The 133,182-nt window shown below is 46.3% G+C and overlaps 2 protein-coding genes across 4 annotated transcripts; one reads left to right on the forward strand and one right to left on the reverse strand.

Annotated features, from left to right (window-relative positions):
* Positions 1-10,278: 10,278 nt before the first annotated feature.
* SFRP5 (secreted frizzled related protein 5) lies at positions 10,279-49,391 on the forward strand. Its single transcript, XM_078593184.1, has 3 exons — positions 10,279-11,429; positions 16,451-16,528; positions 48,358-49,391. The coding sequence occupies exons 1-3, from the start codon at positions 10,793-10,795 to the stop codon at positions 48,681-48,683; spliced, it is 1,041 nt and encodes a 346-aa protein (XP_078449310.1). The 5' UTR covers positions 10,279-10,792; the 3' UTR covers positions 48,684-49,391.
* A 28,440-nt stretch (positions 49,392-77,831) lies between these two features.
* On the reverse strand, positions 77,832-132,911 carry ZFYVE27 (zinc finger FYVE-type containing 27). Of its 3 annotated transcripts, XM_078593172.1 has the most exons (11): positions 132,446-132,901; positions 118,372-118,442; positions 116,823-117,009; positions 115,066-115,161; positions 114,582-114,694; positions 111,806-111,981; positions 107,722-107,829; positions 96,281-96,434; positions 86,785-86,831; positions 86,010-86,091; positions 77,832-82,134 (listed from the first exon to the last, which is right to left on the reverse strand). In XM_078593172.1, the coding sequence occupies exons 1-11, from the start codon at positions 132,682-132,684 to the stop codon at positions 82,067-82,069; spliced, it is 1,341 nt and encodes a 446-aa protein (XP_078449298.1). In that variant the 5' UTR covers positions 132,685-132,901; the 3' UTR covers positions 77,832-82,066. The 3 variants fall into 3 exon arrangements, with proteins under 3 accessions (XP_078449298.1, XP_078449299.1, XP_078449300.1); XM_078593173.1 differs by lacking the exons at positions 77,832-82,134; positions 86,010-86,091; positions 86,785-86,831 and adding an exon at positions 86,842-91,972 and having other exon boundaries at positions 132,446-132,911; XM_078593174.1 differs by lacking the exons at positions 77,832-82,134; positions 86,010-86,091; positions 86,785-86,831 and adding an exon at positions 92,455-95,967 and having other exon boundaries at positions 132,446-132,907.
* Between the last annotated feature and the right edge of the window lie 271 nt (positions 132,912-133,182).

A 133,182-nucleotide genomic window follows, 5' to 3' on the forward strand; every position in this document is an offset into this window, starting at 1 on the left:
CTTAATCGCTTACGAAAAAATGTATAACGTTAACAAATACATAAGGGAATTTAACATGTAGGCTTTCGCGACCAATATTATTAATAATAAAGGTTTTTGGGTCAGATCGCGTTATTTATAAATGTGTCATAACCCTCCACCACCCGACACGGCCAAACAGTAAAAACGAAAATGTGTCACGTTTTCAAAGGACAAATTAATTGACATCTTTAGCTCACCGGTGTGCTGAAGAGAGAATCAACAGCATTTAAACAATTTGAGTACGACGTTTCGCTGATAATTACAATCAGCTTCATCGGGCAAGAATGGTGAAGCTCTCCTGTTGCTTCCGGTCTTAAATAGAGCAGCATCAGGGTGACGTCATCATTTAATTCAATTCAAATACATAGGGGGTTTGATGAGACAAAGTAAGTTGTAACTTGCGTGTCCGTGCTTAATTTGTGTGCTTTCGATTATTTACCTTCTCAAACAGATCTGGCCACGTCTCGCGCCGCCAGAAAGGGCATCTCGCACCCCCAGGGAGTGCGTGCACCCCGGGTGAAGAAGAACCACTGGTCAAGCCGCTTCTGAACGAGGCCTGCGGGTCACGATGGCTGTTCCACCACAGACGCTGTCGCCTCGACAGACCTGGTCTTCACCTGAGGACGGCTGCTTGCGTTGTGGCCGAAACGTCGTGAGAATTATTTGATTATGTTTTATTTTTTATTATTGTATTACTTCCCTTCTAACGTGACTTTACCGAAAGAACCAAGAAGATGTTCCACCATACTTCACCACGCTGGCCGACACACGTCGGCGAAGGCGTGGAGCGTAGATATTCGCGCGTAGTACAGTACAACTGTGGGTTTTCTCCTGCGGTGCCTTCTGCTGACAACCATAGCCCCGCAGCAGCCCGACAGCACCTGCCTTTTTATTTTAAATGCATGGTGGTCACCCGTGGCACAAATCCTGCTTGGCTTCTGAGATATGCCAAGATCCGGGGGTGCATTCCGGGTGATTTGTTCACAAAGCGAAACTTTGTTCATGTAACGAGATTTCCTCCCACACCCCTTTTGTGATTTCTTAGACGATTGCATCCTAGGCGAGCCTGTGGGAACGTGGGTGTGAAGGAGGAATGCAAAATCTTGATGGTACGCACCGATGCTAAAGTACTGTGAGGTGTAGTTTTTTTAAAGTTGGGATAACAACTTGTTCCGTAGCCATGGATACGACGTTTTCACTCTGCGAAGGTGCACGTTCAATTTGTGTGTACGGTGCAGCAATCGATCGCACTGTGCTGGCCCCTCAGCTATTCCGCACCTCCGATCGGCACGGTTGGCTACGTACGGCGCGAAAGAAGTTCAACATACACATTGATCTTATTTACAGCATAGGAAGATACAAGGAGGAAGTTAAAAGAACATTCCCTGTAAATTGTGGGAAGTGCACAACCTTTATAAGAAACTTAATTGAGCAGTCAGTCGCAGCGCTCGACTTATTTCATCCGTACAAAGATGATGAAGTTCTGACACTGATCAGAAGGAACCATTTTGAGCTATAATAGTCAGATCTACTTTCATCTTTGTCATCGTCAGCCATGATCTGTCCACTTCTGGATGAGATAATCCCCCGATGGGTTCAAAATCATTCGTGGACATGCAATGCGACAGTCCACCCAGTTCCTCCAGATGGAAGCTGCCCCGAGTATGATCCCTCCTTTGCCTGCCACTCCGTAATTAATCTCGACCACCGGCCATCATCCTGTTTAATCTTCTTCTTCTTTCTGTCTCTCGTCACGCCCATGTCTCCGATGCATACGCAATAGCAAAGGCCCATCCTACTACTAGTCAGGGGCATACTCTTTGGTTCATTCGGTAAAGTCACGTGACTTTACCGAAAGAACCAAAGAGTATGGATCCTTGCAGTCACGAAAACTTCAAATCTAGAATTAGTCAGGGGCAATTTGAACGCTGCTTCTGTAAACACATCTCAATGAACCTGTCAAAAATATGACGCAAGACAGAACCATATTATAAAAAGCCAACTATGTGCAGCATCGCGGACTCTATATTGATTTTAAAGCTGGCATCCAATGCACATGCCTACAAGCGAACCACCTTGCAGGGGAGGTTGACAGGGGGGTTTGCGATCAACTCGTGGCGTTCACCAACCAGGACAGAACGAAAGGGCAGGGAATTAAAACTGGAAGTAACGTTACGAGCGTTTCAGTTTAAGCTGACCGGAGCGACACCCAACCGGTGCTATTGGAATCATTACACTGTCACCTTCCACTCGAGACTTTTTGAGTTCACGTTTTCCGAAGGCGCTTGAATGCAGGCTGAAATGGAGGAGAGCGTTGACCACGTCTCTTAACCTCTGTCTGAGGGTCTAAGTCGATACCTCAAGGCTGAGCCCTCGTGTGTCGTAATCTCATGGGTCACATGGACCGAGCTCTTATCGTCGTATTGACTTTTCCCGTCGAGTGGTCGGCCCAGGAATTTTTGGGGCAGCTTTGTGCCAGCTGATAAAGGGCGTGAGCCACAATATGGGGTGACAAATTGTTAAATATCCGTGACTAAGTGGAGGCAATGCAGACAACGTTTTGGGGAGTGTGTGTGGTGGGTTCGGGCGGGGCGAAGAGCAGATGGGGCATGGAGAAGCCAAAGGTCAGAGGTGAAAGAGCATGACTTGGCATGTACCGCTTTGACTTGTGGCTCCAGTGGTCTGTCTGCTGCCTGTCTCACGCTCATTCCTGTACCAGAGATAAACAAACACGGCAGTTTACGGTGAGTGTTCGTGATAAAAAAAATTGCATTTTATTGGGGTTCCTTATTAGAACTTTGGTAGCAATCGCATTCTGTCGTGCCGTCGTCCGTGACCTTTGAATCTGCGTGAGCAGTGAAGGCTCCTTCTCAGCAAATCTTCAGACTAGCACACGCAAACTTTTATTACGATTCTTTTATCTACAAAATAAACGGGATCTCATCTGATCATTAAAAACATTTGAAGTGAACATCACAGTTAGATCCGCGCGCGCGCTCGCACGCACGCACACGCACACACACGTATTGCTCATGCATTCAAATCACGAGATAATAATCGACGGCCATGCCGCAATCATTCATGCAGTCTCCTGGTTTAAGATATAAACATCCACCCGGTGGGTTTTGTCTTTTTGTCTCTCTTCCATCTTTAGGGTTGCCCTTTGACCCCCGACAAAGTGCCACACAATCGCTTTCTTTAAGGGCCTCCTAACCTAACCCTCTGAAACGTGAGACCCCCCCCCCCCCCCGGCTAAGGACTTGGGCAAACGTTATTTTGTTGTGTTCGTGCCCCAGCGCAACCATAAGTATCAGTGAAAGAAAAATAACGGCCCCCTTCCAGCCGATCTATAAAACAGTCCTGCCCTGTCTGCGGAAATCTGGTGAAACCGACTCTGCGGATCACTATTTAGCGCACGCAAAGCGACCGGCCGCCTTCCCCGTCGTGAAATATCGCTCGGCCGAGCAAAGGGCGTCTGGCACAACACGTGATCCAACCGAACGAGCGATTTATGAACGAGCAATATATCAATCTGAATGAGCGATTTATCAATTTGAATGAGCTATTTATCAATCACTCCTTCAGAATGTGTTAAAGGTTAAGGATAATAACTGACGGTCACACGTTTCGAGAATGCGCAATCGTGGTCAAAAACACCTCTTGCGCCTCTGCGTGGCCACGAGGTAACAGGTGAGTTTTAAGGTCCCGTTTCAATTTTAAAGGGAAAGACAGAGAGAGACGTCGTTTGTCTTGCAGTTGATTGGGCACGCGGGTCCTTGTGATGAGTCCAGCGACGGAGGAAGCACATGCCCAGGGGCCGGATTGTTTGTATGTTAAACTTATTTTGCACCGTACATAACCCACCGCGCTAATCGGAAGGCCAACAAACTAAACACAAAAAGCTATTTTAAAGAAATTCGTTTTCAATCGAGATTTAAAAGTGCATAGCTCCAGTGGCTTCCTAATGTCGAAAGGAAGAGCGTTCCAGACGGCCGCAGAAGCACACCTAAAAGCGCGCGATGCAGTGGCCGTCTTTGTTTGATGGCTAACCAAAAGTCGCGTGATGTAATAAGTGCGACCTTAAAATGATGATTGTGACATTGCTGGGGCCCAAAGCTACGTCAAGATTCGGGTTCGTAAATATCGGAATGAAAATAACCGCTTTAGAGAGTAGTTTTTCCCCATCTCCTTTATTTTTCAACCGATTATGTAAAACTTGAAGCTTTCTATTATGAATTTTTCGTGTTTAGAGGCCCCTTGTAATATGAGGCCCGAAGCTGTAGCTTACTTAGGCGATGCCTAAATCCGGCACTGCATGTGGTGACACGACTACACCTCGTGCTAAAGTTACACGACACAGGCAAGATGAAACGAGAGAGTTTCTAAGTTAATAAACAAATGAGGACAAAAAAATATGATTTCAGTCAATGTTCCAGTCTGGGTGTATGGTTTGTGAGAGCAAGGCGTCCATCAACAATGACAAAAGTAATTGCCCGTTGCCAATTATTCCAAAAACCTTTGACGTCTTTCCACTGCTTATCCTCAGCTGTCCGCGTGCTCATTTTGCAGACATCGTAACTTAAAGAAAAATGTCTACGTGGCAGAATTTACAACTATTCTTCCAACGCTTTCCAGAAACCGATGTAAATACGTCTTCCAACGGCGGGGTTAGTGTTCTCATATTCTCTCCCCGCTCTCTCTCTGTCTCTCTAACGCTCGTTTTTTTTTCTTTCAACATTTTGCTTCTACAATTACTAAAGAAATAATGACCAAACAGTGCTTTTCTGATCCACAGAAGCCGCTCACTCTCCCACCCCCTGACAACCGAGTCCCATTGTTTTTTTTGTGAATACAGCGCGCGTAGGTTCTTTTCTTTCTTCGTTCTCAAGTCTATCACGGGGCCTCTCGGAGTAGACTGACATTTCTCTGAGCTCCTGCCAGTCTCCCTTTTGTTTCCCTTCAATCTCCGCTGACAGCTTGTGTTAAGGTATGGTGGTGGTGGCGGTGGTGGTGGGGGGGGGGGGGAGCCACTGGGAAGGAGAGAGTAGGGGGAGCATTCAGAACCGAAGCACAGCTTTCAGCGGAAGACGACGCAGCCTTTTCCCGTCTCGAGACAGCGAGGCGAGCCTCCAAGCGTGAAAAAAAGCTGTACAAAGTGTAACGTGTGTATGGTGGTGGGTGTGTGTGTTGTGGTGGTGGGGGGGGGTGTCTTTAACAAAGAGAGAGAGAAATCTCTCAAGGCTTGTCTCTTGCCGTGTGCACTCCGAGAGAGGCACCGATGTTCGGCGGAAGGGGCTCGGCGTGCGTGGTCACACGCCGTGCCGCGCGTCCCCGAGGTTTGAAGTTGAATAAAGTGTCAAAGCTGCGATGTCAATCAGCCTCGCCGACAGACGCGTATTATTCATTCCCAAACCGCCCCTCTTTTAACGATCGATAATAAAACGACAAACGTCTCTCGCGAGATGCGTTCGCATTTAGACGTCATGTAAATCACAGGTTGTTTTTTTTTTAATGAGGCATGCAAATGGTATAACTGCACGAGTAAATCTTTAGAATCAGGATTTTCTGTTAATTTCCTGTGGAAAAACCTTACAAAACAAACTTCCATCGGACACCCGATTCAAAACGTATGCTGCCCTATCAGATACGAGGACTTAATGCTCGGGGCAATTTCAAACGGCATTCGCTGGAATTTCAAATTCCTGAATCATCCTCAGAGGACGTTTCCTCTTAATTTTTGCAGGGATTTTTTTTTCTCTCTTTCTCTCCGTCTCTCTCTGCCTCTCTTTAAAGAAAAAACATCTCCTCATGAGCGCAGAGAATAAGACAAGTCAATCACGGAGTGAATAATCGAGTCAATCGTTTCGTGGGTTTGGTCGTGCCTGAAATTGTATTGACAGCGAGGATTATCTGGAGTCGCAAACACCCCGTGATATCCTATTGCTTACCTAACACCAACCTCAAATAACCAGCCAATTTAAATTGCAGATTAAGCTCAGAGCAATGTTTACCGACAGCCACTCGTCTTTGCACATCATTACAGCAATTGGGATTGCACACAGATAAATAAATGGTTTCTGTAGTAGTAAGCTGGGCAGCGTGTGTGTGTGTAAGCTGCGCTACGCCGCGAATATCGTCAACCCGAGTTCAACTCTCGCTCACGACCAAGAATAGTGAAGAATATCTAAAGCGGTCATGGGCCTCCTCCTCCTCCTCCTCAAATGAGTATATACCTGGTGCGGTGTATAAACATCGCCGCCACTAGGGAGACAAAGGCGGCCGGCCGTGGTGCTGTCTGCAGTCTACACCCCTCGTGCGTCGTACGGCCGTCATAGGTGCTACTCGCTAACAGCACTTGCCCCAACAGTCTGTTAAGCCTACACGGGTGATGGGGGCAGGCGGATCTTTGTATGTTTTGACGTTCGCGGGTAACGCAGTGGGAAGGGATCACGCATGGGCGGGAATCTCGTTTCATTGTGTACGTTTATTATTAAGTGAAAACAGCTGCGCGTCGAGTCATCAAAGTTACCTGATACGGGACCCCCCCCCCCGCCCCCCTCGCGGCTTTAAGAGAGCACAGATTAATCGGGAGAGACACGAAAATTGCGTGATTACTGTTCTACGCATGGCTGCTTTTATGTGCTTTGGACCAAGAGGTATTCATATTTTCTACTGTTAACTCCATGGCATGCCGTTGCTACCGCCATCTATAGAGTGGACGTACATTGCAGCAAAGCGCGTGTATTAAGTTGTATATGTAGGGTGAACTTCTTTCGCACCGTACGTAGCGAACCGTGCTCATCGGAGGTGCGGGATGGAGGCCTCTTCCTCGCGAAGTTCCATCACCATATGTCAAGATCCCGTGCTGCGATAATCCACCCGGCACTTGCCACGCGCTCACGTTGAAAGACGTTTTTAAAATAACAATGAATGCAAAAAAGCACGCGGCATCTAAGAGACAACAGACTGACAAGTTCGTGTTTTGTTTTGGTTGTGACACAGTGGGGACGATTTGACAACTACCATGTAGACTGCTGCCTGTCTGTGTGGGGTAGAGATTTCCTCGTTGACGCTAATGTCGATGCCATCAGGCCGCTATCAAAATCACGCCTCTCATTCGGAAATGACGAATCGGAAATGTCGCCCTAATCTGTCGGCGTTGTCTAAACATTACAACCTTCCTAAGCATCCACACCCCAGGTTGTTCTATCGCGATGTTTGGAAACATCGCGGATTGTATTTACGTTACAGGATTCTTCATTTACAATCGGACATAGGCGTTCGGATCTCATACTCATCGCTCATTTTTTCCGTTCAACGAAGCGTCCATTACCGTATTGTCCCGCATATAAACCGCGGGGTATTCCATTTTTTACAAATAAAACAAGACCCTGCGGGGTATATGGAGGTGCGGGCTATCTGAGATTTATTTTACACAAAACGCTATTTTTAGATCCTTTATATTAAGTTCGCTTGCTTGCTTAGGACCGTGCAAATCTTTCGGTCGTTTTTTAACCCACTTCCCGTGATCCAATCGAGCTGATATTTTGCACACAGACTCATTGTGCGTGACAATGCATTTTCGTGAAAAAACTTTTTTCCAAAATCTTACACTGTTTAGGGAAAATAATTTAAATATTTAATTACCAATTGTTTAATGCTGCCAGACAATCATCTGACCCATAGGTGGCAGCCATCTCAAGCCAGAGGACGAGAGGACTCTAGCCGCCCCGATGCCACGCATATTAAGGATTTATAGTGAAAAACTTTGTTTTTACGGGTTTACTTGTTGCGGGGTATATGCGTCTGCAGGTTTTATGTGTACGCGGGCTATATGCGGGGAAATACGGTATCTTGTACAGCCCACTTTGCCAATCCAGAATCAGCATTTGTATTTATCCTTGAGGAATCCGATGAGCCATGAAGCTCTTTATTCACACATGTCCAATCGTGGCGGGTAAGCGAGTTACATCAACAAACAAACATTACAAAACACGATATGAATGGAAGACAGAGATAAGGTAAGAAAGTCACACGCAAAAATAAATAAAGTATAGAAGTACTGTACACATTGCGCTCGTGGATAAATCCACTGCTGGATGAATGCCTCCAAATGCACGACCTGTCCAGTTACCCAGTAGCAGTGGTGAGCGTGAATGTATAAAGAGAAAATAATAAATTAAATACTAGCATACGACGTTTCGATTGCAACACAAGCAATCGTCATCAGGTATAAATGAAATAGAAACACAAATCTAGTATGCTTATTTCATGTGTTTCTATACTTATTTCTATTTCATTTATACCTGATGATGATTGCTTGTGTTGCAATCGAAACGTCGTATGCTCGTATTTAATTTATTATTTTCTCTTTATACGTGACTTTACCGAAAGAACCAAAGAGTAATTCCTGCAGTCACGAAAGCTCCAAATTAAGTATGAGCGTGAATGTGTTAATGCTTTAAAGGCAATTGGGCCTCGTGACGGTGGTGGTGATGGTGGTGGAGTGGTTTTTCGAGGGGTGGTGGCGGCGGTGGTGGTGGTGGAACCCGGGAGTGGGCAACAGTAAACGTGACGGTGGTGATGGTGGTGGAGTGGTTTTTCGAGGGGGGGTGGTGGTGGAACCCGGGAGTGGGCAACAGTAAACGCTCCAAACTGGCTCATAATTGAGAAGCGCGCTCGGCCCATCTGGGAGCTGGAGCTCATTTCCGAGTTCAAGGATCCCCCCCCCGTCACTCACTCGCCACCCCCACTGGCAGCTTTCGCGACCAACATTATTCATGATAAAGGTGTTTGGGTTAGATCGCGTTAAGTGTAAATGTGTCGCGAAACCCTCCACCACCCGACACATCCAATTAGCGAGGGATTTGTCACGTACACAAAACGCCAATTAGCTACCGCTTCAGCCCACCGGTGTGCTGGAGAGTAAATCCACAACATTTACAATCTGAGTAGTACGACGTTTCGCTGGTAATTACATCCAGAGTCGTCGGGCGTTCCCCCATCTCCCCCATCCCTTTGGCGTGGATGTGGGAACGCGATTCTCACCAGACATGGGGAGAGGAGGGAGCCGTCAAACCTTGCTGCTGCTGCTTGCTGCTGCTGGGTGATAGGTTGCTGGTGGTCATCGGTCCGATAAACGTGGCCGGCCAAGTTAGCAAGGTGCATGTCACGCGCAATCGGAGGAGGAAGAAGAAGGGAGGCGGACGGAGAGAGAGGGTGGAATGAATGGACACGCTGTCGTCACTGCCACCAAATTAAGCCATCTGCAATGGGCCACATGTCCGAGTCCAAACACGCGGGGTGTGCGCTGTTTTGCTCGATAGCGTCTGCCCTGTGTAAACATCTTCGAGGTGGGAGGTGGGGGGCGGGTTAAAACCCGCTGGGCATTTTGTTTTTGTAACGCACGAAAGGGAATGAGTGGCGAGGGATTGTGGATGGACGCTCGCCTGTCCGTTATGCGTACGTGCGTTACACGTGTGTGCGTTACACGTGTGTGCGTAGTGTGCGTAGTGCGTGCGGTGCGTGCAGGCGCTACGAACCTGGCGAACCAGAGTTCGATTCCCGCTCATGGCCAACAGCAGTCACAATTATCTGAACCGGTCCTGAGCCTCCCCTAGGTCGACTCAGCCTCAAGTCAGTACCGGGCGCGGTGTGTAGTAAACATCGCCACTGGAGAGACAAAGGCGGCCGGGCGTGGTGCTGGCCACCCACCCACTTCGTGTGCCGCGCCGGCTAGCATGCGTGCTCGCTAACAGCACTTTCCCCAACATTCTGTCAAGGCTATACGGGGGGTCTTTGTCTTTGGTCTTCGGTGGGACCAGGCGCACGCACCAATCGACCACCATAAGACATGAGGAGGAAGCAGAATGCGTCCCCGTCAGAGAGGCACAGCAACATCAGCGCTTGGCTCCACGACCGTGGCCCAATAAGGGTTTATGACTGTGGATGGGCCAAAGATGCACTGCAGAGGGAGAGGTGAAGAGAGAGAGAGAGGTGGGTGAGAGAGTACGGATGATGGGTGAGGGTGGATGCGTGGTTTGGGGAGTAGGAGGAGGGGGAGTCATTAGGAGTGGGTGGTTGGGTGATGCAGCGGTGGGAGTTGGGTGGGAGTTGGGTGGGGGTGGGAGGACGGCGCAGAGATGGGAGGAGGCAGGAGAGCTCATGTGAGACGATTGGTGAAGGGATTAAAAGAGCGGCCAATCGGGGCGTACCGCCGGAGGTAGTAACAAGGCGTGCAGGCGCCGTCGTCTCCCTGCAGACTGCTGCTGCATTCAACCGCAACACGCGCGAACTGCTTTGCTTGCTTGCTGCCGGAGGGGCTTCTGAACAGAGCAGCAGGTTCGCTGCCGTCTTGGCCATGTAAAAACCTGCACAGCCAAAGAGCAGCAGCAGCATCGGCAAGCCCAAGGCCAGACACGGTCACTGCCAAGACGGGACAAAGAGAGCAGAGAGGGCTAAAACGAAACGAGCAAAACAGCGACAAATTCACAATCAATATCTTGCAGCTGACAACACTAAAATAGAGCAAAAACTCGAGGGGGTTTCTTTTCTTCGTATTCAAACAACGGACTATCTTTCTTTTTTTGGGGGCGGCGGCGGCGGGGGGGTGGGAGGCCGGGGGAGGCTGTATATTATTCCAGCGGACTCATTGTCGCGACAGCCGCTCTCGTCCGAGAGTAGTTCAGCGGCGCGCTTCCAAGACTCGCAAGCAAGCCGGTCAAGCCCCACCCCGCACCGCACCGACGCGACCGACCGCTCGCTCCACGCGATGGAGCCACCGCGCCCCACGCTCTCGGCCACCCTCCTCCCGCTAGTCCTCACGCCGCCGCCACGGCTCCTGCTCCTCCTCCTGCTCGCGCTCTCCGCCTCGCCGGCTCAAGCCCACTACTACGACGACTACGGCTGGCAGTCGGACGCCTACCAGGGCAGCCAGCGCTTCTACGCCAAGCCGGCCGTGTGCGTCTCCATCCCCAACAACCTGCGGCTCTGCCAGAACATCGGCTACGCGCAAATGCGCTTGCCCAACCTGCTCGAGCACGAGTCTTTGCCCGAGGTGCAGCAGCAGGCGGGCAGCTGGGTTCCTCTGCTGGCCAAGCGCTGTCACCCGGACACGCAGCTTTTCCTGTGCTCGCTCTTCGCTCCCGTGTGCCTCGACCGCCCCATCTACCCGTGCCGCTCGCTGTGCCAGGCGGTGCGCGACTCGTGCGCGCCCGTCATGGAGTCGTTCGGCTTCCCGTGGCCCGACATGCTGCGCTGTGACAAGTTCCCCATCGACAACGACCTGTGCATCGCGGCGCAGTCGGCGAGGGGGGGAGGAGGAGGAGGTGGAGGAGGAGGCGGCGGTGTCGGCGGAGGTGCCGGGGTCGACGGAGAGGACGAAGGTGAAGGCGTCACTGCGCAGACAGGTGAGGAGGTGGGGGGTGGGGGGATTGATTGCGCCGAGGGGATATCGTGGCGATATGTTCGTGGACGATGAGAGTGTACGGTGGTGGTGGTGGTATTGAGGTGGTGGTGTTGTTTTCTGAGTCGAGCGTCAAGACGAAAGTCAAAAGTTGCGTCGGGTGGGAATTGTTCCCAAGTGTCGCGACGGTGACTCGTGTTGTCATTGCAACGACGACGACAAAAAAAAAACAACAACAACAACAAACTCCCCCAACGCGTGACTTCGTTGACGAGATGGCGTTGTTCAGGAGTGTTACGAATGCAGACGACGCAGGCGCGCGCGTGGTTGTTATCGGAGTTTGTAGGCAGCTGACAAGGCCCAGCAAATGGCCCCGTTTGACTGTGTAATGAATATGAACAACAGATGTACTGCTGAGTTCACCCGTTTTACTGACCTAATATTACTGCGGGGAGGAGGGGAGGTGGTGGGGGGGACGGAAATTGTGCGCCCATCACCCCGATGTTTAACGACTAAAAGGTGGACTTCGCGTTGGACAGCTTGAATCACCCTAGAGAATGGCCCAACGGAATCCACGCAAGAGTGAGTAAGACTCGACTCAGAAACTCCACTGGTTGCGGCCCAAGAAAGCCTTCACAGCCAAAATAATAAAATCGCTGGTGACTAAATTAACACTGGCAGAACGCAAACCCAGGATGCCTTCACAATCCCCCCCCCCACCTCCTCCTCACTTCCTTTTTCACCTTTCCCCCTCACTGATCCCTATCTCAGCCATAGGGGGAAGGAGGGAACTGGAGGAATGGGGGGGGGGCTCCATCCAACAGGAGCAGGTAGATTGTTGTGAGAGAGCGAGTCTGGTGTTATCATCATAGCGACGCGGTTGAGATGGCTTTTTTTTGCGGCGCTAAAAGAAACGAGAGAGTGTGTGTGGGGTGGTTTTTTTTGAGAGAGAGAGAGGATTCCTTTTTTGCGGGTCGTTATGCAGGCCTCCCTTACCGAGTGGTGAGTGAAAGTTGTTTTAAATTGCCTCTCGTGCCTTCCGCGCGCGCGTGTGTGTGTTTTATGGGGGAGCTCTTTTGTGTTGCTGCCTTAAGCGAAATGGATTTAACACCGCCCCGTTTATCCACGCCGCGCGCGCGCCTATTTACGCCAAATCGGCGTTTTTTGTCCCGTGTTTTTGAGTCAATTTGGCCGAGGTTGCAGTGTCATTTGCAGTGCATTTATTTATTGATGTCATCCGTTTGTCACCATTCTCTCAACTCGTACGAAAAGAGAGCATTTGGCGATGCTGCTACTGCCATTGGTAGTGGTGCACACAAAACGAGAAGACTCAGGTTAGTCTTTGACACCGTGGCCTTCAAAGGAAACGTTTCAAGAGTAATAGGCGACCTTTCAGGCAATGAGCCATGTGTTATTAAGAAGTGCCATTGCCCGAAACGTCACCTAATATATATTTCTTACTTTTTAAGGCATCGACGAATGTGAGTACACACAAAAAAAACATGGCATGTTGTGTTATAGAAAAGTAAAATCTCACTAGGAACGTGAAATATAGGTCCATCAAGAGACATTGCTTGTGTAGATGCCCTGCCTTGTGTGTGATCAAGGCCCTACCTTTAGTTCCGCCTCATTACCCACAGTTATACCATTGTTTTAGAATGAAGCAACGCCCTTTGCATAACGTTGGAAATATTCCAATGTCTTGTTACCATTTCTCTGCGATTCCTATTGAGCTTAAATGCTCTGTAAGGAAATACACTGCCGGTCTGTGTGCAACGGTCCTCCATATAATGGACCCGCTCGCTATATGTGTACACAAAAGGTTGTTTTATGTCCCCATAAAATGATGTTTGGGAAAAATGTAAATAGCAGGACATTTGAGTTCCACTTTATTTAATGTGTTCAATTGAGAGCGAATATTAAATGTGACACAGCTAAAAGTCAATCTTTAGTATAGAGCACGGGTTTAATAACGTTTATAAAGCTTCAATGTACAAACAGTGGTCATGGAATTTAATTGGTTGCCCCACACATCTAATCACCCCTTGGCCGTCCAGTGTTATCAACATAAGCCCAACCTGTAGCTTGCTGCCCTGAATTTAGACGGACAGATATTCTCAAAATTCGTCACTGCCCCCTTGTATTTTGCATGCAGAAGATATCAATGGGTTTTCGTGGTGAATTCTGATACGGCTCAGACACTGCGAGTGCTTTAATAATGATGAGTGACGGGACGGCGCAAGAGCGTGGTGAAGACGCTTGTGTGGTGGTGTGCTCATGGGTAAAGAAAAAAACGCACGCGCCTCACCATTAAATGGAACGCAGACAAAGCGCCGGGGTTTCCAACGACGATCGACGGAAGAGAAACGGGGAGGCAAAGTGAGGAGGAGGAGGAGGAGAGGCAAGTGTGTGCGTCTGTGACGGACGGGTTTGAGACAGTAGTCCTGTTATTTCTCCATAAATGGGCAGCGCTGTTAGCAGTGGAAACAAGGAGAGAGAAAAAGAGCGAGCGAGCGAGAGAGACAAAAAAAAAATCCGCAGGAGACCCAAAAGTGAAAAGGCCAGTCTGAAATCAGGCTGTGGTCGTACAGGAGAGAGAAAGAGACGCAATAGAGCGAGGGGCCGGCGAGGGAGGAAGCAAGACAGGAGGGGGGGGGAGCATGAGGGTGGCATTGGGCAGAAGGCGGGGGTCGAGGTTGGACCCGTGAGTGTAATAATAAGAACGTCCTCTTAAAGTGCCCAACTCTTCGTCCCCCTCTCTGCCCGGCAGCTTCACGGTATGGCTGCCCCCCCACCACCTCACCTCCCTACTCCCCACCCACCACCCTGCCCCCAGCTCCCCCCCCAACATCCTACTTACCCCTCTAAGACCCAAAGTGGAATCTAATTAAACACGCAGACTGACAACCCTAATGAGCTGCAGACGAAGCGCAAATAGCTGAGAAAAACGCCGCGGCACAAATCGCCGGTTTTTTGTTTTGTTTTTCTCCCCGTGGCTTTTGTCTCCCTGCCCGCCTGCAGCACACAATGCAACGCGCAGGCCACGCTTTCTGAAGACTCTTCGGGAATTAGTAGGCGAAGTTCAGTTAAATTGGTTCGTAAAATCGCCGCTATTGTGCATTGTTAAGACAAATGCAGGATTGTGTTGTTCCCGGTCTATGGTAGCATTTGTAGTAAGAAGAATAATAATAAATCCATATTCTTAGGTTTTTTCGGTAAAGTCACGTAGGTAAAACAATTTAAATTAATAAAAGTAAAATAAAAAATAAAATAAAAATCACGACGTTTCGGAGGCAACACAAGCTTCCGTCTTCAGGTGGAACCGTCACAGCACGATAGCTGTAATTTTAATTTTTTACCTACGTGACTTTACCTAAAAAACCTAAAAATATGAATCATTGCAGTCACGAAAGCTTCAAATCTAGAAATAATAAATCCATTTGCCTTGGGGGGGGGGGGGGAACGTATATAAATATATGTTGAACCTAAAAAGCAAACAATTGAAATGCGTACAGGAGAAATGTATACCTCCGTGTAAATAGTTTGTACTTTTTTGTTGAAATGCATGACAATGATTTCAATTTCGCGCGTGCGCCCGTTTTGAGCGTCGAGTTGGCGCTCGCAGAAATTGGTTACCGCTGGTCGGATCGTGAGCTTCCCTGGGGGGGAACTGGTGGGGAGGGGGGTATCGGGGGGGGGCGCATCAGGGGGGGGCATCGGGGGGGGGGGGACTGGTGGGGGGGCATTGGGAGGGGGTGCCAGGGTACCGATGAGGGGAATCTTTTGCCTCCAATTTTTTAAAACATTGACTCTAATTAGGAAACAGAATTTGCCTTAACCATCTGGAAACCCCAAAAATCTTGGCCTATTTTGTTTGTACAGTATGTGGGATTTTTTTTACGTTGAGCAGGCAATTCTTTACAATCACTGGCTCCTCACTGGCATCGCAGATGGACATTTAAAAAGCAGCGGTAATTTTTCTCACTGCGCGATGAGCCAACGACACGAGTTTGATTCCTTGCCGTGGCTGACATCAGTGGCAAGTGATATCCAATCCTGGGAGTGCACTCCTCCTCCTTCACCAATGCGCACCGATTAACGTGGTGGTGAGGTATGGTCAAACAATTATCACGCGCCAGATGGAGGCGGTCATCCAGCAGTGAATTTCTTAAAGGCTGTCATTTACTATCACTATTTACACACAGCGCATGCGACATCCTAACTTTTACTATCGGACTCGTTTGCCCCGTAACGCTTGTCCCTAATAAAGAATGTCACTCGTTGCTATTTTCTTCTATATATATTTGACGCTTGAAATAACGTTTGGGTAAGCAACAAAAAAAACACGCCAAACCTCAAAAAGCTAGAGCACACGAAACGCACGTGTGCGATTGTCTTGTTATGGCACGTAACAGCAGGTTGCAGTGATCGCAATCAGTGGTGTGACCATCGAGGGTGCGCCGGGGCCCATGGGTCAAAAGGATAAAAGCGCCAGGCCACAAACAGAGGGAAAATTCGACAGGAGACCTCCCCCCATTTCATTCCTTACACCAGGACTCGTGCCACCCCCGCCCCCCCACGCTCCACCACCGAACGAAATGTATGTTTTGTGTCAATGTGTCATGTATGTATGTATGTTGAACTTTTTTCGCACCGTATGTAGCCAACCTCGCTCATCGGAGGTGCGGGGAGAAGGACATCAAACCAAACACAAAAAGCAGTTCTAAAGAAATACGTTTTCAATCGAGATGATTTAAAAGTGCATATAGCTCCAGCGGCTTCCTAATATCGTAAGGAAGAGCGTTCCAGACGGCCGCAGAGGCGCATCTGAAAATGCGCGATGCGTTCGATGGGCCGCCAAAATAGCAAGCACTCAAGTGTGAGCACATATCAGAGTGGGACCATCAACGAATGCAGTCTTTACATGCTCTACGTTGAAACAAACCCATTCGCTGGCACCTGTTGCGCTAATGTGCTCCGAGCATCCGGCATAACCATCCCCAATGTGTTTGTTGTTGCCCACAGAGATGAAAGTGTGCCCTCCGTGCGACAACGAGATGAAGATCGAGTCTGTTCTGGAGCACTACTGTGCCAGCGAGTTTGGTGAGTTCAGCCCCCCATGAGTGGCGGTGCACCGGCCAGAGAAAAAGCCACGAAAAATGCCGTTTCATGGGAGTGTAAAAAAAAAAGTGAATTAATTGTAAAATGTGTGTGTTTGTGTGTCAATTCATGCTTCAAGGAGGACTTTTGAGGTAAGTGGCTAACACAAAACAGTGTTGCATTAGAGGCAGGTATGGTAACAAAGGGATTCATTCCAACAGTCTGTCTGGGTTGACGACCCAGAAAATATTTCCTCTCGCTACGGCTTTGGCTACTAAAAAGTCACGAGCCTACAGCAGTCTACCAGCGACAAAGAGAAAATGAAATTTTTCAACACGTAACAAACCTCGTTCAGAATGCTTCTCATCGCTACGGCTGTGGATACTAGACGCGTATCTGCCGCAGTCTATACCGGCGACCCGGAAAATATAAAAATGAGAACTTAAGCTCGGTGCGGCACGCGGAGAGGCCGTAATTAATAGGGCACGTCAACGATACACAACTCTCTTGCTCCCTCCTCCCCCTCGTGAAGCCGGGATGTTTTAGGGGAACCTTTTGACCCCGGCGGTTGTGGGTCGAGAAGCTGCCTGTCTGCCGCTGGCAGCGCTCACAAACCGGAGAGCCCAGAGTGGGCGGCTGTCCTCGTTTTACTTGCTACGAGACGCGAAAGAAATTCGTGGGTTTTTTTTGGTGAAAATTTAAACTAAACTTCGTGCACGCTCTTTCGCAACTTTGCTCCGAACGTGGAAGTCTTCTTTGGCGGAATCGGTGCACGATTGCACACGTCGGTTAACACATGGTCGCCACCGTTTAAATGGGTCAAGGTCTATAATTAGGTCTAATCAATTCGAAACATGATCCAATCCACACATTCTGTGTTACACACAGCGTATGTTTATGAGATGTGCGTTAAACATGGGCGTGGACTGGCGGTGCAGTGGTTAGCACACCGCGCTATGTTCCTGATGAACCAGGTTGGTAAGTATGTGTGTATGTTGAACTTTCGCACCGTACGTAGCCAACCATGATAATCGGAGGTGCGGGGGAAGAACAACAAACTGAACAGAAAAATCGGTTCTAAAGAAACGAGTTTTCAATCTAGATTTTAAAGTGCTACAGTGGCTTCCGAATATCGGAAGGAAGAACGTTCCAGACAGCCGCAGAGGCGCATCTGAAAGCGTGCCATGCAGTGACCGTCTTTGTTCGATGGCGAGCCAAAAGCCGCTGCGAGGATGACCGGAGTTTGCGTGGGCGTGGAGTGGGCATGGAGTGGCAGTGCAGTGGTTAGCGCACGGCGCTATGTACCCGATGACCCGGGTTTGGTTCCCAGCCGTGGCCAACGTCGGTGGTGAGTGATTTTTGAACCGATCCTGGGGACTCCACCTTTGACCAGCATGGTGAAACATGGTCAAACAAAGTGTGATGGCGGGCCTTTATCCAGCAGTGGATTGCCAGAGGGTTCTATTTATCTAATGTATGGAAAAAAATCTCACTCAATGTCAGGATAACAAAAACCTGACCTCCTTGAAACTCAGTTTCTCAAATTAAAAACATCTGATTTATCTGATAAATCAACGTTATCATGTAAAAAAATACATTGATCTCAGCACTAAAGTAACAACATATTAGCCTATAGTCTACAATGTAATTAATATCACGCTTTTGGTGTGAATATGCACTTAAAGGTATATACAAACTATAATATCACTTATCTTATTAACACAACACAAGTTTTAAGCTTGGTGAAAGAGAGAAATATAAAGCATTTAAAGTTATGAACAGGACCTGTCTAAATTTCGATTTAAAGCTTTCGTGACTGCAGGGATTCATCTTCTTGGTTCTTTCGGTAAAGTCACGTAGAAGGGAAATAATCAAATAATAACATTTTAACATAATAAAATAATTCTCACGACGTTTCGGCCCCAACAGCGTCTGAATTCAGACGCTGTCTTTTTCCGACAGCCCTGTTCTTCACCTGAGGACGGCTGCTTGCGTTGTGGCCAAAACGTCGTGAGAATTGTATTTTATTATGTTTTCTTTTTATTATTTTATTATTTCCCTTCTACGTGACTTTACCGAAAGAACCAAGAAGAGGAGCTGTCTAGTGACTTGCCTTCAGCGTCTCTCCCGTACCAGCAACACAACTGAACTTCAGTGACATCACTCGACAGCTCCTTATCGTTACTTGAAATGTTTCTTTTATACGATTCTCATTATTTGGAGTTTTTTTAGGCTCACGTCTTCCTTGGCCTCAATATGTGCCCCATACTGTAATTGAAACTCTCCGACAAAAACAACATTGTCGACTTATTATGCAGCGTACTGCACAAGCAATTGGAAAACCAATACAGAATGTATATTCATAGCAGACACAGTGCATTCATTCTGAAGTCGCTGTGTTCAATGTAACCCGCTGGATATAGACCACTCCTCACAAAATAGCGCTGCCTGAAGATCTGCATAGCCGCGTAACAGTTGACTCCCTCCTTCTGCATCACTCCATCTCCTCTTCAATCGCATACCGTGGCAACCCATACGGTTTACCCCGTATTTTTGTACAGGAAAATTGAGTTTTCAGGTCCATACGGCATACAGCCGTTTCAATACGGGCAAAAAACATGTTTTTTGTCTATTTCTTTGTGTTTTTCCTTGTGATGGGACTTTGTAGGATGAACGTTGAGATTTATAAGGGCACGGGGTGACCAATAAGGTCTGAATTTATAAATAATAAAATAAGTACTGATAAGGGGTTGACAGGTATGCCATCACGTGTGAAGTCAAGCACAGATTTTATTTGTCATCATCTCTCCTTGAGACTAGATGCCTCCACGGTCTACTTGCTCCTCTTAATTACAGCAATTACTTTGTATAGTTTCTGTTGTTTTTGATACGGCGAAATGTATATTTGCACACGCGCGTACAGAAAATTACATATTGTAGTTTATCCCAGATCGCATGCAAAAGGACATAGGCCACCTATTTATAAAGACAAATGCCAATCTCTGAATGTAGACATGAATAAATAAAAATGTCACTACATTGACCTATGGCCCATAAAGACCGTGTTTAGCAGTGACATTTGTTGAAGCAATTAGACCCGTTAAACACGGCTTTTTGTTTTACATGGAGAAACAAACATGTGTCTGTTTCGTTCAGCGCCCTCCATGGTGGCACGCATTGAATTTTGTAAAAGATAAGTCACCGTCTGAGCATGACGGCCTTGAGCAAGAAACTATTTTAAACAAGTTCGTTTAGGCGTAGCGGTGAGAGAGATCGCCCCAAAACGAACTGGCATCATCACCAAGTTCATTTCTCACCACTGACCGAAGGGTCCCCTGAAGGCTGGAGTGAGTTCACGTTAATGTACACAGTTTCACTTGCTGCAAATAGTGGTTGTGTAGCTTAAAAGGTAGCATGATTCAGCATGAAACTTTGCAATCACTAAAATGGCATGAGAAAGTAACATAGAGGTGTAATCAGCACTCTGCAAATAAGACGATAACATTAAATCTACACCGTTGGGTTGATAATGGCAATATGGCCACGAGAAAATCCACCATTGCTGTGGGTCCAAGGGTTACCGATTCAAGTTCATTTAATATCAAGTTCATCCTGATATCTAAAGTAATCATTTACATTTCAAGAACTGCATATCAAGATGGCCATACGTCGCCATGCTGGTCAGTGCCGTTTGGCGAAGGGGGTGACCAGCACCAATTGGGATATCACATGCCACTGGTATCAGAGGTGTGGACTCGAGTCATGTGACTTGGACTCGAGTCAGACTCGAGCCATGAATTTGATGACTTGCGACTCGACTTGGACTTGCATAACAATGACTTTGTCCCACCTATGAGATGTGGACTCGAGTCATGTGACTTGGACTCGAGTCAGACTCGAGTCATGAATTTGATGACTTGCGACTCGACTTGGACTTGCATAACAATGACTTTGTCCCACCTCTGACTGGTATCGACTGTGGCTAGGATTTATAGCGCAGGGCATGACCGCTCCCCATAGCCATTATTATCCATGACCGGGAATAAAGCTCACGTGTTCGCAAAGTTGATTACAATTGCAACTATAATGAGCTTCCAAGTAGAGTTCACGAGCATGGCTAATGATGATTGGACAGTGACCATAAAAAGGACACCGTGACATTCGTCGGTTCATTATGACCCTGCAGTCAATAGGAATTGCTATTCATTAGGCCTCTCTTCATGATCACAAGGACTCGGGAGAGTGCGCACATGAGTAGTTCATTCAGTGTCTGCGCGTCAATGCTCGCAGCGCTGTGCTAAGCTGGATTGAGGTCAAAGCCAAATTCTCGTCTGGTTTTTTTTTTATGTGGGCAATCATTGGTGACTACTTTAAGGCCATCAACATCACCACTTGCACGTGAGAAGCTGTTATACCCTTGTGAGTCTACTCGGAGCTCACACTTAGGTTCTCAGCTCTGCTTGCTGGCTTACGGCTTTGACACGGTATTAGTTTTCAAAGCCACATCGCCCCGTTTCTCACCGTCGTTTAATAATCCCCCTCCGCTCTCTCTCTCTCGAGAGAGAGAGAGAGGATTCATGCGGCGCACTAACGTCACGGTCTCATGAATCGGCGGCAATAAATATGTAAAAATTCTCAAAACAAAGTTGGAGGCCCCAATGTAAGCAAGCAGAATGCAGCTTAATAAAAGCTGCACCAAGTTTCGCAAAAAATCCACTGAAACAATAAATAACCCCCCCCCGCTCCCCCACAGACGCACACAACACAACAAATGCATGGCTGTATCCCAGTAATGACCAGGAATTTATAAACATTAATAAAAGTCCGCTTTTGATATGATCGTTGCGAGAGGGGTCTTTAGAGACCTGTTTCATGGCTGTTGGCCAAACACTTTGAATAAACCGCCGCCCGTTTCCTAATCCTGTTTATACTTACGAGGAGATGAACCCCCAGGAAAGGGGTTCGTGTGACGTCCAGCTGCCGTTATTACCGGCGACTTTTCCAATGACGCCACAGCGGTGAAATTGCTCTCAGATGCATTTTTCAATGCAAGCATGAAAAACATAATAACGATATGAAGGCACGGCATGAGATGACAAAACCCAAAAAAAAATTGGCATTTGCGTCATTATTTTATTTATACATTTTAATAGCAGTTCGTAATAGCCTCTTATTGGAACTTGCCATTTTTCTTTGAGATGCAACTGATATACTTGTTGGTCATAGTTTATTAAACTACACAATCAACCTTACATTCTCCTCATGTTACTTTTCGAAATGTAAAACAAAAATCTGCACATATGAGCAATCAGATTAATCAGATTCATCTTGGCTTTCACTTCGCAATCCATAGGAGACAAATTGCTTTGTTCACCGATGAGGATCGCACATTTGTGCGTTTGGCTTGAGACTCCAAGCATTGTCGAACTTTAGGCTGACACCTTGCCCTATGAGTGAAACAAAAAAAACTCCAGGCTAAACATTTTTGGGACATTATTTGAAAATATTTGCTTTCAGATATTTCTAGTCGTAAGAACAGACCGGACTACGCATTCCACATTATTTTTTCCAGCTTTTTTCAAACCATCATTAGAATGTACATAACTCAGTTAGGTTATCCCTGCATTTAGTATTACATGCAGTCCTTCAGGATTAACAATCAGGTACATTTTATGGACTATCCGTTAATAACCGGGATGCATCACTTAACATAACCTACCCTTTCTATTCATTTGTACTGCCCGAGTATACAAAAAACGCTCGCATACAAACTAATGTACGGTGTACACACGCACAACTAACTGAAGCAGAACAGGGTGCAGCGTGTTTATTATCTGGATGAGATGTTGAAAATTAGTGTCAGACTGCTGGGCACCTACATGAGCACAGGCCAGAGGAGAGCGTCTGTCTGGTGAGCCACCGCACGCACCGCACGCACCGCACGGGACAAAGTGCCGCGGGGAAATATTCGGCACACTGTAGGCGCTTTGGCATCTTACAGAACGGACTGAATCGGAATCAGAATCTTCGTTTAGATTGGACAATACAATCAAAAATAAAACCGATAGGTGTGCAAAATAAAGAAAACGGTATGCAAGTCACTAAATATTTGAAAAATACGTTTTGTAGCACTATACGTACACAGCCATTTAATATGCAGGTACATATACATTACACAGCTATATACCATGTCAAATCTATTTACATGATAGCCACATACCTTGTCAAATCTATTAACTTGCACAGCCAACACTATTTAAATCCATAACATGTACAGCCATGTATCATGTTACATGTAAACCTCCTATAGACATCCATGTACAATGCCACCCGACATATGCACAGCAGTGGCACAGCGTTCATGGCAAGGGCTCTGGTGAAAGGAATGACGCGGGGGGGGGGCTGTCCAACTTCACCCCCCTCCCCCATATCCCCCCCACCCCCCCCTTGGTGCAGGGCACCTGGGTTCCTCTGGCCAGTGGGTCCCGGTGCAATTGCACCGCCTGCACACTCGCCGCACACGTGACACCACCACCAAAGAAGGCAAAGGCCCCCCGTATAGCCTGAACAGGCTGTTGGGGCAAGTGCTGTTAGCGAGCTACCTATGAAGGTCGGCACGGCACACGAGGGGGGTGAGTGGCCAGCACCACGCCTGGCCGCCTTTGTCTCCCTAGTGGCGATTTTTACCCCTCGTACTGTGTACTTATTTGAGGCCGAGTCAATCTAGGAGAGACACAGGACCGGTTCGGATATAAAATCGCCACTGGTGTTGGCCGTCAGTTGGAATCCAACCCGGATCTGTAACCGCTGCACTACGGCTCCCCATGACACCACCACCACCACTCGCACCAGGCGGCTCGGTGCTGCGTCTGGGCAAGCCCGTGCCTGCCCCGGCGGCTTCTCCGTCTGTCACGATGACGCCGGCCACTCGCCGTCCGCTCCTGCCCATCTCCTGTCGATTCGCTCGTCTCAACAGACTCCCTCCTCCTGCTCCTCCTCCTCCGTCCTCTCACGAAATCTTCCCCCCACCCCAAGCCCCCCCCTCCCCCCCGTGCTACCTCCCCCGGCGAGACGTTTGCGTTTGAGACGTCCATGTCCCGTGACCGGCCAAGTGTTTAACATTCTGCTGACCAGAGCGGGCTGAAAGCCATGCCCAAAGCTAAGCGCCCTCCGACAGGTCCTCATTGTAAACGGTAATCTGCTTTCAGGGGCGGCTGTCAAGAGAGATTTCCACATCGGGTCTGCGTATACTTTTTTCAGCACTCGCCACCATGCTGCCCGTAGCGGACGTTCAGTGGACGTGCGACGCTCACGTGCTTGGCCACGCTGGTCGGTTGCGGGTGGGAGCACAGTACAATACAACAAATGGATTTTGGTCCACTGACCTCTGCTGCCTGCCACGTTAGCCCCGTAGCAGCACGTGTTGGTATTGCCCTTCCGAGCACTATCCAGGTTCGATTCTGCTTCGCTTCTGAGGTCGGTATAGATTGGGCACATTCCGTGTGATTTGATCACAGGCAACGTTGCTTTATATAAAACCAAAATTAACTAAATGTAGGGAACTATTAGAATGTATTTAAATAGTTATCAGTGAACCGTCTGGAAAGCAATCATCCCCTGCATGTGTTGTAGCAATCCCTGATACGTGTGTATCTTAAATCAACCATTATTCTTTACCCATTTTCATTATAGCAATGATACTGAACAGAAAAGGGTTGTTCTGTGGATGGACTGCTCCTGACAGAGTAATGTGGCTTTTCTACATTCCTATGGTGAAGGCCATAAAAGTGTGTATAAATAATTAACAGTAAACATTGGAGTAGGTCCACTTCATTATCTTGGGTGAACAATAATAGTTATGTCTAACCACGTTACATCTCCATGTATTCCCCCGAGGCTCTGTCTTGGAGGCTAGATTTGAGGCTGTAAACTAAGTGTGTGTACAGCCGTACAGATATAGGCAGACACATCCTTTATTGCCGAACCAGGTAAGAACAATTTCGATTTAAAGCTTTCGTGACTGCAGGGATTCATCTTCTTGGTTCTTTCGGTAAAGTCACGTAGAAGGGAAGTAATACAATAATAAAAATAAAACATAATAAAACAATTCCCTTCTAAGTGACTTTACCAAAAGAACCAAGAAGACAGGTAAGAACACCTTTGCGATTTCAAGGACGATCTTGGTTACAAGATCGGTTGCAGGGAATCTAAAGTTGCAAACGTTTGCACGAAACGTTAAATGACACAACTCAAGATGAGTTTTACAAACACAATTTCGCAATATTACACACCAAGAAAACTTTCAACAATACATAACGTAAAGTGACAAAATAAGAGGAAATCCACCTGATCTCGTCACACTATCAGGAAACAAACAGGCTTGGGCCTGAACTGTTCTTATGCTCTTAACGTCTATGCTCCCCGCCTTTTCCAACTCGCACTGAGCAGTGCGGTGAAGTATGGTCCGATAACCCCCAGGCCCTACATGGGGGAGGATCCCACCCAGCATTCGATTCACATATGGGCGGCACACGCACACGCACACGGTGAAAACCAAATTATCCGAGAGGTATAAATAGGTAGAGGATTCCAGAAGCATCTGCTCGTAGTATCACGGGTGTAGGCAGACAAAGAGTTAACCATCTCTCTATTATATTACGTTTAATAAAAGCTCATTTAAAGCACGCTCTCAATTCATGGGAGAGTCCACAAAGTATTGCAAGAAAAAAAAAGAGCTCGGGCTTAGCCATTACTGTTGGCATGAAGTTTGAATGACATTTATTTGGAGGCTGGTATGATGTGGGTAATTTCCACTATGACCATGCACTCTTTGATTAGCCAGCTTCTCGGCAGTAATAGGGGGGGGGCACCCCACAGCGCATTGTTCTTAGTGTGTAGATTGCCAAAGATCCGGTTAATTCTGCACTGTCTTTTAACATAAAGTCCTGTCTTTCAAAAAAATCAAGGCGGTCATAACTTTTCCGTCTCTCATCTCGGCGCATCTCCGCAGTGCGCGGTGGGGGGGTGGGGGTTTCGGGGGGTGGGGGTTTTCGGGGGTGAGGGTCTGGGGGGTGGGGGGGCGGACACGCTACGTTGAGCCCCCCAACGCTGTGCCCACTGGCGGTCATTTGTCAAGTTTGAGCAGGCGAGTGAAAGCTCGCCATTCTTTCGCAAAAAACGCGCGGCCGCCGGGCTCTTTGTGAACGGGGGGGGGGGGGGGGTCTACCTTACGTTGTGGTCAGCTCGTATGTCTTAATCTTGTTGCGTTGACTCGCCGCCGCCCATGCCGAGTGAATTGTAAGAGTAGAGAGGGGCGGCGGTCCGGCCGGGTCAGTTGGCGCGGTGTCTCAGAGCCAGCGCGCACAGCGGTGGCGGGGGGGGGGAGCGTTCGAGCCGTGTAGCCGACCGACACTTGCAGCGGGACAATGCCGCACGTCTCGTCGGCTACGGAGGGAATGTTAAAGATTCCTATGACGTGATTTTTTTTTTTAACCCGACCGCCAATTTTATTAACCCCCCCCCCCCCCCTTGTGCTATCGGCATCACGTCGTGAGGTGGAAGTATCCGTTCGGATCTGGCGCAGAGCAGCGGCCACCCTCTTTGTGTGAGGCAAGGGCCAGCAGAGGCAAAGATCTCGGAGCGAGCTCTTGAGATCCCTTCAAGTGTGACCTCTAGGCCACACACTAAGGGGGGTGGCGCATTCCTACCTGCCCTGCCACCCAAGAGTAATATATGTTACCTGACAACCAAAACAATATTTGTTTTATTCTCAGAGTTGGAATTTTGCCAAATTAATTGCAGAATCAACTTTATTGTGATGGTTTCCGCCCCCCCCCTCCCGTCCCTTCTCTGTGTTCGTCATTGAGCTGAGACCATCACATCTCACTGCGCTCGAGATGCCGGTTTAATCACAGGAAGCTGCTTGGATTCAAACCCAAGAACTCGGCGGTGCCATCTCAGTGCTTTGACCTCTGAACCACCTGGCTCATGTTTTGTCAAGTTAAAGTGGTTTCCCACTGTGCGGGTGTTGCGCTGTGCTAATATCCCAATTCACAGACCTAAACCAGTGCCGGAAATTCCACACTCCGATGGCAGGGGACAAGCTTTCCCGACAGCACAACCACCGTGGACTTCCCCCACAAAAGGGGCACTAATTTTATTGACCCCCAGAATGTTGGAGGGCGGATTCGACCCCTGACTGGGATTTGAACTTACATCCTTCCGATTGCAAGACGAGCTCTCGACCGCTGAGCCACCCAGCTGGGTCTCTATGGCTTAGTAACAAAAGCTACGGCTCGTAGCTACGGCTCGTAGCTTTTGGTCAGAATCGGGAGAATAGCCCTGTGAGACTACAATTTAATATTTTCGCAAGAGGCCTGGGTCAAACGTCCAAACGTAACGATTTCAGATTTCTGCAATAGAACAAAATAGGGAAAATTACATAATGTGGACTCGATTTAAGGAAAATGCAGGTCAAGAAAAGAGATTAAAATGGAGTTTTTAAAGAAAATATTGCATGCGTGCAAATATCACGGTATTAGAATATGTCAAAGATGAATCCCCAAGTGTAAACGCCCGACAAGCACAATTCAAAACCCCTAAATTGCTCAATAAAAAATGTATCTAATAATAAGTTGAAAGCTGCTTTGGTTGGCATTGTTTCTGACTTTGAAGCAGAGACAATGTCATTTTGTCTACGAAGAGCGTGTGATATAAAACAGGATCTAACAAAAATATTGTTGATTTTTTTGGGGAACGTTATGGCTTACGTACAAGATCTTTCTGTTGCATGATGGCATGAACTTAAACTTCAAACTCAATTATCGGCCTCATTAAAAATGTGATCGTTGATAATAGCGTCACTTGCATGTCTGGCTACTCAAGCCTTCTTTTGATGGATCTTGTAGCTCACGGGCCTGTCACCCGATTTGTAAATGTGATGCGATTAGCAGGAGCGCAGCCACGCCATTCAAGCTGGAGGGAGCGCGACCAGCGAATGGGTTCTCAGTGGTTATTGGTTAAATTACGGATGCACAGTGACCCATTATTTGCCAATGCCATCGTTAATTATTCTGTCAGTGCTGACCAGTGGGCACAACATTTTGTAGGTGTCTCTTAACCTTTTGTAACAAATGTTAGGGGGGATGGGGGGGTGGTCGCTTGGCCATATCTAAAACTATCGCGGATGTCCAGAGACCCAAAGTGGCTGCTGCTCCGCCCGCCCGTACACTCGTGTAATGACGACTTGACACACTTGTCTTGAGATGGTTTCTTTATTGAAGAGACACGTTCACTCGAACAGGCGGAGACCCCCACTACAACAGCCCCGAGTCTCCAGCGCATCTCCCCCTTTTATACCGACCGAGGGCACGCCCCCATTCCCGAACCTTCTCGCTGGCTCTAGATCGCTCGCTCTACCAGCTGAATCCACCGTCCTCTTCCGTCACCTGACCACGCTCCTATTCTTGATCTTTCCCGTAGCCACCAGTCCCTTCGTACTGCAGGCTGACTCCCCTGCCGTTACCTCCCGTGGCCACTACTAGTCCATTCACACTGTAGCCTGACTCGTTGGCAACCATGGTAATCCGAGGTGCGGGGGGGGGGAACAAACTAAACATAAAAAGCAGTTCTAAAGAAAAAGGTTTTCAATCTGGATTATTTAAAAGTGCGTAGCTCCAGTGGCTTCATAATATCGGAAAGAAGAGCGTTCCAGACGGCCGCAGAAGCGCGCATCTGAAAGCGCCGCGCGATGCGGTGGCCGTCTTTCGGAAGTGCTCTGCGCACAAAAAGGCCTCGATTGCGCACCTCGACAAAACTTTCATTTTCATCAGAACTTTGGCAGAAGACCGCTTCGACCTCTCCATTACAAACAACTGGGCAAAATCAACAAGGCCACGACTTTTTTTTCTTCCGGTTATTTCGTCAAGATGGGAATCTGGTCGGATAAACAAAAGATCCTTTAAAAAAGAAAAACTTTAAAATTTAAAAAAACTCCCGAAGTATGGCAAGCGTTTCATTATTACAGTTGAAACGACAGGGTATAAACGTTAATAAACATTTTGACTTGTTTCGAGCGTGATTGCTTTACAGCAGTTGAAGTGCGTCAATGCTGTGCTTGTTGTGCACAGAAAATGTCAAAACACGCGCAGCACCCTTGGGTTAGGAACATCACTGCAAATGCAATGTTTCATAACAAATCACAACATTGAGGGTTAAACTTGCTCGCACGGAAGAGCTATTTTAAAATGGTACAAGTTCCAAATAATGATAACAATAATTATTATAATTAACATCCCTTCATGAATCCACTGCTAGATGAAGGCCCCCCCCCCCACACTGTCTCGGCCATGGGGGTAGTTTAACCATACTTCACCACGCTAAACACGTTGCCGTGGTGATGCCTGCTGCCACGGTTGCAGTGGTGGATGAGCAGAATGAACGAAAATAACTCAACACATTCGTCAAGAAGACTGTGGCCTTAAAATGAAACATAATACGTATATGGCTGATGTTTCGAGCAATGGCCCTTTTTCATAGCACACATTCTGGTCGGTGCAGGTCGGGTAAGATATTGGCATTCGAAATGTTTTGCTACGGAAGGATGCTGCGTCTAAGCTGGACCCAAAGAGTGACCAACGTAGACGTGAGAAAGAAGTTGTGCATGGAAGAAGGCAACCTGATGATGCAGGCGGGGATGAGAAGGAAACTGGCAACGACAGTAAAATTAAAAGTGTGTTGTTGGGAAAAATGTAAGGAACTGGAAAGAGAGGAAGACCTCAGAGAATGGCTTGACGACGACGTAAGACATTGGTGCGATACTACTTGAGCATATTGGCACAAGACAGAGGAAAGTGAAAACAAATGACGAAATATGCAGTGGACACGTAGGGGGCTATCTGCGCATGGACCGTGATGATGATGATGCAGGTTGGTGAAGGGTGGGTGAGGGACCTAGGACTGATTCGGAGATCACTTTCCACTGAGGTTTTCCTTGGCCGGGAATAAAATGCAATTGACCAGTTTAATGGCATTGTACGCTAACCACTTTGTGACCACTCCACCCCACAGCACGTTTAACTCCCAATTCCTTGATGATTAAATAAAAAAAAACTCAAATTGTCAGTTTGTATAACTTGATATGAAAACACTTATCGTGATACTCTCAGTCCATTACAGTCGGAGTAATAACGATGCGTGCAGCCAAGGAATGGAGCACGTCCCAGGCAGAGTCGCGACCACCAAGGAAATGGAGTGATGAAATCAGTTCGTGTGCAGGCGGATTGTTATAACATCGAAGGATTGCGTTGGATGGTGGTAGCTTGGAGAGGCCTTGACTCAGCAGCGGATTGACCATGGCTGACGATGATAGGATGTTTAGATAAAACAAATTTTACACAAGGGTCAAACCCATGTGCCTTGTTAGCACATACCACGGAAGCACATTTTTTACGCATAATTACCAACGGTAAACACACAAGCAGAATCACTTCCAGGGATAGCCCCGTTTAAAGTATAATTTGCCAAACACATTTGCTTATTGCAGCGGAAGAGTGTAGTATACGGAACCGCGCAGAGATGAACAGAGGAGATAATGCGTGAAGAACAGGATGAGGATGAATGAGAAAATGAAAGAAGAGGGTTTTTAGGAGGAGACGGGAGGATGGAGATGCAACCATGCACCTCTGATTAGCACGCTTGGCTGCCGCTTAAGCGTACTAAGCGTTTGCATTTTGTCCGGTACGCTTTGCCCACTGCAGACCGTCCGTTTAGCATCAAATGAAGCTTCGAGAGAGGTCGCAGGATGCCGCAACAGGATCAGTCATCGTGTGTGTGTGTGAACAGTCACTACAGCTGTTTGACTAAAATAAGAACACGTGTTAATTATCGGGCCTGCTGGCACGGCTGTGAACGGCTCCCGGCTCGCGACTCGCAATGGGAAGTGTTCCGAGATCAAATCGTGACTGGTGGCTGAGTCGGCCTCACCATCGCTCGCGTGCCTGTGGAATGAGCACCGCTTTGCGGGAAAGACAACAGTGATTATCCTCGCGGGGGAACAAAAACTCGCCGCGGAAATGTGGAATTTCCATCGCTGTCCTCACGGCTGGAAACGGACACTGGGCAACGCCTCTCTGTATGTCCGACCATCTGAGCAGGAAATCACGGTGACTTTGATAAGAATGTGTACGGGAGACTGAGCCTCTATGAGTGGGGAGATCAGCCCCCCCCCCTCCACAACAGCACCCCCCATAACAGCCCCCCCTCTACAACCGTAGGCGGCCCTACAGACACAATGCTGCATGCAGTGAGAGACCGAAACAACAACAGAAAGAGAATTGGACTTGTAGAGTGGGGGAAAATAAGCGGTGAAGGAATGAGTGAGTGAGCGGAGATAAAGAATACGTTTGTGTTTGTTTGTATAAAAGGACTGACACTGTTTAACCCTGGGGCATCAACTTCTCCGGTCATGTGTCTACGTTTGTTTTTGCTGGGGAGGGGAATTATAGATGCATAAATTAAATTGTGTTTGTACAGAAATCAGCGTGAGGCTGCTAAACATGCAAGCAAAGCAGCATGGGAGCAGAAAAACTCTCAAAGTCTAAAACTTGAGCCCTTATGTGCACAATGTCTCGTGTAAACACTCCTAAACGGCTATGTGTACCATTCATTACGTGACAAACAGCCAAAGGGGGCTCAACTGGTGCCCACATTTAAAAAATCTAAAACGAAGAAAAAAACGTTTATTTTAAATCGGTTCTTATTTATCAAACACCTGCGCCCGCATTTTTAGCTGTGCATTATTGCGATAATGAAAGTCATCTGTCCCGTTTAAATGGTTTGTTTAAAGTTACCAAAAGGGTAATTTTAAATAAGGTCAGCTTGGAGTTAAACACGTGCTATTGCAAGGAGAATGTTTTAATTCGGAGGACGTTAGCTCATACGTTAAACATGCCAAGTTCAAAATACACATCAGCGTTGCTTATTGAATATATGCACTTTTCTTAACAAATAAAATAAAACACGCAGCACCAAATGTATATATTTTTTTTTACAAAATTTACTGCAATTACGTTTTTACAATCGCTGCAGTTTTGAAGGAAGATTCCACTTTTTCAAAAAGTACATTCAAATTTCTTATTGCCAAATACTTATTTTTCAGGGGGGCAAGAGACTGTGCCTTTTTAAATCCTTTATATTAAGTTCACTTGCTTGCTTGCTTGCGTGCTTACGACCGTGCAAATCTTTCGGTCGTTTTATAACCCACTTCCCGTGATCCAATCGAGCTGACATTTTGCACAGACTCGTTGTGCGTGACAATTTATTTTCGTGAAAAAAAATTCTAAAATTTTCCACTTTTTAGGAAAACATTTTTTTCATATTTAATTTAAAATACCAATGTGATCAAAATGAAACTCTTACTCAAGAAAAACAGAAATGAATAATAAAATAAAACCGATGCCACGCATATAAAGGATTTATAGTGAAAAACTTTGTTTTTACGGGTTAATTTTTTATCAGGCCAAACGGAGGACAATTAAGCATGCATTGGGAATTCGTTAATTTGTGTGATAATTGCTGAGAAACGCCTTGGGGATCTCTCTCTTCCCCTCCACCTCCCGCCCGCTTTCCCCAAGAGATCTTAAAAGTCTGTCTGGCGTGGCTGCTTTGCTTGGGTTCACAGATGGGCCTCTCCCATCTCAGCGCTTACCCCCTGCCGCCACCATCACAACCGACGCTGCCCATCCACCACTAACTTTGTGTGCACCAATCCCAAACCCTCTTCCTTCCCTTAGCCACCTGGCAAGGGGTCAGGGGGAAATTATCTTCAGAAAAAAAAAGTCAAGAATGGCGTGCCACTGCGACCACATTTTCATGAACACCTTTTGAGAAAACTCTTCGCAACTGCTCCACTCAGCAAACCAACCCAGCAAGCCACTCACCAATCCAGCCACCCACTCCATCAGCTACTGCTCACCTTTCCACCAACCCAATGAGCCACCCACTCGTCAACCCAGCCAACAACCACCCACCCAACTTCCCCAGCCAGCCACCAACGCTGCCACCAACTAGTCAACCCAGCCACCCACTCACCAACCCAGAAACTTCCTGTGCCCAGGGTGAAAGAAAGAAAATAAAGCCTCTGATAATCCTATTTTCCCAGTCCCAGTTGTCCTGCATTAGTTTAATCCTCTTGGTTGGCCTTTTAGAGCAAAATGTGGCCTGTTTTTTTTTACTTTGGGAAGGGCCGTCTAGCCATACCTTCACAACAGGGCCTTCTGGGAAACATAACTTAGAGGGAGATGTGTTGTATCATTAGGAAGGGCTGTCTTTGACACATCTTTTGGAAAGGTCCTTCTGAGTCGCACTTTAACAAGGGGCCTGTTTGGTATTACTTTAAGAAAGGGCTTTCTGGTGGCCAACTGCTGAAGGGTTTATGAGCTACATATTTAAAAAATATACTTTTTACCTCCAGATTTCGAAAAAATATATTTTTAGCAGCCAGATTTCCCCTCTTCAATCGGCAAAGTGTACCCCCTCTACTCAAATTGGTGTGGGGTGGTGTCCACCTCTGTTGTTATTGACCCTGAGCCAGTGATGGAAATTCCACATGCCTATGGTAGAGGGGATACACTTGGCCGATTGATTAAAGGGGAAATGTGGCTGTTATCGTAAACAACTGAGTGGACAATCATGGCAATTTGTCGGGGCCCGAGACATTGCGGACATTTCTTTGACAAATGGCAGTTTTTTACATGTTTTTCGAAAACCTTCCTGTTACCAATTTTACGGTTAAATTGTATTTTTATACCCTGGTCAGACTAACATTTGACATTTATCTGGCAAATAAAAAAAAATCCTTAGAGGCATGTTGAAACTGTACATAATTTAATTGAGCTGCAACGGTGAGGGGTTTACATTTTAATTCTCTACACTGATAATATTTGTACAGCATGATCTCTACACACACAACCCTGGCATGTGCCTTAAAAAAAATACACAGGGTAAATTTTAAACACGTGCCTCAACATATTCTTTTAAGCATCTCCCCCACTAAAGCTGTACGTAACTATAAAGTACGGCCCTTCCATGTTTACTCACCGCAGAGACATCTGCTGTTGATAGAAGGTTTTTATTGCAGTATTTTTTTTCTTCGCGTTGCTTCAGATCATCCTCACGGCCATCGAGCAGAGAACCCGTGGCGCAAGTGTTCCCCCTTGTTCCGTCTGTTCAGGGGCGTCGTGGTGGCGAGATGTTAACTCCCTCGCCTGGTATACAGGAGGTCGCAGTTTGGATCCCGACGTCTCTCTCCCCGTGGTCGCGTGGATTTTATCTCCAGATCCTCCGGTTTTTCCCTCCACATTTTAGAAACGTGCGTTTAGAGTATTCGGCCGCTGTAAATGTCCACGTGATAAGCCACTGCGTTGAGCTATCATTTGTGGCCAGGTCACTTCTGAAGAAGAGCTACTTAGCTGAGTGGACCTTACCTGCTAAAAAAAAAAATTTGCAGTGGGCACCGCTGTGTCGTTGCTCGTCCTGTGTTGGTATCGCGACGATTCCGACGACGCACGGCATCCCTCCCCGTGAGCCAACGGGAACATCTTTTTGTAAATTAATGGGAGAATTTCTGAGCGGTCAGTTATCGCGAGCATTGTCGCAATGTTTAGCAAGGGGTCCGACCACCTAAAACAGTTTAACACGTAGGCTTTCGCGACCAATATCATCCATAATACAGGTTTTTTTGTGTTAAATCGCGTAAATGTATAAATGTGTCGTTAAACCCGCCACCACCCGACACAGCCAATTAGTAAGGTTTGTCACGTAAACAGAACATTCCAATTCGTTACTAGTACAGAACACTGACTGTCGCCTGATGAAGCTAGTTGTAATTACTGCCGAAACGTCGTACTCAGATTGTAAATGTTGTGCCTTGGCTCTCCAACACACCGGTGTGCTGTACTAGTGACGAATTGGCACGTTCTCTTCACGTGACAACCCTTACTAGTTGGCTGTGTCGGGTGGTGGCAGGTTTAACGACACTTTTATATATATATATTTTTTAAGCGCACGCAGTATTGTGCTCCTGTCCGTACACAGACAAACCTTGCCTACCACCTCCTGGGCATGGTATTATTTAAACGCCAATTGAATGCGAATTCTGTGACAGTTACACTATTTCCAACAAGGCGTTTTTACCATGACCGCAGGCGCGGAGCTATTATTTTCCACCGCTCTTGTCAGGTTAACACACGCGCGGAGCCGAGAGCAATGAAGTATAGGTTCCCTACGCTGGGTGGCTAACTGTTCCATGCATTACACGTCAGCGCAGAAGGCCCAGGAGGGGAAATTCCATGCAAAGGACGCAGATTCACCCCGTGCGGCTACGTTTAAGTGATTCTGATCGACGGCACAACTCACGATCCTGAACATCGTTGCCATGGCGTGTACCGTACGTTGTTTTTTTTTAGGATTGCGACTGTGCGGAGGGTAGTGCGAGCCCAAGGTGGGGCTTTGAGCCATCGCCGCGTCTTTACTTTGCCGTGACGCAACAGGCGCTTTCGGCCATGAAGAATCGGAAAGAGAATCGTGGGCAACAAGTGCATGATCCCCACGCATCTCTGGCTGGGAATAACTTTTCATCATCATCATCGTCCGTGAGTCGTGATCAGTCCGCTGCTGCATGAAGGCCTCCCTAAGCCGTCACAATCCATCGTGGTCCTACGATGCAATAATTACCCAAGCATCCGCACACGAGCTAATTACATCGCTCAAACCCCTTTTCTGCCCGTTAATAATATAAACAAACGCACATCCATACGAATTTTCACCACCATAAGCGTTATCACCCGCACTATTGTCATCACCGCCTGTATTGGCGTCACCCCCGCCAGCATCATCAGTATCATCACCATCGCGTGCAGCACAAGCGTCACGAACGGGGACAGACACCCGGCCAAGTGGTGCGGTGGAGATGTACAAATATTAGCAGCCATCTGTATCACCGTACACAAGTGACAGCGTATATATATTTCTGCCCGATGACCGATCGTTTATCTGTGTGCTGCACACCGGGGGGAATCCGCTAAAGCACAAACCACACAACTTCCTTCCAGCTCCGCCCAGCGTTCTTCTGCTCGTTTGTGACAATCTTGGATCATTGTCCTAAAGGGACCCTGCGCACGGCACTGACGCAGAGGGAGGGATCGCGAGAGCGAGCGCAGACGTCCTTAGTGGAAACCGCGCTGCGTAAACAGATGCTAAGCGGTGCGTTTAACAACGCCGGGGTAGTGGTGGTGGTGGTGGATCGGCGCTGGCCGAGTGCCGCCGCCGCCATTCTCGGGGGCTAATGGAGCGTGGCCGGAAATACGAGCATGTCAACAACGCCACGGCGACGCTACGATGAGGACGGCCACGGCCAGGCCCTCCTCGTTTGGTTGCCGCGGTGACGAGGTGTTAACTACCTCGCCTGGTAACACGGGAGGTCGTGGGTTCGATCCCGACCCTGACGCCAGTATATGTGGCGTTGGCATGTCTCTCTCCCCGTGGTCGTGTGGATTTTTTTCCGGGCCCTCTAGAATAGCCCTGACAGAACCAGATGGACAAAGACAAAGATCTCCCGTATAGCCTTAACAGACTGTTGGGGCAAGTGCTGTTGGGGCCGAGGTGGCGAAATGTTAACTACCTCGTCTCGTATACAGGAGGTTGTGGGTTCGATCCCGATCCTGACCCCAACGCCTGTATAGTTGGAGTTGTTTGCATGTTTTTTCCGTGGTCGCGTGGAATTTTCTCCGGGTCCTTAAGTTTTTTTCCCTCCGCAACATTTAGAAACATGCTTTTTAAAGTATTTGGCTGCTGTAAATTTCCACGTAATGATAAGCCACTTCGTTGAGATTATTTGTGGCCAGGTCGCTTCTGAAGAAGAGCTACATAGCTCAGTGGGTTTTACCTGGTAAAATAAAACATTGTTTAGTTTCGTTTTTTAGTTTGCGCTGCGGCTTCATCTCCTCAGCCACATGGCCCCTAACTCCAACACCTGCCCCCACCAGCCCGAGCCCCCCCCCCCCAACACCCCTTGTCCTTGAATGTGCCATGCTGGCATATTCCTCCGTAAACTCTTGTGAGAGCTTTGAGCCGGGCAGCAATTCAACCTTTAAACGTTAAACGCCGACACTTTTCAATTTCCACGGCACCATAACGATGAGCACCTTCAACGTTGGCAGCCATTGTCCCCCCCCCCCGCCACTGCTTGCAATCTGAACATTACTTTTTACAATGTATTCTTGAAGGGGGCTGGCAGTGTTTATAATCACGAGGGCTCTGGGCAAGCAGCTCCGCGCAGTGTGCAATGAGTTCTGGGTCAGCTTGGCCCCCTCGTTAACGTCATAAATACCCTCGGCGTGGTTCACGGCATTTGTCCGTCATGCCGTCATTCTCGCCGTAGCAATCAAAGTATGTCACGTGTCGCGCTGAAGATGCAGCCACTCTTTGGGACTAAAAATTACATTTGCTCGTGTTTGGCATTAGTCCCACCTTCCAACGCTCAATTTAAAGGATAATGTAAAAACGTCAATGTTACTTTGTTGCATGATATATACAGCAATTATATATATAGAACAAGTACATAATACAGTCCACTGCTGGATGAGGGATTTCTCCATGCCGTGCGGGTCATGGGGATTATTTGACCGTGACGTTACAGCGCTGGTCATCGCGGGGTGGTGTAGGCAGGTAGCACAGACATTGGAGCATAGTACAGTACAACAATGATTTGTTTCATGCACTGCCTTCTGCTGACAACGTAGCCTCCGTAGCAGCCTATAGCAATCTGTTCATGCACGGTGGTCGCCCATTCAAGCACAATCCAGGTTCAAATATACCTGCTTAGCTTCCGAGATCTGATTTTTTGGCCGGGCGTATTGCAGGCCATTTGTCCATTCGGCGTGATCGTGGCAGAGAGTACATAATTATAAAGTAAATGACAGATTCCTTCCTAATGCGGTAGTAATTACTTTAGAGCCTCCGTACAATTAATCTATGCCCTAAATCTCCAAGTCCTACACCTTAAGCATTCTCAGGCGATGCGAATGATGTATCTTTATTACCGATTAATGCTGAGAAGCGTGGCCAAACGCACATCACAATATGACACGAATGTATATAACATGTGCTGAATTGATGTAAGTTTTTTTCGTTTAAATATTCACCATATGTTGGGTCTTTGTCGTGCATTTCCAGCGAAACTCGCGAGAGACAATTGTATTAGAGCAGTGCTTTCCTGTGCCAAAGTAATCACTGCCTATTTTAATGCTTGTTTTAAGTTGGACAAGCTTCCAAAATCAATCTTTGCATTTGAATCCCGGCCATGTTCATTGCAGCTCCTGCTCTTGTTGTTGGGCGAACTCTGCGGTAAAAATGTAGACAAATTCTTCGAAGCCAAAGTGTCACGGAGACAGAAGTGACTTTTGGGTTGTTGTTGTTGTTATATTCTTCTTCTTCTATACAAGGCAAAAGAGTGCTGCAACTCATGGCAGACGAGCACGAGTTGATGTTACAGACTCTCAAACTTGGAGGTTGTTGAGAGATTTCGGGAGATGGCTGAGGAAACAATCAGACGGTGCTTCGAATTTGCATATCGTAACCAGGGGGTTGTGAAGCCATCCATTAAAAACAATAATGGCAAGGAAAAGTGCGCGCGCGCACGCGCGCACCCGCGCAAGCACGCGTACACAAACCCAGCCGATTCACTGCAGCCGTGAAATTGGGTAGAGTTGGAATAACAGCACGGAGCTTTGGCAGCTTACTCGGGTTTCCACTAATGGGAGCCAGATGACCGCACTAGGACCCACTAGGGGGCTTCTCCCTACCGGAGAGCTGTCCTCTGTGTGTGTCTGAATAAGCTTGGCCAATGCACAAACTATCGAGCACAGAGAAACAAAAAAAACGAGGGGGATTGGAGTTGGGCCGGGGTAATCGGAGCGAACCGATCGGCGCTAATGGCCGAGCGCATGACACGGACGCAAAGAAAAAGAGTCGTCGTCGTCATCGTCGTCATTATCGTCATCATCGTCGTCATCGTCAGCAGCCATGATCTATCCACTGCTGGACGAAGGCCTCCCCGAGCTGTCGGCTGTACGACGCGACAACCGAAAGATGAGTGTGGAAGAATTTAATTTTCCAACACAATAGCTCGGCTGGTGATAACAATGCAAGTCGATGATTTTTACAGCCCTTCGTCAATCAGCCGCTGGATGAAGGCCTGGCCATGACATGTCGGTCGTGCAGGTTTGTTTCACTATACTTCACCATGCTGGTCAATGCGGGTTGATGGGCGAGGTGGCAGGAGGGGTGGTCAGGACTAGATTTGATATCGCTCGCCACTGAAGTTAACCTTGGCTAGGAATTTAACTCAGGTGGCCAGTTCACCATGCAGCGCACGCACGAACTACTGTGCCGCTGCTCCAGTAAAATCATTTGATGAGCTGATCAAGATTGGCCACGGAAAAATCAAAAAGAGGGATGAACAGCTATATCGTGCAGTTTTTTCAAACTATATTACAAGACGTCTCTTTTTGCAAATTTGTTCAGTAGGGTCATCTCCTAGGCAAACATCATTAATCTGGACCAAGGGCCATGGGTTTCATCCCCAGTGAAAGCAGCTCAAGCCTCGGGCGAGTTTCTTTGTTTGAATGAATTGCCACCCACTGAGAAGTCGGATGCAGTCGGCGTTGACTCAGCCAGTGGGCACGCTCGCTGGGGGTAAAGTACGGATACCTACAACTCTGTATGAGCAGGGCCCCCCCCGCAGTAGGGAGTGCTCTTGCCAATTGTTTAACAAAGCCTGATTCTGCCGATGAATCCCACAAGGTCGATACCGATCCAGTGCTCGCTCGCTCGCTTGCTTACAAAAAACGGTGCCGGATAATATTTCTAGGCAATCCAATTGGCCGTTGGACCAAAACAAATTGGTTGACTGAATACCAATGGCGCGTTACAGGGACCTCCTCTGCTTGGCACGGCACCACTTCAGGGACACAGTCCGTTATCTCCGTCCTTACCCCGGGGCTTATCTTCCGCCCTTTAAAAAAGCACAAAAGCGTGCGAGACAGTTCCGCACGACTCAAGCCTGTGCACAAACACAGGCAGCGGGACGTGAGCTGCCGCCGTACCGGACTGGGGTCACGACACCGTCACTAATATGTAACAAGCTCCATTGTGCTGCTCCCCACCAAGGGCCGTCGTCGTCGTCGTCGTCCCAGCGTTTACCAACTGGAGATCCCAATCCTCCTTTGGGCATTTCCAGTCTTTTCGGACAACAAGTGGGGGGGGGGGGCGGGGGGGGGGCACTTTGACGTGAGGGAGAATACAGTGGGAAGGAAAGAGCGAGGGCAGAAGGTCCCAGAGGGCCGCCCGCCCGCCCTCTAGTGAAGGCGTTTTTTTTTATAACTCACTTCTGTTCACAGTTTTTTGTTTCTTTCGAATTTCAGCTCAAAGTGCTTTTATTATCGCCGGCTTCGCTGTCCAGTCACAATGGGCCACCCACGTGCCCTGCTGGGCTGTTTCACTCCCAACGTGGCCCACGTTCTGTTGTGCCCCCTTTGTCACGTGCCCCCCCCAGCCCCCCCCTCCCTCCTCAACCCCCCCCCCACCCCTTCTGCAGTTTGCCGCAAATCTCGCCCAGATTCTGATCGATATTGAAACAGGCCGATAGTGACTTTAGCATAAGGATAGATTCATGTATGAGATGTAATAATATCTTCATTCTGCTCACTGGAAATGGCAATTGATCTATATATATACAATGCAGTAGTTGGGGTGCTGTGATCCAAAGCCGTCAAACTGAGTGAGATTCCTGGCTATGGCTAAGTGATATCTGAGCCCCCCTTCACCAACCCTCACTGACCAGCATGGCAATGTATGGTCAAACAACCCCCTTCATTGTCAGTGTCGGGAGGCATTCATCCTTTAGTGGACTAACAAAGGTCCATGCGGTCCATTGTTATTATTTAGTATAATATTTAACTGTCACAAGAGCTACCACTCGCATCCATTCCTCGCGTAGTACGATTCCATCTTGTTTGTCTCTTGCTCTTACTCTGTCGTCTCTTACTTCGTTGTCTTAGAGTCGCTCACGGGAATCGATGCTCAGTTCAGTCCCTCTCGCCAAAGAGGCAACTGTTTAACCCCCGGCCTTCGAGCAGACACACACAGCTGATCAGAGTTACATTCAATCCCTCCGCGCAATCGCTCGCACTGCAGCGGCGATTAACGACGCTTAATCGCTCTCGTTAGGGACTCATTAAGTTGCCGACTCGGCGAAAGTTAATTAGAGTTCACCGCCCGTACCTATCTTGGTGTCAACGGTTTCCCCCGTATATTGTCTCCTTCACACAGAGTCGCCATCTCCATTGAGAGACTCCACGTGACACATTGGACGAGTTGAACAACTCTTCGCTATCGAATACCCAGAGCGTGGACGAGTCACATGACTCCCGCTTTTGCCTCGATAGTTTCTGTCAATTGGCGTTGACCGAAAATTCAACCGGCGGCCAGAATTCTCCGGGGCAGATTCTTCGTCGTGGGTTTCGCCTGAATTCCCTCGCCCTAACCCCTCCTCCTGTCGGAACTGTAGCCGAGCATCAATAACGCCACCAAGCACGTTATACATGTAAATTGTTGTCGGCGGTCGCCACAATTACCCTTTTTAGATTTCGTTTAACATTCGACAATCGGCGTTTATTTTTGTCGGAAAGCCGGTCGTGACGTTTGACTTGCCCAAGTATTTCTGCAAGTCGACTCGGTTCAATTGCGGGAACCGCCACTGTTCCGGGCAACTCCAATTGTCCTTCAAATGCAACTCGGACCAACTCGCGCAAGCCGACTCGAGTCAACTGACCTACGGAAACCGTACACATTCGGTAGTCGACTTCGGGGGGGACGGGGGGGGCGTAATGTCACATCTGGATCGGGAAACCCGACACTCTCTTTGGATTCGTAATGCACACGGGGGGGTGTGGGGGTGTGGGGGTGTTGGGGGAACTGGGGTCACCCCCATTTCGCTACCGATCTGGGCCCGCAAATCGCTGCGCGTAGATCACGCTGCATTGTCGCGGTGAAAGTGGTTTTTACAGCCCCGTCGGTTTAACCATTGGCGCTGTAAACGCACGCACCGCCGCCGCCGTTGGGAAGCCCGGCAGTCGTCGTCAGCGGTGGTGGGAGAGTGTCGGGGTGGTTGGGGTGGGTGGGGGGAGGTGGCCGATTGTGTGTCACGGACGCGGAGAAGGCGTTGTACATTAACTTGTTCACAACGAGCCATCATCGCGGAGACCGTGCGGTGACCCCGGGGTCAGCGAGGACGCCGCCGCGCGTAGCGCCCACCACCACCACCACGGTGAAGCGCTCCCCTTTCACGGCTCCTTGCCCCTCCCCACCCTCCTCCCCCCCATCATTAACACGTCGCTCATTCCGGGCGGGGCGGTGGGGGGGGCTATAGGGGGGTCGAACGGACCGCCGCTATCTTGTGCGCGAACGCGACGTGCGCGCGCGTCGACGAGACGACGCAGACGCCGATTGGAAGTCGTCAAGGGACGTAACGCGGGGGGGCGGGGGGGGCGAGCGAGGCAACCAGAAGAGACGTTGACCCTTTTTGGAATAAATAAAATAAAAAATATTGGGGGCGTTTGGCCAAATGGGCAGTGTGTGTGCTGTGTGTGTACTGTGTGTGCGTGTGCTGTGTGTGTGCGCGCGTGTGTGCTGTGTGTGTGTGCTGTGTGCGTGTGCTGTGTGTGTGCTGTGTGTGTGTGTGCTGTGTGTGTGTGCTGTGTGTGAAATGTCACAAAAGACAGCAATTCAGCGGATTTTGGCTGGCCGCTGAACAAAAGACGGTCGCCACATGGCGCGCTTTCAGATGCGCTTCTGCGTCCGTCTGGAACGCTCTTCCTTCCGATATGAGGAAGCCACTGGAGCTATGCACTTATAAATCTCGATTGAAAACTCATTCCTTTAGAACTGCTTTTTGTGTTCAGTTTGTTGCCCTTCCCCCGCACCTCCGATTAGCACGGCTGACTACGTACGGTGCAATAGAAGTTCAACATGCATACATACGTACAATTTGGCATCAAGATCTCAGGCTTGCATTTTAAAAAAAACGCGCTGGGGTGCGTAGCAGCAGCGAGGGAAGAGATGTTTAAGTGCTCGGAAACATAGCGTGCTCGTAAACCGGTACGCAAACAGACGTTAAAACGTTTATTCGTGTTTTATTTCCAGAGTAACGCGTTACGGTGCTGATAACGAGAGATTAACTACGATTTATATTGGTGCTCGAGTGGGTGTACACGCTCGTGCACACTTCGCGTACAGTAGTTTATCAAACAAACTATTAACTCTTTTCTAAACAAAGACGAGTTTGGAAAGCTCTGAAATAAACCTTATATATAACAAGATATGGTATGCGAGTCGCAGGGAGTGTGCGTTACACGAACAGTTAATCTTCTCAACACCGGCATGAAAACAAAACTGTTTGAAATAATCATAAAATAAATCTTGTCGCCGGCGAAAACTCTCAGGTTTTAGCAATCGGCAGTTCTACACACGCCACCATCCGGGGGAATTACCTACGACGTGTGCAGCCTGTGCTGTAAAGTGCGTGTTTAAAGGCCACGCGAAATCATCCTCTCGGCCGTAAGCCACACAAGTGCCGTCGTTATTACTCAGAGTCTAAAATATCCCCGCGCCCTGTAACTTGTAGGTGCGACGATTACATAACCGCACCTATTAGCTTGTTGTAGGGGGACACAACTGGGAAAGGCAAACAGGAATTTGTATACATCGGGCAGTTGTTGAAGGTGGCGTTGGATCAAAATGGTAAAAAAAAAACGGAGCGGCTGCCAAAGGAGGCAACGCAGCTGACTTCACAACGACTGTGGAGACGGAGGGGATGAAGATCAACTCGTGCGTGAGTGTCAGATGGATTGTGGCATCGTGGGGACCACGAATATTGTGTTGACCGTGTCGGGGAGGCCTTCATCCATAAATGGATAGAACATGGATGATGATGATGATGATGATAATGATAAAAGTATGAAAAGTTAAATTCAAAGAGTTTATCTGCACAAATGAACACGGGGTCACATTAACTTCTTACTGGTGGCCCTGAAACAGTGGTGTTAATGACACATTCCTATGGTTGGAGCCAGTCTTTCCCGAGGAAAACCCCTGTGGACTTCCCACAGAGAGGGATTCATTGACTCCAGTCCGGGTGTGAAGCTTTAATTGCGAGTCAAATGCTCTAACCAAATACCACCCCGTCAGATTATGAAGATAGAATCTGTGAATCTGCGTTTTCTTCTGCCGCTATGTACGTACAGAACTATTTCTCAACTCGAGAACGACTGCATTACATATATATGAATATATCCGTGGTCGGTTTTTGTTACTTTGGTTTTGGGCGAGCGGTCTGCGTTGGACTGGAGCCGGGGGCCCACTGAACTCGATGCCCTTTGAGAGGAGCCCCGTCCCTTCTCGGCATTCTGGGAGACGAAGCTGCGCTGAGACCCCCCCCCCCCTCTCAGGTTTAGCGCTGGATCCTTGGCAGCGCCTCATTACCTTGACATTGAGAGTTAGACCAAGTCACGCGGCCAATGTGTCTTTAAAATGTGATTATGGTTTTACTCCCATTGTATTTATTCCAGGAATTTCTGCAGTACACATATATATACATAAGCATCTGGGCAAAAGCCATTCATAATACTGTAATTTCTAATGGGAAAAAAAAGTTTGCCTCCAAAAATATAATTTGCGTTCCAAGGCCCGTTTAGATTTTCCGCAAGTTTATTGGGTTTGGACTAAATTTAACCATCGTGTCGCCTGTTTTATTTCCAAGGTGTCATTTACAACTTAATTCACGGAACTCTTTGTTCTATTCCAATGAGCCTTCCCATCGGCAAAATCTCGCAGATAGTTGCGAACGAAATGGAGTGAAACGTGAATGGCAAAACATTAAACGGTTTAGGGGAAATTGCATTTTAAAAGATAAAAACGTACGTTACTCCTTTTTTTTCCTGAACATTTTAACGGCTCGACAACTGCTCACACCTAACGGTTCAACGTTTTCAGAAATATGGCATGCGTGCACGTCACGATATAAAATAAACACTTGTCTGCATTACGGAACACTCACTCCATAAAATTCACTAATATTTACGGGCAGATTTTGAGATTGGAACATGCGAGTTCGTTCGAGATGGGGAACAGAATGTTTATCACGCTGGTGCTTTTAAAGACCTTGTCGGAAGAAATGGAGCAAAGTTTGGAATCTCATTTTAAACACAACTTGCGCATGACAGATTTTAAATTACATAAACGCAAAGCTGTTTAGTTTTCAATGGAGAACAAACCGCTCGCATTACTTTAGTATCTTAAGCCTGCACTTTTGTTCCCATTATGTCCGTTCAAAAAGTGTTTGATTAAAAACTGATATGCGGGAGTTATGGCACGGCCTGCCATGGCTTAATGGTTAGCACACTGATACTTGCAATCCAGAAGTCATCCTTTGATCTCCCGGCACGGCAATGGCCACATTTCTTAACTCCCCCACACTTCTGTCCACCTAGCGGTCGTCATGATTTTATCACAGCTCATCCGCACGTTGTGCGTGGTGAGGTAAAGTGTGGGTACACCCACCTCTTCCTAGGCGTCTGCGCAGCGTGATAGAATAGGCCAAAATACCCTCTCGTTGGGGGGGGGGGGGGGGTCGAGAGCTCCCTTGGAGTGGGAAGCCCTTCTGCCAGCAGTGGCATGAGCCAGCAGTGGCATGAGCCAGCAATTGCAGGGCTGCGCCGGTAACTGTTATAGACAACTATGTATCTCCTATTAAGAAGGACCATTGCCCAAAACGTCGAAACACCACCTGCCATCTGTAGTTTGTTTCCTTTCAAGGCCACAGTTTTGTACGTATGTATGTTGAACTTCTTTCGCACCGTACGTAGCCAACCTTGCTAATCGGATGTATTGAATTGTTGTCATGTGTTTGTGCCTGTGCACCACCGCCATCGCAGCAGCAGCAGCCGCATCACCAAATAATTTGTTGCATTTTACGTTAATCACGCATAGACGCTCACCTTAAACGAGTGAACGTTTTCTGATTTCATGAGTTTCCGATGTGGCTACAATGTTTGGCTTGGAGGAAATCAATATCCTCTCCCCCTCCTTCCCTACCCAATATATTTGCCCCCCCCCCTTCCCCTCCCCTCTCTCTTTCTCATCGTCTCTCAGAACTAGCCAAGTCCACTCTCCGATAATTTCCAACAGTTATAAATGTCGGCTTAGCACAAATGTTGGTTACGCGTAACGACTTAACAAAAAAACTTTTTGCAGAAAATTAATTGAAACTTAACCAGCGGAAATGTTCCCGCTCAGCCTGAGAAATTAAATACCCTATACACTTTTTTTTATATATTTACGAAGCCCTTCATAGCATTTGCTACATATAGCATGTGTGTGTGTGTGTGCAAAAACGTCAAGTAATATTACGTTTTAAAAAGGATGTAAAAACATTTCAGGATGTGAACCATCTGGTTGGTTAAAAACTGTAGCAAATATGTCAATTAGATTTTATTTCTATACTGGAAGGGAATTTTGTGAGCAACGGAAATGGCTTAAGAGCACTCGCACAAGCAAGAAAGTCTTCTGTAGGTTGCAGTACTAAAACTATAAACGATTGAACAGATTTTTGTTAAATTATTTGACCAAGTAAAGGCCCACCGAGCTATGTAGCGACCTGGCCACAAATGACCGCTCAGCGAAGTGGCTTATCACGTGGAAATGTATCGCAGCCAAATACTCTAAACGCGTGATGTTGATTCTAAATGTGGGGGGGAAACCCGGACGACCCGGAGAAAAATCCCCACGACCACGGGGAGAGAGGAGATGCAAACTCCAAAATACAGACATCAGTTCTAGATTTGAAGCTTTCGTGACTGCAAGGATTCATACTCTTAGTTCTTTCGGTAAAGTCACGTAGGTAAAAAATGAAATTAAAATTAATAAAAATAAAACAATAAAAATCACGACGTTTCGGAGATAACACCTGATGACGGAGACTTGTGTTGCCTCCGAAACGTCGTGATTTTTATTGTTTTATTTTTATTAATTTTTATTTCATTTTTTACCTACGTGACTTTACCGAAATAACTAAGAGTAAAGACATCAGTGTCAGGATCGAACCCACGACCTCCTGTATGAAATCGTTTTCAGTTTAGTGTGCTTCTGAGTGGTCCACTTGCTATTGTAGGTTTGAGGCAAATTGTTGAAGAAGGCATTTGTAAAGTTTTCCTTAAAGCCCTGTACAGTAATTGCTTCGCTTTCATATCCCACACCCCCACGCCACCCCACCCTGCCCGCCCTTAACCCCTGAGGACATTTAGAAAGGAAAAGGAGGAAAGAGCTATGAAAGAAATGAATCGTTAATGAGGCATGGGATGGAAGTCCTACACTTCCCAAAAAAATATATGAAGCAGCCAGTAGGAGACGATTAAATAGGCAGGCTGTCAAGTTCACAAAGAGGTCTCAGCCGCAGCGGCAGCAAGCGGCATTGGCTACTTTAGCGGCGAAGTGCTCGTGCTTGTTTTGAATGAACGCAACACCAAATATCGGGCTGCGCGCGCGCACGGCGGTTCAACGTTGCCACGAACACAATCGCACGTGGTTTATTCACATTTTCTTGCATTTTCCTTTCGCTTCCCTTAATTCTCCTTAATCTTGTCGAGTATCTGGCTGTGTGTTTTTCTTTTACATAAACCAATGCAACAGTTGCCATTGCCGCAAGGAACGGAGGAGGGTGAGGAGGGGGGGGGGGCATCGCTGCCAATGCTGCAGATTCCACCGCCATCGCTCGCTTCGCTTTCGGTCGGATGTCGCAAATGAAATGGGAAGTCAAAACGATTGACGTCACCACAACCCACGTGTCTAGGTCTTAGCTCGAGACCCCCCCCCCTTCCCCCCCCTTCCCCCCCTTCAGCCACGGCGCCCAGCATGGGCACGATCTTGCCAGATAAATAATTTAAACTAAACTTTTTTTTTTATCCTACCAGGTAAAGGCCCACTTAGATATTGATCTCTTTTTCAGAAGCGAGCTGGCTACAAATGATAGCTCGGCGAAGTTGCTTATCGCGTGGAAATGTATATCAGCCAAATACTCTGAACGCGTGATGTCGATTCTAAATGTGGAGGGAAAATCCAGACGACCCGGAGATGAATCCCCGCGACCACGGGGAGAGAGAGAGATTGAGACATGCAAACTACAAATACACAGGCGTCAGGGTCGGGATCGAACTCATGACCTGTGTACCAGGCGAGGTAGTTGACATCTTGCCACCGTGGCACCCCAATCTCAGGAGCTCAGCAACGTGCCTCGGCCTGGATAGTGCGTGGGGCGGTCGACTACCGTGCACATGTAACGTATGTATGTTGAACTACTTTTGCACCGTACGTAACCAACCACGCTAATCGGAGGTGTCCGGGAAGGGCAACAAACTTAACAGGACAAACAGTTTCAAAAGAAAATGGGGTTTTCAGTCAAAATTTTAAAGTGCGTAGCTCCAGTGGCTTCCTAATATCAGAAGGAAGAGCGGTCCAGACGGCCGTAGAAGCGCATCTGAAAGCGCGCGATGCGGTTGACCATCTTAATCCGGGCTGCTGGATTGTGTCGTGGACAGCACAACAAATGTAATTGTCACAAAAACACCTTCTGTGCTGCACATGCACTTATTACTATTATTATCGCTACTGCTACGGCTACGTACGTGCTCATCTGTGATCCCTCCGCGCATTGTTTTCCGCAGCGATAAAGATGAAGATCAAGGAGGTGAAGCAGGCAGGTGGGGACAAACTGATCATGGCCCAGCAGAAGAAGAGGAAGGTGCTCAAGCCAGGCCCGCTGGCCAAGAAGGACCTCAAGAAGCTCGCGCTCCACATCAAGAACGGGGGCGGCTGCCCCTGCCAGCAGCTCGACAGCCTCGCCGGCAACTTCCTCATCATGGGGCGCAAGCTTGAGCAGCAGCTGCTGCTCACGGCCATCTACCGCCTGGACAAGAAGAACAGGGAGCTCAAGAACATCATCAAGAAGCTCAAGAACCACAAATGCCCGGCGTTCCACTCCACATTCTGACGCGGGCAGGGCGAGATGCGGGGTCGCCCCAAAAAGACGGGGTCCGGCGTTTCCGGCAAACGTCACGGCGGCGTGGCCCCCAAAGCGGACAATCAAATGTTGAAGACCGACAGCAAAGCGTCTCCCGAGTTTCCACGGTCCGTGTTGTACAACGCAGTTAGAAAATGCCGCGCGTCCTTTTTTAGGCTGAACGGAGAGAGGGGAGAGAGAGGGGAGAGAGAGAGAGGTGCGTTGGCACGGCTGCAGTCACCCGGAGTCACATTCATCCCTCGTAGAGACATTCCGGAAAGCTGCATTCGAAAAGGGTTCTCTAATTCGGTCACTTCTTAACTTTTTCTTCTCTCCCAAAATGTTGCCTTTTTTGAGTATGCAATACCCTGCTGCCTTACGACCTCCATATGTGAAGATCAATTAATGCAGTCTTGTTGTACCAGCAATCATGAAGCCAGATTGGAACAACTTTTTTTAAATAATAAACTGAGAGGAGATGTACTGCCAGCAGAGTTGCTGTGAAGCTATAGAAAAAAAAAATTATATTTTGTTGTATGTGACAGTTTTATAAGAGACAGTTTTTTTTGTGATTGTTATAATAAAGTTGCATGTCTATGAAAAAAAAGAAATGAGATACAGGATTACTCACAAAAGAGAGAAAAGTTGATAACAACAGCCGAGACAGATATTCCCTAAGATTGGAATTGAAAGCACAAAGCAACGAGTCTTATCTGCGGAAATTGTTGTCGGTGTCTGTAACTCCGAGGAAAGAAGATGAATCGGAAAGATAACGAGGAATGCGCGACAAGCAAGAGCGACATGAGATCCGAGCGCGCATCGCCGAGACGCACGCTCATCGCCGCCGCTGTGCCCGCGTTGCTCCATTTCATTTTGCTTTCGGCTTTTGCCAAAATAATGATCAATTTCTATTTCGCTGTGGGTTTCTTGAGATTTACTGTCCTCAAGGCAACAAAAAAATTCCACAATTGTTTCCGTATGTTTTTTATTTTATTTTTCTCTGGATATTGCTCTGTGGAGTTGAAAAGAAGGGTGGGATAGAGGGGGGTGGGGGGGGAGAGCGCAAAACAGAGAAAACATCACGAAGCAATCCAGCCTCTGGCATTCCCATTTCTTCGGTTGCATTGAGGCAGCTACTCATTCCCGCCACACGCGCGGCACCGCAAAAAAAAAAATGACAGCACAGATTTACTTTAACAAAGGTCATAAAACACAACACATGGAAACGAAAGCGACGGTAAACCAGACACACAGACGAAGAGCAAAGCAAACGCGAAAGGCTTTCCTAACTTTGCTTGCAAAATTACGGTTTCATTCCCTTCCCTCCACAACTCTCCTCGATCCTTTTGGGAATTTTTCCAGCCGAGTCCAATCATTTGAGGGATTTGATGTTGTATCCCTGAAATAAAGGGGGAGGGAGGGAGGTGAAGGAGGGAGAATTCCATGCGGACACTCGGTCAGAATTAAACGTTCACTTTGCCCGCGTTTGTACACTCGCAGCCAGCGTCGGCACGAAACTTCCACTCTCCACACCACGTGGACATCAACGCCAGCCCTGGAAACACGACTTGTTGTGGCGGAACGAACGCAAAGAGCAAGAACTTTGTTTTTAAAAGGCATCATTTTATAATCTAGCAATAGTCCTGTAGTTACCAGTTTGTTATTCTGTTTTTATTTTACAAGCGTTATTTGTTGGTAGAGATTTCAAGTAGGTATTACTGATGTTCTAATAGGATTTTGTCTTGATACAATGCACTATTCACTTCTACACAGCTTCCTCAATAACTGACCACATTAGATGATTGTATGGTTGTTATACTTGTTACTGATCATTTATAGTACACTATGTTAACCACGATCATTTTGATAACAGCATTAATCTACTGGTTAGCCCATCTTACAATATAGGTAGAAGAGCTATGTAACGTTTCCTTGGTCCACAGTATGTTTATACACCGCGTGCATTTTTTTGTTATCAGCATACATTTACTGGGTTTAATAAACAACTCGCTGTTATTCAAGCTCAGACCCGTTGTGTTATGCATCCCTTTTTGCTTTTATATTCACGATGTTTTATCTGCCAAGGAAACAAATTCCATACGTAATCTACATTCTGTTGGTGGAGCGACGGCGTGGTGAATGGTTGGCGCACCGCTCTACGACCCCCCCCCCCCCCCCGTTACCTGATCATTATTCCCGGCCACGCCTAAGGTCAGTGGCTAAGCGAATATGTAAAGAAGCAATCCCCTGGGCATCCCTTTCACGAATTTGCACTGGACCATTGTGGTGAAGTATGGTTGAAAGAAAAAAAAACCCACCAAGACTGACACTGACCCACGATGCCTTTCATCGATGTAGTGCTACAACACTATAACTTCTTTTTTATACGCATGCATTTTTTTTTTATCAAAGTGTCTTCTTGCTTAAACAAGTGTGGGAGCAGTGCTCGGCTCTGTGCGAATTGTGGAAATTCCACATTCCAATAGCGGGGAGAGGGGGGGGAAACAATTTATGACCTTTATATAAAGGTACGTGCAAGTGACAGCTATGTTTTCAAGAAGATAAGAGCGCGCAATATTAATATAGAGCTAAAGGTAGGGTCCACTTAGCTACATAGCTCTTTTTCAGAAGCGAACTGACCGCAAATAATAGCTCAACGAGGTGGCGTATGTGGAAATGTATTGCAGCCTGACACTCGAAACGCATGTTGATTCAAAATGTGGAGGACCCGGAGAAAAATCGACGCGACTACGGGAAGAGAGACATTTCAAACTCCAAATATACAGGCATTGTTAGGGTCGGGATCGAACCCACGACCTCCTGTATACCAGGCGAGGTAGTTAACATCTCACCACGGCAGCGCCTCGTATGATAAAAAAAAACAATAGATTAATACAGTAAAAATAATTGCATTCAAATTATAGAGTTAATAGTTTCCATTACGAATTTGATACATTTTATTGGAAGGTATAATGTAATTAAAATCATTTTCGGTGTACAAGCAGTGCATACAAATGACAGCAGTAACCAGTTACAATTGTAAAATAAAATGTTTATATACACACACACACATACAGTGCATACTATTTTACGAGGTGGTGATAGGAGGGGAGCCCAGGGACTGAGCGGACACCGACGACAACCGGGGGGTGTGAATCTGCGCACACGGCCGCGATTCAACCGGGTTCCCAAGTGCGGCGAGTCGATTGCCTCGGCCTGGTTACCATTGACGACAAACACAAAATAATGAATAAAAAATAATTTACTTTATTTGCCAAAATTTCAGGGCTTAGATTTTTCATTTCTTATTTCATTGCCACGCGATGAACATTTCTTCGTGACTGGGCGTGTTGTAAATTGCGCTTCCTAGCCGTGCAAAGAGACACCTATCGTTCGATGGGCTCTCAGTAGTAGCTCTGTGAGATCTCCTTCTGCTGCAGCTCGTTCTCTAACCACGGGGGTTGCGCGCCGCTCTGCGAGAGTTGCGATACGATCCTTCATCTAGTGGCAACAACGCCGGCAACATGCGCGCAACATCGCCCACCCCTCTCTCGTCAGTCCACTGCTGGATGAGGGCCTCGCAACGCCGATACGGATTTATATTTGACCACACTTCACAATCGGAACAACATTTTGAATTGAGAGAAGAAGAAAAAAAAACCCCCACCTACGTTTCGAACGCAATTATCTGGTGTTCAACACAACTCTTAACGTATAGGCTTGTAAATGTTGTGGCTTGGCTCTCCAACACACCGGCGTGCTGTACTAGTGACGAATTGGCATGTTCTGTTTACGTGACAACCCTTACTAGTTGGGCTGTGTCGGGTGGTGGCGGGTTTTAACGACACATAAACCTTTATTATGAACGTATAGGCTGTTAAGTGCGCTGCTGCTGTAGCGGGGGGGGGGGGCTCTCGCTGGCTCTGCGAGCCTCCCTCTCCGCCTGCCTCCTCCGCTTCTCTTCTCGCCGGGCAGAGCGGGGGTGGGCATGCAGCGCCTCGTGGCCTGGACTCGCTCCGAAGCACACATTTCCAGGGTCGTTCATGAGAGAGCCAACTATCCCCGCGGCGGCCTGGCGACTTGCTCGTTTCTTTAAAAAAAAATTGCCAAAAAAAATCCAACCCGCAAGGCTAAAGAACAAACCTAAGCCTTGTTGTTGTTTAATTAAGTGATGCGTGGCCAAAGAGGCGGCGGTGGGGTAGAGGGGGGGGGAAGGCTGCTTGTCAAGGGTGCATTGATGGTGGCTACCCGGTAAGTTTCCCCGGCTTCACGGTGGGCGTCCTTGCGACATGTCAATCGTGCTGGACGCTGAGAAATTCCGGGGTCTTCCGAAAACGGGGCTCCGATGACGGCCGATGCGGGCTCGAGGTCTCGGCCCGGTGGCGAAGGTGACTCGTGCAAAATCGCCGTGTTGGTGCACTGCAGGCAGTACCGATGAGAATCCTGGGTTTAAGAGCTGGGTTTAAGAGCTGGGTTTAAGAGCTGGGTTTAAGAGCTGGGTTTAAGAGCTGGTTTAAGAGCTGGGTTTAAGAGCTGGGTTTAAGAGCTGGGTTTAAGATCTGGGTTTAAGAGCTGGGTTTAAGAGCTGGGTTTAAGATCTGGGTTTAAGAGCTGGGTTTAAGAGCTGGGTTTAAGACCTGGGTTTAAGAGCTGGGTTTAAGATCTGGGTTTAAGAGCTGGGTTTAAGACCTGGGTTTAAGAGCTGGGTTTAAGAGCTGGGTTTAAGAGCTAGGTTTAAGAGCTGGGTTTAAGACCTGGGTTTAAGACCTGGGTTTAAGAGCTGGGTTTAAGAGCTGGGTTTAAGAGCTGGGTTTAAGAGCTGGGTTTAAGAGCTGGGTTTAAGACCTGGGTTTAACACCTGAGTTTAAGAGCTGGGTTTAAGAGCTGGGTTTAAGAGCTAGGTTTAAGACCTGACAGTGTCAGCCCGGTGAGTGTCGAATTCACAAAAAGAAACTTTATTATTTGTGAATGTATTTTGGCATTTTTAAAGCGATGAATGGTAAAAAAAGCATCCTCCTGTTACGAATTCTCGTTGCAAGGCGCAAGGACGATAAAAAAAAGCACGAACAGTGTTTTCCCCTTGTGGGGGACATTGGATGATGCACGCCTCTCACTGCGAGAGTTCCAGGACATCTGTTTGTCTCAAGACCTGATGCCAATAGCACAGCAGAATACTCAAGTACAAAGCAAAAGAAAAGGGCTGAACCACAGCAATCCACCTTCGCATTTTTTCTCCCGTGCCAAGGAAATCAACAGCCATCCCCGCATGACAAAGCCAAAAACCACGAAACAAAAGTCCTACAGAACATTTTTCAACGACAAAAAAAATTCGAATTAACTTCAGTTAAGATAACAATCAATACATTGTTGGCCCCAGGTTCTCAGCGTATTTAAACTTAAAAATCTATCAGTTAAATTAAAGTAATGTTTTAAATTCAAGCGATTTATTTCCGCAGCGTGATTTGTAGAGTTTAGGCACGTTTGAAAAATTCAATAACATCCTAACGTTGCATTTTACTTAGACCGACACTCGACCGCAATTGCCAAAGCAATCATCAGCCACGATCGATCCAATGCCGCCATATCTCACGATCCTGTGATGCAACAGGATCGTAGGATATGGCGCGCGCCGTTACTCGGGACCGAATTCATAATTCCATCTCCGCGTTGGACATCGTCTAGGGCGCGTTTTCCTGGCTTCGACCGCCACTCCATCACTGTTCTTGACCAGAGGTCATCGTCCCTTCAAGCCATCACCGAAAGCCTGCCCAGTCACAAGCCACCTTCTGGCCATGCTCCCTCCAACGTGGAAAAACGCAATCTCACACAAACACAACGCACAATGCACAAAGTACCGGGGCACTTTCAGCGGTGGAAAGCTTGTAGCGTTATTGATATGCTTTGTGTGTTGTAAACGTGTACTAAATACATAAATAAGGACGTTTAAACAAAGAAACACCAATGGCACTACCGAAAATCGAAAGACGTTTTTTTTTTCTGAATCGTCCTATCCAATACTACGGCAGCAGGACAGGGTGGTCCAAATTTCCTGTGATCCCCAATTAATTGACCCCTTACATTTTTTTTATCGTGTACATATTCATTTCTTCGTGAAATAAACTTTACTTAAAAAAATATATATTATGTGTTCGAGAATGAAATGTGGGTCACAATACATCTGGACCACCTTGAAGACGCAGGATACGGTCCGTGGCCCAGCCTGGAGATGCGTATGATGGTTACACGTCAGCATGACAATTCTTGGGCTTAATAATAATACATCTATTGATAACTCATAAAAAAATTTCCAACGAAACGGAAATATCCAGTCGCGACGGCCGACCAACCAGAGCTTTGGGAGTGCGATTTGAAAAAAATTTCTCCCAAAATTTGCATTCTTATTCATATATTACTAAATACTTATTTATACTGGAAAGGCACACTTGTTATAGGAGACATTTTTTTCAGGAGGATCATGAGGCATTGGCGTTGTTTTCATTTTAAGATCTTTTCGGACAACTAATGATGACTCTTCTTGGTTCTTTCGGTAAAGTCACGTAGAAGGGAAGTAATAAAATAATAAAAATAAAACATAATAAAAACAATTCTCACGACGTTTTATTATGTTTTATGTTTATTATTTTATTACTTCCCTTCTACGTGACTTTACCGAAAGAACCAAGAAGATGAATCCCTGCAGTCACGAAAGCTTTAAATCGAAATTTAATGATGACTCGTTTATTATACGCGTCAGAGGGAACCTTAGCACCCGGCGGTAACTCACACGCTCGCGTGAGGAGGCCCGTACAGATGGAAACAGACGGTGATTAGTCCACTTGCTGCACTGCCTTCTCACGGCGAGCCAGGGTTATGGCCAGAGGTGTGGACTCGAGTCATGTGACTTGGACTCGAGTCAGACTCGAGTCATGAATTTGATGACTTGCGACTCGACTTGGACTTGCATAACAATGACTTTGTCCCACCTATGAGATGTGGACTCGAGTCATGTGACTTGGACTCGAGTCAGACTCGAGTCATGAATTTGATGACTTGCGACTCGACTTGGACTTGCATAACAATGACTTTGTCCCACCTCTGGTTATGGCACATCCTCGGCGCACATGGGAAGGGAGTTTCACAACGTTCGTCGGATCCGCCAACCGTCACCAACTCCACAGTGCTGGATGATTGCAGGCCACATGCATCGCTCCCGTATACAGGACACGGTATTCCCCGCCCCTCCACGTGGTTTCGAGGACACAGCGATTTCCATAAACGTCAACAGTCACAGCCGACGGGGCAGGTGAGCCTTGGTGCAGTGGGTTTGTGTCGCGTGGCAGAGGCTCGGCGTGCGTCTATGTGGTCGAGCATTGATTGGGCAGCGATCGAGCGTCGATCAAGCATTGATCGACCTTAGGTTCATTTACTGCTGAAAAATCGGTATCGTTTCTGACCATTCCTCTTCCACTTTTCCTTATTTGGGAAAGAACACCCCCTCCCCCCCCCCCCTTATATGGAACAATCCACGCCCAAGTCCTCCATGTATAGGCCTGGAAATGTAACATAATTTATCATGAATTTTGTCGCAGGATTCACATTGTCCGATTTACAGCGCCAACGCAGAAGATCCCTCTGGATGTGATCTTCCACGAAGATCATGGTCCACCCTAAAGCGCATCCGCAACAAACCATCGCAGTAGATGCGCATAACTGATACACAAATGATTTATTAAAAACCGTCCAGTGTGCCACTGTGGTCATCCAGAACAGACACCATATAACGACGCAACGCCCGATCCACAAACACGAAGGAGACATCTACAGCGACACAACTCCGCTTGCTCCTGACGCGGTTATCTCGGCTTGACCACCTGGATGTCGTGACGTTGTGGCCGTTGCTCTGCATCTAACACATCATCAGCCCGTTTACGAAAGGAAGAAAGAAGAAGCGCCACTCTGCCACGGGGTTCGTTGCGAGACCGCGAACTTCCCTGGCCGAGCGAGGCAGGGAGGGAGCGAGGCAGAGAGGCATGGAGGGAGCGAGGCAGGGAGCGAGCGAGGCAGGGAGGGAGCGAGGCAGGGAGGGAGCGAGGCAGGGAGCGAGCGAGGCAGGGAGGGAGCGAGGCAGGGAGCGAGCGAGGGAGCGAGGCAGGCAGGGAGCGAGCGAGGGAGCGAGACAGAGAGGCAGGGAGGGAGCGAGGCAGGAAGGGAGCGAGGCAGGGAGGGAGCGAGGCAGGAAGGGAGCGAGGCAGGGAGCGAGCGAGGCAGGGAGGGAGCGAGGCAGGAAGGGAGCGAGGCAGGGAGGGAGCGAGGCAGGGAGCGAGCGAGGCAGGGAGGCAGGGAGGGAGCGAGGCAGGGAGGCAGGGAACGAGCGAGGCAGGGAGCGAGCGAGGCAGGGAGCGAGCGAGGCAGGGAGCGAGCGAGGCAGGGAGCGAGCGAGGCAGGGAGCGAGCGAGGCAGGGAACGAGCGAGGCAGGGAACGAGCGAGGCAGGGAGCGAGCGAGGGAGCGATCGAGTTCGCGAGCGGCGTTCGCCACCGTTGCCGAGATTTACGCGCGGCTCCATCGCTGCGTCGGCGCGGAGGGAGGAGGGCGACTCCACGCTGAGCGGCGACCTCACAGCGCCTGGCCCCGTGCCAGCCCCATCATCACCACCACCACCGGTTGTCTAATTACTTAACGGGCTGGCACGCTGGCCAGCTGGCTCATGGCTCACACACTTACGCACGCGTATGTATATTTTCGTACGTACACACACAAAGATCCCCGTATAGCATTTAGCTGGTTGTTGGGGCAAGCGCTGTTAGCGAGCAGCTATTACGAAGGCCGACACGACGCACGAGGGGGGTTATTGGTCAGCACCACGCCCGGCCGCCTTTGTCTCCCCAGTAGCAATGTTTACAAGGAGAGGCTTCATATAATCGTCACTGGTATTGGCCATCAGCTGCTTTGTGGACCGTATGCGGCGCGTAAAAGCTGCTGCTGTTCTCCATTCTGATCGCGACATTTCGTTAGACGCCACTCATTATATTCCACAAGCATAAGGAGCGGTGGCGCCGTGGTTAGCGCACTGCGCTATGAGCCCGTCGACTCGAGTTCCAAACCGTTCCTGCCTCCTTCACCAAACCCGCAATTGACCAGCATAGTGAAGTATGGTCAAATATCCCCCCTGACCAACACGGCAATGGGAGGCCTTCAACCAGCGGGGAGGCTTGTTGAGTGCCTGTCAATATTGTTATAATTATTATGATCGGGTCTCTACGCCTTTGATCGGCAGTGTAGTTCGGGGGACAATGTCCGTAAATTCCAAGCACGCTCACGATGCGTGCCCAGTGTTTAAGCTCAAGAGCGCACTGTGAATTGTTGTGATCACGCTGTCAAGCGGTGTAAATGCTGTGTTTTATTTATTTAAACCAGGTGCGAGCCCCAAGAGGGAGACCTGGGCGCAAGGGTAATACAGTGAATATGTAAATAAACAGCGAAGCACGTGTGACATCATAAATATGACATTGTTCCACGCGGTAGGAGTGGCGGCGCAGTGGTTCGTAAACTTGGCGATGAACCTGACGACCTTAGCTGGATTCCCAAGCACGGCGATCACCAGGTAGCCAGTCTTGACCAACAAAGTGAAAAAGTGCTGTATGGTCAAACATTCCCCGTGAGTGGCACACCATGCGGAGGCCTCTATCCAGCAAGTGGGTCGACAATGTGATTCAAGTTGCAATTTACTGAATGTTGCTGGCTATATGTGCAAATAAAAGTAAAGTTAATCAACCTAAACTGGCAAATGATGGCTGTGAACTCAACAGAACAACATTGGCATGGGTGAAGGGAGGCCACAGCGCCACCGATTTGAACTCAAAATCACGGCGAGGTCACCATGAGGTGTGTGTGGTGTGTTATGAAGAAGCTTCGTGATTAAACTGGCTCCCCCCCTCCCCCCCTCTACTTTCCTCCCACTTGCCCCCCACACACACAGAGGCATAAAGAAACTGGAGCAAAGTCGCAGCTTTCCTACCGCACAATGACAGCGAAGAGAGAATTAAAAAAAAATTCCGCACAACGTCAATTGGAAAAGAATGTGTTCTCGACAGGGGGCTGATATTCTCGTGACTGGGAATAGGATTTATGAAGGACATTCTGTGTACTACATGAGGCATATCAGCGCAAGCCGGCATGTTTAAGAGATTTTACGGCTTCGCTAGGCAGCATCCGCGAAGCCATTTGGGGATGTACGGCAATCGTGCGGGATAATGAACTTTCCTTGCAATTTCCACACAGCCACTTCAAAGGGCAAGAGTGAGCGCCGGAGAGCGGAGCCAGGTTTTTGACTCTCGGCGATAAATTCGACAAAGCCACATGTCCAGGCACAGAGCGGCGCTGCGCCCCAGAAATTATCGCTCCTTTAAATACGCGTCGTACTTCGCCGCTGATATACTGCCGCCGTTGGCTCACGGTCCATCTCGCTCGCGCGCACCGGCTGTTCGGACCGCGCGATCCCCACGTGGCGGTCGTCACTCGTCGGTGATTTCTTTGCAACTCCTTTGGCTGCCCCGTTCCTTCTCCAGCCTCGTCCATCGGTTATCGCCCTTCCTCGCGATGTGCTCTGCACAAGTCCGTTTACATCTTCTTGGTTGATAATTTTTTTTTTACCCTTCTACCTGGCAACAAAACTGACACCTTTTTTTTTTACAAGGAGTCATGTTTGCATAGACCACAGTCGTAAATGCAAACAAAAAACATAACTATGATAATGTATGCACTGTTATGTTTTTTGTTTGCATTTACGACTGCAGGTATTGTGGTCTATGCAAACATGACTCCTTGTAAAAAAAAGGTGTCATTTTGTTTCCAGTTAGAAGGGTAAAAAACCAATTATCATATTTTTTACTGGCAAATGAGGTTCTAATGGTGTAAATCTTCTTGGTTCTTTCGGTAAAGTCACGTAGAAGGTAAATAATAAAATAATAATAATAATAATAAAACATAATAAGGTCTGTAGGGAAGACAGAGTCTGAATTCAGACGCTGTCTTCCCGACAGACCTGTTCTTCACCTGAGGACGGCTGCTTGCGTTGTGGCCGAAACGTCGTGAGAATTATTTTATTATGTTTTATTTTTATTATTTTATTATTTACCTTCTACCTGACTTTACCGAAAGAATCAAGAAGATGTATCCCTGTAGTCACGAAAGCTTTACATCGGAATTTAAGTCCTTTTACGTTTGTGTCCAGTCAACAAGGCGTCTCTAATCTGCATTCAGCCGGTGCTCCGAATATGCCTCGTTTTGTTTGTTAGTGGAATTCCCAGCATGCATGGCTTACGTGCTTATTTGTATGCTTTAAAGCTTTTGTTAAATGCCATATGTCTTTGCCCATGTTTCCAATCCATTAGTCATAGAAAACACGATGCACCAATTAGAAACGTTGTTCTTTTGGCATATTGGTATGTTGCTTTTCGTTACGAAATGTAATTTTATAAAAGGCACTCCAACCTGATCTGGCTCACCATGCTAATTCTATTCAAGCTTGAAATTATATGGCCTGGTTATACTAACTCTCTTGTGCTTTCCACTTGTATTGCTCCAGCATTTATTTCCTGCCCAGTGGTCAAGAATTTTTCTAAAAGTTAAAATTTGGAAATATTTCCTCGAGTTCATTACCGGTCGTTATAGTAACGAAGCGATCGGAAAATCTGAGAATGGTTAAAACAGTCACCCTTCATCTGTTTGTCTTTATTTCTACAATTCAGTTTCCATAACACTATCTCCGAGTGTCACTGCGCCATAGCTTTTAGTTTCTGAGCCACGGCCAGATATTTTGTTTGTCGGTACCGCATCAGGTGACATAACTTTCAGTGGTTCTAAGTCTGTGTGTGGCCAACAACAATTCATTGTACACCATTGGAACCTCATTTGCCAGTAAAAAATATGATAATTGTTTTTTTACCCTTCTATCTGGCAACAAAACTGCGCCTTTTGGCATCATCTGGTCCAACCCATGTGAGACTAGGCTCTAAAGAAAGCTGTCTCGGGTGTGGACCAATCAACTTTAAGGACAGTGCATACATCATCAGAGTTATGTTTTTTGTTTGCATTATGACTGCAGGTATTGTGGTCTATGCAAACATGACTCCTTGTAAAAAAAGGTGTCAGTTTTGTTGCCAGATAGAAGGGTAAAAAAACTATTATAATATTCATTGTGTCAAACAAATCATTCACTCTTATTCGCCATGTAAATTAATCCATGAGTAAACTTGTGCTACCTAACGTTGGTACCAATTTCAACTCCGGCGCACGGATCGTTTTGCGTAAGAATAACTCCTCGCCTGACTCTCTCATAATTATTGGCTTACTTTCCTTATACAATCTTAGCTGTTGCAGCTCGATGAATGATTGTGATCATTTCTGTATATAATTGTTTTATCGAGGCTTTGTGATAGCGGTGAATGTCTTCTTCAGTTTCCACTTAATCCTTTTTCATAAGCAGACATTAATAATCAGTTTCTATATCGCGTAAATCACAACGCTGCACAATCCGCAACACGTGGAAACAGTTTCTATGTTTTCAGCCATTTAAAGACGAGTGCTTGTGTGGGAGGAAACTGGAGCACCCGGACAAATCCGCTTACTGCATCGCGCGCTTCCAGATGCGCTTCCGCGGCCGTCTGGAACGTTCTTCATTCCGATATTAGGAAGCCACGTTAGCTATGCACTTTTAAATCATCTCCATTTAAAACTAATTTCTCTAGAACTGCTTTTTGTGTTCAGTTTGTTGCCCCCCCCCCCCCCCCCCGCACCTACAATTAGCTGGGTTGGCTACGTATGGTGCGAAAGAAGTTCAACATAAGTACGTACAAAACTGCACGTGTGCGTGGGGGGAACATTCTATCCCATCTAGATGGAATTAGCTACTCAATAAATAGTCCCTCGGTTAACAGCGACATCGGTTAACGGTTTTTCGGTTAACGCTTTGCCTCCCATCGGACCCCATTGCTTCGACCAAGTTAACAGGTCCCTGCGGGGTGGGCTGGTAGGAACGAACAAATGAATGGCTATAATAAAATGAAATGGCGGGGGTACGATACGAAGGGAGAGTTTTAGGCCTAGTTCTAGGCTTTAGGCCTAGCTGTAGGCTTTAGGCCACTGTGAGTTAATTTTTAATTTAAATGTTTTAATTAAAAACTATCTCAGGGAATTATAAGGGAATGTTACACTTGTTTAGCCAGGAAAGCCTCACTGAGTCTAAAGGTTTTTGTAGGGTCCTGCCAAGTGTTTGCAGTAGGGGGCGATGTTGCTACACCTAATCGGACATCGGACGGACGGACGATATAATCTATTGTAGGCTGGTTCACTTCGTTCCTACCAGTAACATCTTGATTAACGGCAATGTTGACGTTTTGCACGCGGCCGCCAATTTCGACCAATCCGAGCACTCATAAGTGGGCTGAGCCATTGACCTCCGCCAATCACGTAATTGCTACATTCGATTAACAGTGATTTCGGTTAACAGTAGTTTCCGTGGAACGGATTAAAAACGTTAACCGATGGAACTACTGTCGTCTATTGCAATATCTAATCAATCGTTTGTATGTGGTGAGTGGTAAAAATATATATTTTTTATAAATCCAGCTAGCTCTCCTGGTTGATTGGCCTCTAGATGGACGAGCGTTTGGATTTATCTGACGACCGTGAACCGTTGAAGAATGTGTGATCAGATGTGAATGTGTTTGCGAACTTTCATACCAGTGTTGTCTCCCTATTCGAATGCAAGAGCGTTCGAGGCATCGTTCTTCAAGGGAGACGTTTAATTTCGGAAGTTTTTCCTATTTTCATCCTGTAAAAGGCAGCTCTTACCTCTTCAGGTGTGACATCTGGAACCTCTTCCTTCCTCAACTGAAAAAAATGTTTCCTCCGATAAAAAAAAAAAATTTGTCTATGAAGATCTGCGTAAAATTCCTCTACTAGTTTTACGATTCTGTCTCTATTATGCATGCATTATATATGGTTCCATTGAACAGGTCCTGGGTCTCCCCTAGGTCTACTCAGTCTCAAATGAGTACCTGGTGCGATGTGTAAAAACATTGCCACTAGGGAGACAAAGGTGGCCGGGCGTGGTGCTGGCCACCCACACTATCATGTGCCGTGCCGGCCTTCATAAACTAAACTATTTTGTATTTGACCAGGTAAAGCCCACTAAGCTGTATAGCTATTTTCAGAAGCTACCTGGCCACAAATGATAGCTCAACGAAGTGGCTTATCACGTGGAAATTTATATCAGCCAAATACTTTAAACGCATGTTTCTAAATGTTGTGGAGGGGAAAAAACTGGGGGACCCCGAGAAAAATCCACGCGACCACGGGGAAAACATACAAACTCCAAATAGACAGGCGTCGGGATTGGGATCGGGATCGAACCCACAACCTCCTGTATATCAGGCGAGGTAGTTAACATTTCGCCATCTCGGCGCCAACAGCACTTGCCCCAACAGTCTGTTAAGGCTATACGGGAGACCTTTGTCTTTATCCATCTGATTCTGTCAGGGCTACTCTGGTGCAATGTATCAATCACCAACTTCCTTTGTTGCTGCTTCCATTCCCCTCTTGCTTGTTAAGGGTATGACGAAATATCGTTTGCATGATATATTATTGAAAATGTATTTTTAGAAAATATGTAAATGCACCTGTTTGCTTTACAAAAAGAGATTGCACGCACGGTTAATCCTTTTTACCCCCAACATGGAATAATAACCAGCATTGAAATAAATATTCCATATACTGGTACCTTGCAAAATTCGCTAAATTAAAATCAGTCGACGCCCTCAAATAGCCAGAGGCTCTCTGTCACCGTGTTTCACTGAGAGACAGGAAGAGCAACGCGCGGATTGGAGAACGTAACGCAAAGTCACATTGCTCCCGTTACCGTGCCATGAGATGGGGTGATTTTTTTATTATTTTATTTTTGTTATTTTATTTTTATTAATTTTAATTTCATTTTTTACCTACGTGACTTTACCAAAAAAACTAAGAGTATGAATCCTTGCAGTCACGAAAGCTTCAAATCTAGAATGAGATGGGGACTTTGGCCGAGATCCATGGAAAGTGGCAGCCAGATGAGTCAAACGCACGCGGGAGATTGAGCGTCGAAATCATCCCGCGTGCAGGATCGAGATGGATCGTTAGCGTCGCAAGTTGCACGATAAGTGACGGCGGTTTGGGGAAGTCTGCATCCAGCAGCGGAGAGATCATAGCTGCTGCTGCTGCTGCTGATGATGATAATGATGATGAATAAAACGATCTGCTGTCATGAGTGAGTCACCCAGTTAACAACACGGGATGGGTTTGTTATAGAAACTGCGTAAAGTAAGTCATAACATGCTCCGGTCTCAAATTAACTTTGCCATTCCTGTCAGCTCAACCGAATCAAATAGGCAATAACAAAGTGCTGCCCCATTAAATGTTGCTTCTGACTGACCTCTCTTTATTTTATTTTGCTTTTGGGTGGGGGGGGGGCAGGAAAAGCTCCCGATATCGCTCGGCTTTGATGTTGAAATTGTGTAAACTTTCTTTGTCAACGGACTTGAAGCACCTGCTGCGAGCCGACATGGGGGCACGAGGAGCAGAGGGTCAATTCCTATCCGGTGATCGAGCGATTATCGCAAACCAAATCCACAGCTTTAAAAATAAATATATATACACAGCTACGCGTATTACCTAATCGTGTATCTGACATTCGCATGCGGAAATCAGTTTTGTTTTGTCCGGCGGGAGGCGGGTGGCGTGGGGGGGGGGGCGATAACAGCCTCGCAATGATTAATAGCACCGTTTAAGAATTCAAAAACTCCTACGGCTTAATTACACACCAATTACATTTATACGAGGGGAAAAGCCGAGATGCGTAGAGTCACCGACGTGAGACAGAAAAATTGCGCACCAAACGGGGTGATTTGGAGTCACGTTTAGCGCCGCTCGGATCGAGCATTCTGCACGGAGCAGCAGCGAAACACCGCAAGAGAGTCGAGGAAACCCTCAATTGGCGTGCGTTTCGCCGCCCCCCCCCCCTTAGCCCCCCCCCCCAGCCCCCCATTCCCCCCACCGGTTCTGTCGGAGACGAACGCCGGTCAAAGAAGTCGACGTTTTGGGGGCACCTCGCGAATTGTGCGGCGAGCGCTCGGCTACCCGCCGCCCCGCTTCCCTTTCAACCGCACGGCCATCTTCCATCAATAAAGACACTGGGGGGGGGGGGGGGGTCCTGGTGGTGGGGGCGGGTTTGGTGGGGGGGGGGGGTCCCGGTGGGGGGGGGGTCCCGGTGGGGGGGGTGTCCCGGTGGTGGGGGGAGGGGTCCCGGTGGGGGGGGGGAGGGGTCCCGGTGGGGGGGGGGGGGTTTGGTGGGGGGGGGTCCCGGTGGTGGTGGGGGGGGGGGGGGGTCCCGGTGGGGGGAGGGGGTCCCGGTGGGAGGGGCGGGGTTTGGTGGGGGGGGGGTCCCGGTGGGGGGGGTCCCGGTGGTGGTGGGGGGGGGGGGGTCCCGGTGGGGGGAGGGGTCCCGGTGGGGGGGGCGGGTTTGGTGGGGGGGGGGGTCCCGGTGGGGGGGGGGGGTCCCGGTGTGGGGGGTGTCCCGGTGGTGGGGGGAGGGGGTCCCGGTGGGGGGGGGGGGTCCTGGTGGTGGGGGGAGGGGGTCCCGGTGGGGGGGGGGAGGGGGTCCCGGTGGGGGGGGGGGGTTTGGTGGGGGGGGTCCCGGTGGTGGTGGGGGGGGGGGGGTCCCGGTGGGGGGAGGGGTCCCGGTGGGAGGGGCGGGTTTGGTGGGGGGGGGGGGGGTCCCGGTGGGGGGAGGGGTCCCGGTGGGGGGGGCGGGTTTGGTGGGGGGGGGGGTCCCGGTGGGGGGGGGGTCCCGGTGGGGGGGGGTGTCCCGGTGGTGGGGGGAGGGGGTCCCGGTGGGGGGGGGGGGGTCCTGGTGGTGGGGGGGGTTTGGTGGGGGGGGGGGGTCCCGGTGGGGGGGGGGTCCCGGTGGGGGGGGTGTCCCGGTGGTGGGGGGGAGGAAATCCCGGTGGGGGGGGGGAGGGGTCCTGGTGGTGGGGGCGGGGTTTGGTGGGGGGGGGGTCCCGGTGGGGGGGGTGTCCCGGTGGTGGGGGGGAGGGGTCCCGGTGGGGGGGGGGGTCCTGGTGGTGGGGGCGGGTTTGGTGGGGGGGGGGTCCCGGTGGGGGGGTGTCCCCGGTGGTGGGGGGAGGGGTCCCGGTGGGGGGGGGGGGGGTCCTGGTGGTGGGGGGGGGGTTTGGTGGGGGGGGGGGGTCCCGGTGGGGGGGGTGTCCCGGTGGTGGGGGGAGGGGTCCCGGTGGGGGGGGGTCCCGGTGGTGGGGGGGGGGGTTTGGTGGGGGGGGGTCCCGGTGGGGGGGGGGTCCCGGTGGGGGGGGGTCCCGGTGGTGGTGGGGGGGGGGTGTCTCGGTGGTAGGGGGGGGGGTCCCGGTGGTGGGTGGGGGGGGTCCCGGTGGTGGGTGGGGGGGGTCCCGGTGGTGGGGGGGAGGGGTCCCGGTGGGGGGGGGGGAGGGGTCCCGGTGGGGGGGGTCCCGGTGGTGGGTGGGGGGGTCCCGGTGGTGGGTGGGGGGTCCCGGTGGTGGGGGGGAGGGGTCCCGGTGGTGGGGGGGAGGGGTCCCGGTGGTGGGTGGGGGGGGTCCCGGTGGTGGGTGGGGGGGGGTCCCGGTGGTGGGGGGGGAGGGGTCCCGGTGGTGGGGGGGGAGGGGTCCCGATGGTGGGTGGGGGGGGTCCCGGTGGTGGGGGGGAGGGGTCCCGATGGTGGGGGGGGGGGGGTCCCGGTGGTGGGGGGGAGGGGGTCCCGGTGGTGGGGGGGAGGGGTCCCGGTGGTGGGGGGGGAGGGGTCCCGGTGGTGGGGGGGGAGGGGGTCCCGGTGGTGGGGGGGTGGGGTCCCGGTGGTGGGGGGAGGGGTCCCGGTGGTGGGGGGGAGGGGTCCCGTGGTGGGGGGGAGGGGTCCCGGTGGTGGGGGGGGGGGTCCCGGTGGTGGGGGGGGGGGTCCCGTACAACAAGCGCCGCTTGAACAAGCAAAACATCGGGGGCATTAGCGCAACGGCGTGGCATTTCACAAATAGCTGCAGCGTGACTCCTCCACACGGCGGCTCACGACGCTTACTGGAGTCTGCCGCCATATGAGGGCATTCGCACGACGTCGGCCGTGGCACGCGGCGAGTTTCTCAAACTGTCGAGCACGTGCCCCGAAGTGACTGCAGATTTCAAGAAAAAAAAACCGAGGGATTTTGTTTGCAAGAGCCTGTCAAAGATTACGCGCGTTTTACCGGGAGCTCGGCGATTGCGCACCGGCTTGTCGTCGAGCACAAACGATGGCACGGCGAGACAAAATATGACAATTTTTTAAATGCCGTAGCACTGAAATGCGAGATCGAGGAGATTGCTAGTATTGTTATTGTTATCGCCGGTGTTGTAGGTATTAACGTGAAGGAATGTAGCTTCCCTAAGAGTTGCCCAATAAGCGTTAAAAAAAAATCGGTATAAAAACTGCGTGTTAAATTACGCCTCGCGTGAAGAAACGGAGGAGCGCGGTAATGTATTAAAATGAATTTGTCTTCGCAGGTGACTCTGTAAGATGTTGCTAAAGGAACTCCACTCTTGTGAGGTTCCGTGACCTTCAGGTGTGTTAGCAAAACCAAATCCGACACGAAGCCGAGACCAATTTTGCAACAAAAAATACAAAAGTTCAACAAATTTAATCAATGTTGCACGGTTACCCGCGCTTGTAATTCATAACAGCGTCTGATTAATGCTTTTGCCATTGTTTCCACGACCCCTGCCTGCAGCTACTACAACGGCACAATGTTATTATTTAGAACAAAATCCGCCGGCTCCCAATCGGACTCTGCCATCTTCCATCACTCAGCAGGCTGACAAGGGATTTGTTCTGACTTCTGATTCCTATCAGTTCTCATCTTACCATGAAGAGGGCTGGAATGCGTGTTTTTTTTCTTTTCTAGGAGGGAGCTTTCAGCAGCCAGCTTCATGCACGACCACTGGATTCTACGAAAAGGTGTCGGACGTCATGCGAAAAATCACGACTGCACATTTTTACATGATTATTATTTTCATACATATATCGCCGACGTACCCCGCTTCTGATGTGCGTACATTGTACATGATAGGCCATTGTTTGTATATAGATATGTTCAATCAATTTGGGGGGGGGGGGGGAATTGTCTTACAATGTACTCAATAATATATTTCAAGGTCATTTTCATCCCACATTCGATTGAACGCATCCCGACAGACAAGATAAACTCGTCTTCCGCACTGATAAAAAAAGCGGCTTCTGTAGGGTGACGGTGGCGATGGTGGCGTTGATTGAAAATATGTTTTAATGACTGCGGGTTCAATAAGAGTCTACTAATTCCTTTCTACGTAAATGGAAACATGGAACAAATCACGTATAAGAATCATGGGATGAAGTGACGACTTTGTAGCTTTTCGCGCTTGTGCTGCTTGGCTTCTCCCGTCTGTTGTCGAGGTCGTACCGCGCACTGTTCAGCACGACGTCCGACGTTTTGCACCAAGTGCTGTGATTCTTCTTCGGGAACTGAACACAGAAAGCGAAATTTCGGATAACATGCTAACACACACGCGACACGCCCCAGAAACGTATCGGACCGTAGGCAGGAAATCCGCTTTGAGTTACCAGCAGATATAATGTGGAGTCATTGCATTAAAGTTGAAATCGACGCGCGTCATGCGTTAAAATGAAACGTTAAATAGATATGCAACTGGAGTCGTACTTTTGTTCTCTCTCGATAAAGCCCCATGAGCAATTTCAAGTGGCCAAAAGGAATAGCACCATATATGTCGTGTGTGTGTGTACGTGTGTGGGGAGCGGTGGTGTAGCGGTTAGCGCGCAGCGCTACGAACCCGGCGACCCGAGTTCGATTCCCGCTCACGGCCAACACCAGTGACGATTATCTGAACCGGTCCTGGGCCTCCCCTAGGTTGAATCAGCCTAAAATGAGTACCTGGTACGATGCGTTACTAGGGAGACAAAGGCGGCCGGGCGTGGTGTTTGCCACCCACCCCCTCGTGTGTTGTACCGGCCTTCATAGGTGCTCGCGAACAGCACTTGCCTCAACAGTCTATTAAGGCTATACGGGGGATTTTTGTCAGTGTGTGCTCGCTAACGGCTCTTGCCCCAACAGTCTATTGAGACCATAGAGGCGGTCTTTGTCAGTGAGTACCTGGTGCGATGTGTAAATATCGACCACTAGGGAGACAAAGGCGGCCGGGCGTGAGGCTGGCGACCCCCATCCCCCCGCGTGTGCCGTGCCGGCCTTCATAGGTGCTCGATAACAGCACTTTCCCCAACAGCTTGTTACAGACTATACGGGGGATCTTTGTCTGCCTTTGAACCCCGCTGCCACCAATTTTTTGTTTCCAAGAAATTTCACTTTTTTCGGCTAAGAAACCCATTTTTTTTTGTTGTTGTCTGGTTCTGGCCGGTCGCATCAAAGCGCCGCTGTATCAACTCAAATTGCTGGAGAGCGCCGCCGCAGTGCAAACAGCGGCCCACGTCGGCGACGTGGATGGCAGAGGGGCGAATGGAAGAGCCGTTTGAATTGCGCATCGCTCAGTCATTGGGGCTCATCTATATATACGGCCGCAGCTATGATGAGGCGTCGTCAGTGCTTGGTTCCCCCGTTGTCCATCGTATTCATTGGATCGGCATAGAAGCTTTCAAGTTTCAAGTTTCATTTATTAGGTATAGCCCTGTGAGCCATGCAGCTCTTAAGTCGGGTGCAACCGCAACAAACAAAATATGAGCACAGAACATCCCAAAGGGACGACGCGCAACAGAAACATCCTGGAATAAACCAGCAAATATTCCACACAAAAAAACCGTATTAAAACACTGTGTGCAAAAATCACAATGTGGTGCAAGCCAACAACAACCATAAGACAATTTAGATTAACCATATGTTTGGAATCACCAAAATAAAGCTATAAAAACAATGTAACAACAGTAATCATAGGAACTGTGATTTAAAGTTAACAATAACGATATACATAACACGTACGGCAGTGTATCGTTAAACGCCGCTCTTTTAATTGTTACGCGAGTTGCCCAGGTTCTCGCGGTTGTCCTGCGTAGCGCGCTCTCAGACGCGCTTCTGCGGCCGTCTGGAACGCTCTTCCTTCTGATGTTCGGAAGCCTCTGGGAGCTATGCACTTTTAAATCACCTAGATTGAAAACTCATTTCTTTATAACTGCTTTTTGTGTTTAGTTTGCAGCCCTTCCTCCCGCTTGGTTGGCTACGTACGGTGTGAAAGAAGCTCAAAATACATGCGTACATACGCAGCTCACCGATGTGTTGTCGGGTCGCGCCGCGTATTCTTGGGCACAATGTCCGACGTTTTGCTCCACGCGCTCCACATGCTTGGGGATTTTTTTTCAGGAACTGATGAAGTGTTGTTATTATTATTTTTCAAAACCCCCATGTTCTGGAGTCTCGAGATTTAGTGCATGGAAGCACGGTTTAAACAATCACCTGACTGCGTTCAGTTTCTGAGGAAGCACGTGGAGAAAAACGTCGGACATTAAAACGTACTGCCCAGAATGGTGACTTATAGTCACACATCCCGCATGACTGACAACTGCCTTTAGCCAGCAGTCGATTGGTAAATGGCTGAAAATAATTACCTTTCGATTTAAAGCTTTCGTGACTGCAGGGATTCATCTTCTTGGTTCTTTCGTTCAAGTCACGTAGAAGGGAAATAATACAATAATAAAAATAAAACATAATAAAATAATTCTCACGACGTTTCGGCCACAACGCAAAAAAAAACATAGGACGTTTCGGCCACAACGCAAGCAGCTGCTTGCGTTGTGGCCTTCTACGTGACTTTACCGAAAGAACCAAGAAGATAATTACCTTCATTATACACTACCATACCTTGCATTACGTTCATTACGTTTTGTACATAATGTACAAAGCCCTCTATATTTATAGAAAGACCTGCAATTGTTGTTTTGAATCATCACACTCATGGACTGAGTTATTAGATTTGCATGCAATGATGACCTGCGGCATGGCTATATGATCAAGGCAATGGATATTTCACCGAAATTTAATCCTTGCTGGTGCGCATTATTGTGCAGCGTACAAATAACTAAGGAACAGAACAACTATGTTAATACGCTCACGGGGCAGCACAAGTCGTGACACCACTTTGAGATCAATCGCCCTGTGTTACGTTATCCAAATTCAACGTAAATGCGAACATGGGCAATGGTATTCGAATTCCAATCTGCTCAAGACACAATTTCTAAAAGAAACATTACATTTGCGAGTAATTACGCAGCTCTCTGCTATGTTATCATAAAAGGTCACGGCGCACATTATTTAATTTCCAGTCGCTAAGGTCATGTTTTTCTTTGCAGTGGTTGAGTGTAAATTACTCGGCGCCATTTTAAAATGTACCCTCATACGAGTGGCTGATGTTGTCGACGCAAATAGTCACGTGTTATGTTTAAATAAGGATTTCGATGCGACCGCAGCTGTTGTTTTAACCGTAATAGCTGTTGAATTATCTAAAGTGTCGTTAGCGAAAATACATTTTGCCTTTTAACAAAAATGTTTTCTAATTAATCACAGTCGTGTTTTAAACAGCACACTGTGTAGATGTGAGCGGGTCTTTTTTTTCTTTTTGCTATTTAGAATACGCGTAAAACCCACCTCCGATTATCACGGTTGACTACGTACGGTGCGAAAGAAAGTAAACAGACACGCAAAATGTTTACTTAACATGGGGTTTTTTTCCACGTTAAATCGGTCCGAAGAATTGAGACATTTACGAAAAAATGTCGTTGCTTCTAAAACGTTTCACCAAATCCCATATTTAATATAGAACATTCCTCATTGGTCAGCTCATCCAATGGACGTAAATAAACACATTCCACTGACCATTTATGATGCCATTCTCGGGGTTCAAGTGGAACAAAAGCGGTTAAGTGTGACAAACCACATGGGCGGCTCGGCGAGAGTGCCTTGTAACGGCACATTCAAAGAAAACGTTCTCACGCCAAAATTAAATGCAGTTCGTAGTATTTTAAATTACGCCGAGGATAGTCAGCCGGGGGGAATATTTGCCGTGCGTGGTTAGCGCGCACTGAACTTGCGAACCAGACGGAGGCAATGAGGCAAATTCAAAGAGTGAGGCGAGTTTCTTCAAGTTCCCAAGCGCCTCGGTCTATCCAGCACACCAATGGGTTCAGCACGGTTCGTCGATGGGCAGTTCGTGTGTGGTGGGGTAAAGTGTGGGGACTCACACCTCCTCGAAAAAGGCATTCCCCCCCCACCTCTACCCCAGGGTGAAAGAGTAGGCCAAATACCCTGTATAGCTCCCTCGAGTGGAGACCCCCTCCCGCCAGCAGTGTCGTGAGCCGGTAACCTGCAGGGCTGCACCTGAACCTATTTACATCGCGATTGCAATGTTCGGCCACACACAGCAGCCATTGCAGCTCCATTAACTTTTACTGAAGTATTAAGACGGAAATGTTAACAAAATATTCTGCAGTGCTAAACGTGAGCACGCTGCATCTATATTCAGTACGTACTGTGTAGTAGAACACAACGTAGATTCCTCACGTGAAGCTGCTGGATGAGAATCAGCACTGTGCAACGTTCAATAAACTCTGATATTTATACGAGACTCAATATGAGACACCACAGAACCAAGCGAATTATAGTGATCACGATTTGAAGGTCACGGGATAAATCCAATTGTCATTTTCATTTATATATGTTTTTTTTAACATGTCTATTCATGCCAGCTGCGATAGAACTCGAACCCTCACCTCAGTAAACCAAATCTAATCTCTCTCCTTTCTCCCACGTTGCCCCGTTCTTCAGTTGGGGGTGTGCACAGGTTTGTCGTGGGGGCAGCAACGGCGGTGAATGGGTCAAGTCAGATGTGTTGAGAGTTTAATTGAACCATTCCAATGCGGAGGGAGGTTGTTGACCACATGGTGTATATACCCGCAACACGATTGGCTCCCAGAAACTCTTTTCAATTGGAATGGTGGAAGATTTCATGAAAGATGTCCGTTTGTTTCATTTGCCGGTGTCTCCAACCGCATCATCTTCTTTTTTTATTCTACAGGATGATCCAGATGTCTTGTGACACCCCCCCTTCCCCCCCCACAAATAATTTAACCCCAATGTTTTTCCCTTTTCATATTCCTTTCTGTTTTAAATAAACCTTACTTTCAAAATATTAAGTTTTTAAGAATTGAATTTGTGTGGGGGGGGGGGGGTTATCACATGCCATCTGGACCACCCTCAACACGCAGTGCGATCGTATTGGGTATGTAACGATGCATCGACGAAAACGACGGTGTCACGTGATTCTAATAATATCTTTAATGGGTCGCACGGGTCAAGTGAAATTAGCAAAGCAGGTGTCGAGCATAAACTGCGTAATTCACTTTTAAATGTTGTGGTTCAACTTCCAGAAGTGAATCTTAGTTTGGGAAATGGCGTTTGATTATTTTAACGATTCTTAAGCTGAAACACACGCATTAACATCACGGGTGTAAAAATTATGTATTTTTAAATCCTTTATATTAAGTTCGCTTGCTTGCTTGCTTGCGTGCTTGCTTGCTTGCTTGCGTGCTTGCTTACGACCGTGCAAATCTTTCGGTCGTTTTTTAACCCACTTTCCGTGATCCAATCGAGCTGACATTTTCCACACAGACTCGTTGTGCGAGACAATTAATTTTCGTGAAAAAAAATTCCCAAAATTTTACACTTTTTAGGCAAAATTTTTTTATTTTACATATATTCAAATAGAACTCATTCACAGTATAAGAGCCCAGAGCGTAACCCCTCCACAGGCCGTGGCGGAGTAGCGCAGTTGGTAGCGCCCTCGCTTCCCATGCCAAAGGTCGCGGGATCGATCCCCGCGTCCTCCACAGGCGAATATATTTTTAAATCCTTTATATTAAGTTCGCTGCCACGCATATAAAGGATTTATAGTGGAAAAACTTTGTTTTTACGGGTTATACTTATTAATGGGTATATATACTGCTTTCTCCCGATATTAGGAAGTCATTAGAGCGATGCAATGTCTACTCGAGGTTGAAAACTAATTTCTTGAGAACTGCGTTTTGTGTTGGCTACGTACGGTGCGAAAGAAGTTCAACATTCAACGTAAGTAATGTATTTACTTGACTCCCTCCAGCCACTAGATGCCGCTACATTTGCCACGAAGTTAATAACAAAAATAGATTCGACACAATTGTGTCGTAACCGTGCAGAATGTTGTTATTCTTGACGGCGGCGAATGGAATGTTATCGTAATTATTGAGATTAAACGCAAGAAAACACTGACGAATACTTCTTACCTTGCCAGCTGTTGGTCCAACTGGCTTCTGTAGGTTACAGGTCGAATTAAGTAACCTGTGGCGAGGTTTATTACGGGAGAAAAGCACGTGCGTTTTGTTAAGATCCCTTTATGCGATTGCCAATGCATGAACCAACAGATGTCTTTCCGCGAGACAGCCAATTTAATGCCTTAGATACCAGAGGACCATAAATAATGCTAATAGCTTCCAACGGTTCTAATTCATTCTCGGCCACTTAAAGTTTTCATTTAAGTAAGATGGAAATTACCGAAATATTTAATGAGTCACGCAAAAAAAAGTGTCAGTTTATGAGTTGGTCAGCTGGAAAACATTACGGCGCTCATCAAAAACACTTGGCCCGAGCCTTCTTGATCGAGGAGTGAGAAGTTTGCGCCTGAAGAAAATAAAAGCGGGTATGTGTATCTATCCCTGCACGCGTGAAACAATAACAACAACAACGGCACAAGTACCACCCCCCCAAAACTTGCAAACGTACGCACTTCACGCTATGCGCACACAAACAACACTCCCCCACAAGTATTTTTTTTTTACACAATACTTACTCCTCTTCATCCCCGATGGGACATAAGGCTACAATGAGCCATCTCTCATATTCTTAGGTTTTTTCGGTAAAGTCACGTAGGTAAAACAAAATAATTAATAAAATTAATAAAAGTTAAATTTAAAATAAAATAAAAAATCACGATAGCTGTATCACTTGATACAGATATCACTTGATACAGATATCGTGCTGTGACGGTTCCACCTGAAGACGGAAGCTTGTGTTGCCTCCGAAACGTCGTGATTTTTATTTTATTTACCTTTTATTAATTGTATTAATTTAATTTTTTTACCTACGTGACTTTACCGAAAAAACCTAAGAATATGAATCCTTGCAGTCACGAAAGCTTCAAATCTCGAGCCATCTCTCTTTCTCACCATATTTTCATGTCCTTTGGCTCCGTGCTGTGCCTCTCACCATCGCGGCTTCGTCTCGCCAGGCTCTATTGGTGACGGTGTTTCGTCGGGTGGTTTTTGGCCTCCTCGATTTTCTTTTGCCCGGGGGGGAGGGGGGCTCCATCTCAGAGGAATTGTAGGGATGCGGTTACCGTTCCATTCTATAGAAATGGCCTGGCCATCGCAGTCTTCGTTGTTCGATCTCCGTCGCGATGTTCCTCGCTTCGGTTACTCGCGGATAATTCACGTTTGGAAATTTTGTTTGGCCAAAATATACCGCAGATATTTCTGAGGCATCCATTGAGGAAGGGTCCTCTCGACCTTTGAACACAAGCTGTACCCTTGACTTACACAGCCGTTCTCGTCAATATAGAACGTACACAATAATGTTAATGAGAAGCAGATATTGTAGCCCACGACTTTACCAAAAGCGACGACCTTCCCCCAAAGATGGGGGAATAGAAGATCATCTCCTCGATTGCTGACCCCAGCAGAATGTTTTTAAATCCAATCAACAAACATATTTCATATCTGTCAACCCCCTTATCAGTGCCTATCTTATCACAGACCAATTCAGACCTTTTTGGTCACCCTGTGCCCTTATAAATCTCAACTTTCATCCTACCAAGTCCCATCATAAGGGAGAAACACAAACAAATAGACAAACACATTTTTGCCCGTATTGAAACGGCTGTACGCCGTATGGAACTGAAATCTCAATTTCTTTGAACAAGAATACGGGGAAACCGTATGGGTTGATATTTGTATCCATTCATTCACCAGCTGATTTATCAAATTAAAATAAGCAGACAATCAGGCTCTTCTCTCCTCATAATTCATCTCTACAACAGCAGCCGCCATTCGCCGCCAAGTGCCGGTGACGTCCCCACGGCACCTGTGCCAGGCTATGTGCACTTTAAGGACACGTGAAGTGTCGAACGCCCGCTGGCAGGAGGTTTACGGGTCAGACCCAGGTGCCCATGGGTTGACTGACTGAGATGACTGGCAGATGCACCACCTGTGCCCCATAATGTGCCAAATTCCTGTGTTTTAGCCACTCGGCGCTCCGCTAGTTGTTGTGAGCATCACTCCTCGACATACACGCGAAACAAACTTTTTTAACCAATAATATCGCTCCCCCCACCCCACTCTTGGGAGTGGTTTTTTCAGCTGCATCGGTTTAAGACTGGCACAAACCTCTGGGCTGGTTTCGACATTTAACTTTATTACATCAGCGATCAGGATTGTCCTGCCAGGTGTGGATAGGCAAGGACGTTCTCTGTTAGACATGGATCCTAGTTCGACAATACGTTATACTGGTAGTAACCACCTGGTTCCACCAGCCCACAGGGGATTATTGTGTCCGTCCGTCCGTCGTGCATCCAAAAATGGGAGGGGTAGGGCTGGGTGGAGAGGGCAGGGAGGGGAGGGTGTGGAGGGGCTGGGTGGGAGGGGTGGGGCTGGGTGGGGAGGGGCTGGTCACCCCGTGGTGCCCTTATAAAACTCAACGTTAAACCTACTCACGCCGGCTTGTGCCCGCCCTCACAGTCGGGCATATTTGCGGAATACACCACGCCGCCGTTGACCCTGGCCATTTACCGAGCAACCCAACGTTCCTACCAGCTCCCTCTGCAGGAATGTGTTATAAAACAACACAAAACCACGACGGACATTTTCTCAACCACATCCTTTGATTTGCGCAGACCTTTAGAATTACTCCATCCAGGGTTATTCAAACTCCAGTCCTCTCCGCGTTACAAATCTACTCCCCATTCAATTTAACTGGTTCCATTCTAGATTTGAAGCTTTCGTGACTGCAAGGATTCATACTCTTAGGGGTTTTTTCGGTAAAGTCACGTAGGTAAAAATAAATAAAAATAATAGAAAAAAATAATAGAAATAAAATAATAAATCACGACGTTTCGGAGGCAACACAAGTCTCCGTCATTAGGTGGGATCGTCACAGATAAATTTACTGTAAATGTAGCTGTGACGGTCCTACCTGATGACGGAGACTTGTGTTGCCTTGTGTTGACTTGTGTTGTCTCCGAAACGTCGTGATTTATTATTTTATTTCTATTATTATTTCTATCATTTATTTATACCGACGTGACTTTACCGGAAAAAACCCCAAGAGTATAACTGGTTCCACGCTGCACGCGCCCGATAATTGTTAAACACGCCCCATGTAACGCACTAATAATTCAATTAACGCCGCTTTATAATAGAGCCTATTCAACTAAAATTGAGCGTGTAGCACGTGACGCAGGCAGCGTCAGTTGCTCAGCGCGCCACGTGGGACGTGTTGAGCAATCATCGGGCGCGTGCAGCGCGGAACGAGTTGGTGTGTATTTGAATTGGAGCAGTAAATCGCGAGGATTGGGGTTCAGGGAAACCCCGCCTTAATCCTTCCGTTGACGAAATGTAATACGACGCCTGCTTTCTCGCGTTTTGGTGTTTAGATTTAGGGGTTAAACAGTTTGCAAACGACATGCTTCCATCTCAAGGGATGATCCGGGTGAAAGATTTAAAAGGAAAAGGTATTAGGGTTACGGGTTTAAGTAAAAGTAGTGCCTTAGACCCGCTTCTCTTACCGCTGCATCTCCGGCAACAGTCTCCCCCCCCCCCCACCCCTAAGCGGCGCTTATCCTAAAGCATTTAAAACATACCTTGTGAACTCTATTCAGTCTTTCACCATCATCACAGTGACGACAGTGGAGCAATGGCACGATACCGAAGATACCGTCGGTCAAGAACAGCGCGCGGGGGAGTCGTCGTGGGAGATTTTTTTGTTTTCGTAATTTTATTTGGAAACGTTAAAATGTGTACGAGCACACAGTCGGGAGGGGGGGGGGCATAAATTATTGGCAAAGAACAACAGCCATGCCTTGGTGTGCACACGCACAATAAACGAACGCATTGACAGAAACAGAGGGGTTCAGAACAGAGAAATCCAAACTCAAACCTTCCCCCCCCCCCTCAAATAGTTATAAAAAACCTTAAAACGTAACTCTTATAAATTATTGTACAATTTAACTTCACGCCGACGTTCTGCACGGATTAACGTCGCCATTACAACGTTTCGCGTAACATAATCACGTAACTGTGATTATACACAAGCCTTGTTGCACAATAAAGGGGGGTAACGAAAAAGTACATGTTAATGCAATAAAAAAAAAATGATCGCCAGGGGAATCGTTCGGTTACTTTTTGATTACTCGCGCAATCTCAAAAAAGGTCACGGTTTCAATCGGTGTGTAAAGTGTCCACAATCATTACAGTATTTTGATAAATCACGTCTTGCGCTTACTGTAATACCACAAGGTGTGCGAACGTTGACGTCGTGCAGGGAACTGTGTCTGCTAAGGTGCTGGTTAATAAACACAAATTAATCGCAAAAAAAAAACTGAAGCAGAAAACGGCGTCAAGATACTGTGCAAATTAGCCACGTACACAGGACATCCATTACCGGCGAGACAAAGTAGCGTGATGGTTTATTCCAGTGTTGCTTTGACTTTCATTTCACGGACAAACAAAACTCATAACTTCCCTCCTCCCACCACCACCACCTAAAATTCCTGGGGCTTTAAATAAAAAAAAATGCACTTCCATTAACTTTCAGCGACTTTTTTTTCAATTGTTTACACGCAATAGCTTCTTTCACTCGATGTGCTGGGGAACATTTGTCTAAGTAAACATTGCACAGGAGCCAAAATGCTCTACAAAATCAGGCTGCTGAATGCATAGAGCTTCAAAAGCAAGAAGCACGTTTGTAAGACTAGAAGAAACGTTTTAAAATGGGGTGGGTGGAAATAAAACACAGATGTCACATTAAAGTTCGTGGGCATTTCATACCGTTCCCAAGTGTAAATTTTGCCTTTAAAGGCTAACGTTTTACAACAAAAAAAAGATAAACTGGCACAACGCAAACTCTATATCTGTAATCAAAAGGAGTTAAGCTAATTATACATACGCTTTCTTTAAGTTTAATATCTGCACCAACGTTCTCGTAAATCAAAAATGGGACGATTCCGAAATAAAGAGATCACACCGACGCACCAAAGCGCGCAAGACGAGAAGGAAACCTTGCGTTAAACCTTTACGATTCATAAACACAAGTTAGCAACGCTTATCATAATAAAGTGTACGTTTAACTTTTGCACATGCATTCGATTGACTCCAAAAATCCACCCAATAAAGCGCCTACACGTCGAGGCCTGGGTTTGATTATGCTCCATTTAAAAATCTGGACATACAGTACTCTTTAAAAACAAATGTTTCTCGAGCACTTGACATGTCCTTCCCGTTAAAACGTAACTGTCAAGAAAAAAACAGCGGGGTTACGTAGACAGCCAGGACAACACGGAGAGAGATATGTATTCAGAAAGAAGACCAGTGCCACTGTAACATTTATTTATCTCTAAGAAAAAAATATGCATCTCATTTTGAAAACCTGCAATATGCAAAATAACACATGCCCTCAATGGCAAACTCTAAATGTGGAACATTTAATGGACGGACTTAAAATTGGCAGATCAGAGCGCTTTCAATCTCGCCCCTCCCCCACAAATTAAATCGTTTCTGTGTGTCGCTTTGGTGTCATCCCTTGTCAAGAAAAAAAGCCTTCAAACATGCATCATGTACACCAAGTAACACTAAAAGTATGTTTTTTTAATGCCATAAAACGTACTAACTACCCTGTTCTAGTTTGCAAAATATGCTGAAGAAATCAACGTGGGCAATCAGCCAATTAAGTTGAGCCTCAGCGTGATGGTGACACTTAATGTATGAAGAACAATACGAGATTGGCGCGCGACACCTTACTGAACTGCTGCGTAACAGAAACCTAGTATTGTTTACAAGTTGACACATTTTAAAATGCATTTAAAATGTATTTTACTGTAAAACAAAACGTTACTGTGTTCATGTGTCCACAAATGGTAACTGACAAGTTTGATGCTTCGGGCTGTCATTTGGCCGCTATAATAACAAAAACATTCGGTACACGAGCAGGCAAACACAATCACGTGACATCAGAGGTGGCTTCATTTTTTAAATAACAAGAGGGCCCATAAATGAAAAGATATGCAATCATATATTCGTAAAAAAACAGCATAACAGTATTGATATGGTAATGCCAAAGCTTTCTCAAAACGTATCCAACATATAATTGCATGTTCCCTCAGGTGGTGAATGTCTGCGTGCTTTAGTAAGCCTGGCAGCAAACCATTGGTTAACCAGTGAGGTCTACAGGAACACCAGTACAGATATTTAATTGGAATTCACCGACACTGGACTTTTCAACACCTAATATTTTCTCCTCCCAAGGAAACTTGCCGCCAAAGTAAAACCGACTTAGACTAGCACGTGAAGACCCTTGGTGCTGCAGAAGGTGTATTTTATATTGGCTAACAGATTGATCTTGTTTCAAAAAGCTTCATTTCACGATTCTCCAGCAAGAAAAAAATAAATGCGTTCGATGCACGCTATTGCGATATTTCAAATCCAAGTGGTATCTTCTTATCATTTCTTCAAAGCGTTTCTAGTTTCAGCACTTAACCGTAAAGTGGGTCCCCCCCCCCCGCCAACTACCCATGTAAATTGCAACGTTACAATCGATTTACTCAGCAGCCAGGGGAACATTCACTGTGGCATACCACGTCGCAGCGTTTGGCAAAAAACAGCAACGGACCTGGAGTCCCGATCGTCCCCATTGCTCTCGCGACCCTTGTGCGCACGAATAACGGTCGGCAGAAAATTACGCCGCATTTATGAAGCAAGTTTTCGTGAAATTTGTATAGCGAATATGCGCCGTGTTTACTGCGGTTAAAGTGTGATGTACGGTGATTTTAATGATTTCACTCTTATATTTCATAAATATCGATATTTCGGTAAAGTTTCCCGTTAACATGGTTCACAATAAAAAATAAATCTGCTTCAATGACAACAAACTGCGAGGTTAAGTTCTCCATTCTTTGGATAGGGTGAGAGACACGCACGGACCGAAAATAAGCTAAACCAGGCCACAATTCACGTATCCAGGCAGGGGACAGCCCAGTTGAATATCATTCACGAATGCTTCGAGGTGCCATCGCCCACGAAGCTCTCAAAAGACTGGAAGCAAACGACCACTCTGTCGTGTCTGCAAGCACAGCATCGAAGGGCCGAGGCCCATGCATTTACAAACAATATCTGACTGAAATAGCCGCTCTGGTCTCCAACCGTAAATTGTTTCTGTACGAATCCACATCGGCACATCGGGGGGGGAGGGGGGGGTTACTGTTTAATAGTGTTTGCCACAAGCCCCATATGTAAAAGCAAGGATTTCTCATTTGAGCTATACATGTCACACACATGTCACACACATGGAATGCTTATTGCAGAATATCACTTCCCCACCCAACGATCCCCCCCCCCCAACCCCTTACGCCACTGCCCTCCCCCCTTCAAATAAAAACCCGCCACCGTTCTTGACAAAAATCTCAACAGAAAACAACAAAAAAGTTGTGACCGATTTACAGAAATCACGCAAAGAAGCGACACGCGTCCACGTGTGTGAAACAATAAACACCTGTGCAGGTTCAACTATCACAGTGGCCCGCATGTCAAACATTATTTAGACATTTTTTCAATGCACTTAAGCACTTTACCACCCATCCAAATGTCATCTAATACAGTATTCCACTGCCAGAAATGTATTATCAGCCCAAGGTGGCAACGTGTTGCGGCAAAAACGGCGCAGACTCTGGCAGGACGAAAGCAGTTCAAAGCAAACTCCACGTAACTTCATCTGTGCACAGAGGGAACTGCAGGTGAGAGGGTTAAGGGGGAGGCTGGCATTTCCTGCCATTTATCATCTTATCCACGAGGCTTCACGTGTCCAAGCGTCCTTCCCCCCCAGTCTGCGCAGTGTCTCTTTTAAAGCGTTCGACAGGATTATAGGGTCTGTTATCCGACGCAGACGGGGGAATCAAAGCTTCCACAGGTCCTGTCGTGACCCCGGCTGATCCAGTGTCTGTTTAGTACTTATTCAGCCGGCCGTAGCAGGTGTAGCAGACTTGCACCGTCTCCTTTTGGGCATCTGGAGCTGTTAAGATAAAGAAAAGATTTCACGTGCACGCGGAGATATGCACACGGACACATTGAACAAACGTGTTATATCAACGACAGTACTCTTAAATAAATCGACACTTACTCCGGCACAATTTAATTGCTGGTGCAAGAGATGTGTTTTAATTACGAATCGGCACATTAAATATGTTATTTTATTCCACAGCCAACAGTATTGTTATTGTGTTATTGCTTGTAAAGGAACAGTTAATCACGAGTCATGCTCAAGAGCCACAATCCTCCATGGTAGCTTTTAATGTATTGTTTATTAAATGAAGAAAAAAAAATACTTCTGTATATTTTTCATACGCTACTCAAATTGTCAATGACCTCAGTTTCGCCGATCACTTTAGTTGAAGAGATTTGTGCGCCCCAATACCAGATAACCAAAATAAACCAAAGCTTACGTTCATAATGGCCAGCAGGTGCATTAAGGCGATTTGGCAAAAACAGAAAAATCATCCCATAAAGTCCGAATGCAACAAATGTTGAAGACATTAAAGGGATATTTAATGGGTGCCTAAAACACTGGGTTCCTTGAGATGGTGAGGGATAGGCGACAGGGGGAATTATGAGCTGCATTACAATATCCAGAACATGCGTACAAGTTTTTGTCTGAAATGCTGATGTTGGTGCCAATCTAAACAAAGCTGACATGCTCCAGTGAATCGGCCATTGGAAGGTATTCAGCAGAAAGCGCGGTCTCAAGGGCATCATTATATCGCCTTCTGCGCATTGAGTTCTGCTCCTTAATCTCCACGGTATATTCATTTACACTCGCAGTGTACTTCCAACAGCACACATTCGGCCATGCGAAGTTCGACAGCTACAACGCTTCAACGTCACAGCAATGACGGCCTATCAAACGCCGTACTCGACATGCAAGCGTGCGTGCGTATATTCAAAAGGACTCTCCAAAAGCTACGTTGTGGGCAGTCCAACAAAATCCAATGTTGTACTGTACTCCGCTTCACACCTTCACCAAACAGCACCGACAAATAACACCCCCCCCCCCCCGACTCACGCACGCAGAGACGCTCTCTCTCTCTCATCCGGCAGTGCATTGACAAGTAGGTGCGTACGTAACATCGAAACACGATGGTGAAACCGCATTGCTCGTCTTGCTATCAACAAGCTAAGTAACTACGACGTACAACTGTGAGTCACAACTGTTGGCGACAGCATCACCACAAGGTCACGCAGAGCCATTGGTTATCCAAAACGGCACAGCTGTTCTACATCTTCTGCGGCAGCTTCGATAAGCGTGCGAAGCGCGGTGCCACCAATGAAACCTACTCGGATCTCACAATGCCGATCAAGCTCAGAAAAAACCCGAGTCCGCTTTATTCAGCCACCACCTTATGCCCAGTCCCCAACGAAGCGTGGAAAATGCAAGCCGGGGGGCATGCTTAAACGCCACGGCACGCAATTCCACAATTCGCTCATTCATTAGCAATGATACGTACTCAAAAGATTAAAATCGCACATTTGGAGAGATTCAGAATGTGATTTAATGAATGGCGCTGCTACAAATTACGCCGCGGGAATAATAAACACGGACGGCGGTGTGTGCGGCCCACACAATTGTTTCAATATGACAAAGTTCAAACAAACTTTCTGCTGAAGTTGTAATAAGCATAGCCACAGCAAAATTTATAGTTGCAGAACAGACGAGCGCTTACAGGGAAAGGCAATTGAACACAAGAGCAAAGCAGTGGCCTAAGTGATGCCACATAAAGTATTTTATTTGGAGGAAATATTTTCCAATTATAACGCTCTTTTGAACAATTCACATGCAAAGGAGGCACATTATTAAACAAAAACGGCCGACTGTTAAATGCATTCTCCAGATTTCCAGATGCCCCCGGAAAGTAAGACTCATCCCCCACAAAATTGTGCCCGATGCCAATAAAGTTCTACAGATCTGGTCACTCGCAAACCCTACCAGATTATAGGATGCGCAGCACCCCTCTGTACCCCCCCCCCCCGCCCCCAGTGAGAAAAAAGTGCATTGATCTGCACGATACAGGACTCGTTGAAGATTGAGTCGACCTAGAGGAGGCTCAGGACACATCCCAGGGTATGTCAATGGCATGTTGCCGTAGCACAGCGCACTAAGCACGATCACACCAGTGTGCCCTCCCCATTCCCTCCCACCACACACGCAGACATATGCCGAATGCACAGATGCGCTGAATGCCAAATTAATTGGCGTAATTTGATTTAAAAATAAATGTAGTTCCTGGCAGCGCATCTGGCATTGTGTTTTTCTCATTATTCAAAGCCTCGTGTTTCGACGAGGCTAGAGAGTTAAACAAACTACCCAGGAACCCTCGCAACATTACTGCAGGCCACCCTTCACCTCGCAAAGATAATATTAACTGTTATTGTTATTCATAACAATTAACTTAATCTATTCATTTTAACACTGTCATTTTTACAGAGTTGGTTGCTTTGCTCCTGAGATGACAAAACTCGTTTGAATATCTTCATTGATTCAGTTACTCCCCTCACGAGAACAGACAGGTTTATTACTCATGATCATCATCAGCCATGACCAATCTACTGCTGGATAAAGGCTTCCCCCCACCCCAAACGATCTCCATCTCTCACCATCCTGCGATGTAGCAATCAATCTACTATCTGCACCTTAGCTGATATTGTCGCTTCGTCTGCACAGTTGGACAACCTCTTGGGTGCGTTCCCTCCTTTGGCTGCCACACCATCGTTAATCTTGCCCATTGGCCATCATTCTTAGAAGTCCTGCCCAAGGCCACTTTACTTTATGAACTGTCAATAAGAGGTATCTGACGTACATACCCGATACTCTGACCAGTCACACCCAAACATACAGACACTAGACACCTAGGCAGGCGCTATAATAATACTTTCATGCAATTGCTAAGAGAGGACATGACTGACCACAAACAGACAAAGTTGCGTGTCATCATAAGATATAGGAAGCAACATTTTAAATCTGCACAGAAAAAAATTACAATCTTTGGGATGACCAAAATATGCAAAGTCTGAGAGAACAGCCACATCAGCTTTTGTCTTTTCACACAGAAAATGGATGGCACTTGAATCGTAATCACAGTACTTTTATATAAACAACAACAACATAAGACTGGTGAGCTAAATTGGGACTTGCCAACGAATTCTAAACGACAGAAGTACGTTCACGACACTGTACGGTGGTGCGTTGTTACCCTGCACAGTGGACGGAGTTTACGCTCGGCGTTATGGATCGGTTTTGGTTGCAGTGTTGCGTTTCACCGAGTTTTAGCGGTAATCGTGGCTCAATTTTGCATTTGTGATATTTGTTTCCAAATTTATTTGAGCATTGCCAAGGACTTTTTTTTTTACTGCTCGTTTCACTAAAAATAGCTTCGGCTCAGCGTACATTGAAAATCTGATTTCCATATGTGTGTGGGAGTAATGTCGTGGTTTGCTCCCTGCGCTACGAAACGAGAAATCCCGAGTTTGATTCCTGGCCACTGCCAACATCGCTGGCAAATATCAGAATCGGTCCTAGGCCTCCCCCTAGGTCAGCTCTGTCTCATACGACTACCTGGTGTGGTGTCTTCACATCAGAACTGGGGAGACTAACGGTGGGCCAAGGCAGAGTGATAGCCACACCGTCGCTTCGCACGAGTCGGGCCTTGAAAACGAACTTCTTAGCTCAACGGGCTTTTCTCGGAAAATAAACTTCTGAACTTGGGAAGCGTGCCGAGCCAACCTTCGTATGGTGACCATCAACAGCACTTACCCCAAAAAGTCCATAAAGTCTAAACGGAGGAGGGGTGAAGCGTGTCGTTGTGTGCGGCGGTGATTGGATGGCGAAACACCCACCTGTAGCCCCCATCGCCGATTTTGTCACGCGATAGTTGAGGCAGCGCGTGCAGAAGCCATTCCCACAGTTACTGCAGCTCCGCTGCAAACCACAAAGTGGGAAGCGTTGTCCAAAAAACAACGCAACGCCAAACGCTCAACAAAGTGCCACGACCGTCACGTCACAACAATGCATTTCATAAGAAGCGGACATCAAAACATTATGACAGCGTAACGCTTATTAATTCACATCATCTTTCGTCTCTAGAGGCTTGTTTGGTGTGCTTAACATATTCCAAAATACATTCTTACGCGTTACGAAGAGTTATAATAAAAATGAAGGTATTATCAGCCCGTGTGAACTATGGCCTATGACCAAAGCACCCTGAAGGGATATCTTCTTGTCAGTTCTCGGAAGCTATGCAGGATTGAGCCTGGACAACGCTAGGATGCTCAAGCATGTGCTTTGGGCTGTCACGACGGTTACATTGTGGACAGCAACAGCAACGCAGAAAAAAAACTCTTTGTTGTACTGTACTATGGCCCACCATATCTATGCTCCCCACTTTCAACAACTCACACTGACCAGTGTGGTAAAGCATAGGGAGGCCCTTATCCATGAACTTGCATGTCCTATTTGTACTCGGTTCTTGTATGCCATAGCACGTCTTCATGGAAAAAACAAAAAAAATATCAAGTGTCCCGAAGATTGGTTCAATTTAGTTTTCAAAAAAGTTAAACGCAATTTTGTTTTCAGAAAATTGGCAGAGCACGCGCGCCGACGTTTAATACTCACCCGTTTCTTTAGCACTGAGAAATTGTTACTGCACGAAGTACACGTTCCTGCAACAGAGCAAGAGTTTACACAATTAGAATTGTGACTTACAGCAATAAAATCCAATTGCAGCGGTAATGCGAACAGCTCGCATTCGGAAGTTGTGCGTTCATATCTCAGTCGGGGGGGATGGGGTTCAACCCTGCTCCTTCATCCCTCTCCAGGGTAGATAAAATAGGTACCGCGTTGTGGAGCATGTGGAATTTCAATCAGCGCTCACTCAAGTGAGAAACCACTTCGGCTATCGACTTTCTTTCACACTGAGTGACGGAATATATTTCAAATAGACGAACCCACGAATCAACACGGTGCTATTAATATACTGCGCCTTGCGTATTGCTTTATTCCCCAGGTATCCCAAGTAAAATCAACATGTCTCCGTGGAATCTCACCTGGTTTAAATTGGATTAAGAAAAACAAACCACTAAATATTTAATTTAAAAGTATACCATGACTTATTTTTTCGTAACTATCAAAGTGGTTATTTAAAACTATTCAAGCATATAAAAATGGAAACCTGCAGACTCTATAAATAAAGGAAACTTTAAAAAACGCATGCCCCCCCCCCTTTCCACATGTTAACGTTTGTCTTAACATCCTATTCTCAATAAGGCCTACATACAACACACTCTGCGCTCCGAATGCTTCAAATATTAATTAACGTGACTGGACGGCATAGCCGCCACTAAGCACAAGTCTGCACGAACCATCTGGCCAATTTAGCCAAAAACAAAAAACCCAAGCAATATTATTCCATTTATATTTTGTTTCCGATGCATAATTTTATATGAGGGTCGAAAAAGAAAGTCGCAAATGTTAATAGCGGAGCAACAAAAGTCTGACTCGGGGTTACAATTATATTTAATAAAGACATCCTGGCCGGCTCGTTTGAATGCCTGTTAGTTTAAGAGTGCTGCCAAATTCATTTCGTGAAGCAACGGTGCTCCGGCACACAGAGGTTACACAGCCCAAAGCCAGATCTTTTCCTAATGCAAGCGGATGCAGCATTAGCATCCGCGAACGACTCTGGGATTAACTATCAAATGGGAATTGCATTTCCCTCTACCAAGGCGACACAACACTTGGGAAACTATGCACTGGTATGTGTTGCCTTTTGCACATTTTTGAATATGGCATTTGCTCACAGAATAAAATTTTGATGGCCATGTACCTTTTTTCGTTCAAAACTATTTTCTTTCCGTAATCTAATCAGTAAGTCTAAAGCTGGTCCCAGTAGCTGCAAGTACTTGCTCTGCGTTTTCGTCAAGGAGCATAAACCATCATCATGCAACATACGGTCATTCTCGAAGCGGCTTTTGGCAAACTATCGAAAAAAAAGACAGACACTGCATCGCGGGCTTTCAAATGCGCTTCTGCGAATGTCTGGAACGCTCTTCCTTCCGATATTAGAAAGTCACTGGAGCTATGCACTTTTAAATCTAGATTGAAAACGAACTGCAGCTAGTTTGTTGTCCTTCCCCCGCACCTCCGTTTAGCACGGTTGACTATGTATGGTGCGAAAGAAGTTCAACATAGGTCAATACAAGAGAAGGCATCGTAGCATTATTTAATATCGGCACAGTGACTTAACTCGGCTCTGGCCCACATAAACATATTAAACTCTCAATATTTCCACCACATTCAGCGTGGCATTATGTTATTACGAGATAATTTCACCTTTGACGATCAATGATCGTCGCATTTTCTAAAATCATCTGGACTTTTTCTGCATCTAACTGCCGTGTAATTTATTTCACACTCACACACAGTAGTGAAACGTTGTGACCTGCATTTTGCAACAGCACGTCATTTCTAAAACATTTGTGCAAGTAAATGTCTAACAGTTTTTCCTCACCACATCATAACTCTATGCAATAAGTGTAATTTAGTAATTAATGTGGGACCAGTTATTACTTGAAGGCAACGGTTGGCGAACGAGCAGCCGGCGGGCCGGATTTCAAATCACGTGGCCCCTGTGGCCACTTGAGGCCTTAATGCTTCAAAACAGCCCATACAACAATATTTATCCGTCGCTACAGACATCTCGGCCACAGGAATATTTTCGACCTGGCACCGTCGAGTTTATAAATTTACTGCCGCGATTCCGTCACTGCAAGAGCCTCCTTTGCGCTCGGTCGACGAGCACGTTAACTTTTAATGTTCTTTTTTATTACACTTAATGCGTGCCCGCCAAATGCATTGAACACTTTCCCATGCCGAGACATCTGCAAGTTGCAGGGTAGGTGTCCCGTTCACCGCTGAATCTTGGAACAAGCAAGCGGTTAGCGTTAATTTTATTCAGAGAGGCGTAGCGCTGCTGTTTTAAAATATTTTTTACTGTGCTCACCGCAGAGAACTGTAGCGACACGACCGCACTTGACGATGGCTGGCGTCAAACTGCCACGCGCGCTCCCGCATGGACTTTGACTTCCGATTCCAAGTGCAATCGATACAATTCTATTTGAAATCGTACGCTTACGTCATCGGAATGGAATCGCAAGAAAAACTGATGACGTACACATACATCATCAGAACGGGAAAGGGTAAAAAGCCTATTCCTCCCTCATTAAGGAAAAAGGTTTCCCACCTGTAGTGTATATCCATATGCACAATGTGTTTATACGTACTGCTGTATATACACTAGGTGATTTATTTTTGAACACCCCACTGATTTCTCGCAACCAGATTACTTTCTTGGCTGTAGACAATTTACACCAGCTGCATTGGACAAGGTGTACCAGGAGAATTGCTACATTATTTAATAAGTGTATGGGGAGAGTGATGGAAGACTGCAGAGGCTTTAAAATAAAATGTAGGTTTTGCGATTGTTGTAGTCAGCTGGTAACTTCTCACTGCTGAGCAAATGCCCTCCCCTCCCCCAGTTTCTTCCATTCACTCCTCTCCCTGGTTACTCCGATCAAGCAGTGGACTCCAAACTCTGTGATGTTGTCTCTCTGTCATCTCTTCTCCCCTCGTCTTCCTCCGCTTCCTTTGGCTTCTCTCAGTATCCACCCTTCCTCTCAGTCACACCACCAATTAGCACGGTTGGCTACGTACGGTGCGAAAGACGTTCAACATACAAACATACACCCTATAGTCAATATTGCCTCTAATCTCACGTCAGCCGCTCTCATGGTATGTCCTGTTTAGTTCCACTCGATTTCCTTTGCGTTATCAGCAGCATCGGTGATCTCAGTTCTTTTCCTTATTTCGTCATTCCGTAACCTATCTGCTCGACGTATTCCGAACATCCAAAGTTCTTTGGCCAACTTATAGCTCGTCTTTGTTTTTTTTTCCGTAACTCGTTTTCTCTATCATTTCTCCCCACTATGTTCACGGGGTACCTATATAAATGCATCACGCTATGTATATATATGTGGCGACCACAATGAGCCGCCAGCCAATTCATTTCTCAACTGTTAAGGTTTTCTGCCCCTCTTGGCAGAGGGGGGCTCCAGTGAGGAGGCGGCTGCTGCTAGCGAGCTGTGGGTCAGGGTGCTAACAACAGGAAAACACCTCCAGGGACTCGACTTGCTGCGGGATTCCCATTTCCTCCCGCTAATATTAATGACTAGCGTCTGTTTGCTTGAGGTGGTCCTGTCTGTAAAAAAACGGGGGTAGAGGAGGGGGTGGGGTTTGTGCTTCATAGAAAGGCATTTATTTTTTCTCCAGTTATTAATATCCTCTCCACATGCTACAGACATCACAGTGGCAAATCCGTATGGCCACGCCGACTTGTAACAGGATCGCACTCAAGGTGGGGAACCGGTCTCTTTTCTTGTTCTTCCCTAACCTCGGCAGTGTTATTCGTATTATAATTACTGCAGTGTTCATTGATGGGGGGGGGGGAGCTGGGTGGCCCGAGATGTAATGCAACTACTTCTGCATTCAAAGTGGGCCTCATCGGCAAACCTCCGCCCCGCATTTCAAAGTAGCGGAGTTGACACAACATGTCCCGCTCCGTCCGCTCTATTCGCCATTTCCAGACTGATTTCGTATTCCCCGCCGAGCGACTCGCGCCGAGTCGGTGTGCGCACGGCAAAAGCGAGCGGACAATTTCCTGGTAGGTTTTTATTTTCGGAAACAAAGGGCAAAAATTATTATAACATCTTGGCCCGCTTCTAAATGGCGTCCCCCCACATGCCAACTCTGGTATGATTGTATGTTTTTAATATATTTCGAGAAATGTTTTACGAGCCTTGTACACGTGCAGCTCTCTTTGCCAATTCAACGCGTGAGGAGGGCCTCCCCCTCACGCGCTGTGGGTCATCGGAGTCACGTGGCAAAACTTCACCATGGTGGTTGGTGAACGTGGGTGGCAATAGACGATGAAGCATAGTACAGTACAATTTATTTTGCTGCACTGCCCTCTGCTGACAACGCAGACCCACGGGTCTACAACAGCTGTTTGATGCCTGGTGGTCAATAACCCAAGCACTATATCCAGGCTCAAGCTTACGAGATCAACAGACATGACAAATACCGTACGTTAAATTATTACTATAATATAAAAACCTATCCAAATATAAAATATCAGAATTCCAACCCAGTGTTTTTTTAATCACAAATCGTAAAACAAAAACTGTCTTCACTCTTTCACAATTGTTCGAATGAGACTTCTGGAGTTACTTCACCCTTAATTGTCATAATTATTTTACTGTATATGCTGTATAATAGAATACAACTGCACATAAAAGAGGTCAATTAAGACTGCACTTTTTCAGAACTCCAAAAGGAACATCATCTTCAGTACACCCAGTGTCAAATGCCAAAAGAGAATTCCCATTAAATCACAACTATCTGGCAGGTGTTGACTAAATGAATTTGATCTCGTCTCATCGGTCGGTATCCACCATTTCACGAAGAAGAAGAAAATAATAAACCGATGCCGTTTTCTCGTCTAAAACAAGTTGACGCCGGAGCACATTTCCAACGTGCCCCAAAATGCATAACTTTGGAGGAAAGCCGCATCGCAATAAAACTTCGCAGACCGTCCGGGGGACTGACACTCAACGATGCGTGTAATGGGCCTTGCTGGCCGCTGTCCCGGAACAGACGAAAGTCAGATGCAAAGTTTTGCCGTACTTCCCCCAGCTCGTCAGCTGCAGTGTCTGCCGATTAATCAACGTTGCCGGAGGAGGCCGCGGCACTAAAGGGACGAAAAAAAATAGCAGAAAAAATTCCTCCCCAAGTGCAAGGCTGTCAATGTGCACACCCTATGTGAGTGAGCGGGGGGGGGGGTAAAACTGGAGTGCCGGATTTAGGTGACCTGAGGGGGGGGGTTAGGGGGGCCAGGGGGCTGGGGTGGTGGTGGGTGGGGGGGGCGGGACAACTTTGGTTACAGCGAAAACACTCCGAATCTGTCGCACAACGCTGCAAAGTCACGTCATGCCGTTGTGGAATTCAATTAAAGCAACAACAAAAACCTCGAAATCCTGTTACGTTCTTATATCGGTGTACAGCGCCACCGATGACCTGAGCGTCCGCAGAGGTGAGAAGCGAAATAATTTCCTTGGGGTTGGGGCATGAATATAGTTATATTTTTGGTTCTTTCGGTAAAGTCACGTAGAAGGGAAATAATTAAATATAAAACAATTAAATGTTATTGTTTAATATTTTCTTTTTTTTATTATTTCCCTTCTACGTGACTTTACCGAAAGAACCAAGAATATGAATCCCCGCAGTAACGAAAGCTTTAAATCAAAATGAAGATAGTTATTTACTTATTTGTGTCACTCGCGCCACAGAAGCACAAGGGAGGGGGGGGAGGAACACAGGCAATCTGTCTTTTTTGTTTTTTAGTCGCATGTGGTGGTGCGAGCCGAGTCCCCAAAGTTTGGCAAAAGTTCAAATCGCCACGTGTTGCTATTGTCCAGACACCTTCAGAGCCACAATATTAATGAGGAGCCCACGAGCAATGTATGTGTGATTTGTCTCCAGTCTTTCTTTTGAATCATCCCCCTGCCAACATACACACAATGTTTAAATGTAAGTATACATGCAAATATATACTAAAAGTCTTTGTGTTTATTGTAATGCAGGTCTGAGCATGTGGGAACAATTGACTCTTTTGCAACGGGATAAACGCTTTAGGAAGTTTTAGAAGAACATGCATTTTTAAAGCCTATAATCAGCATTAATTTAGTTTAGTAAGGAAAATACTTTTTTTTTGTTTTAAGTTGCAAGATGTAAATATAACGCACGCACACAAATATATACAATAGATTTTGCTGCAACGTCAGCCTTAAAAATCACTCGCATGCGCTGTGACATGAACTGCTGTTAAATTATAGTTTTAACAGGGTGGTATTAAATGCTGTACATACTTTAAATAAAAAAACAACAATCTGACTGGCATATGTCCCAGATAGGGCCAATGACCCCACACAACGGCTGGACTTGCCATGTTTGCCTTTACAGAGTCTGGCAAGGCAGCAATAAATCACATTCCCAGCACGCTGTCGGGAAAGGCTGCAACACACGCGGACAAATCGCTCCCTCTACGCACGACTGTCAGTGTGGCTCCGCGGGGAATACACCCCCATTATTAGCGCAAAGATCTCACTGCCCAGCGTACACGAACGAGGTGGGAAATAATGCAATGCAGCTTTCTCCCTCTCTCTCTCTCCATGTCACACATTAAAGCTCGAACATTACCAGCGTTCGTCTCGCAGTGTCCTGGTTGGAACTTGAGCGGCCCAGCTTAACGACGACCGATCAACTACGATGCCACGGCCATAAGTCGGTACGATAATACCAACATGGTGGGGGGAGGGGGAAGGTAGTGGAAAATCAGCGTTACAGCTACCGTAGGCTCTTTCCTGCTGCTTACCTTCACATTTTTTGTACAAATGTTATCCAATTTCCACTGTGAAATATCTGGTGCCAAAATGACTTTACGCCGAGAGGTTATGAAGGTTACGTGTAAAGGAAGAAAGGAAGGGGGGGGGTCCTAAAAAAATACATTCTTTGCGTCAGGCAACCCCCAAGACGGATTTGCGGTTATCACACCCAGGATTAGCGGAAACAAAGCGATCTGTCCTTGACAGGCACCCGATGACAGACCTTGTAAAGAGAATTACTCCTTGCAGGGTTTTAGAGTTTTTTTCGTTGTTGCACTTACCTCATTGCAAGGCAATATCAACTCTTCCCAAAGGTCACAGCACAACAGCTGGCCCCCAGCGGGTCAGATATCGACGCTGATGAAAAATGTTGACTTACATTGTTACTGCTGGCAGAGACAGGCTATGGGGGAGGGATACAAGTAGGATTTTGCTACCTGTTTTATTACACAGCCTATCCTGAAAGTGGGCCCTTGATAGTTATTTTAGTTTGACGTGTTGTATTCAACTACAAAGATATTATGAAACCTTATACACATCTATATGATCCTTGCATATTTTTTTATATGAACGTTTCTCCATTCCGACATCATAACTTGTTTTTAGAAGGGGCCAGATTTTAATCTTCCTACGTCCGAATAAAGAAAGTTTGGTGTGGGAAGGCCCTCATCCAGAAAGACAAAATGGCTGTACTTACTGAACATGTTTCAGTGTGTTACTTATACGTCGCTCGACCAATTCCAATTCTAACGAGCAACTGCACAATGGAAATCACTTAGCCTAATTAGTCTAATGAGACTTGGAATGTGGGCTTGAGTCAGCTGTTTAGACTCAGCGCTTTAGAAACAAGAAGGCTTGGAATTAATCTACAAGAGGGATGACTGAACTTCAGCTCTGTTGAGCAATGACAAAGCATACATTTCCCCAAGCCTTAACCAGAGACAATGCACAGTTATTTAGCAAAACGAACCATCTTATCCAGTTGTGTCTTGAGCGATGGTTGTAACCCTGTGGCTTACAATTTGTTTACAATATTCGCAATGACTTGTCTGCACTAACTGTCCTTCTTCCGGTGACACTTTGCTTAAAAATGTAATCGCACTTAGGCTTGTAATGCACCGGTGTATCTTTGTCCAATACCAGACAAATACGGTGACTGATCACCAGGAACGTATTTCAGACACACAGCATACACAACTGTGTTCGGTATGTTAATAGGGTAACAACTGGTTCAAGTAACAAGAGGCCTCCGAGATGAAACTGGGTGGCTCATGTCAACTGAAGATTGAATAACAGCACTTGGTAAAAATTACAAACGGCAAGCACCCAAAAGAGATTCCCCCACCCCTCATAAAGGAGGTTAACAACTCGGGTGAGTAATTATTAACAGTTAAAGCATCTGATTAATTGCTGAAATAAAATAAAATGTAAGTCCATCAATTTGTCAGAACTGCTGTCCCGCTGGTCAAGGCTGCAACGCATTCAGCGACACATGAGACCCCCCCCCCACCCAAGGACACTGAAACTATGCGTTTGTATATTCACACCTGGACATGACCTAATATTTCTTACATTTCATTCACCATAAACCTGATGTTGCAGTAACCGCTCAATTTTCATCCATTGATCGTGTTATTTAGGTTTAAGCACTTTTACGGCCTTCGCTTTAACACCAACACATTCACTGCTTTTTTTCACCCACTCACTCCCCGGTGCCGAGAGAGGAGCGGGCGAAGTGAGTGTGTTGCCGATAGAGCCCTCAAAGAGAAAAGTGAAGATACACTTTGTTATTTAAAACTTCCATACGCTGTGCTCAGACACGTAACTCTCGGTTAGAGGAATGCCCTGACACCGTGAAAAAAATAAAGAAAAACACCCCACTTAGAAATTCACCAAGTAGGAGGATTTGACCAGGTGAGATTTTACTGTCCTGGAAAATATAATCCAGAGCTAAGGGGGTTATCACTCTTGCTCTTATCTCAGGAGTACTATGAGATATTTTAATGCTTAAGGAGACAAGACATGGGTTTAATGTCTCACCTGGTTAAACAAAACACCTCCTACAGCAGCGTCCCACATACCCATACTGTAAATCACAGAGACAAGTATTCTCCCTCCTGCAAAAACCACCTGCGGTCAGAGCGTGCAGGCATCCTCCCACGGACAGCCAGATCCGTCTCTATCTACTAGACTTCACGTGCTCTTCGGGGCTCCAGTGACCAAAGCCCTCTGTCGAAACCCTCAGTGAACCTCTTCTTCTCAACTGCAGGTGCCCCTTCCTCTCAGCCGACGCCCCTTTAGCCTGCAATATACCGTGTTAAATTAAAATGAAGAAGCCAACCGTAGAGAATCTTTCGTATCAAGAAATCCCTCCCCGTACAGCCATAAGTAATGTCACCGTAACTGCATGGCTTGATACTCAAAAACCTGAAACCCAGTCTCCCAGAGTCTTATAATCCCAAATAATATCATAGAACCCCAGGTGCAATGCAATTTTCCATACATCCTGCTATAGCGATGTGCACCGTGAGCTGAACGAATTCCTTTTATCCTCAGATCTGGAATTTTTGCCAATTTAAATGAAGTCTCGTACTGAAAATGCATGCGATGCTCACCGCTGGTGTTGGTGGGGTAGTGCCTGCGCTTCAGTTCGGCAAGCTTGGAGGCCACCTTGTAGCGAATGGGCTCAGGAATTCTGGCAGGGGGCCCTCCGTTGTCCAGTGGCACCATGTCCTGGTCGCCAGAACTCGAGTGACTGTCTTCGTCGCCCTGCCCACGAGATGACGCACGCCGTCACACGCCGTCACACGCCGTCACACGCCGTCACACGCCGTCACACGCTGTCACATTGGCTACCTGGGCACACTCAAGGCCAGTGGCGCAAGCATTGGTTTGTGAGCCATTTTGAAAGACACTTCTTTATATTTTATTTACGTTGTTTTCACAAATGTGCTCGCAGCAGTGTGAAGGACCCGAGTTGGATTCCTCATTACGGTGCCTTTATGTGGAGTGTGTACGTTCTCCCCCTGTTATGCATGGGTTTCCTCCATGTAATTGGGTGGTTTCAGATGCGCTCCCGTGGCCGTCTGGAACGCTCTTCCTTCCGATATTAGAAAGCTACTGGAGCTATATACCCTTAAATCTAGATGGAAACTTATTTATTTAGAACTGCGTTTTGTGTTTCATTTATTGTCCTTCCCCCCACACCTCCAATCAGCACGGTTGGCTACGTACGGTGCAAAAGAAGTTCAACATACGTACAACATATATGGCAAAATATACCAATTCAGGACCCTCCTGAAATCGAGTCATCAGACTCAGTGTGGCTTTTCTGGGTAAATAATTAATCAATTTTTTTCCCAGATATATATAAAGAAAGCTACATAGTTTTAGCATTTTTTTTTCTATCACATCTACAAGCACTTAACGTGGGTAGGTTTTATAAATAACTGCTGTTCACCTAAGTGTGCATAGGGCTATTTCAAGTTGGACTTATGTGGTTCAACACAAATGGGAAAACGCATGGGTAATTAGTCATACAAAGGGAACCTATGGAGCTAAAGGGACTTTTAAAAAAACACCCCAAAACACCGTGTAAATACAGGGTAAATGTAAAATGACAAGCCAAATTAGAGGGAATATTTAGCATCAAGAAATCCCTACCCCTACAGCCATAAATACTGCCGCTATCTTCTCATCTATTGCCATGTAAAGTAAGTAAGCATACTAGATTTTTTTTTTTAACAACTGCTGTTTACCTAAGTGCATGGGGCTATTTTTCAAAATAATGAGCGGTCCTTCTACATGTGACTCTTTTTCTGCATAACCACTTCTCTACGCTTTCAAAGAACTTCCCCAAATAAGCCCGGTCTCGTGACAGATTGATTTTGTTTTTGCCCATATATTTTGTAGCAAACACACATTTATAAGGGGGTAATTTTGTCAAATTTGAGAATCCTCGTTATGTTTATGCACCGTCTAATGACATTTTGCCATGAGTGCATTTGATTTCTGTTTGTCACAATTCTTAACGAGTGATTTATCGTTTTTGGGACTCCCTCTGGCTTATTTCCTTATCAAATGTGCAGATTTTAAAGGAGCTCTAGAGATACGAAAGCACAGTAATACAATTCCCAACTAAAAAGATTGTTTCAAAGTCACAGAATATAATTTTCATGACATTATAACAGTTTTACCATCATCTCTTGCCATAACATGTCTACTCCAATGAGCTCAGGTCACTGAAGGAGGTGAAATAACAGTTGAGACATTTATGGAAAATTTCACCATCAGGTGTTAAAGTGACAACCACATTCAATTAGGATCACCTGATTGATAAAAACTGAGAGCTTTTAAAAACTGGCAAAACATTCAATCTGCCAAGTCAAATAACCTATAATTAAAACTGATTAATTTTATAACAGTGTACCTTTTTGTGAATGACTTAAATAAAATTATAGTTCAGCCCTTTGTCAATCCACTGCTGGATCAAGGTCAACTGCCTACTGTGTCAGTCATAGGAATTGTTTAACCATACTTCACCACGATGGTCAAGTCAAGTTTATTTCGCCAGGTGGGAACTCAAGAGACAAGGATAATCTCTTCTTGGTTCTTTCGGTAAAGTCACGTAGAAGGGAAGTAATAAAATAATAAAAATAAAACATAATAAAATCATTCTCACGACGTTTCGGCCACAACGCAAGCAGCCGTCCTCAGGTGAAGACCAGGTCTGTCGAGGCGACAGCGTCGCTTCACCTGAGGACGGCTGCTTGCGTTGTGGCCGAAACATCGTGATAATTATTTTATTATGTTTTATTTTTATTATTTTATTACTTCCCTTCTACGTGACTTTACCGAAAGAACCAAGAAGATGAATCCCTGCAGTCACGAAAGCTTTAAATCGAAATTTAAGGATAATCTCATTTGCAAGGGTTACTTGGTTAATGTGGGTTGGTGAAGTTGGGAGCCAAAGACTGGTTCTGATATCACGAGCCATTGATGTTAACCGTGACTGGGAATCGAACTCAGGTCGCCGGGTTCATAGTGCAGTGCAAACCCCTATCTTTAATTGTACAGGAATAAAATAATGAACAAAAAATAAACTATTAAACAGCATTCATCAACAAGACATCCCCTTTCGATTTAAAGCTTTCGTGACTGCAGGGATTCATCTTCTTGGTTCTTTCGGTAAAGTCACGTAGACTCTGTCTTCTCGACAGACCTGTTCTTCACCTGAGGACGGCTGCTTGCGTTGTGGCCGAAACGTCGTGAGAATTATTTTATTATGTTTTATTTTTATTATTTTATTACTTCCCTTCTATGTGACTTTACCGAAAGAACCGAGAAGAAGACATCCCCTATACAATGTTCTCAATGACAGAAGCCACTAACAAATTACGAAAAAAATCAATTCATAACATAAATAGAATAACTTATTAAATAAATATCTTAGTTAACGTGTGTTTTTTTAGAGTAATGCACTGATGAAAGAGGTAACTGGCGGTGTGGGAATAGTGAGTGGGAAATGCAGAGAGGGGAGCAGGCTGGGAAGTTCAGTCGCATTTTTCCACAGGAAGGCAACACAGCTGCTGAATCAGCAGCCGTGAAACCAGACTTTCTCCCCGTCCACCACCTTTCACACAGCTCCGAGGTTTTTTTATTTATAATTTTTTTTTAGATTTTTTGCCGTCAGGAGCACAGCTTCTGTGCCGAGTTAACCAAAGCAAAGTTCACTCGAACCTATGACCAAGTAACCGTAAATGCACCCGGCTTCATGAGATGTCTGGTGGCAAGCAGGGTCGAGCCCAGTTGGTGTTTAGTTGGGTAAACCATCCCCAGGTGTTGTGAGATGGCCAAGGGATGGCACCGGTGATTCTCACCCCGTTGTATGCGTGGTGGAGTTCATCTGGGTATTTTTCGGTGAACTCACGTAGGTAAAAATAATAATTAAATTAAATAATAATGAAAATAATATTTTTTTACCTACGTGACTTTACCGAAAAAAACCTAAGAATATGAATCCCTGCAGTCACGAAAGCTTCAAATCTAGAAGCTTCAAATCTAGAATTCATCTGGGTACTCCGGTCTCCTCACACGTTAAGTCAAAGCCTCATTAAAACGGAGCTTGGCAAAGATCCCCATGTAGGACATCTCAAGAAGTCTTCCTCTAGATAGAGACTCGGTGAGGCTTTGCTGAATAAATAATGTACATTATTGTCATTAATATTAAACTGAGGGCTCTACCGTAAAAAAACACTAACAGTGTAGGTGTTTTAAGTTCTGCTGTATAGCTCTCCAATTTGTTTGAAATGCACCACGTGTTGTTTGGAATGAAATTCGATGTCACGCACCGAACGTTGGGCTTCGTTCAGGAACCGGATTCAATACAAAACGGTAGACTTATGTCAAATAACATGTGGTACAACCAGGAAACATATCGGAAAGCTACCCCAAGGTATCCCTCGGAGTGAGAAAGACAAGTGACAAAGCAGCCAGGTAAGGATATGCTCCAGTAAATGGGAGGAACTGGAAAGCTTGGCTCTGAAAATATCCAACATTGAATGGAGCAAATTGTGCTGCGAGGATTGCATGATGCGTTTTCTAATAGGGCCACAGAGGGATATGCATGCAAGATGCACACCGCAAATGCACCCACTTGTGTTGTCAGTTTCTCTCATCAACAGCTAAGTGACGGAAAAATAAGCGACGTAATAAAAGATGCCAACAAAAGTACACATTTCAAAATGAACAAAAGAGTGCAACTGAGGTAAATTAAATTGTCACATTCTTAATATTTATTAAGTTTTTATATTTTTAAATATGTTTATATGCATGGTGTTTGCATGAGCTGCAAGCATATAACATGCTGCTGTATGGTGATAATAATACTAAAATTCATGCCTTAATTTCCAGAAGAATAACTAATTCCAGGAGTGTCTCGCATTATGATTTTAGGTCAATTTAATAAATGGGCATTTATGATTAAAGTAAGATAGAATTTCTTAAATTGCTCACGGACTGATCAAATTTACCACGGCTTTGATTGGATATGGCTTTATTCATCAGCAGCCAGTGACACGCAAGGGGATGGCACAAGAGGGCATGGGTCAATAATTGGCCTACTCTTTAAAGCAGCGTGACATTTTTCATGGCTAGTGATTGACATTTTATTGAGACGCTTACGACGCTGCAAAAATGAGCGTTAACAATCACAAATATATCTGCAGCTGAAATTTGAACTTTTTAAAATTACGATATTTATGAAGCCCTTTTTTAACAAGTGGCTTTTAGAAAGCAAAGAATGCATCGTCAACATCTGCGAGGAAACGTGATCTTGCAGGTTACTAAATGTTCTTAAAGCGGGCCCAGATAATCTTACCGCAGATCAAGTCGCTGTATTTACACAGCCTGGCCCGTCTGCTTTGTGCCAGTGTCACACGCCACACTAATAATCAGAACCACCTTCCTACCACGGGAAGTTTGGGAAATTGTGTCCCTGAGCTGTAATCACCTTAATTGCATTTCCAATTAATACCATCTGCATCGAGTTGATCATCTGCTGTTCAAAAAAAAAAACTAACCACAAAGGTATTCCATATTCATTTGATTAGTCACAGCACCGCAACAAGGCTGCCCCCCTTTTCTGAAATGAGTGTTCCAAGCCATTTGCAATGATTAACGGTGATGTAGATTTCTTTTACCCACCAACCACGGCACATTAAATGCTAATCACAAACGGTAACTGTGATGCTCATGCCATCCTCCGAGGGGTTTGCGTTTTGTTCGCCCAATTGTATATTTGAACATAGCCGATATCCAATTATCGACAGAGATGCCTACGTTTTGGCGCAGAATGTACGATTTTCACGAACGCGTTAAATAGCCTACGACCTTTTGCTCTGTATTTAAATGCAATATAAGCAGAGTCATCACACGCCCCCTATACATTGCAAATCGTGAACACTAATATCGGTATTAAAACTAGAATTCATTCCAACGCAGACAACGCAACCTTGCGATGCGTAATGAAACCTAGAGTCAGTCGCCCAGTCTCGTATTTTTTCACAATACACAGCTTAAACGCAGTGTCTTAAAGCAAAGAACTGGAAGTTATTTACCAACTTTCTTACAGAGCACACGGGGGGAAAGTATGTTACTCTATACCACATATTAGAAAACAGAGGGCAACAAAAAAAACACAAGCAACGAACCACGCCATCATTAAACTTAAATTGAGCATGATTACTTACCAATACAGGCAGCATCCTCTCCTTTGCAAGTGCAATAGTGAGCAGCACAAAAAAAGAGAGAATCGCTATTTAATGGGATACGACAAAGCGTCAGAAACGCCTGTGCAAATATTTAAAATAAACATGCAACCGAGGATCCGACGAGCAGAGAAAGGAAGTAATATGCGAAGATATAATTTCCAGCGTTGCTCGATTTGAAATCACGTTTTGAAGAAAAGTACAATGGGATGCAAAGCAAAATCCCATCTATCCATGACTCCTCATTAGAGTGGACATGTAGCACGTCTAATTTTAGCCCAGCGCTCCCAAAAAAAGATGGACACCACTCCATTGCCTTCTGCAAGCATCATCGTCAGCCACGGCCTATCCACTTCTGGATGAAGGCTTTCCCTAGCCGTCGCTGTCTCTCGCGCTCTCACGAGCCAACAGTCCACCGAGCTCATGCACACATGGGCTGATCTCGGTGCTCCAACTCCCCATTGGACATCACCTCACGTTGCGTTCCCTTCCTTTGGGCTGCCACTGCAGATGCGATTCTCTACCGATGAACATCATCCCGTAACGGTGACGTGTGTCCAGCCTCAGCCCACTTTGCTTCATCTCGAAGTGAATATGATGTCGTTAACTTGCATATACGGACACGTCTTTTCTATCATGGCAATTTCTTGTTGCTGGTACATTATAAGCGACACCTGCAAGAACAGTCCTAAAATACACATCTCACCAACGCTTAAGACTTTAAAACCAACATGCATTAGCAAACAAGGCAGCCTTTTTGAAAAAGTAAGCTTCAAATGCAGTTTATTACACCTTGTCCTGACCTTCACATTTCATTATTCTGCCTCTGATATAAAGACCTACCTCCAACTGACACCTAAGCAAATATAAACTTAAGAACACTTTCCTTATGGGGTGACTGACAATCATTGGTAAATATACAATTTTCACATCCTAAAAATATCCCCCAACCCCTTCTCCCACTGACACAGCAAATGCATTCAGAAGGGTCATAGGTGACCGTAGTTGACTTACATGGATAGAGCCCTTAGCTGTCTCCGCTATCCAGGAAAATACATTATTTATTACTTAGGATTTGGTGGGAAGCCAAAAGTCAGTTCTTATTAACACCAGTACTTTCTCCAAGTACTTCTTTTAAGTTTATTATAAAGTTTAGACCTGTTTTTTACAAAATGCTCCATTCAGTCTTACTTTTCTATGCTTATATAAGAAAGTGTTTTTTCATTGGTCTCCCCATCGTGTTATAATGGATGTCGAAGTGGGAATGTGTGTGTGTGTATACGGATAACGCGCTAAGCTATGAACCCGGAGATCCGAGTTCAATTCCCGCTCGTGGCCAACACAAGCAACGATGATCTGAACCGGTCCTGGACCTCCCCTAGGTCGACTCAGCCTCAAATGAGTAAACATCGCCACTCAGGAGACAAAGGCGACCGGGCATGGTGCTGGCCATCCACTCCCTCATGTGCTGTTCCGGCCTTCATTAGGTGCTCGCGAACAGCACTTGCCCCAACAGTCTGTTAAGGATTTGAAGCTTTCGTGACTGCAAGGATTCATATTCTTAGGTTTTTTCGGTAAAGTCACGTAGGTAAAAAATTAAAATTAATAAAAGTAAAATAAAATAAAATCGAAACGTCGTGATTTATATTTACCGAAAAAACCTAAGAATAGTCTGTTAAGGCTTTACAGGGATCTTTGATTTTGTTTTGTATGGATTGGACAGAATCACGGCCAAGACTAATAAGTCCAACGCTGCCAACCAAGGCACCACAACACAGAATATAATAATGCCTTCATTTTATGTAGCATCATGCATGCCAACAGCATCCCACAACGCTGTACATTAATCATATATCAGCACCAAAACTCATATACGCGGTTGGCTACGCACGGTGTGGAATAGCCCAACACACACACACGTACATACACACCAAGCAAATAAAAACCCTACGACCAAGCAAAACAAAAAAAATAATACACAAATTAAGAAATGGCACCAAAAGAAAAAGCACAAACAACAATAATTATAAAAACAGATAAATTAGTCCATTATGACCGATTCAAACTGATACGATACATTATGGCTCACAATCAGACCTCCTATCACAGGATACGAGATGTCAGGACATTTAATCAACCCTGCATTCCACTCAATAGAGTTAATTAAATGTAAAAAAAAACTAAGCTGATTATTTCATCCCAAAATCACATTTAAATATTGTATATATATGGAGATAAAAGCCTTTGTGTTTAATTCTTAATATGTTGTCTGCTTCCTAAGAAATAAAATGCTCATGGGTGAATATCTTTTGAAACATGAACTCTCCAACATAAAAGTGGAAAAACACATTGTTTGGAACACTTAAGTAACACTGCCATTTCAATAAGCGATTACAATTTTTATTTTAGAATTATTTTTATGTCAGGTGTGTTTTTTCCTGCCTGTCTATGTAACAGCCTGCACGTGCGCGAATGATTGCTCGAGACAAGTACACAATGCTGCACTTATGGTGCATATAATGCCTTAAAAGTGGCCGTGATTTGCAACTGAAAACCTCATTTTCAACTTACTGCACTTGCATTTCCAAACATTAATCTGTAGTGAAACGCATGAAGCAGAAAAAGGGCCAAAATTGCTTGGCCATGTTTAAGCTGGCAGTTTATTAAACAAACATCCTCGCCCGTAATTAATGGCTTAATTATTTCATGCACGCTACCTCCAGGATTGCGGCACAAAAAAATGTGAAATTAGGGAAACACCACCGAGATGGTCATGCTTAGTCCAGCGCCTTCCGCACAAAACCTCTAAAAGTATTGAATGTCATGCTTTTGGCAGGTTTTATTACGTTTATCGTAACTGCTTAAGTGTGTTTAACATGTCAATACTGTAATTCGCTGCACACATGTTGTTGGTATGTACATGGCATTTGTTTCTGTGCACCTGTTAGTCAAGTGTGAAATACTGTGCATGCTTCGATTTAAAGCTTTCGTGACTGCAGGGATTCATCTTCTTGGTTCTTTCGGTAAAGTCACGTAGAAGGGAAATAATAAAATAATAAAATTTAAACATAATAAAATAATTCTCACGACGTTTCGGCCACAACGCAAGCAGCCGTCCTCAGGTGAAGACCAGGTCTGTCGCTGTCTCCCCGACAGACCTGGTCTTCACCTGAGGACGGCTGCTTGCGTTGTGGCCGAAACATCGTGAGAATTATTTTATTATTTCGATTCTACGTGACTTTACCGAAAGAACCAAGAAGACTGTGTATGCTGCTTAGGATTCACACAATGTATTCCTAGGAATGCTGCTGCTAATCGGATGCAAGTAAAAGTGAACATTTATGCTTTTAATAAAAAGAGTCTGCAGTCCAAAGGCGGGCGATTGAGCAGAGAAAGTTTTAGCAGATTAGGACAACCACATGATTCAGAAAAACCTCGTGTGACCGACTATCCACTCCTATTATTAGGTGGCACAGACTTAAGGCTTACATACCGAAGCAAACGCTAATGTTTTAAAATATGCAAGATGGACATTTCTGCACTGGTGCAAATATTTTTTTTTTCACTTGGAAAAATGAAACATTCCAGCATGCTCAGCCAACCAAAGAAAAGTGCCAAATTCTTTTGCACTATTTCTCATCGGCTGATCATGCAAATGAGTGCGCAAAATGAAAGTCCCCAGCCTCATTGTTGCACACTGCAACCCGAGGCCACTGCTCACTGCCAAAAACGAAACGATATTTTAATTAATCTATCTGGAGCCAAGCGCAGTTTTATAACGATATTGTGAAAAACAAAGGGGGCGTGTACCGCGTTCCCAAATTGAAATGTTCACACTGATCAAAACAGAATGGAGCAAATGTTTAGTTAAAAAAGAAAACAAGACTCGTTTCCCGAACCCAGAGAGCAGAAGCAATGCTGCACACAACCCTACTCACTCCCTGATGTGCTTTTCAGATTGTACCGCGTGTTATTCAGCAACATATCTAACGTTTCGCTCCACGTCCGGGCATCTTCTACAGTTTGTGAAGGAACTGAATATTAAGTTCCTTCACAGCAAAAAACTATGCAACAAAATTGCAGTACACTACTATTACACAGTATAAGAGGAACCTACCCCTGGAATTGTGGGTAACAGGCATTACATGGGACAAGTGTAACTTCAGAAAGTAAATTTTATCACTCTAATTACAAACCTTTACTCATTTCTACGGTGACAGTTTATTGGCCAATTGTTTTTAATCTATTCTGATAAACACGATCCATCTGTTGCTTCAAGGCAAGTGGAATTTGGAAGTGTTTTGGTCATGCCAAAAGGGTTTCTGCTCAATTTCATGTTTCCTCCTTTTTATTTTACTAAGCGTACTTGAACAATGATGCAAAAACCGATTCAGAATTAATTCTCCAAAACGTTCCCTTTAAAGCTGCGGTTTTTGTTATGCATATATACATGAGCAGTGGTCAAAACAATTTGAAAACAAGACACTGCAAAAAAATCAAGACTACCATAGTTTGACATTTTCGTCCCACTTATGAGTACAAATAACACTATCTCACAATACATTAAGAGCGATTACATTTCAAGTAACGTATACAGAGTCTGCTCAATTTAATTGTCCCATTGCTTTACTTTTTTTATACCGACGCTCATGCAAAAATAAACCTCATATTATTATTACGGGACGGGAGAATTCGTCTGCATTATAAATAATCGTAAAAGCATCAGTTTTCACAGTTATATATCCCATGCAGCATTTTCATCTGAGGGGGCAGTGCAAATTGTCCTTTAAGTAACCAGTATCGAATGTGTGCCACACATTTTATAATTTCCAGAGGGTGACATTTTCTTACTGAAGCACCCATGGCAAGCAGCTGGCAGATGACCAGTGCAATGAAAATCTAGAGAACTTCTAATACGCTTAAAAACAAACATTAACAATTTCTGCAGGCAACGGAGGTTTTCTGTTCACCGAGCTAACCCATAACTGGGGTCCGTTTATGCTTGTGTGAAGGAGCGCATTGCATTAAGTGGTCAAGTGCGAATTAAGGAACGCGAGTGCTTCCACGCATGTGGAGGAGAGTGCCTGCCGGTGACTTCAGGGCCAACGGACCCAGTAAGCGCAGCGTTGTGGCTGTGCGGCAGAGGTCGCAACCGGGTACCCGATACCCGTACCCTACCCGATACCCGTACCCGGCCGGGTACGGGTAGCCGTTTGCGACCCTGGTGCAGCCGGGTACGGGTACGGGTAGGCCGTGAGTCACTGGTGAGTAGCCGTTTGTCACTCATTTCGGGTAGGGTACGGGTAGGGAACGGCTACCCATACCCGGCCGGGTACGGGTACGGTTACCCATTTGCGACCCTGGTGCAGCCGGGTACGGGTAAGGAATCAAAACCCGTTTGCGACCTCTGCTGTGCGGGTACCACGTCCCAGTGCTGTTCAACTCATATCAGTCTTCAACACACGTACCGGGGAGCTTATTACGCAAATGCGGCACACAATACCGCCAGTCACCGTCCAACGATGTGAACAATATATAAATATAAAAATGCCCGTTTCCTTTTAAGCTTAGTGAAACAGTTGTATATAGTGAAATGCACTGTGCATGACATTCTTGCTATGCTTAAGGGTCACATTTTGAATCGTCGTCTTGAACCAAGTTATAAAAGGCATACGAAGGCAATTTGTACAGTGTAGTATAAGCAAGTACAGTAGTAACGTCTGAATATAAGACTGTAAGGTAACGCGAGTATAATTCAGGCTACAAGTGATTAACATTACAGGTCTTACCTCGATAGCATCCTTAAACTCATCCTCCAGTGACTGTTCTTCGCTGTCGTCTGTGCTTGGCTGCAAAGACTCATGGGAAAAATATTTTACGGGATCCTCCATCAGACCCTTCAATGAAACAAAAAAGAAAAGAGCGAAGTTTCAGAGCATTAATATTTGATAGTTTTAAATAAACACTCCGCTCATAGTATACAGTTATTATGGCTACATATACAACCACACTCTGCATAAATAATCATGAATTATGAGAATTTTATGCAAATGTTAAAATTGTAACGAAGAAGTCGGGCAACCTACTCCAACATACCTAGAGGATATACTCGATAAGAACACACACATTGAAGGAAAATAAATTACAACACGAGTACCAACTTAACAATGAAGATTTTTATACCCTTAAGTTACAGTGGTGGCATTACTGGAAGCGTTTAGATTGCAAAATTACACATTCAGCAGTCAAAGGAAATGACTCCCATCACTTAAGTGTAAACTATCCCACTATGCTTTTGACTGATCATATGACCAACATGCAAACAGGAATTTGCCAGGAGTAGACTGTTAAAAAGAAAGGCCCTTTCCAAAACCTCTCCATTCTGCAACATTAACCTTTTGGATTTTACAAGGGCTCTCTCTACTGTCTGAACAAGACAGCATGGTCATAAAAGTTAAATTAACTGCAGATATTATCTGAGAAAGTTGATTATGTAAGTAAAACTGTGGGATTTTCATGAATATAGAGCCCTTTCATGCTCCAGACGTTTGTAGGAAATTAGCTCTTTTCAAGCATAGCCAAAGAGTACTTTCCGATGCAGTACAACACCTGGATTTGGTCCCAACGAGAGCAGCATTGGTCCGCGTCAGCCTAAAGCCCCCTGGGTTTCTTACGTGGATAATGTCCAGATGAATAAAAGCTTATAACGTGTACAAATATTGGCTCTGCTTCCTTACAAAAACAAATATCATGTTCAACATGTGCTCAGAAATCTGCACAGTAACATACCTTGCAGGCTAACCTGGGCATGGCAACATTTTCCAACTAAATCCAACTCTGGGCATTAAGAGTTTCTAAGTGTTATTAACATACGGACAATAAATAAACGATAGTCTGACGGTGCGAAAGAAGTTCGACATACGTACATTGTTATAATGGGTATGTTTTTCAGCAGTTTCGAGATGGTTAGTGTTGTTTCCATGTTCATGTTGAAGTCATTCTCCCAATCCGATAAAAAAAATCTTCTTCTAAAAAATCACTGTGAATAACTTTGGCAAAAGCGCGTCACCTTGTCCGAGTACCCCGCTGCTATGCCGTTTTGTAACTTCATTCTTGTATATGCTTTTTAGAATTTGTAAATATTTCTTAATTATGCCTTGGTAGTGAAGGTTTTGGATGACTGCATCAATTTCAATTGAGGAAAATGCATTTTCATAGTGTACAAAGCCTCAGCACCATTATAACGCAGTTTCCAAGTGGTCGACAACTATTTTCTTGAGCTGCAAGACCGAGCAGGATACTACAATGATACAGTAACGTGGCAGCGTACTCTCAGTTATGTGTACCGCAATCTGCGAGTACATCGTATCTTGTCAAACTTAATCGTTAAATTATTTGAGGAAATCGTTTGCGCTTAATGTTGTTTTTGCTGAACGCAGCACTTTTCAGAAATGCACCTACCGCAGTGTTCTTCACTAATTTTCAGTAGGGGGCCACTTTTGCCAATAAGACATGAGTGTGAGGACCATCCCGCATTTGAAACCATTGGGTTTGACAGCACGACGATGTGGTGTTTTCACATTTGTGTATTGTCGGGGGCCGCACTAAAGGCCAGTGACCCCGTGGGTCTTGCAATGAAGAACAGTGATCTACCGTGTTAAAAACGACAACTAATGGTACTTCAAATCCATTAATCTTTTGCATAATCTTATAGATACAGGTGTGTGAAGGTAGAAAAACCCTCTCCTAAATCTGTTTTGCTCATTTGGTTGGTTGGCCTCTAAATTGTCTTTTCTTCCATCCTCAATCATTGTCAACCACTGCAGAAATGGAGCCATGCGATTAGTACGTGTTCAGGAGCTACATGGATTTTTTTATTGCGAGACTGAGAAATGGGGATGGACTTTGTGATGCCTTCATCTAGCAGTGGATAGGTCACAAATGATGATGTACCCAGACTTCTGCTTATTTTAATGGTTGCGCTCAGTTGATAATACACGTATATTACATTGTCAATAATTGAAAACATTGCCAACAATGATCAATGTTGTTATTGCAAGAGTATGCAAAGCCCACCTTCTTGCAAATTAACTATGTACATTTTAACAGTGACGATTCATATGAACAGTGTTCGCCTTCATTTTACTTTTACTCCGAATACATTCAGTATAATTTTAGGAATATGTAAAAATGCACGAAAACACGTGTAACCATGTGCTCTAACCGGGTTCGATCACGAGCGATCAAATTACCACAGCGTAAAGCCACACAGAGTGTTTCAAATCAATATCTCTCAACAGTTTCATCGCATGAATGAACGCGTACGCTTCAGCGTCAATGACATCAGTTGAACAGTTCGTGTATTTGCTTACCAGCGCCCTTAATTACGGGGCATTCCACATTAACCCCTAATTGGTTTTGAATGGCTGTTTTGCCAAGAAGAAGTGGCCAGCAAACGCTGTAAAAATGTGCCCTCGACCACCAAAGTTGTGAGCGCGTGTCTGTTTTTTTTATTCATAATTAAATCATCTGCCAGAATTCGTTCTCATTTGTTTCATATATATATACAAATACTACCACTCTCCTGGTTATTATTATTATTATTTCTGATTCATCCGGACCACACACTGAACGTGGGGACACATAAAAAAAAACCAACGACTTCACCTTTACTGCAATCAACTACCCCCCACAACGTGGCCAAACCCCTATAACAACCTTGAACAGCCATCAGTCCGCATCACTCGTCATGAGAACAGTTGTATTAAGATGTTAGAACACCAAACTGAAACCTTTTTACGAGGAATCATTTCTGCATTAACCACAATACTTGTGGTCAGAAAGCAAACAAAAAAACACACTCTGATAATATATGCATTGTCCTTGAAACTGATTGGTCCACACCAGAGACAGCTTTCTTTTGAGCCGTGTCACAAAACGGTGTTAGACCAGAGGACTCCTTTTGGTGTGGACCAATCAGTTTCAAAGACGATGCAAATATTATCAGAGTGTGTTTTTTGTTTGCATTTTGACCACAAGTTGTGTGGTTAATGCAGACATGATTCCTTGTATAAAGATTTCAGTTTGGTATTCTAACATTTTAACACACCTGTTTGTTGCCAGAAAAAAGGGGAAAACCTATTCTCATATTTTGGTACTGGCAAAGGAGGTCCCACAATGTAGCCAATCACTCGTCATCTTTAGCAATTATATTAATAAAGCTGACATTAACGTGAAAATCGTTAAACCAATGTCACGATTGCCGCCGCCGCCAACACCAGAGCAATCCCCGTCCCCGGTAACAAACAATCGGCGCTGCAGCAAAAATCAGCATCTCATGGTGGTTTCCACAGACAACCAAGGTCAAAGTCAGCGGAAAAGAGGCCAAAGTAAGTAAGAAAATTTGCTATTCCGCACTCTTACGAGTCCAGCCCATCACAAACGCGCAAAGTTGAGACATCTGACAGCACCGTGTGATTGGACATTTTAACCACAATTTTATCCCAATTGTACTTTCGGTGTCGTGTCGAGAGACAAAACAAATCCATTGCCATCTCTCGCAGGGCGGTGTAGCCCTTCTTGTTCGAGAACGGCCCACAGGAGCGGGGACAACAAAGTTACCTCTGAGATTCATTCAAGTGAACTCTGATTCACAAAGGTAGAGAGGGCAGCAATTTCCAACCCACTCTTGTTGTACGCGCATCATGTTCATTGCATGACAATCAAACCGATAACTCTAATTCCCAGAGATGGAATGTGGCCATAGTAAGCAACGCGATGGGATTAACGTCCCAAGGCCGTGGGCCGTAGGAAGCCACAGGCTGCTAGGGACGCTGCTGGGGACGCTGCCTGTGCCTGGCGTTGGCGGCGCACCTCACTGCCGTAGCTATCGGGGGCAACGGCCTCTTCCTCTGCCTCGTTGGGCTCCGTGACGGTGACCTCCACGGGAGACAGCGGGGGCCCCAGCTCCTCTTCCTGCTGCTGCTGCTGAACCTGCTGCTGCTGCTGCCGCCGCTGCTGCTTCCGGTTGCGCCACCACTCTGACATCACTGCATGCAGCAGTCGCAGTTATTTATGAGTGGACATATTAGATCTATGCATGCATGCAAATGTGTACATGTACCGCACTATTTGACCATACCTTCACAGTGTTGGTAATCGCGGGCTGGTGAAGGCAGGGTGCATAGACATAGAAGTATAATATACAACAATGGATTTTGCTGTGATGCCATCTGTTGTCCACCACATAAAACTCAATAGGCGTATAAAACCTGTTATATATAGTGCTCACCCGTACAAACACTAATCCAGGCTCAACGCTGCTTAGCCTTCGAGAAGGCATTGCGGCCAGCAGAATGCACCATAGCCAAATCCATTGTTGTACCGTATTAAAAACAAGTGGGCTTGAGCCTGCATAGTGCTTGGATGTGAGACCACCTGTTGCACGGTACTTCTATGCTCCAACATCTATGCTGCCCCTCCTTTGCCAACCCATCCTGACGAGCGCGGTGAAGTATGATCAAATAACTCTCACGGGCCGCACAACGTGAGTAAGGCCCTTGCCCAGCAGTTGATTAGCAACATGTATTTCTGTGCGAATTGGCATTGGACAATGCGTGTGCTTGTACACGTGCTTACAAATTTCAAGCACTGACAGCGTATTACAATGGGTAGCTCTGTTTGGCTCAACATGCAAGTTATTTTACAAGACTTGCTTGTTTTGGCATCGCTTGTTTTCCAGATGAATCACTTAAAAGTTGGTAATTAACTTGGTCATGATAGTGGCAGCTCACTGCCTTCAATGTTCTGACCACTTTCAAGTGCCACAGCAGATGGACCAGAAGCTAAATGCCCTCTCTGGGAGGGGATTTAAGAAATGGAATGTGAACACATAAAATAAACAGATTAAACTGATATGAAAGAATGTGGTGCATATTGAGCAAAATCCAGGCCCACAATCCACACTGCCACCTTTTGGCAAATTGAACAAAAAGCTAATGGAAATTTACCATAAGTCGTCTAACATTTATAATAGTTGTACTTACTCTAACATTTATGATGAAATAATGACAACTGAAATGTTAAGCTTAAGTAGCAAACATCTTCTAATATTAGTATTATCTTGTGTATCAGCCTGTATAGTTGCAGTTTGCATGTTCTCCCCGTGGTTACGTGGCTCCGGGTCCTCTGGTTTTTCCCTCCACATTTTAGAATCAACGTGCGTTTAGAGTATTTGGCGGCTTTACATTTCCACATGATGAGCCACTTCGTTGAGCTATCATTTGTGGCCAGGTCGCTTCTGAAAAAGAGCTATATAGCTCAGTGGGCCTTACCTGGTAAAATAAAAATTAGTTTATAGCTTTGTTTCGTGTTCTTAATTGTTCATGTCACTTCCCAAAGCACAATGGCACCATCTACTGGAGGAATGTGGTAACTGCACACCAATAGGGTGGCTATAAAACTGAACTTGGAAAAGTTTTTTTGTTTTGTCTGTGAAAACCATAAATTATTTTTATTTTACCAGGTGAGGTCCACTGAGTTCTATAACCCTTTTTTCAGGAGTAACCTTGGCCATAAATTATAGCTCAACGAAGTGGCTTATCGTGTGGAATATAGAGTACCCAAATACTCAAAACGTACGTTGATTCTAAACATAAGAAGGAAAAACCAGAGGACCCGGAGAAAAATCCACGCGACCACGGCAAGATACAAACTCTAAATATACAGGTGTCAGGGTAGGGATGGGACTCACGACGTCCTGTATACCAGGCGAGGTAGTTAACATCTCGCCATCACAACGTTTGTGTTGAAAACACCATGACGCTTGCACAAAGCTGGGCACACAAACCAAAAAAACTGTTTCCAGCAAATGATTTAAAGGCATTAAGTGTGCCCGATGTCAGAATTACATGATGATTGCAGAAATAAAGAGTATTAGATTTGATTTTAAGCTTTCGTGACTGCAGGAATTACTCTTTGGTTCTTTCGGTAAAGTCATGTAGAAAGAAAAGAAAATAAATAATGGAATACACGACGTTTCGATTGCACAAGCAACCGTCATCAGGTGTGAAAGAATGCAAGCTCGGAGAGAGAGACACATACAGAGAGACACACACACATAGACACTGAGACACACAGTGTCTCTCTCTCACTGTTTGTGTCTCTCTGTGTCTCTCTCCAAGCTTGCATTCTTTCACACCTGATGACGGTTGCTTGTGTTGCAATCGAAACGTCGTGTATCCCATTATTTATTTTATTTCTAAATGACTTTACCAAAATAACCACAGTATTAGATTTGCTTTAGTTTATCGAAGACGCTCGTATTTTTCTGATATCAGACACCTAACATTGTTAAGCGCTCCCAAAGTAAATGAAATCAGATCATTTAAAATTGGCATTATGTCGTGTATGAATCAGCTCGTGTATGCTAGCTGGTGTTATTTATCCAACGGGCAGTGTCAGAGGTTTAGGGAATGCCTCGACCTTTGCTTAGGACAACACCTTTAAGCACCGCAGTCACAAAAACGTCGTGACCGCTGTTGATTTCCATTGCAACCTAGAAGTTCCAGTTGCATCTGCATATCTCACGAAACAAACAAATTCTCTACTTCATAGAGAAACCAAGACACGCGCGTATTGCATCGCTCACCTATGAGGAAGTCTTGATTCCAGAAAAACGTTATATTCACAACCAACAGTATCATCCAGTGCAGGGGCAGGAAGTAAAATGTATAAAGTGCAGCCAATAGACATCCATAAAATCTATTAAAAGAGAACAAAACAATTCATATTTTAGAGCATTTCCTATTACACACATGCATTTTTACTTCTTTATGCAAGTGCTATGATATATTTGTAACTATCTTTTACAAAAATACACATTCATGCTTTTATTGTAAACCAAGGCCTTTAAAGGACAATCTGGTCCTCATACCCTCCAGACTAAGGCAACTTAACAGTGTCTGAATGCCAATGTTTATCATTCAAGTTGTAAATCGTCCGCTCCAATCATTCATGCGTTTATGAAGGCCCTCAATGGTAATCGGCGCTTGGCAAAAGCCGAGGCAGACAGGAGGATAACTAGAATTGCCTGGACTGACACTTGTATGTATGTAATGCAGTGGTACACTCACCTCACCGAGAGCGCCTGACTCTCCCAGCTGATAATGCCATAGAATATCTCGCACAAATCACACGCTCTCGTGAGCATATGTTGAAGTTGAATTAAACTGCATGACAAAAAGGAGAGCAGACATAGTAATAAAACTAGTTATATTTTTTATAAGCATAGTAAAAAACAGCACTTTTAAAAAGTACACGTCAGATTATTTACTGACATGTACCAAAGTTTTCATCGGTTGTAAAAATGTCACAGCATATATGACAAAAATTGCACCTAATTTAAAGCTACGGTAAATCCAGATGTAATAGGCAGTAAATGCTAATGTCATTGGTACACTAAGACGACAATATATACATACTATTAAATAGCTGTGAACAATGCAATAACAATTACATTACTTACAGCCCAATAAAGTTTAGCAGCTGAACTAATGGCGATATTTCTCTTAAGTGACCATTATTGACCGAGATTACACAAAACATCCAACTCCAATTGTATCTAATCATCTTCAACAGCCATTCTCAGGCCACAGATTAATTATAGACGATAGCATTTTCACTTGGTGGCACGCTTCCAGGAGTGGCAGGTCACTTGATGCCACAGTTCTCATATTTCACGAGACAGAATCGCATGACAGAACAAATATATATAGGTTCTTGTTGTTCTATTACAAGAGCTCTCTGAGGTTTAGAACAATCGTAAGTTCCTTATAAATTGTTTAGCTATTTGGGGGGGGGGCACGGAGAAGGAAGCCAATATATCTGTATCAAATAGAGAGTTTGTTTCAAGTGTGTCCAAACTATTCCTTGGCTAATACTTGAAGAATCCCATGTTCGCAAATGTTCATTGTAAATGAATGTTTCTAAAAACAGATGATCCTCTCTATTACAGTCTTGCATAACATTGAAACGAACCATAAGGTACAACTGTCCATCTGCCAGACACGTGGCAGGCAGATAATCTACCATAATTCTAATTCACACAGAGTATTTGATTCATCTTCCATAAAGTGTGGGGGGGGGCAAACTCTGACTAAGAGCAGAGCAACAAGGGAGAGAGGTTGTTCTGAGAGGGACCAGGCTGTACCGCGTATTTTTCAGGGTGATGTCCGATATGTTTGTTCCATGTCCTTGAGCGATTGACCCAAATACGGCTTTTATTGGTTCCACCAAGGCAGGCAAATGCAATCAATGATTTTCCTGAATCAGATTATCTCTAGATTACAAGCATGTATGGATAGCTCGGTTACTGTGGTAGCTTTGTATGCTAAAATTGTTTTATTAAAACCAGGATAGTCAGGAAGAAATTATTTGGTGATGGTACACTATTTATTTTTAATGAAGTGTTATTGACATGTTGAGGCTTTTTGGTGCGATGTTTGATAGAGAATATAATTGTAGCAAAAATAAACGTGATACGAAACAGCAATGTAATATGAACATCGGTAGAGCATGTACAAAACAGACGGATATATGCAACTATATCTGTTTGATGGAAAATTAGAGGTTATTTTTTATATTTGGACCATGACGCCAACATACAAGATGCCCTGATGTCAAATGACATCAGGGCATCTTAGGCATGCAACTGCGACGCACAAAGGGCATGCATTTTTTTCCCCAATCAATACACTCGCAGTAATAACCAGGGCAACCTGCCGACTTCGAATGGCGAACCTCTGTAACAACGAGCAGCTGCCACGCTTCCGGCAGGCCGCGGGCCACGTCACCCCCCCCGCCCCCCTCTGTTGATGGTGCCATTACTCACAAATGTTTCGTTTCCGCGAGGGCTTCGTGCCGACTCAGTGTGATGCGGCTGAGGTCCTCCTTCCACACCGAGTGCCTCCTCTGCACCATGAGCTGCTCCTCGGGGAGGCGTGGCCGGCAGCGCTCCTGCGCATAACCCAACGTCGCCGGCACCGTCAGCAGCAGGGTCGCCAGGGCCAGCCAGGCGCCTGCCGCACAAGTGTGCGTGTGTGCGTGCGTGCGCGTGGATAAATTACATCTCAAACACCCGGCGGTGGAGCGGTTAGCGCGTTGCGCTACGAAACCTGGTGACGCTACTTCAAATCCCGCTCACGGCCACCACCAGTGACGGTTATCTGAACTGGTCCTGGGCTTCACTAGGTCGACTCAGCCTCAAATGAGTACCTGATGCGATGTGTAAACATTGCCACTGGGGAGACAAAGGCGGCCGGGCGTCGCCTTGGCCACCCACCCCCTCGTGTGCCGTGCCGGCCTTCATAGGTGCTCACTAACAGCACTCGCCCCAACAGTCCGTTAAAGCTATACGGGGGTCTTTGTCTTTAGATAAACGACAATACGCAAAGAAAGTGCATGTACGTCACACTAATGCTGACCGAAATTACTATTAAGTTGCGATTTAAAATATTGTTATGCATTATAACTTACTAATCATAATTGGACCCAGGTTTGTCCTAACCTCACGTTTACTTTGACGTAAGAGCACTGCCTTTTGTCAACCCACTGATGGACGAGAGCTTCCTCCCGTCGCCAACAAGGTCGTGGGGGATATTTGGCCATACTTCGCCGTGCTGGTCAGTGTGGGATGAAGGCAGGGCGCATAAACTTGAAAGCACAGAAGACAGTGTCGCAACAATGGCTTTTGCTACAGTCCGTCCACATTTATCAAACGAGATTTTTTTTTATATTTATGAAATAATTAAGTAAAGCTGCCCCTTGTCAATAATTGTTGAAGGCCTCCCCACGGGATGTTGGTACATGGGGGTTGTTTGACCATACCTCACCACGCCTGTCTGTGTGGGTTGGTGAAGAGGGGTACCCAGGATCAGTTCAAATTGCACTCACCACTAATAATAATAGCCAGGGTCAGGAATCGAACTTAGATAACCAGGTTTATCAAAAAAATTCAGCCAACCACTATGCCACTGGTAGTTATAAATATGGTTAAAAGGTTAATTCCGATAGAGGTACTTACACTATCATTAAAACATCACTGTACAGTATGCGTTTATGATATTTTATTTATCTTTGGTTCTCACTGTCAAAGCATTTGCACAGACTGCAATGCAGTTAAATTTATGGTGTTTGGTGATTTTCTATTTTAATCCACAATAGTTCTGCAGACAACTTCCCAAGGCCCTGCGGAGCATCGGATTGGGATCCACTGCTATTTTAACACGAGAACAGCCAGGCATGACAACTTCGATAATCATAACCATCATTGAATGAGTAATCAAAACGAGTGTTCCCAGATGGCACTAACTTAAGTCTCGGGCCACTTTAAGGCTTTCTTTCTATGCAGAGAATTATCGATTCAAGTAAAAGGCACTTACCATGAGATAGTGCAAGTATGAACAAGTTCAACACCAAACAACAGAAGACCGACACCACTGGAGTTCTCCACCTGCAAGCACAAACGTAACATTTGTAAACAGCTGCACACGGCACACTGACACTCATCACCGTCATCATCACGATCTATGGGGCAGATAGCCCATTGGTGTCCACTGCAGATTTCGTCATTTGTTTCCACTTTCCTCCGTCTTGTAGTGCCAATATGCTCAAGTAGTGTCACATGTTTCTGGCACCGATCTCTTTAGAGTCTTCAACAAGCGATTCTCTGTTAGATCTTCCTTTCTTTCCGGTTCCTTCCATTTTTCCAAAGAACACTTGGAATGTTCCTGTTGTTGGCCATCCTACACGTATCCAAATAGTGTGAGTTTCCTTCTCATCACTGACACTATCCATGTAAAAATGTATTGAATACATCGAAACATTTTATTACAATGCATGCATTGAATCAAGCGCTTAAGAATCAACAACTTTACGAGTAGACAAATGACAGTTTAAAAAAGAATGTAAAAAGCAGGCGCGAGATGGTTTGCTGCATTGTGGGAGTACAAGCCATGCGGATAGCTGGGGGAGGCCTTCTCTCAGGAAATCACGGCTTATGGAGATTACCAATTACGGGAATGCTCCATGTATCCACAAACCTATTATCCACTGGTCCAGGATGACCAGCAAAATACTCTATTACACTGGTCAACACACTTTTTCTGGCATAAGGTATTCCAACGGTTTTAAGGTAATTTTGGGGTGCTGGTTCCAAATCTGGCATCAGTTTTTGTCTATCACATCAGGTTTTTGAGATATCAAATATTGCATTTTCAATAAAAACTGCAGAAGAAAAATATTAAATAAATGTGGATATCTACATAAAATTATATTATAAACACACTATCCTAAAAATACAGCACCAGATTTTAACACTAAAGCAGTCACTGACTCGCAACAACTTGCAATCATAAGTGACAGAGTTAATTTCGGGTAAAATCAATGAAAATGGGGTATGCCGATAGCATAAAAATGAGATGTGATAGAGCAAATCTGAGATCAAATGTGGAATCAGCACCCTGAAATTAGTCTAAAACAGCTGCAAAAGTCCAGGCCAGAAAAAAAATGTTTTTTTGTTGTTGACCAGTGTTAAACACGGCTCGATTGCTCACATTTTCCCGCATTTATCCGCGGATAAGATGATAATGAATTTGATGACTTGTGATGATGATGATTTTGCCACTTCCACCATATCTTCAGTCCTCATGGCACCACATGCAACAGATGCAGCACACTACACTCTTCCACACACCACTAAAATGGATATCTTCGGCATATTCCTATTATGTGCATGTTTTTGCACATAAGAGAAATCATGAAGAACATCCATCCCATCATCCGCAGTTCATTAAGTGAATAGGAGGATTTAGTTTTTTGCAACAAGCACAGATAATAAGAGAAGTCAATAACACGCCCTCACATCATGGATATGCTCATTCTGGCTAATTAAACCAATGGGACAATACAAATACAACAAAACAATCAGTTCTTGTATTAAATTTTTACCCCAAATTGTGACAATTCATTTAATCACAGAGTGTGTCCAATTCATTACATACACAACTAACATCAATATGTACTTTTCAATGCACAAGTGTGGTTAAGCATGAGGCCACGTAACACCACCTAAAGCCATAGGTGGCTGCCGGCACTAATAAGCAGTTGCGTTTTCAAATTACACACGTTGACAAATGTTCATAGAAGCAATACAAATGCAATCCCCCCCCCCCTGCCGATTTAACAAAATCAACCTTTCTGAATTCTGCTTCAGAAAAAGCTCAACAGTACAAAGGCGAAAATCCCAACTAATTGGGGCCGCGGATAATTTGGATTCCTGAACGACTCGGACGCACCAGCGGCTCGTCATAATCACGTGACGGATGGCCACCCAAGGATTATCACAAACTGCCCCACACCGGTCCAACTCTAGTGAAGGCATTTACAGTGCACAGCTTTACGAACGCTTTGGATTTCAGATTTTGGACGGATTTAGCCGGGAGAGACAAATCCACAGTCCGGGGTTTTACTACTTTCGGATTTCGGACGTACCTAGCCAGGAAAGACATCTACACAGGCTAGCATTTCCTACTTTCAGATTTCAGATTAATCTAGCCGGGAGAGGACATCTCCAAAGGCTAGAATTTCCTACTTTCATATTTCGGATGAATCTAGCCAGGAGAGACATCTCCACAGGATAGGATTTCCTACTTTCATATATCAGACGAATCTAGCCGGGAAACATTACCACAGCATAAACTGCCGCAAGACAACTACCTGCAAATTGGGTGTTACCATGACATTCTGTGAAACATAACAGAGATTCGCACGTGAAAGGTGCGTACCTAAGCGTGGCTATGTATCGCAACAGGTTTTTCCACCCACTCCGATTGACTCTCAAACATGCCCAAACAAAAACCAAGTGACAGGTTTAAACTTGCACTCGATAATGTTCAGTGTTTATGCACGCTAGGTGTGGCCTATATGGGTTTTACGGGAGACCATAAGGTCAGACTGACATTGTAAATTAATTATGAATATACCGTGGGAAACTTGAGCAACTAGGCTGTTGCCTGTGTTGTTAACTACAAGTGCCACCTCAAAGTATAGCACAGTATAACAGAGGTCGCAACCGGGTACCCGATACCCGTACCCTACCCGATACCCGGCTACCCATACCCGGCCGGGTACGGGTACCCGTTTGCGACCCTGGTGCGGCCGGGTACGAGTAAGCCGTGAGTCACTGGTGAGTAACCATTTATCACTCATTTCCCAACGTCTTGTCTCTTCTCACAATTCAAGTTCCTAGAATCAACCCACCCGCGCCTGCAACATGGCTTCATCCCAGAGGTCGCAATCGGGTACCCGTACCCGTACCCTACCCGATACCCGGCCGGGTACGGGTAGCCGGATATCGGGTAGGGTATGGGTACCCGTTTGCGACCCTGGTGCGGCCGGGTACGGGTACGGGTAAGGAATCAAAACCCGTTTGCGACCTCTGCAGTATAAGCAGTTGTATTCTGTAATGGTGACACCATTAGTGGCTTAACGATATACAGATGTACCATTGAGCTGTTAAGCCAGACATTTGCGTCACGCAATAACAACAAAGGACATGATTTTAAATGGACCAAGAATAATTGTTGTTTATGCATTTCAATTCATAGTTTGTCACTGCACATTAGTACAAACACACACGTGCCCTAATTGACACAAATGATAGAGAGAAAAAATATCAGAAGGAAAATGCCATACGATTTTTATTTGTTTCCATAATATAGGTTTTTGGGTTAGATCGCGTAAATATAAAAGTGTCGTTGAACCCGCCACCACCCGAAACAGCTAATTAGTAAGGTTTGTCACGAACAAAAATGCCAATTCTTTACTGGTACAGCACACCGGTGTATTAAGAGAGTAAATCTACTACTACATTTACAATTTCAAGAGGTTTAAATTCAGGTTTCACTTTATTTTGTATTATTACTTTTCTATCTACGTGACTTTACCGAAAGAACCAAAGAACATGTTCTCAAGTTGAGCGAGTTGATCGTCTGTCGGGTCACCGAGTACTCCACAAAAATGTAATCCGGCAATAAAATCTGCCAAAACTTGTTCTGAGAATAAAAAATAAATACATTTCCTTGCTTTTGGACACATTTTCGACACCAGTGCACATGTTAAAAACCAGAAAATCGAGTATAGACAGGGGGTCACTTTAAGGGATCTCTAAACACAGGCTGATTTATTGCTCCGTGGGAATTAACAATTGAAACTTCATTTGATGACACGATGCAAAACATCGGTTGTATTCATCTTCTTGGTTCTTTCCGTAAAGTCACGTAGAATGGAAATAATAAAATAATAAAAGTAAAACGTAATAAAATAATTCTCTGGTGAGAATTATTTAATGTTTAATTTGTATTATTGTATTATTTCCATTCTACGTGACTTTACCAAAAGAACCAAGAAGATGAATGCCTGCAGTCACGAAAGCTTTAAATCGAAATAAAATCGGTTGTATTAATTGGGAAAAGACAAAACAAAAACGTCTAAATTTATCACGCATTACTTTGCAACTAAATCCATTCAATGTGTAACACTCTATAGAATACTGGATCATCCTCACCATTAGCCAGGCTCAATCCACTTGTGGTTAAAAACCTCAACATGTGGCCGTTCCTCACGGTCTCACGCTGCAGCAATTCATCTCTATCCTTGGGCTGTCACTCCATCGCCATCTCGACCAGCGGCCGTCACTATTCTAGTGACGCGTTCACTCGTTATGTCTCCAATCTGCTTTTGTTCGCGGATTCCCACGATACTATGCTCAACCCTCCCTGTAATTCCAATGATGCTAGTTTTCATGCTTACTAGGGCACTTTTGAACACTTGTTCCGTTTCCTTAGCCAATGTCCATGTTTCTGATCCATATGTCAGCGTTGGGCTTGGTGGGATGGGGCTCTACCGATTTCCCCTGGAGAATGGGACCAACAAATGTCAACACAATTTTCGGAGGGGATCCAACACCTCCGATTAGCACGGTCGGCTACGTACGATGCGAAAGAAGTTCAACATAAATACATAACAGGTAATACTCACCTATTGAAAAATATACTTCTTTAGGCATATGGGTGTGTTGATATCCAAGATAAAGTCTTTCCATTATTAAGTCTATAAAGTCACTCTAGCCTGCTTTTGCACACCTCTTCATTTCACAATTGTCTTCACTGACCGCCTTAAATAAATTCCATAGGTACACAAACTATGTGTTTTCCAGTCACTTCCCTCCAACAGACACCTTGATTGATGTTACATGACTTTTGTTTGCTCATATTTATCTTGAGCTCATTGATCTCCGACAAAGATCAATGGAAAGCGGTTTGTTAGGAGCAAATCAATAAAGGAGATTAAGGAACAAAGATATAAGGGACAAAAGGGATCACCTGTGATGCTTCTGTTAAAGCAAAATAATTCAAGTGGAAATGGGTACGCTGCAACATGAGAACTCATGAGAGGTTGACAGCAGCGGACAGCGGAAGAGAAGGTGAGACACAATGTTGGTGTTGACTGCTTCAGCACACTTCACATGTAAAGGACAAAAACACGGCCGACTAACTGTTGCAGTGACAAAAGACAAACGAAATAAAACACTGAACCAAACTGAACTTCATCCTGATAAACCAGCGCAGACATTGCTGGGTTCACACGAGGTAGGATCAATAGGTAAGGCACAGGTAGGCATGTAGGTGTGTCTGTGTGCGCACTGTGCTCAGGGAAATTAACTTTCCTGAACACAGATTTCACAAAAATCCGATGAGTAAATACACCCCCGTCAGACTCCTGTGGACAATGTGGGTAAAGTTCACAACATTCCATTGAACAAGAAACAATTATTCTCATTGGATGGCTTCAGAAGGAAAAAAAAACCTAAACAGAAGAAGCTATTAACACAGCAGCAGAGCATTCACTGAAACCAGTCGGCACACAATCATGTGAATGTCACTGCCGTCATATGCTGCGGCAAACTCAATACTTTCATATGAACTGCAAACGTATGCTAAAGAACATACACATTGGAACTGATGACCATTCAAAATCTCAAGCTACAAGACAAAAATATGTGTGTACACACTGCAACCACAAAAGTGTACAAAATAACGGAGAGATTCACGTAAAGCGTATTAGCTGTGCACAAGTCTCGATGGATTACTTCACACACTTGTTTGCGTAGGTGCATACCAAAATGCACCAAGTTAAAAAAATATGACAAGAAAAATATTTTTCTAAAGCAACGCATGCAAAAATGCATCATGCCTGTGTTAAACAGCTGTTAACAAACACCGAATACCCCAAGTTGAGCATTGAGTCACGTTTTCCGCCAGTGTATTTGCTCCACACTGTGCAGCTAAACCATTGAATTGTAACGCCTAAGTTGATTTACGTTCGGAGCAAAAGACCTTCGCAAGACTCGTGGCTTGGGAAGGAGACTCATTTTAAACGAAATGTTGACCACAATCATGTTGTACTGTACACAGTGTGTACATTGCATTTATTGGCTTTTTCCACTTTCGCCAGGGTGCGATGCAGTCTACTGCAGTGCGGCATTAATCTTCACTGCCACGACAGAATTTGGGTCACAAGAAGCCAATCTGAAGGAAACATCTTCTCCAAAAGGTAACCCTTGAAATTGTAAATCCTTTTCCTGTTGATTATGTTAATGCAGCTGGAATGAAACTTCTCCAATGCACCACAACAAATCAGGTAAAATACAAGAAGCAACCTAAAGGTGAGTAAATATATGTGACGCTGTCTCCCCAACAGACCTGGTCTTCACCTGAGGACGGCTGCTTGCGTTGTGGCCGAAACGTCATGATAATTATTTTATTATGTTTAGTTTTTTTATTATTTTATTACTTCCCTTCTACGTGAATTTACCGAAAGAACCAAGAAGAGAAATATATGTGTGTTTAACCGGAAGTGGGATTCCTCTTTCCGTCCGGCTTTGGGTGTCACTCCACGGCAAGTGAGTTACTTGGTTCATTGATGATGGGGATACAGTAGCATAGTTGTAAATGTTTAGTAAGAAACGTGAACCCACTTAGAACTTTAGGCTGACCCTGCCTAACGAGTAAATCCGGTCAACTTCCAGTCCATAACTTTTGTCACCTAAGATTCAAATGGTGGAGAGGTGGGGCAGCGGTTAGTGGCACTGTGCTAATAACCCTGCAGCCTGTGTTAAATTCCCAACCACGGCTAACATCAATGGAAAGTGATGTGAAACAGTACAGTGATCCCTCGTTTATCGCGGTTAATGGGGACCGGAACCCCTCGCGACAGGTGAAAATCCGCGAAGTAGGATTGGCCCCCTAGGAATTTCCGTATATGTGTGTGTGGGTACCAGAATGTTTAAAATATGTATATTTATACTTTATATATATATTTTACTTAAATCTATTTAATTATAAAACCTTAATATTATACATTCACTCTCTCTCTCTCTCATACGATACGTATTATGGTGTTCTACACTCATCAATGACAGTAGTATCTTGAGACTTGACTCCAGTAATGACGACGACGACGATGACAATGACGATGACAATGACGACGATGACAGACCTGTGCAGTTCGATGAATGTGATGATGAATGACGATGATGATGGTGTTACTGCACAGGTATAATGAGGCCTTTAAATCAGTTCGAAAAATCCGCGATGCACTGAGGCCGCGAAACTTGAACCGCGAAGTGGCGAGGGATTACTGTATTAGACATCTGTCCACCCCTTTCACCATCCAACCATGACCATCGTAGTGAAGTATGGTCAAATAAACCTCATTCAGAGTCTGCACTGGCAAAAGGCGGTGCCTCATCCAGCAGCGCCTTTACAAGGAGCTGCCAATTATTTTTTACAAATTTGAATAAACGTTTAATTGTGTGGTGTTTCAGATATTTCTAGTTGTAAGAAAAGATTCGACTACAACTTTATAGCCCTTCTAGAATATTATTAATTACATAACACACTCAATAAATCTTCTTTTTAAGTACGGTACTGTATTATATTTGAAGCCCCAAATCACTTCCTGAAAAATCTCCACTGGTCAGACGAGGCATTTCGAAATGACAAACATCTTCGAAGGGGAGGAAGTTACAAAAAATGTAACAAAAGAAAGCATTCAAGGCAAAAAACCTGCATTCGCATAAAACCTCATGGAACGCGAAGCATGTACAACAAGAAGCCTGTAAGGCTGCTATCAAACGAAAAGTAACAATCCTACACATTTATATGGTTTTCATCACACATGTCCAACCTCTCCCGATGAAGTGGAAACCAGTCGCCAAGTTACTCCCAAAAGAAACATGGCAACAGGAAACAGGAAGGGACACCGTATACTCTGGGCGCATTCATATTTGCCTCGCAGACAGCCATCGACTCTTAAAAGTAGATGGCTGGAATCCTGTTCTTGTGCCATTTTAACGATTTACTTTTATTAGTACTGGCACAGTGATCAATGTACAACTGAAGGAAATAATTTAGATCTATTTGTCAATGCATTGCTGGTTGAAGACCTCCCCGTGATGGTCGAGGTTGTTTGACCATACTTCACCACGTTGGTCAGTGGCGAGGGGGCCAGGACTGGTTCAGATAGAATTCACCTATTATGTTGTTCGCTGTGGCTGCGAATCAAACTCTGATCGCTGGGTTGATGGAGCAGTGTGCAAACCACTGCACCATGGCTCCACACACAATTACTGAAGTAAAATTATTCAATATTATTTGCTTACAAAATTTTGTTTGATTTTTTTTATTGCATGCATTTACAAGAGAACTGGCAATGACTTATTTTTTTTTTAAATCCACAATAATATGCAGTATAACCGAAAAGCAACATGTATATTGATTAAATGCAACACATTGCAACACATTCTTAGTAGAACGTTACTGTATTATGAAGGGGATTTTAAAAAAATAAGCACATTTTTAAGGGGAAGTGGCATTCCTATTTATCCCAGCGTGACTTGATGAAGAAGCTAAATTGCTGAAAAAACGGTTCTAAAATATTAATAAAGTAAAGGCTACTGCAAAAACATTTCATCATGCTTTGTGTTAGGGACATTGCTGGCTCTATACTACAACATCCAGATTCTTAAGGGAGTGTGCATATAGAATCAGAATGTGGCAATCCAAATTTAACTCGTGTCATTTCAGTATGTTGACAGAAAATGTATAGAGGAATTTGTTTTTCTATTATTAATTTCACGAATGACCTTGCTCACTGCTGCTCTGCAGATTACAGCAAATAATACCCTTAACTGGGCGAGAAGCCATGGGGGCTCTTGATTTCCATCGGCAAGGGTTTGGCTTGGTTAACCTTAGTCTTGCACGGACAATCTTTTCCACACATTTCTGTATTTGCAAGTTAATTATCATATTTGGTCTCTGGAGAATGACATTGCCACACAACCACTTATTCTTGAAAATATTACCTGTATATTTACGTACTGTCATTCCTGTACTGTGTTCTTTACGGTTTCATGTTTGTAAACTCACATTTAATTGTCTGAAAGGTTGTGTGCAGGTGCCGTTAGGAAGCATTCATTAAGGTCAGCATGGCATGTCTATGATTTACCCATGCCAGGTAAATATAATTAACACTGATATTCATGGCTAGTAATCGAACCCATGTTACCAGGATCATAATGCGGTGCGCCAAACATTCCGCCACCACTTTCGATCGAGTTTAATGTCAAATAGCAATGCCGTTTACCACTCGGCGAAAGTGAAATCACTACGGCACTTGTGCCAGGCTAGGTGCACAGCAACAAGTGGCGGTGACCTCAAAACCGCGCTTGTGCTAGGTGCACTTTGAGATCTTGTGGAATGGCAAAGGCTCTCTGGCACATCACAATGCAGGTAATATGGGTTCACTGACTGGAGTGACGGGAAGATGCAGGAACATTTGCATTTGCTACCAAGGTGCACGATGAAGCCAAAAAAATAACAAGTAAACACGTAAAAACAAAGTTTTTCACTATAAATCCTTTATATGCGTGGCGGCTAGAGTCCTCTCGTCCTCTGGCTTGAGATGGCTGCCACCTATGGGTCAGATGATTGTCTGCCACCATTAAGCAATTGGTAATTAAATATTTAATTTGTTTTCCCTAAAGTGTAAAATTTTGGAATTTTTTTTCACGAAAATTAATTGTCACACAACGAGTCTGTGTGGAAAATGTCAGCTCGATTGGATCACGGGAAGTGGGTTAAAAAACGAGCGAAAGATTTGCACGGTCCTAAGCAAGCAAGCGAACTTAATATAAAGGATTTAAAAATATATTCGCCTGTGGAGGACGCGGGGATCGATCCCGCGACCTTTGGCATGGGAAGCGAGGGCGCTACCAACTGCGCTACTCCGCCACGGCCTGTGGAGGGGTTATGCTCTGGGCTCTTACACTGTGACGTTCAGCCAAAGCCATGAATGAGTTCTATTTGAATATATGTAAAATAAAAAAAATTTGCCTAAAAAGTGTAAAATTTTGGGAATTTTTTTTCACGAACATTAATTGTCTCGCACAACGAGTCTGTGTGGAAAATGTCAGCTCGATTGGATCACGGGAAGTGGGTTAAAAAACGACCGAAAGATTTGCACGGTCGTAAGCAAGCAAGCACGGAAGCAAGCAAGCAAGCATGCAAGCAAGCGAACTTAATATAAAGGATTTAAAAATAGATTCAATCCAGTCTTCCAGACTATATGGGGTAAATTGTTAGTGAGCACCTTTTAACTGCCAATTTGCACATGAGGAGAGAGTGTGGTCCGCATCAATGCAGGCTATCTTTGTCTCTCCAGTGCGGATGCTGACGCACCTCAACAGGCACTCATTTAAGGGTGGGCTGATCTATAAGATGCCAAGGACAAGTTAGGATACTACTCCCCACCACTGATGTCTATGGCCAGGAATCAAACCCAGTTTACCAGATTCGTAGCAGAGCGCTACCCCACCCCACCACCACCACAGTACGACATACAGAGCCCACCTCCCTACATAACATACATACAGCCAAGCACACACTGCCCCCCACCACCACAGTACGACAGAGCCCCCTCCCCCCACACACACACAGCCAAGCACACACTGCCCCCCCCCATCCACCACCACAGCATGACATACAGAGCCCCCCACACACAACCGCATCCCCCAATCCCCCAGCACCCACACAGACAACACACACGCAGCCCCCCACATATACATAGCGCACCCCCCACCACAAAAGCCGCCATTCACTTCTAAGTGACCACGACGTCAACTCAACGCTTGTACCAGGCTAGGTGTACTTTGAGGCTCGCTGACAGGTCACGGAACAGACCCAGGTCTTAAAGGTTTGCTCCCCACCACCACCACAAACCACACAGCCCGCTAAAAGACAAAGACCTCCCTGCGTATAGCCTTTGAAACAGGCTGTTGGGGCAAGTGCTGTTAGCGAGAACCTATCAAGGCAGGCACGGCACACGAGGGGGGGTGGGTGGCCAGCACCACGCCAGCCCCTACACACACACCACAGCCCCACACACACACACACACCACACAGCCCCCCACACCACACAGCCCCCCTACACACACACACCACACAGCCCCCCACACCACACAGCCCCCCCCATACACACACACCACACAGCCCACCACACCACACAGCCCCGCCCCACACACACACAGCCCCCCACACACACAACACACAGCCCCCTCCCCACACACACCACACAGCCCCCCACACACACACCACACAGCCCCCCCCCCCACAAACACACCACACAGCCCCCCCCCCACACACACAACACACAGCCCCCCCCACACACACACCACACAGCCCCCCACACACACACACTACACAGCCCCCCACACACACACACAGCCCCCCACACACACACACAGCCCCCCACACACACACACCACACAGCCCCCCACACACACACACCACACAGTCCCCCCCACACACAGCCCCACACACACACACCACACAGTCCCCCCAACACACAGCCCCCCACACACACCACACAGCTCCACACACACACACAACACACAGCCCCCCACACACACACCACACAGCCCCCCACACACACACACCACACAGCCCCCCACACACACACACCACACAGCCCCCCACACACACACACCACACAGCCCCCCACACACACACACCCCACACAGCCCCCCACACACACACACCCCACACAGCCCCCCACACACACACACACCACACAGCCCCCCCCACACACACACCACACAGCCCCCCACACACACACACAGCCCCCCCCCACACACACACAGCCCCCCACACACACACAACACACAGCCCCCACACACACACACACAGCCCCCCCCACACACACCACACAGCCCCCCACACACACACCACACAGCCCCCCACACACACACAACACACAGCCCCCTCCCCACACACACCACACAGCCCCCCACACACACACACCACACAGCCCCCCCCCCCCACACACACACCACACAGCCCCCCCCCCCCACACACACACCCCCCCACAGCCCCCCCCCCCCCACACACACACCCCCCCACACACACACACAACACACAGCCCCCCCCCACACACCACAGCCCGCCCCCCACACACCACACAGCCCCCCACACACACACACACACAACACAGCCCCCCACACACACACAACACAGCCCCCCACACACCACACACAGCCCCCCACACACCACACACAACCCCCCACACACACACACACCACACAGCCCCCCACACACACACAACACACAGCCCCCCACACACACACCACACAGCCCCCACACACACACACACAACACAGCCCCCCAAACACACACAACACAGCCCCCCACACACCACACACAGCCCCCCACACACCACACACAGCCCCCCACACACACACACCACACAGCCCCCACACACCACACACAACCCCCCACACACACACACACCACACAGCCCCCCACACACACACACAACACACAGCCCCCCACACACACACACACCACACAGCCCCCCACACACCACACACAGCCCCCCACACACACACACACCACACAGCCCCCCCCACACACCACAGCCCCCCCCCACACACCAAACAGCCCCCCCCCCACACACCAAACAGCCCCCCCCCCCACACACACACACATAGCCCCCCCCACACACACACACAGCCCCCCACACACACAACACACAGCCCCCCCACACACAACACACAGCCACCCCACACACACACAACACACAGCCACCCCACACACACACAACACACAGCCACCCCACACACACACACCACACAGCCCCCCACACACAGCCCCCCACACACACACACAACACACAGCCCCCCCCCACACACACACAACACACAGCCCCCCACACACACACACAACACACAGCCCCCCACACACACACACAACACACAGCCCCCCACACACACACACAACACACAGCCCCCCCCACACACACACAACACACAGCCCCCCACACACACACACAACACACAGCCCCCCACACACACACACAACACACAGCCCCCCCCACACACACACAACACACAGCCCCCCACACACACACACAACACACAGCCCCCCACACACACACAACACACAGCCCCCCACACACACACAACACACAGCCCCCCACACACACACAACACAGCCCCACACACACAACACACAGCCCCCCACACACACACACACAACACACAGCCCCCCACACACAACACAGCCCCCCACACACACACACAACACACAGCCCCCCACACACACAACACACAGCCCCCCACACACACACACCACACAGCCCCCACACACACACACCACACAGCCCCCACACACACACACCACACAGCCCCCACACACACACACCACACAGCCCCCACACACACAGACCACACAGCCCCGATAAAACACACAGACCACACAGCCCCCCACACACACACACCACACAGCCCCCCCCCACACACACACCACACAGCCCCCCCCCCCACACACACACCACACAGCCCCCCCCCCCACACACACACCACACAGCCCCCCCCACACACACACCACACAGCCCCCCCCACACACACACCACACAGCCCCCACACACACAACACAGCCCCCACACACACACACCACACAGCCCCCACACACACACACCACACAGCCCCCACACACACACACCACACAGCCCCCACACACACACACCACACAGCCCCCACACACACACACCACACAGCCCCCACACACACACACACCACACAGCCCCCCCACACACACCACACAGCCCCCACAGACACCACACAGCCCCCACACACACCACACAGCCCCCACACACACCACACAGCCCCCACACACACACAACACACAGCCCCCCACACACACACACACAACACACAGCCCCTCACACACCACACAGCCCCCCACACACACACACCACACAGTCCCCCACACACACACACAGTCCCCCACACACACACCACACAGCCCCCCCACACACAACACACAGCCAGACACGTACCGCACGATGTGCTTGACCACCTCGAGCGCGTCCCTGAGCGGCCGCGCGCTCTGCTCGATGCGCCTGAGGGCCACGGCGAGCGTGAGCACATCGAACGAGCCCCCAGCGCTCGCCTGGAACCGCTGCCCGCCTCCCTCGCCCTGGACCCGGCCAGCGCCGCCACGCCCGCCCGCCTCGCCACCCCGGCCCGTGCTGCCGAGCCCGGTCTCGGGCGCGCCCTCGCCCGCGGGGCCGCGCATGCCGAGCCGCCCTAGCGTCTGCTCGTCCTCGTGGCCGTCGACGCTTGCTCGCTTGCTGCCGTTGTCGTCAACGTGGGAGGCTCATAGCGTCACGAGGCTTCGGGACGGAGCGAGCGAAGAGGACGAAGCCGCGTCCCTCTCCTGGAGGAGGCCTCTCTGGCCGTCGACTCTGGGCTTGCCAGGCGTGAGCAATGGATGCTCGAGCGGGAGGCGACGTCGGATCGGGTCGGTATTGTCGACGAGCTCCCCCGCCCCCCACGCCCTTGGGGTGAGTTGGCTCGACGCTCGATTAAGTGCACCGATTTGTCGGTGGGGGTTGGGGGGGAGGTGACATCAGCCTGAAGGGAGTGCGGATAAATGAATATGCGGTTAAGTGAGTATGTGAGGATAAAATAATACAAATTAAAAATAATAGAAATACAATTATAAATCACGACGTTTCGGAGGCAACATAAGTCTCCGTCATCAGGTCACCCTGATTTATAATTTTATTTATAT

This window comes from Lampetra planeri, chromosome 4, assembly GCF_965212315.1.
Source record: "Lampetra planeri chromosome 4, kcLamPlan1.2.h2, whole genome shotgun sequence".
In the NCBI taxonomy this organism is placed as follows: Eukaryota; Metazoa; Chordata; class Hyperoartia; order Petromyzontiformes; family Petromyzontidae; genus Lampetra; species Lampetra planeri.

Bases quoted from the DNA above. Each gene is read 5' to 3' on its own strand.
- SFRP5 (XM_078593184.1), top strand. From the start codon at position 10,793: ATGGAGCCACCGCGCCCCACGCTCTCGGCCACCCTCCTCCCGCTAGTC. The intron at 11,430-16,450 runs GTGAGGAGGTGG...TGTTGCCCACAG, and splicing joins AGGCGTCACTGCGCAGACAG to AGATGAAAGTGTGCCCTCCG. The intron at 16,529-48,357 runs GTGAGTTCAGCC...TGTTTTCCGCAG, and splicing joins CTACTGTGCCAGCGAGTTTG to CGATAAAGATGAAGATCAAG.
- ZFYVE27 (XM_078593172.1), bottom strand. From the start codon at position 132,684: ATGCGCGGCCCCGCGGGCGAGGGCGCGCCCGAGACCGGGCTCGGCAGC. The intron at 118,443-132,445 runs GTACGTGTCTGG...TTGTGCTTGCAG, and splicing joins GTGGTCAAGCACATCGTGCG to GTGGAGAACTCCAGTGGTGT. The intron at 117,010-118,371 runs GTAAGTGCCTTT...CTTGTGCGGCAG, and splicing joins CATACTTGCACTATCTCATG to GCGCCTGGCTGGCCCTGGCG.